General features: G+C 43.3%; 2 protein-coding genes across 2 annotated transcripts in view; both read left to right on the top strand.

The window, feature by feature from the left end:
* Window positions 1–3,265, top strand: part of slc13a1 (solute carrier family 13 member 1) — a 21,659-nt gene extending 18,394 nt beyond the window's left edge. The window contains exons 9-15 of the mRNA XM_014169986.3: window positions 98–196; window positions 332–436; window positions 570–676; window positions 895–989; window positions 1,764–1,925; window positions 2,250–2,387; window positions 2,610–3,265. Coding sequence (XP_014025461.2) covers window positions 98–196; window positions 332–436; window positions 570–676; window positions 895–989; window positions 1,764–1,925; window positions 2,250–2,387; window positions 2,610–2,753 — 850 coding nt within the window. The 3' untranslated portion in view covers window positions 2,754–3,265. The remainder of the gene's footprint in view (window positions 1–97; window positions 197–331; window positions 437–569; window positions 677–894; window positions 990–1,763; window positions 1,926–2,249; window positions 2,388–2,609) is intronic.
* A 19,975-nt stretch (window positions 3,266–23,240) lies between these two features.
* LOC106584557 (calcium-dependent secretion activator 2) lies at window positions 23,241–114,904 on the top strand. The gene is made up of 4 exons (XM_082968255.1): window positions 23,241–23,853; window positions 80,678–80,791; window positions 114,156–114,488; window positions 114,881–114,904. The coding sequence occupies exons 1-4, from the start codon at window positions 23,545–23,547 to the stop codon at window positions 114,902–114,904; spliced, it is 780 nt and encodes a 259-aa protein (XP_082824381.1). The 5' UTR covers window positions 23,241–23,544.
* The last annotated feature ends 29,275 nt before the right edge of the window (window positions 114,905–144,179 follow it).

Below are 144,179 nucleotides of genomic sequence, written 5' to 3'. Positions count from 1 at the left end.
TTGAAGCAGTTTTCCCTGAATGACACAACTATTTTTGAATGCTTTGAAAAAGTGAATCTTCCGTCAACAATGTCATGTGTTCAATAAACCTATGCAGCTTCAGGGTGCTGTTCCGTCCTAGTGGAGAGCGCTCTGAGAGCGAGACTGCAACAGCCAGAATCATAGAGGAGGACTACAACACGCTGGGTCCTATGAGGTGACCCTTAAAGCTTTACCACCTTGTTTCCTCTTTTTTTGTTTGAATATCTGTGTTGATTAGAAAGTTCATGCATTCTTTTGTTTGAGAGTGTCTGTGTATTGCAAGACATCCAATCCTAACAGCCTGTTTCAGTCCACAGGAGGTTGTGACCGCGTTCATCTTCATCCTGATGGTGGTGCTGTGGGTCTTCAGAGACCCTGGATTTATGCCAGGCTGGGCCTCAATCTTCCTCCCTGAGTGAGTTCGATACCCTCTTCTACTATAACTTTTTACAGGGCAGCGTCACTCCCCAGCAACACATGCACTTCATGTTTTAAAAGGTTTTGTGATATGGGACTAAAAGGCACATGTCCTCATTCTCTTCATGTAGATATGCGGGCTACATCAGTGACGCCACCGTGGCCCTACTGCTGGGGCTTGTGTTCTTCATCATGCCAGCACACAAGCCTTCTGCAGATAAACACGGTATCAAATATGGTACGGTACCCCGAATAGCATTACACCTGGGCATAATCACAGAGATGGTAGCCCATAAGAAAGATAAATGATAACTGCCTACAATTTAACAGTAAAGCGTTTCGCCAGTGCACCCATTAATTTCTTCTCGTTGTCGTATAAACTATTGCACAGATGGTGTTTCTGTGGCAGCGTAACAGGCTTCATGAGGGTTCAACTTTCGGTTTCTCTGTTTCTAGAGGCCATGATCTCGTGGAAAGAGTTCCAGGCCTGTATGCCATGGGAGGTCGCCCTACTTGTTGGTGGGGGCTTTGCACTTGCTGAGGGCACCCAGGTACCATCTTGTCTAAAACTTTTACACTCCAGCCATATCATAATCAATGTGTCAAGGAAATTAGTCATTTTATTTAACCCTTATTTACCAGGTAAGTTGACTGAGAACACATTCTCATTTACAACAACGACCTGGGGAATAGTTACAGGGGATAGGAGAGGGGATGAATAAGGCAATTGTAAACTGGGGTTGATTAGGTGACCGTGATGGTATGCGGGCCAGATTGGGAATTTTGCCAGGACACCATGGTTAACACCCCTACTCTTACGATAAGTGCCATGGGATCTTTAGTGACCACAGAGAGTCAGGGCACCTGTTTAACGTCACATCCGAAAGACAGCATCCTACACAGGGCAATGTCCCCAAGCACTTCCCTGGAGCATTGGGATATTATATATTTATTTTGACAGGAAGCCCAATTCTGATCTTTTTTTTTATACCTAATTGGTCTTTTGACCAATCAGATCAGCTCTGAAAAATACCTGATGTGATTGGTTAAAAGACCAATTAGTATAAAGAATTATCAGAATTGGGCTGCCTGTCTAAACGCAGCCATATAGACCATGCCCTTCTTACACAGCCAAAGGTTTGTAGCTTTCGCACTGATGTCTGACGCTACGGTCACATTTTTTCGTGTAATTTGTATGAATATAGAATAAATGTATATTAGGAAAACTAAACACCCACATGTTCCTAAAAGGAAATTTGCCATGATGCTTGCTAATAATACAACATGTCTACAGCATTCCTATAGTCTGTCTGTCCCAAATGTAGGTGTCTGGTCTGTCCTCCTGGGTGGCAAACCTGCTATCTCCTCTGGGGAGCCTCCCCATCATAGCAACAGTCACCATTGCCTGTGTCCTTGTCACCTCAGTCACAGAGCTGGCCAGCAATGCAGCCACCATCACCATCTTCCTCCCTATCCTTGCCCCTCTGGTGCGTTCATAGATCTTTCCCTCTGAGTTATGAATTATTTGTTTGCAATAATAATTTTTTCCTCTTTATCCCTTTGTTCCACTTTAAATTGTCTGCTAAATGACTAAATGTTATGCAATATAATTTCTCAGTGGCTAAAAAATGTTAATGGAAATGGCAGTAGGGGGATCATTAGCTACAATATGAACATGATACAAAATAACTCCATCTACTACTTTAATAGACATACAGAAATGGAGCGGTCATAAAAACTACAAATAAAACGCTCTCTTCTTTTGGCGTGCATCTGAATGCCTCTTCTTTCCCATTCTCCATGAATGGCAGGCCGAAGCTATCCATGTGAACCCACTCTACGTATTGATACCCACAACCCTCTGCACATCCTTCGCCTTCCTACTTCCCTCATCCAACCCTTCCAATGCCATTGTGTTTGCCTACGGCCACCTCACCACCACGGACATGGTAAGTGCACATCGCCTCAAAGTAAATGCACTACACATAGGCCAGTTTCAAAATTAATCCAGAAGGGCTAGTTCTGGTTTAGTTGACCCGGTATACAAAACAAACCCTCATTAGTACACAGGTCAAAGCCTGTTGATGTACCACTAGGTCTGGTTCCCAGGCTAATGAATGCTACCAATGGCTTTATGCTTGTCTAATGCTGCTTGAGTATTGTCATTTCAGGTGAAGGCGGGGATTGGTGTGAATGTAATCAGTGTCCTTGCAGTATTATTGGCTGTGACAACATGGGGGATTCCACTGTTTGACTTGGATACCTACCCTGATTGGGCACCTACTCCATCCACGTCAAACATCACTGGATGGTGAAATCAGTCAGGAAAACACTAAATAAGGGGCCATAGAGTGTTTGTCTAATGCTGGGTTCATGCATTCTTCAGAAGTTGGACACTGTACTATCTGACTAGAAAAGTCAAGGTACAACCATATTACCACAATGTTCCCCAATTTAATTTCCAACATGGAAGCTGATAAGCAATGTAGTTTTGAGTTCAGGAGCTTTCTAGGAGAAATCACTACATCTCCAATAACTGATCATAACAGCGTCACTGTCAGGAAAATACTTAAATGGTCAATAGCAGAATGTATCCTTCAGTTGCACTTCTAACCCTCACCTCAAGCTTAGAACCCGGGAGGACGGGTGGGGCTATGTTAGGAACCATTCTAATAGGGAGTTAGGGCTAAAAGTTAAGGATTCGCCATGTGCCAAAGTGTTTAATTTATTGGACATGTCACTGATCCTTTAACACAATGGCAGGGGAGACCATTTATAAAGAAATCAACTTTGTCAGGAAATACATTCAATAAATGTAATTAATCAACATGTATCATTGTTTTTGTATTGCAAATGGATTTTTGTATTATAAATACAGGACATTGTTGCTCCAAGGACACATTTATTTCAGTTAATTTGTGCACAATGTCTTTTATTTTCAATGCTGAAGCGTGACAGAGATCGTGAGCTCCTGATTACCCCAACGACAGAGCAAGGCAGTGAAATACTATTTTTGACAACAATAACTAGGATTTCCAATGCTCTGAATCGATGTTTGTTCAGTATTTTATTAGGATCCTCGATTAGCTGCTTCCAAAACTTTTCCTGGGGTCCAAACAAAAAAACAAATAAAATACATACTTACCATAACATGACTTAATAAGAAATCCCGCTATGCCCTCCGATGAACCATCAAACAGGCAAAGCGTCAATACAGGACTAAGATCGAATCGTACAACACCGGCTCTGAAGTTCATCAGATGTGGCAGGGCTTGCAAACCATTACAGACTACAGAGTCATCCCAAGATGGTATAGCAGTTCAGACGTCTTTTGTCTTCCTCTTGTCGTGTCCCATATATACATACATACATACATACATTTACATATTTTCTTCGCATATTTTTTACATATTTTTTTTTTCTTCTAAAAACTCAACCTCAAAACACTCTCCTGCAACCCGCCTCACCAATTTAAAAAATACAACTATTATTTACCTCAAATCTGAAATCCACAACAGAAGCTAGCCAGAGGTTAGCCAGTTCACTGCCAGTTCACGTTGGAGTTCAGCTAGCCACGGTTAGCGGTCCTCAGCTATCCATTAGCTCGAAAAGCTATCGCCAATTTTTGTACAGCGCGACTCAGACCAGAGCTTACCGGACCTATTCTCTCTCCATATCCCCGGATTTCTACCGCAGGCTCTGGACGTTTACACCTGGATCTTGCAGCTAGCTAGCTGCTACCTGAGTGACTATTGGCAACGTTGGTCCCGGAGTTAACATAAATTATTCCGGAGCTAGCCAGCTGAAGAGTTCCATCAGCCTCTCCTGGGCTACAATCACCTATCCGGACCCGTTTTACTGCCGATGCGGAGCCCCATCGGGCCTTCACGACTGGACCACCGACGTTATCTGCCTGAGGGAGTTATCCAACTGGCCCCTCAGTCGCGACGTAACCCGAATGCCCATCTGCGGCCCGCTAATCGTTAGCTGTCATATCGGCTGCTATCTGAATAGGTCTATTGGACAATTTTCTTGGGCCACTATAACTAACTATTTTGCCAATTGGACTGGCCCCCCCTACCACACGGAACCCCACTAATCTACAGACGGAATCGCACGAGGTGGCTAAAAACAGTCCTCCTCCATCTTCTACCAGCTGCTACCTATGGCTCGGCTAGCTATCTAACTCTCACTGGACCCTTTGATCACTCGGCTAAGCATGCCTCTCCTTAAATGTCAATATGCCTTGTCCATTGCTGTTCTGGTTAGTGTTTATTGGCTTATTTCACTGTAGAGCCTCTAGCCCTGCTCATTATACCTTATCCAACCTTTCAGTTCCTCCACCCACACATGCTATGACATCTTCTGGTTTCAATGATGTTTCTAGAGACAATATCTCTCTCATCATCACTAAATGCCTAGGTTTACCTCCACTGTACTCACATCCTACCATAGCTTTGTCTGTACATTATACCATGAAGCTATTTTATCGCCCCCAGAAACCTGCTCCTTTTTCTCTCAATTCCAGACGTCACAGACGACCAATTCTTATAGCTTTTAGCCGTACCCTTATACTTCTCTGTTCCTCTGGTGATGTAGAGGTGAATCCAGGCCCTGCTGTGCCTAGCTCCACTCCTACTCCCCAGGCCCTCTCTTTTGATGACTTCTGTAACCGTAATAGCCTTGGTTTCATGCATGTTAACATTAGAAGCCTCCTCCCTAAGTTTGTTTTATTCACTGATTTAGCACACTCTGCCAACCCGGATGTCCTAGCCGTGTCTGAATCCTGGCTTAGGAAGTCCACTAAAAACTCTGAAATCTTCATCCCTAACTACAACGTTTTCAGACAAGATAGAACGGCCAAAGGGGGCAGTGTTGCAATCTACTGCAGAGATAGCCTGCAATGTTCTGTCCTACTATCCAGGTCTGTACCCAAAGAATTTGAACTTCTACTTTTAAAAATCCATCTCTCTAAAAACAAGTCTCTCACCGTTGCCGCCTGCTATAGACCACCCTCGGCCCCCAGCTGTGCTCTGGACACCATATGTGAACTGATTGCCCCCCATCTATCTTCAGAGCTCGTGCTACTAAGTGACCTAAACTGGGACATGCTTAACACCCCAGCCATCCTACAATCCAAGCTTGACGCCCTCAATCTCACACAAATTATTAATGAACCCACCAGGTCCCACCCCAAAGCCGTAAACACTGGCACCCTCATAGATATCATCCTAACCAATTTGCCCTCTAAATACACCTCTGCTGTTTTCAACCAAGATCTCAGCGATCACTGCCTCATTGCCTGCATCCGTAATGAGTCTACGGTCAAACGACCTCCACTCATCACTGTCAAACGCTCCCTGAAACATTTCAGCGAGCAAGCCTTCCTAATCGACCTGGCCCTGGTATCCTGGAAGGATATTGACCTCATCCCATCAGTAGAGGATGCCTGTTTTTTTTTTTTAAATGCCTTCCTCACCATCTTAAATAAGCATGCCCCATTCAAGAAATGTAGAACCAGATATAGCCCTTGGTTCTCCCCAGACCTGACTGCCCTTAACCAACACAAAAACCTCCTATGGCGTTCTGCATTAGCATCAAACAGCCCCCGTGACATGCAACTTTTCAGGGAAGTTAGAAACCAATATACACAGGCAGTTAGAAAAGCTAAGGCTAGCTTTTTCAAGCAGAAATTTGCTTCCTGCAACACAAATTCAAAAAAGTTCTGGGACATTGTAAAGTCCAAAGAGAATAAGAACAACTCCTCCCAACTGCCCACTGCACTGAGGATAGGAAACTTTGTCACCACCGATAAACCCACTATAATTGAGAATTTCAATAAGCATTTTTCTATGGCTGGCCATGCTTTCCACCTGGCTACCCCTACTGCAGTCAACAGCACTGCACCCCCCACAGCTACTCGCCCAAGCCTTCCCAATTTCTCCTTCTCCCAAATCCATTCAGCTGATGTTCTGAAAGAGCTGCAAAATCTGGACCCCTACAAATCAGCCGGGCTAGACAATCTGGACCCTTTCTTTCTAAAATTATCTGCAGAAATTATTGCAACCCCTATTACTAGCCTGTTCAACCTCTCTTTCGTGTCGTCTGAGATTCCCATAGATTGGAAAGCAGCTGCTGTCATCCCCCTCTTCAAAGGAGGGGACACTCTTGACCCAAATTGCTATAGACCTATATCCATCCTACCCTGCCTTGCTAAGGTCTTCGAAAGCCAAGTCAACAAACAGATTACCGACCATTTCGAATCCCACCGCACCTTCTCCGCTATGCAATCTGGTTTCAGAGCTGGTCATGGGTGCACCTCAGCCACACTCAAGGTCCTAAACGATATCGTAACCGCCATCGATAAGAAACAATACTGTGCTGCCGTTTTCATTGACCTGGCCAAAGCTTTCGACTCTGTCAATCACCACATCCTCATCGGCAGGCTCAATAGCCTTGGTTTCTCTAATGATTGCATCGCCTGGTTCACCAACTACTTCTCTGATAGAGTTCAGTGTGTCAAATCGGAGGGCCTGTTGTCTGGACCTCTGGCAGTCTCTATGGGGGTGCCACAGGGTTCAATTCTTGGGCCAACTCTTTTCTCTGTATACATCAATGATGTCGCTCTTGCTGCTGGTGAGTCTCTGATCCACCTCTACGCAGACGACACCATTCTGTATACTTCTGGCCCTTCTTTGGACACTGTGTTAACAACCCTCCAGACGAGCTTCAATGCCATACAACTCTCCTTCCGTGGCCTCCAACTGCTCCTAAATACAAGTAAAACTAAATGCATGCTCTTCAACCGATCGCTGCCTGCACCTGCCCGCCTGTCCTGCATCACTACTCTGGACGTTTCTGACTGATGTGGACAACTACAAATACCTAGGTGTCTGGTTAGACTGTAAACTCTCCTTCCAGACTCACATCAAACATCTCCAATCCAAAGTTAAATCAAGAATTGGCTTCCTATTTCACAACAAAGCATCCTTCACTCATGCTGCCAAACATACCCTCGTAAAACTGACCATCCTACCGATCCTCGACTTTGGCGATGTCATTTACAAAATAGCCTCCAATACCCTACTCAACAAACTGGATGCAGTCTATCACAGTGCCTTCCGTTTTGTCACCAAAGCCCCATATACTACCCACCACTGCGACCTGTACGCTCTCGTTGGTTGGCCTTCGCTTCATAATCGTCACCAAACCCACTGGCTCCAGGTCATCTACAAGACCCTGCTAGGTAAAGTCCCCCCTTATCTCCGCTCACCATAGCAGCACCCACCTGTAGTACGCGCTCCAGCAGGTATATCTCTCTGGTCACCCCCAAAGCCAATTCCTCCTTTGGCCGTCTCTCTTTCCAGTTCTCTGCTGCCAATGACTGGAACGAACTACAAAAATCTCTGAAACTGGAAACACTTATCTCCCTCACTAGCTTTAAGCACCAGCTGTCAGAGCAGCTCACAGATCACTGCACCTGTACATAGCCCATCTATAATTTAGCCCAAACAACTACCTCTTCCCCTACTGTGTTTATTTATTTATTTTGCTCCTTTTCACCCCATTTATTTCTATTTCTACTTTGCACTTTCTTCTACTACAAATCTACCATTCCAGTGTTTTACTTGCTATATTGTATTTACTTTGCCACCATGGACTTTTTTTTCCCTTTACCTCCCTTATCTCACCTCATTTGCTCACATTGTACATAGACTTATTTTTCTACTGTATTATTGACTGTATATTTGTTTTACTCCATGTGTAACTCTGTGTTGTTGTATGTTGTCGAACTGCTTTGCTTTATCTTGGCCAGGTCGCAATTGTAAATGAGAACTTGTTCTCAACTTGCCTACTTGGTTAAATAAAGGTGAAATAAATAAAAAATAAAATAAAAATAAAAAGGGAAGCACAGCCGAGAGCTGCCCAGTGACACGAGCCTACAAGACGAGCTAAACTCCTTCTATGCTTGCTTCGAGGCAAATAACACTGAAACATGCATGAGAGCACCAGCTGTTCCGAAAGACAGTGTGATCACGCTCTCAGCAGCCGATGTAAGACCTTTAAACAGGTCAACATTCACAAGGCCAGACGGATTATCAGGACGTGTACTGAGAGCATGCGCTGACCAACTGGAAAGTGTCTTCACTGACATTTTCAACCTCTCCCTGTCCGAGTCTATAATACCAACATGTTTTAAGCAGACCACCATAGTGCCTGTGCACAAGAACACTAAGATAACCTGCCTAACTGACCCGTAGCACTCATGTCTGTAGCCATGAAGTGCTTTGAAAGGCTGGTCATGGCTCACAGCAACACCATCATCCCAGAAACCCTTGACCCACTCCAATTTGCATACCGCCCCAACAGATCCACAGATACACCTATGTGAGAATGCTATTCATAGACTATAGATCAGCATTCAACAACATAGTGCCCTCAAAGCTCATCAATAAGCTATGGACCCTGGGACTAAACACCTCCCTCTGCAACTGGATCCTGGACCTCCTGACGGGCCGCCCCCAGGTGGTAAGGGTAGGTAACAACACATCCGCCACGCTGATCCTCAACACAGGGGCCCCTCGGGTGTGTGCTCAGTCCCCTCCTGTACTCCCTGTTCACTCATGACTGCACGGCCAGGCACGACTCCAACACCATAATTACATGTGCAGATGACACAACAGTGGTAGGCCTGATCCCCGACAAGACAGCCTATAGAGAGGAGGTCAGATGACTACAGGAAAAAGAGGACCGAGCACGCTCCCATTCTCATCGACATGGCTGCAGTGGAGCAGGTTGAGAGCTTCAAGTTTCTTGGTGTCCACATCACCAACAAACTAACATGGTCCAAGCACACCAAGACAGTCGTGAAGAGGGCATGACAAAACCTATTCCTCCTCAGGAGACTGAAAAGATTTGGCATGGATCCTCAAAAGGTTCTACAGCTGCACCATCGAGAGCAACCTGACTGGTTGCATCACTGCCTGATATGGCAACTGCTCGGCCTCCGACTGCAAGGCACTACAGAGGGTAGTGCGTACGGCCCAATACATCACCAGGGCCAAGCTTCCTGCCATCCAGGACCTCTATACCAGGCAGTGTCAGAGGAAGGCCCTAAAAATTGTCAGACTCCAGCCACCCTAGTCATAGACTTCTCTCTGCTCCCGCTTGGCAAGTGGTACTGGAGCGCCAAGTCTAGGTCCAAGAGGCTTCTAAACAGCTTCTACCCCCAAGCCATAAGACTCCTGAATATCTAGTCAAATGGCTACACAGACTATTTGTATTGCCCCCCTCTTTACGCCACTGCTACTCTCTGTTGTCATCTATGCATAGCCACTTTAATAACTCAACCAACATGTACATCCTATCTCAACTAACCGGCGTCCCCGCACATTGACTCTGTATCGGTACCCCTCTGTATATAGTCTCGCCATTGTTATTTTACTGCTGCTCTTTAAATACTTGTTACGTTTATCTCCAGAAACACGAGCAATGATTATTAGACCGGTGTAAATCTGTCCGTTGGTCTGATGAGACCAAATTTGAGATTTTTGGTTCCAACCGGTGAGTCGCAGATGAGGTGAACGGATGATCTCCGCATGTGTGGTTTACACTATGGAGGAGGAGACGAGATGGTGCTTTGCTGGTGACACTGTCTGTGATTTATTTAGAATTCAAGGCACACTTAACCAGCATGGCTACCACAGCATTCTGCAGTGATACGCCATCCCATCTGGTTTGCGGTTAGTGGGACTATCATTTGTTTTTTAACAGGAAATGACCCAACAGACCTCCAGGCTGTATAAGGGCAATTTGACCAAGGAGAGTGATGGAGTGCTGCATCAGATTTTTTTTACTTAACTAGGCAAGTCAGTTAAGAATAAATTCTTATTTTCAATGACGACCTAGGAACAGTTCAGGGGAAGAACGACAGATTTTGACCTTGTCAGCTCGGGGATTTGATCTTGCATCCTTTCAGTTACTGGCCCAATGCTCTAACCACTAGGCTACCTGCCGCCCCATGACCTGTCCTCCACAATCACCCGACCTCAACCCAATTGAGATGGTTTGGGATGAGTTGGACCGCAGAGGTAAGGAAAAGCAGCCAACAAGTGCTCAGCGTATTTGGGAACTCCTTCAAGACTGTTGGAAAATAATTCCTCATGAAGCTGGTTGAGAGAATTCCAAAGCTGTGTGCAAAGCTGTCATCAAGACAAAGGTTGGCTACTTTGAAGAATCTCAAATATAAAATATATTTTGAATTGTTTAACACTTTTTTGGTTACATGATTCCATATGTGTTATTTCAGAGTTGTGAAGTCTTCACTATTTTTCTACAATGTAGTTAATAGTAAAAAATAAAGAAAAACCCTGGAATGAGTAGGTGTATCCAAACTTTTGACCGATACTGTATATAGTGTGACTATTTTTATAGCCAACAATGTTTGTTTACCTGAAACAATAGATAGGCGTTGCATATAGGATAGGTTGGGGTGTGGGCTGCTATGTCTTTGAAATGAAACAGCTTGCAAAAAGCATATTTTGTAAGCTATGTTTAGGCATTTACTTTAGCTTCCTCATCGAAGGCCAGAATTAATTGGATTTAATAAACATAACATATTGTTTCATAATTTCACTGAGGTAACGCACAATTATTGTTCCAGCCCACATTATGGGAACATCAAACTCATGGTCACAGAGGTAGAACCCCATCTAGTGGCTGCAGTGTCACAATGTAATTTGGTGCAGTACAACAAAGTCTGTTTCCATGAAGGAAAGATGTTATTTCACTCAAAACTTGTCATTTAATAATCAGATTCTGTGCAGGGCTCCTGCGCTATGGGTTATAAATATATTCAAATGTTTGAGAATTGTAATAGTAATACCTAATGATCCTCGTGTCCCGATACCACAAAATTTTTCATCAGAACATTAGAGCCATCTGATCATCTCTGACATTGCAGAGTACCCACCCACAAAAATAAATAGGTGCACGCAGGCAGGCAGGCACACACACACACACACACCATTTGGCTATAGAGGTAGCCTACTATTTAATTTGTGTTAGCACGTCCTTATTTGATGTAACCTAGCATTACGTGTTTTTACAAATGTCAGCCTTAATGTGGTAGACTACTATCAGTACCAAAAGGGGATGAGACAAGCCTAATCAACATTAAGATAATGAAGTTAGCAAGGTCAGAGAACTGGCAGTGTGGTGCCTGGACAACAACCTCTCCCTCAATGCGAGCAAGACAAAGGAGCGGATTGTGGACTACAGGAAAAGGCGGGCCGAACAGGCCCCAACTAACATCAACAGGGCTGTAGTGGAGCGGGTCGAGAGTTAAGTTACTGGAACGCCAAGTCTAGGACCAAAAGGCTCCTTAACAGCTTCTACCTCCAAGTCATAAGACTGCTGAACAATTAATCAAATGGTCACCAGACTACTACATTGACCCCCCCACCTCCATTTGTTTTGTATACTGCTGCTACTCGCTGTTTATTATCTATACATAGTCCTTCACCCCTACCTACACGTACAAATGAACTTTAACCTGTACCACCGCACACTGACTCTGTACTGGTACCCCCTGTGTATAGCCTCGTTATTGTGTTACGTTTTATCATTTTTTCCTTTAGTTTATTTGGTAAATATTTTCTTAACTCTTCTTGAACTGCACTGTTGGTTAAGGGCTTGTACGGTAAGGTCTACACTTGTTGTATTCTGCGCATGTGACAAAGTTTGATTCGATTCGCACAGCCCACATGTCGTGACAGCACTAATGCTATCAGTGATGTTGGTATGGATGTTGGCACGACACAGAAAAAAAAGCACTGTATTTCTTACTCAGCTCCTGTCTTCCAAGTGTACTAGATATTATTCCACAGTTTACACAAACATGCTGCAAAACTAGCCATAGGGAATCTCAGCTAGGGTTTGAGTGCTGCATATCTGAAGGGCCTCACTATCACAAGCGCTCAGTGAGGTTGGACATGTAGTGCTCAGCTTGTGACACTGATGTAACCGTGGCAACAGCAGGGCAGACTTCGTTAGGAGTGTATCGAGTTATTTCTTATGCATGGCCACCTCTTTCCACTCCAGGCCCCATCACAGTATGAACTGTTTTAGCTGTATTGTCAGGCTACAACACGCAGAACTATGCAAAACCATAACAATTGTTAAAGGCTACAATATGTAACTTTTGGGGCGACCCAACCAAATTCACATAGAAATGTGAGTTAAACGTATTTTATTCCCATTGAAAGCAAGTCTAAGCAGTAGATCTGTTCTATTTCTATGCTTCCCTGTTTTAAGTTTTATTTTTGCATCTTCCACTTTTGTACACCAGCTTCAAACAGCTGAATATTAAAAAAAATGGTTTATGGAAAATAGATTATACAGCAGATTAGATGGTACAATGGTTATCTACAAAATAACTGCCTGTGGTCACAAACTATTAGAAACTATAAGAATTTTAGCAACCAGGAAATGGTAGAGAGCTTTTTCTGCATAGTGCATCTTTAATTCACTCAATATTAGCCTGATAATGGTTTTCGTAAGACAGCTTCAAAATAGAGGGTTGACATGGTATTAAAGTTCAGTAGCATAATGGCATCATTGTAACATTGTTGATAATTGTGCTGAAATTAAACTTGAGGATCAAGGGTAGCCTACTACTTGTTAAAGGAGATCCTTATTGCCCTACATTTCTCCAGAAATTAAGGATAAGATATCTCGAAGAAACTGAATTTTGCTCGTGGGGGAGGCAGAAAAAGTGGACTGATATAAATTGCTGGAGTTTCAACTTGTTTCATGTTCTAATCAGCAGCTATTGGCTATGGTTGAAGCGGTCCCCTACTAATTAGAGTAGAACTAATTTGATAAAGTGGTGCTCATGAATTTACATAAGATTTTATACAAGACTCCTCGAAGACAATATCACTTAATTGTCAATCTTTCACAGCTCTCAGCTACACTGACCCATGTTTCATGAGCTGAAATAAAAGATCCCAGAAATGTACCATATGCAGAAAAAGCTTATGTCGCTCAAATTGTGCACACATTTGTTACATTCCTGTTTGTGAGCATTTCTCCTTTGCCAAGATAATACATCCGCCTAACAACAGGTGTGGCATATCAAGAAGCTGATTAAACATAAGCATTACACAGGTGCACCTTGTGCTGGGGACAATAAAAAGCCACTAAAATATGCAGTTGTCACGTAACAATGCCACGTCTCAAGTTGAGGGAGTGTGCAATTGGCATGCTGACTGCAGGACTGTCCACCAGAGCTGTTGTTAGAGAATGTAATGTTAATTTATCTACCATAAGCCCCCTCCAACATCCTTTTAGAGAATTTGACAGTATGTCCAACCGGCCTCACAACCGCAGACCACGTAAAACAAGCTTATAAACTGAGTTTACAAAACATTAGAAACCCCTTTGTCATGACGTTGCTCTCTTTGGACACAGCGAGCACCATCCCCTACCTCTGCACCATCTCCCTCTGTCTCCTACACCCAGGCTGCTGTGGTCAGAGAGGTCGTAAATTCCTGGAGGAGACTATCTCCTCATGGCCACAGTATAGAGAGAGTGAGTTTTCATAGAGAGAACAAAGGAATTTCTTCCACCTCACAGAACTGGAGGTCCGAACAATATTTATGTTCTGGAGAATGTATAAAAGATCGGTGAAGAACCCAGCTACGAACTGGTCCGTTTGGTACAATTTTGTGAAACTCATGAGAGACAATACGGCCACATTACCGTAACGGTGTTTATACAATAGCCTCAGTTATGAGGCTTACATCTAATTGTTGTACAAAATGAATGAGTAAAGATGATACTATTTGTGAAATGACGGATGCTATGTAATGATGTTAACCTGTTAGGGCTAGGGGGCAGCATTGACACGGCTGGATAAAAAACATACCCAATTTAATCTGGTTACCACTCCTACTCAGTAACTAGAATATGCATATACTTATTACATATGGATAGAAAACACCCTACATTTTCTAAAACTGTTTGAATGGTGTCTGTGAGTATAACAGAACTCAAATGGCAGGTCAAAACCTGAGAGATTCCTTTACAGGAAGTGGCCTGTCTGACCATTTGTTGAACTTCTTTTCCATCTCTATCATTTACTAAGGATCTCTGCTCTAACGTGACACTTCCCACGTCGTCCATAGGCGCTCAGAGCCCGGGAAAAAACAGAATGTCGTCATTCCAGCCCCAGGCTGAAACACATTATCGCCTTTCTCAAGTGGCCGATCAAGAGACACTAGCTTATGCGCGTGACCCCGACCGCCCCCGCCTTTGGGATTTTTTCCTCTGTTTGCCGAAAAGGAGATTCCCTGTCGGAATATTATCGCTTTTCTACGAGAAAAATGTCGTAAAAATTGATTTTAAACAGCGGTTGACATGCTTCGAAGTACGGTAATGGAATACTTAGAATTTTATTGTCACGAATTGCGCCAAGCGCGTGACACTTCTTTACTATTTCGGATAGTGTCTGGAACGCACGAACAAAACGCCGCTATTCGGATATAACGATGGATTATTTTGGACCAAACCAACATTTGTTATTGAAGTAGCTGTCCTGGGTGTGTATTCTGACGAAGACAACAAAAGGTAATGACATTTTTATAATAGTAAATATGATTATGGTGAGTGCTAAACTTGCCGGGTGTCTAAATAGCGAGCCCGTGATGCCTGGGCTATGTACTTAGAATATTGCAAAATGTGCTTTCACCAAAAAGCTATTTTAAAATCGGACATATCGAGTGCATAGAGGAGGTCTGTATCTATAATTCTTAAAATAATTGTTATGCTTTTTGTGAACGTTTATCGTGAGTAATTTAGTAAAATGTTAGCGAATTCCCCGGAAGTTTGCGGGGGGTATGCTAGTTCTGAACGTCACATGCTAATGTAAAAAGCTGGTTTTTGATATAAATATGAACTTGATTGAACAAAACATGCATGTATTGTATAACATAATGTCCTAGGGTTGTCATCTGATGAAGATCATCAAAGGTGAGTGCTGCATTTAGCTGTCTTCTGGGTTTTGGTGACATTATATGCTGGCTTGAAAAATGGGTGTCTGATTATTTCTGGCTTGGTACTCTGCTGACATAATCTAATGTTTTGCTTTCGTTGTAAAGCCTTTTTGAAATCGGACAGTGTGGTTAGATTAACGAGAGTCTTATCTTTAAATGGCTGTAAAATAGTCATATGTTTGAGAAATTGAAGTAATAGGATTTTTAAGGTTTTGAAAATCGCGCCACAGGATAGCAGTGGCTGTTACGTAGGTGGGACGAATTCGTCCCGCCTAGCCTAGAGAGGTTAATGTGAGAGAATTGTATTTCTGTTTAAAAAGTTTCACTAAGTCATTGGCACGCCCCCAGGGGCACAGACAGGACCTGGCGTCATGAGACAGCCCTTTTCGATGTTCCCGAATAAAACCCCCACCTGGGTTTTCTATCACCAGACCAGCTTACCTCGATAACGAGAGGGCCAAGGTTTGAGACCAGACCGAGCTTACCTCAATTTCGAGGACGCTAAGGCTTGAGACGAGACCAGTCCCTCTATCATAGAGGGAAATAAGGTTTAAGTAGATTGCTGAATCTTTTAACCATCCCACGTGGTTAAACTCTTAGACTATCGATACCAACAGAATAAGAACAAGTCTTTGATATTAATTACTAGTCTGCAGCTAGGAATTCGGTATCATTGAATGCGAAGACCGACAACCGCCGAAACATCTATCCTATAACGACATGAATGAATTTTACTCTGAACTATCCATTCTAACCACGACAGAGAGAGAGGGCCGAAACTCTCCAACAGAAACAAACTTTTCAACAGAGATCCCGACGACACACTGAGCGTAAATATATATATTGATTGCAATTATTCCCGAATGAGTGAGCGTTCATGTGCAAAGGATTAGCATTTCAATTGTTATAATTATCAACTCTGTAGTGTCTCTTATCTTTCACGCCCTTATCAGTCCCTCTGTCAAACAAGCCTCCATGCCGGTTTAGCCCACATTCCCCTATCATTTCTTTGTAACCATATCTACTGTTTGTTATGCAGTTTTGTGATTTATTTAGTTAGTAAATAAATGATTTAAGACAATTGATGTATGGATGACTCATAGTGAAGACTGGGTTTGTGCAGATAACCAACAATTTACAACGTTTGGAATGAGACTAACGTGAGGTAAATAATAATTCATTAATTCGAAGACTAATTGATCAGATATTAAAATATCTGAAAGTTATATTAGGAAAATTATAACTTTGTAATCTGAATATTTTCCTTGGTGCCCGACTTCCTAGTTAATTACAGTTACATGATTAATCAGTTTAATCGCGTAATAATAATTACAGAGTTAATTGATAAATAAGTCTTCAGTTTTAATGATGCCAAAGACACGACACCTTCCTAATATTGAGTTGCACGCATTTTTGCCCTCAGAACAGCCTCAATTCACCGGGGCATGAACTCTACAAGTGTTCCACAGGAATGCTGGCCCATGTTTATCCCAATGCTTCCCACAGTTGTCTCAAGTTGGCTGGTTGTCCTTTAGGTGGTGGACCATTCTTGATACACACAGGAAACTCAGCAGCGTTGCAGTTCTTGACACACTCAAACTACCATACCCAGTTCAAAGGCACAAATATTTTGTCTTGCCCATTCAACCTCTGAATGGCACACATACACAATCCATATCTCAATTGTCTCAAGGCTTAAAAACTAGAGGTCGACCGATTAATCGGCATGGCCGATTTCAAGTTTTCATAACAATTGGTAATCAGCATTTTTGGATGCCGATTATGGCCGATTACATTGCAATCCACGAGGAGACTGCGTGGCAGGCTGACCACCTGTTACGCGAGTGCAGCAAGGAGCCAAGGTATGTTGCTAGCTAGCATTAAACTTATCTTCACTAGTTAACTGCACATGGTTGATGATTTTACTAGCTTGTCCTGCGTTGCATATAATCAATGCGGTGCATGTTAATTTATCACCGAATCACAGCCTATTTCAACTTCGCCAAACGGGTGATGATTTATCAAAAGTGCATTCGCAAAAAAAAGCACAATCGTTGCACCAATGTACCCAACCATAAACATCAATGCCTTTCTTAAAATCAATACACAGGTATATATTTTTAAACCTGCATATTTAGTTAAGAAATTCAAGTTAGCAGGCAATATAAACTAGAGAAATTGTGTCACTTCTCTTGCGTTCAGTGCAAGCAGAGTCAGGGTATATGCAGCAGTTTGGGCCGCCTGGCTCGTTGCGAACTGTGTGAAGACCATTTCTTAATAACTAAGACCGTAATTAATTTGGAAGAATTTGACATAATTATGACATAACATTGAAGGTGGTGCAATGTAACAGCAATATTTAGACTTAGGGTTGCCACCCATTCGATAAAATACGGAACGGTTCCGTATTTCACTGAAAGAATAAACGTTTTGTTTTCGAAATGATATTTTCCAGATTTGACCATATTCATGACCTAAGGCTTGTATTTCTGTGTGTTTATTATAATTAAGTCTATGATTTGATATTTGATAGAGCAGTCTTACTGTGCGGTAGTAGGCAGCAGCAGGCTCGTAAGCATTCATTCAAACAGCACTTTCCTGCGTTTGCCAGCAGCGCTTCGCAATGCTTGAAGCACAGTGCTGTTAATGACTTCAAGCCTATCAACTCCCGAGATTAGGCTGGCAATACTATAGTGCCTATAAGAACATCTAATAGTCAAAGGTATATGAAATACAAATGGTATAGAGAGAAATAGTCCTATAATAACTATTTTACATGGCACATACTGCACTTGTACTTCCTTCTCCAACAATTTGTTTTTGCATTATTTAAACCAAATTGATTTTATTTATGTATTATATTAAGTTAAAATAAAAGTATTCATTCAGTACTGTTGTAATTGTCATTATTACAACTAATATATATATATATATATATATATATACACACACACACACATATACACACACACACACACACTGCTCAAAAAAATAAAGGGAACACTTAAACAACACAATGTAACTCCAAGTCAATCACACTTCTGTGAAATCAAACTGTCCACTTAGGAAGCAGCACTGATTGACAATAAATTTCACATGCTGTTGTGCAAATGGAATAGACATCAGGTGGAAATTATAGGCAATTAGCAAGACACCCCCAATAAAGGAGTGGTTCTGCAGGTGGTGACCACAGACCACTTCTCAGTTCCTATGCTTCCTGGCTGATGTTTTGGTCACTTTTGAATGCTGGCGGTGCTTTCACTCTAGTGGTAGCATGAGACGGAGTCTACAATCCATACAAGTGGCTCAGGTACTGCAGCTCATCCAGGATGGCACATCAATGCGAGCTGTGGCAAGAAGGTTTGCTGTGTCTGTCAGCGTAGTGTCCAGAGCATGGAGGCGTTACCAGGAGACAGGCCAGTACATTAGGAGACGTGGAGGAGGCCGTAGGAGGGCAACAACCCAGCAGCAGGACCGCTACCTCCGCCTTTGTGCAAGGAGGAGCAGGAGAAACACTGCCAGAGCCCTGCAAAATGACCTCCAGCAGGCCACAAATGTGCATGTGTCTGCTCAAACGGTCAGAAACAGACTCCATGAGGGTGGTATGAGGGCCCGACGTCCACAGGTGGGGGTTGTGCTTACAGCCCAACACCGTGCAGGATGTTTGGCATTTGCCACAGAACACCAAGATTGGCAAATTCGCCACTGGCACCCTGTGCTCTTCACAGATGAAGCAGGTTCACACTGAGCACATGTGACAGACGTGACAGAGTCTGGAGACGCCGTGGAGAACGGTTTGGCGGTGGGTCAGTCATGGTGTGGGGTGGCATTTCTTTGGGGGGCCGCACAGCCCTCCATGTGCTCGCCAGAGGTAACCTGACTGACATTAGGTACCGAGATGAGATCCTCAGACCCCTTGTGAGACCATATGCTGGTGCGGTTGGCCCTGGGTTCCTCCTAATGCAAGACAATGCTAGACCTCATGTGGCTGGAGTGTGTCAGCAGTTCCTGCAAGAGGAAGGCATTGATGCTATGGCCTAGCCCGCCCGTTCCCCAGACCTGAATCCAATTGAGCACATCTGGAACGTCATGTCTCGCTCCGTCCACCAACGCCACGTTGCACCACAGACTTCCAGGAGTTGGCGGATGCTTTAGTCCAGGTCTGGGAGGAGATCCCTCAGGAGACCATCCGCCACCTCATCAGGAGCATGCCCAGGCGTTGTAGGGAGGTCATACAGGCACGTGGAGGCCACACACTGAGCCTCATTTTGACTTGTTTTAAGGACATTAGATCAAAGTTGTATCAGCCTGTAGTGTGGTTTTCCACTTTAATTTTGAGTGTGACTCCAAATCCAGACCTCCATGGGTTGATAAATTGGATTTCCATTGATTATTTTTGTGTGATTTTGTTGTCAGCACATTCAACTATGTAAAGAAAAAAGTATTTAATAAGATTATTTCTTTCATTCAGATCTAGGATGTGTTGTTTAAGTGTTCCCTTTATTTTTTTAAGCAGTATATATATATATATATATATATATATATAACACACACACATACAAATAAATTAATATTTTTTTTAAATAAAATAAAACATTTAAATTGTCCGATTAAATCGGTATCGGTATTGAAAACGTATAATCGGTCGACCTCTATTAAAAACCCTTCTTTAACTTGTCTCATTCCCGTTATCTACACTGACTGAAGTGGATTTAATAGGTGACATCAATAAGAGATCACAGGATTCACCTGATCAGTCTGTCATGGAAAGAGAAGGTGTTCCTCATGTTTTGTACACTGTACATTTTGGGTTCTGACGGGGTAGGACAGTTGAACTAATCTCATGGAGGCAGTTATATTCTTCAAGAATCAATATATCATTAAAGGAGTGGTTCACTATTTTACAACTTGATGTTACATGGTTTCTCACCATGATAGTAGTTTACAGGCCAGGATTAAATAACTGAACCATGGATTAGTTTAACAGCTACTACAAACTTCAGCTACTGTAACTAGCCACCCCATCACAATAGAAGAGATGGGGGCATATGAGCATATTTTTTTATTTATGGCCAAATCAGCTTTAACTAACATCAACCACATATGGAGTTGATTTTAATTGATTTCAGGTCATTTTTTAAAACATGCTCAAATCACTTCCATTGATTGTTAGCTAGCTTGTGTTGGGTAAGGTTAGCTGAATTTTGTAGTGGCCTTCAAAGAAAAGCAAACTATGATTACAGTCGTGGCCAAAAGTTGAGAATAACACAAATATACATTTTCAAAGTCTGATGGCAATTTGCATATCCTCCAGAATGTTATGAAGAGTGATCAGTTGAATTGCAAACTCCCTCATTGCCATGCATATGAACTGAATCCCCCCAAAACTTTTCCACTGCATTTCAGCCCTGCCACAAAAGGACCAGCTGACATGTCAGTGATTCTCTCGTTAACACAGGCGTGAGTGTTGACGAGGACAAGGCTGGAGATCACTCTGTCATGCTGATTGAATTCGAATAACAGACTGGAAGCTTCAAAAGGAGGGTGGTGCTTGGAATCATTGTTCTTCCTCTGTCAACCATGGTTACCTGCAAGGAAACACATGCAGTCATCATTGCTTTGCACAAAAATGGCTTCATAGGCAAGGATATTGCTGCCAGTAAGATTGCACCTAAATCAACCATTTATCGGATCATCAAGAACTTCAAGGAGAGCGGTTCAATTATTGTGAAGAAGGCTTCAGGGCACCCAAGAAAGTCCCAGCAAGCACCAGGACCGTCTCCTAAAGTTGATTCAGCTGCGGGATCGGGGCACCACCAGTACATATCTTGCTCAGGAATGGCAGCAGGCAGGTGTGAGTGCATCTGCACGCACAGTGAGGCGAAGACTTTTGGAGGATGGCCTGGTGTCAAGAAGGGCAGCAAAGAAGCCACTTCTCTCCAGGAAAAACATCAGGGACAGACTAATATTCTGCAAAAGGTACAGGAATTGGACTGCTGAGGACTGGGGTAAAGTCATTTTCTCTGATGAATCCCCTTTCCGGGTGTTTGGGGCATCCAGAAAAAAGCTTGTCCGGAGAAGACAAGGTGAGCGCTACCATCAGTCCTGTGTCATGCCAACAGTAAAGCATCCTGAGACCATTCATGTGTGGGGTTGCTTCTCAGCCAAGGGAGTGGGCTCACTCACAATTTTGCCTAAGAACACAGCCATGAATAAAGAACGGTACCAACACCTCCTCCGAGAGCAACTTCTCCCAACCATCCAGGAACAGTTTGGTGACAAACAATGCTTTTTCCAGCATGATGGAGCACCTTGCCATAAGGCAAAAGTGATAACTAAGTGGCTCGGGGAACAAAACATCAATATTGTGGGTCCTTGGCCAGGAAACTCCCCAGACCTTAATCCCATTGAGAACTTGTGGTCAATCCTCAAGAGGTGAGTGGACAAATAAACCCCCACAAATTCTGACAAACTCCAAGCATTGATTATGCAAGAATGGGCTGCCATCAGTCAGGATGTGGCCCAGAAGTTAATTGACAGCATGCCAGGGTGGATTGCAGAGGTCTTGAAAAAGAAGGGTCAACACTGCAAATATTGACTCTTTGCATCAACTTCATGTAATTGTCAATAAAAGCCTTTGACACTTATGAAATGCTTGTAATTATACTTCAGTATTCCATAGTAACATCTGACAAAAATATCTAAAGACACTGTGGCAGCAGACTTTGTGAAAATTAATATTTGTGTAATTCTCAAAACTTTTGGCCACGACTGTACATTCTCTTGGCCCATCACAGGAGGTTTGTGGCACCTTAATCCGGGAGGATGGGCTCATGGTAAATGCTGGAGTGGAATATTATCAAATACATGGTTTCCATGTGTTTGATGCCATTCCATTTGCGCAGTTCCAGACATTATTATGAGCTGTTCTCCCCTCAGCAGCCGCCACTGGGACCCATAGACTACTTTCAAGGTGAGGAACCATCTAACAAAGTTGTAAAATACTGCTTTAAGTTAACAAAATGGATGTAACAACTAAGGATTCTAGCTTTAAATTCATCAATGGCTAACCTAATGCAAAAACGGTCTTAGGCAGAGATATATGTTGAATTACATTGAATTTTAAGTAGGGCAACATTTGCTTTTGAGTCAGGAAACTTTCCTCACAACCTCTACAAACCAGAAAGTTGAATACAATTATTTAATGTACTTTACCGACTGTCAGTGCAGTTGGTATTTTTGACTGTGGGAATGTGAGACAACATCCACAGGAAAGTATAATTCCATCCAACTTTTCAAAGTGCTGGTAATGCAGTCATTTATATCACCTTAAGCATACGTTTACATGGTTCTGCACATGCTTCAGGTGATATACATTTTAACACAGCGCTTTGAAAAGTTGACGTTATTATACGTTCCTGTGAATGTTGAGTCACATTCCTACCGACGAAATGACCAACCGCATGTACCCGTAAAGTACGTTCCATTATAATTTTATTCAACATCCTGGCATGTTGAGGTCATGAGGAAAGTTTCCTGACTCAAAACACTAATTTCTGCCAGACATAAAATTCAAAGCAATTCAATGTCGGGTTTCCTGTAAATATAGCTGTACATAGTTCAACAGCCTACTTGTAGTACAATCTGATGTAATTTCATCAAGTGTTATTTGAAAATGTTATGGGATGCGCAATTGTTTAAAGTTTTGGTGGCGACCCTTTGAGTGTGGCTTTAAGAGAAAGAAAGGCACCTCCCACATGTTGCTTGTTGTCCATGCTACAGGTTGTCCACCTGTACTGCTTGCTCTGACTGTATCGGCAGCCACACTGTTCGCACGGTCTTTTCAAAGGAGCGGACTAAACGAAAACCTCCGAGTTGCCTCGACTCACGTTCCCCAAAACTCCGCCCTCGCATTTATGTCAAGAAACATTTAACTCGAGTCGTCGTCACAGCTCCAAAAAACACCGGGGAATATAGACATTTCAAGTGAAGCTGCGACCGCCACGTAGGCTACAGTGTGGGGAAAAGGAGCTTACCTGTGTGGTAAAACATGTTAGACCCGTCCTCCAGCGAAGACTCGGGAGGAGAAATTGACGAGGACACTGAAGTTCCAAAAGACCCCCCCAAAAAGCCTTCGACTTCCTCCGGGCAAGGAGGTAAACATAAACGACCACCTGCGGACCAACCACAAGCCGAAAGTCATTCTGCCGGAGACGAGCAGAAAAATGAGAAAGAAAGACTTCAGAAAGAGGAAGCTGAGCGGAAAAGTAAACTACAGATTTATGTATTTGTGTTGCGATGTATAGCATACCCTTTCAATGCCAAACAACCCACGGATATGGCACGCAGGCAACAGAAGGTGAGTGACCGCAAATAAACGCACGGTCAGAGCGAACACCTTTCAAAGTAGACAATTGAATCACAAGCACCTGCTTTCTTTTCAAGTTTTGCGCCCCACTGCCAGTCAGGCGAGGTGAAACAGTTTCACCCAACTTGAAGCAAATTTAAAGCGTCAATCGGTAGTTGAAACATGTAATCCCCGTCACTGTACCGTTAAAAAGCTGAGTGGGGGCTGGAGAAATGTAACCACTCTCAAATTCATAGACAGCTATGGATGCAAGGACTGACATGATATCAACATTTATAGATTTAATTTTGTTTTAAGGCTATACAATGTTTGTTTACATTCCTTTATTTTACAAACATTTGAGTAAAACAAGTTTATATTTGTGTTCTGATGGGGTTTGACAGTTGAACTAAGCTCATGAGACAAATGATTCTAGAAGTATTTAATTTATAAATACGTCCAAAAATGGGTGTAGCTACGCAGATTGCATATTTAACCCATGTATGCAAATAACATATCAGAAGATCTTCAACTCATAGCTTTTTCCAAAATGATTGACTACACGTAAGCCTAAAAGTTATGAGGGAGCGTTGTGCTTTTATCTTCAAATACCTTAATTTGTTGTGACAGGGCTGAGTGCAGGTGTCCTCTCCATCCTTTGTTCCCACATCAACTGAATGAATGATGGATGTTTAATACGGTAAATATTAGAGGCCTACATTGAACGTTTCTTGAGTGATTAAAAACAGATTAAATCTATTTTCAGACAAATTTAGTATTTAGACATGGCAATTGACTCCTAAACTTTGGTTTGACGCCATGCACAAGCTCTCAACAAAGCTCACAATCTATTTTTAAAGAATTCACTCACCGGCTCTGAGATATTCTTCTTGGAGCCAGGCCAGCAACTGTTTATTTTCTACGCAAGTAATTCTGATATGCACCTGCCATCACATTAGTGGAAATGCCCATTAGGACATGGATTTCACATCTTGGTCACATCCAGAGAGCGAGAGAGGTGTCTGCTTGACTTAGAAGAGAAAAAAATAGGGCTGATTTGCACTCTAATGAAGGCAAAAAAATACTGCTTCTCACAGCGCTCATGCATAAACCCCCAGGATCGTAATTCATTGAGCGAAGTGGAACCGCTGGAGCACTTGTATTGATTTTGGTGTTGTATTATGAAAACACCTCAAATCCCATGAGCCCAATGGGAAGAGGCAACTGGTGGAGACATTGTGGTATAGGGAAGGGCCAGCGTTGGGATTGAGTCCAAATTAGCACATGGAGGAATCCTCAGAGAGATTAGTGAAGTAGGTTCACTTGGTTTGCATAGTCTTATGCTGCTGCTGCATTCCTGTTCTACCTCCATCTTCCTTACAGTAAACACATTTCACCCTGGCTCACTGGATGGATTCCTTTAAGTCACTGACCATGACAAACGGATGTCTGACTGTGTGTGTGTGCTTTCACTTGCGGGGCCACGACACTACTTGTATCCAACTCGTTTTTTCACTGCCACCCCAGCTGACCACAGCGAATTGGTGCTCTCTTTGCCGCAGTGGGGCGGCAGGTAGCTTAGTGGTTAGAGCGTTGGACTAGTGACCAAAATGTTGCAAGATCGAATCCCTGAGCTGACAAGGTAAAAATCTGTCGTTCTGCCCCTGAACAAGGGAGTTAACCCACTGTTCCTAGGCCGTCATAGAAAATAAGAATTTGTTCTTAACTGACTTGCCTAGTTAAATAAAGGTAAAATAAAAAAAGTGGTCTAGCTTCCATGGTTTAATGATAATTGAGCCATCAAACCCACAGGGCCATTTGATTACCTGTTCAGGAGTCTTATGGCTTGGGGGTAAAAACTGTTGAGAAGCCTTTTTGTCCTAGACTTGGCACTCCGGTACCGCTTGCCATGCGGTAGTAGAGAGAACAGTCTATGACTGGGGTGGCTGGGGTCTTTGACAATTTTTAGGGCCTTCCTCTGACACCGTCCTGGATGGCAGACAGCTTAGCGGTCAGAGGCCGAGCAATTGCCGTACCAGGCAGTGATGGAACCAGTCAGGATGCTCTCAATGTTGCAGCTCAGGACCCATGCCAAATCCTTTTAGTTTCCTGTGGGGGAATAGGCTTTGTTGTGCCCTCTTCACGACTGGCTTGGTGCGTTTTGACCATTCTAGTTTGTTGTTGATGTGGACACCGAGGAAGCTCTCAACCTGCTCCACTACAGCCCCATCGATGAGAATGGGGGAGTGCTCGGTCCTCCTTTTCCTGTAGTCCACAATCATCTCCTTAGTCTTGGCTACGTTGAGGGATAGGTTTTTATTCTGGTCTCTGACCTCCTCCCTATAGGCTGTCTCGTTGTTGTCTGTGATCAGGCCTACCACAGTTGTGTCATCTGCAAACTTAATAATGGTGTTGGAGTCGTGAGATTGAGATTTATGACTTTGTGGCTGTGGTAACTAGTGACGATCCTATTGCTAGCCCCCCCCTGGCAGAATGACTCACTGTCCCCGTGTCTTGTCTCCAGAGAGATTTTAGACACAATCAAACACTGGTCTTGGCAATGGAGATAAACTACATCGTTGTTCAAAGAAAACGTGATGTCCAATGATATCAATCAAAAGCCTTCTGTGGATCAGCTTTTTTTATGGAACCATTGTATCATTCCTGGAGATATTGCAGGTTTGATAAGTTTACCGTAACTGGAGAAACCAGCTCTACTGCGTCAGTCTCCTTATTTGCGTAGTTGACTGGTTGTAGTGGGACTGAAGTAGTCACGTGCCGACTAGCCATCTCAGTATCTCTATCTGGCTCTTGTCTCAGGTACTGTAACTGTCTTATGACGAACCAATCCAGGATCAAACAGAACATTCATTGTCATAACAGTGTATCACAGTATAACCACATAAACTGGCTCAGTCAGTGTATTGGAAACTGCTTCAGAAAGGCTTAGGATGCTTTTACACAGGCAGCTCAATTCTGCTCTTTTGACACCAATTGGTCTCTTGACTAATCACGTAAGATCTTTTCACCTGAAATATTTTTCAGAGCTGATCTAATTGGTCAAAAGACCAATTTAGTGGGGGGAAAAAAAGATCAGAATTTGGCTTCCTGTGTGAACGCAACCTTATTTGCTTTCCCTCCTCCAGACCTCTGATTGCCAGATCCCAGAGGACCATAGATCAGGGCCATAGACCACTAACGGATTAGTCCATCAGTACAAAAAGTCAAATTGACTGAAGCTAGATGATGGCTAATGCCACAGTGTGCCTAGCAGGTTTATTGAATAATGGATTGAGAGGACACACACAGCTTTTATTATTTTTCACTAACCAACATTTTTTCATTTTTAAATCACAGAATACATTTTCATTTTTTAAATGAGTTTACTAGAAAGCACACGTTTTCCTAACACATTTTGGTGCCAAAGTGATTCTGCTTGTGTCAATGACTTCTTTCTGTTGCCTTACTTGTGACCGCTTCTACTGCACTGTCAAATGACTTTGCATTGGAATACAAAACTTTCTCTCCCTTCTCCTCTTTCCACAAAATGTTGGCTCTTTCAGTGCAAGTCCATGAGGGTTGTCTGCCTTGTCCCACATCTCTCGCTTTCTTATTTTCTGTCTTTAATCTCAATGTTAATGTTAATTTATTAAATTGTTTTTGTACTTTTTATTCCTTTTTCTCCCCTATTGGTAGTTAGTCTTGTCCCATTGCTGCAACTCCCGTACAGACTCGGGGAAAGGCAAAGGTCGAGAACCATGCGTCCTCTGAAACACTGCCAAGCCACACTGCTCGCTTACCCCATAAGCTAGTCACACCAATGTGTCGGAGGAAACACTGTACTTCTGGCGACCGAAGTCAGCATGTGCCCGGCCCGCCACAAGGAGTCGCTAGAGCGTGATGGGACAAGGACAACCCGGCCGGCCAAACCATCCTGTAACCCGGACGACCCTGGGCCAATTGTGCGCCACCTCATGGGTCTCCCGTGTCGCAGCCAGCCGCGATCAGCCTGGTATTGAACCTGGGTGTGTAGTGACGCCTCAAGCACTGCGACGCAGTGCCTTAGACCGCTGCGCCACTCGGGTGGCTCCCTATGTTTATTTAACTCAATGGAAACATGAAATTTAGCTACCATGATTAGTGTAATGGCAGTAACGGTAAAAATACATTTGATAATCTTCTCCCCTTGGTCTCTCTTGACTAGAGGTCGACCGATTAATCGGAATGGCCGATTTAATTAGGGCAGATTTCAAGTTTTCATAACAATCGGAAATCGGTATTTTTGGATGCCGATTTGGCCGATTTAAAATAATAAAAAAAATGAAAAAAAAATAAAAAATATATATATATATTTTATTTTAATTTTTTTAGACCTTTATTTAACTAGGCAAGTCAGTTAAGAACACATTATTATTTTCAATGACGGCCTAGGAACGGTGGGTTAACTGCCTTGGTCAGGGGCAGAACGTCAGATTTTTACCTTGTCAGCTCGGGGATTCAATCTAGCAACCTTACGGTTAACTAGTCCAACGCTCTAACCACCTGCTTTACATTGCACTCCACGAGGAGCCTGCCTGTTACGTGAATGCAGTAAGAAGCCAAGGTAAGTTGCTAGCTAGCATTGAACTTATCTTATAAAAAACAATCAATCAATCATAATCACTAGTTAACTACACATGGTTGATGATATTACTAGTTTATCTAGCCTGTCTTGCGTTGCATATAATCGCTTAGGTACACGTTGGTCAATCCATAAACATCAATGCCTTTCTTAAAATCAATACACAAGTATATATTTTTAAACCTGCATATTTAGTTAATATTGCCTGCTAACATGAATTTCTTTTAACTAGGGAAAATGTGTCACCTTTGCAACAGGGTCAGGGTATATGCAGCAGTTTGGGCCGCCTGGCTCGTTGCAAACTGTGTGAATACTATTTCTTCCTAACAAAGACAGCCGACTTCGCCAAACGGGGGATGATTTAACAAAAGCTAATTTGCGAAAAAAGCACAATCGTTGCACGACTGCACCTAACCATAAACATCAATGCCTTTCTTAAAATCAATACACAGAACTATATATTTTTAAACCTGCATATTTAGCTAAAAGAAATCCAGGTTAGCAGGCAATATTAACCAGATGAAATTGTGTCATTTTGCGTTCATTGCACGCAGAGTCAAGGTATATGCAACAGTTTGGGCCGCCTGGCTCGTTGCAAACTAATTTGCCAGAATTTTACGTAATTATGACATAACATTGAAGGTTGTACAATGTAACAGGTATATTTAGACTTAGGGATGCCACCCGTTAGATTAAATACGGAACGGTTCCGTATGTCACTGAAAGGAAAAATGTTTTGTTTTCGAAATGATAGTTTCCGGATTCGACCATATTAATGACCAAAGGCTCGTATTTCTGTGTGTTTATTATAATTAAATCTATGATTTGATAGAGCAGTCTGACTGAGCGGTGGTAGGCAGCAGCAGCGCCGTAAGCATTCATTCAAACAGCACTTTTGTGCGTTTTGCCAGCAGCTCTTCGCAATGCTTTGCTCTGTTTATGACTTCAAGCCTATCAACTCCCAAGATTAGGCTGGTGTAACCGATGTGAAATGGCTAGCTAGTTAGCAGGTGTGCGCTAATAGCGTTTCAAACGTCACTCGCTCTGAGACTTGGAGTAGTTGTTCCCCTTGCTCTGCATGGGTAACGCTGCTTCGAGGGTGGCTGTTGTCGACGTGTTCCTGGTTCGAGCCCAGGTAGGAGCGAGGAGAGGGACGGAAGCTATACTGTTACACTGGCAATACTAAAGTGCCTATAAGAACATCCAATAGTCAAAGGTATATGAAATACAAATCATATAGAGAAATAGTCCTATAATTCCTATAATAACTACAACCTAAAACTTCATACCTGGGAATATTGAAGACTCATGTTAAAAGGAACCACCAGCTTTCATATGTTCTCATGTTCTGAGCAAGGAACTTAAACGTTAGCTTTCTTGCATGGCACATATTGCACTTTTACTTTCTTCTCCAATACTTTGTTTTTGCATTATATAAACCAAATTGAACATGTTTCATTATTTATTTGAGGCTAAATAGATTTTTTTAATGTATTATATTAAGTTAAAATAAGTATTCATTCAGTATTGTTGTAATTGTCATTATTACAAATAAACGAATAAAAAAATTGGCCGATTTAATCGGTACCAACTTTTTTTTGGGTCCCCCAATAATCGGTATCGGCGTTGAAAAATCATAATCGGTCGGCCTCTACTCTTGACAATCCTCATAGTAACCGGAGAGAAACCATAAGCTGTTAGTCTCCCCTACTCACTTTTTGTCTCCAAGCATGCATGACAGCCAAGGACCATCGCCTCAGGAACACCTCTCCCATGCATGCTTCTTTCCACATGTCTAATCATCTGGCTTAATTGCTTATTACACACACACAAAAAATAAAAAATTTTTGTGCTTCAGAATTTTATGTTAATGTAGAAGTCTCCCTGTGTAGCTCTGTGGACTGATGGGTGAAATTGGCGGCCCGTAATGTTTCTTCAGGCATACTTCCGTCCTGTTTGTTGTCTCGCCTTCCCTTGACAATTTCCCTCTCCCTTAGACGTGGATCTTCCCAGGGGCTTATATAACTCACTTCCTCCCCACCCTCACCCTCCACCGCCAACAAGTGACTGGACAGTTCAGTGGGGCTTTCTGAGTAGAGATGCTGTGTGGAGAGTTGTAGACTCAGAGAAACCCTGAGGGCAGAGCTTGCCCTATGACACCATTGTGTGTCTTGTTGCTACCCTGGTTTAGAGTCCAGATCTGGAGGGGATACCATGGTACCTGGGATCTTCACTCCGTAAATGTCCTTAGGTATCTTGAAAGGTGCAAATAAAATGTGTTAGTATTCTAGCCCATAGATTTTTGGCTGTCAATGTAGCAGGACAAGATGATGCCAATATAGCTCTTGGTTGCTTAAATGAGGTCGATAACAGCTAATAGTTGTTGCAAAAGCTGACTTGCTTGGCATTGCCTGGAGTGACAGGCTTTGGAATAGATTGTGTTAGGATAGGCCTACAATATTATTGATAATCTTTGGAGAAGAGACTAATGTTTGATGCTACAGAACAGTGTAATGAAATAAGAATCCAAGGCTTTGTATTGTTTCATGAACAAAAAGGTTGGAAAACACCCAATGGTCTTGCACACAATTGTTTTGGAAACTGCATTTTTCTACATTCCATTTTGCTTCTGGCAGTAACGTTTTAAATCAATAAAGGCCTTTCTAATTGTTTTTTCCCATGTGTTGTAGGCTTGTTTGGTCAGCCACTTTACTGTTGAATTTCTTCTGCCACACAGACATGCTCATGCCAATGGAACTCATGTTATTGTGGCCACATCAGAGGACACTATTTGGCCTATAACCTACATTTCAATGGGTTTTTTCCCAAAGTCCCTTTTGTGTCCCTCATTGAGAAACGGCACAATGTTGTTTTTTTGTCCCCTTGAGCAGTGTATCTTCCCACATTTTTATCTCTTGTTTTGTTTACAGAGAGTACTGTGATGCTACCTCAAGAATTGACTGTTGGCTTAATTTGCAACACCCTTGAGGACACGAGTGTCATTGTTTTTCTGTATGTTTGTAAATGCTTTTTGACATATTAGATATCTGGGGTCATCTCTCTAAATAGTGCCAGTATGGGCCTATGCCAGCAGATCCGGTCTGTGGGTCTGCTTGCTAATGAAGTCCCTGGGGATGGATCCAGTACTACTCAATATGTTGCGCATGTGTGTTCAGGAGATCGTTTGTGCTCCCAGAAGCTCTGGGGAGGGTTCTCTGAGGCACTCATTTGGCCATTTGCACATTTATATTTTTGTCAGACTATAGACAAAATGGAACACATGCTATGACGTTTTGGAGCGGGCTTGTACTTGTAGTAACATTTTGGGTTAAATTTTCAAAGATCCTCCACTGCTAGCAAAGGTTAACCTTTTTATTTGGAATGCCAATGTTTTTTCTCTATTGACCTTCATCCAAGCATCCTTTTGAATCACATTTTATTTCCAACAAACTGGCTTTTTTTTAATGCGATGACATTTAATTTGATATTTGTGAGTTCAAACATCAGGGGCAAATCCTTTTCAGTTCTACCTCTGTAGCAAACACTGACAAGTTGGTAACTTCCCAAAGATGCAACTACCTCACAAAATATTGGTCACAAGTTTGATCCTCTCTCCCCTCTTAATGCCTTAACAGCCATGGTTTGACAGTGAGCATTTTATGATACTGTAGCAACAGATTTGAATGAATATGTGCTAGTACATATCATGTAAAAAAACATGTCCCTTGGTAACCTCCTAGTATTTTACACGGATTGGCTACATTTATGCCACAAGCAACTTACATTTTCCATAGTTCTTCTTGAACTGGCTAACAATGACACCTGGAGAAAAATGATGAAAAGCAATACCATTTGTGTATTCATACCAAAGTTAGCCAAGTATATCTCAACTCCACCATACCACATCCTTGGAGTTGAGTGCAGACGAGAGTTTTTGGAGGGAACTTCTGACTCCTTCAAGTCGCTGTGCAGTCGCAAATGTTTTGAAGTATATTCTTACACCCTTACCGTGTACCTATGTTTGTCCTCTGTTGCGTGCCTTTCTTTGTTTACTGAAATCCATAATTTTAATAAAACTAAGTACAACCGCCGACTTGTTGCTGTGCCGATTTGAATCTCAACAAGGAAATGGTTGGTGGTTGTGTATAATTAAAGTTTTATTAAAAAGAATGGATTTCAACAAACAAAGGCATGCAACAACAGAGGACAAACATAGGTAAATGGTAAGGATGTAACATTTTTGAAGTATCGATTTCACAGCGAGTCAAACGTTAACTCCAAAAACTCTCGTCTGCATTAACTCCAGATGTGGTATCGTGGAGTTGAGATGTACTGGCTGGCTCTACCAAAGTAGGCCTAATAGTCTTAAAACGAGAATTAGCACACCACTCAATTATCTGCCTCATTGAATTGGTTCCTTCTGATGAGGTGTGTGTGTGTGTGTGTGTGTGTGTGTTTGAGCACAGTTTGTTTCCTCACAGGGTATTGATTGAGCAAACACAATGCACAATGCTTTTGGAGGTCTGTGAAATTGAAAATGACACGTTGTATAAGCAATCAGTCTGTCTTTCATGCCCTGTCCTTCAGGCTAAAGACACTTCTGATAGAATCTTATCTGGGGGCCGTGGCGACGGATTGGCAACCGAGACTGATCCATCATACACCTTTTAATTACGTCTCTCTCCGTCAGTCATGAGAAGATCTTCCATTGTTCTCAACATCTGTTATTTTCTGATTTTCTTCACTCTCAATGACTATGGGAGAATCTCGATTGCATACTCTTCACGTCCTATCGCCTCATTGTCAAAACCCATTGGAGGAGAAGGTCAGAGGGGAGGTTCTCCCTATGTTACAACATTTCTCGAGTCTAATTACATATTTTGTGTTCGTTTCCTGCTTTTAGATGCGTTGTTTTCCTCCTGCGTATAATTTCCTGGTTTTTACTATGCTCTGTGAGCTGAATACAGCTCATTTCAACTGATTTGGTAGAAATGCTAATTCTGCTCCCGGCTCAGTATATTCAACTGCTTTGTGATTTAAAAAAAATAAAAATAATAATTCCTGGCCATGCATTTGCATTGAATGCCCTGTGGCATAATTTTCTCTGGTCTTAAAACCAGCTTTTGGCTGAACCATAATTCCACCTTCCTAAACACTTTTTTTTTCTCCAGTAAAGTTAAGTTTGGAAAATGTAAACCTGCTCAGATGAAAGTTTTTTTTGAGCTATTAATGTACTTTTTTAATCAAAAGAATTCTGAAGTTAAACTTGGTCAAACTGAAAACATCTGTAGAGTAAGGAATATATACCCAGCCCATATCTGAAGAATGACTTTTCTATCGTAACACCGACATTGCCTTTGGCAGCCTTGTTATCGGATCATATTCCTTCCACTTGTGGAAACTGGAAGGCTCTGTCTTCAAAAGAGACGCAGTTGGCAGACTGTCGGCATGACAGAAGAGGCGGCAATAGAGAAGGAGAGGGGGAGATGGAATATGAAAACGAAGGCTTACTGGGACTTGAGTGAAGCTGCCCCCAGGTTTGTCACGACTCATTCCGCCCCTCAGCGCCTAGCTGTTCTCAGTTGATAAAGACACACGTGCAGACTGCACACTGGTCTAGCCCCTTGTCTTCTCATGTGATGAGAGGACCAGAGTCTTGTTACATTAGGTGTGTATTAATAACTCAGCTGTGATTGACAGTATCACCATCCACTAACTCGCTGTGTGACAACATCCTGTTCTCTAGAATACTTAATATCCCTGTTGCTGTGTTGGTTTCTCCATTTGAGTTGGTGTTATGAGGGTACACAACTGTAAGTAGGTGGATGTCCTTTCTGGTGAACACGCATGTTTCCAACTCCCTTCTGAGGTAATGCCAGAGAAGCACTCAGGTGCCATTCTCTGTGATTATGTATACAGTTACATATTAAATGCATGTACGTATATGATACAGCAACTCATTTGAGGTCATGATGCTCTGACGAGGAGCTTTCTCAGACTATTGCGAGACTGTTGAAGGGATGCTATCCACTATGTTTTGAGGAGTTTAGTTTGCCTCTCATCTTCATCTAGCATTCAAACCTCACGTTGCTTGAGTAATTGTCCCTCCTTGAACGTGGACAGAGTTGTAGGCATTTTTTCCAACTTTCACAACTCAAATTATGCATTTGACACTGGCACACTAAGTACCCCCCTAGCTTTATTTTAGCTTCTTCTTTCTCTCCCTCGCTCATTTCCAAGTCCCTTTCTTCTCTCGTCCCCCTGTCGGAAATGGGAGACCGGACAAGACAGGTGCTGTAATCTCCCGTTTGATCTCCTCAACGCCTCTGTCAACCCCAAGCTCTCCAGGTTCCGCTGTCAACCCCAAGCTCTCCAGGTTCCGCCGTCTCTGCTGTCAACCCCAAGCTCTCCAGGTTCCGCCGTCCCTGCTGTCAACCCCAAGCTCTCCAGGTTCCGCCGTCCCTGCTGTCAACCCCAAGCTCTCCAGGTTCCGCCGTCCCTGCTGTCAACCCCAAGCTCTCCAGGTTCCGCCGTCCCTGCTGTCAACCCCAAGCTCTCCAGGTTCCGCCGTCTCTGCTGTCAACCCCAAGCTCTCCAGGTTCCGCCGTCTCTGCTGTCAACCCCAAGCTCTCCAGGTTCCGCCGTCCCTGCTGTCAACCCCAAGCTCTCCAGGTTCCGCCGTCCCTGCTGTCAACCCCAAGCTCTCCAGGTTCCGCCGTCTCTGCTGTCAACTCCAAGCTCTCCAGGTTCTGCCGTCTCTGCTGTCAACTCCAAGCTCTCCAGGTTCCGCCGTCCCTGCTGTCAACTCCAAGCTCTCCAGGTTCTGCCGTCTCTGCTGTCAACTCCAAGCTCTCCAGGTTCTGCCGTCTCTGCTGTCAACTCCAAGCTCTCCAGGTTCCGCCGTCTCTGCTGTCAACTCCAAGCTCTCCAGGTTCCGCCGTCTGCTGTCAACCCCAAGCTCTCCAGGTTCCGCCGTCTCTGCTGTCAACTCCAAGCTCTCCAGGTTCCACAGTACCGTGCTACTCTTCTTAATTGCTGATCAGGGGTGAAGTGCTTCAGAGCAGCAGTATCTGCTCTCACCATGTCACTCTTAATACCACTATTGCATAATGGGAGAGGTGTGTGTGTGTGTGTGTGTGTGTGTGTGTGTGTAGGGGGTGGACTGAAACCGACTATATTGTTCAATTGCATGGGCCACATTGCACCTTACCCAATCACTCAATGCCTACCATTTTTAAAGAAAAATATCCATATTCAGGAGGTATCAGACGTTGGGTGCCTCTCAAATGGCACTCCATTCCCTATATAGTGCACTACTTTTGACCAGAGGCTCTCATGCCATTTGGGATGCAGCTTGTCTCAACTCTACTGTGACTTGGGCAAGGTATAATTGCTTACAAGCATGAGCGGGCAGTTAAAAAAACTGGATCTATTGCTTTTGCTACTGGGGGAGGTTGAGGCCTTAACAGGAATGGATTACAGTAATAAAATGATGGAAGAAATATAAGATGAATATAAGATAGTTTTAAATATCGTGGACTCCCTAAAAGACACTACAGAGGCGCTACGGTATGATAACAAAACCATGAAAGCCGAATTACTTGATCCAAAGTGCAGAAGTATGAAAAATAATATTGTTATAATGGGAATAAAGGAGGATGAAAGACGAAACTACCAGTCAACGGAGGAAAAAGTCAAGGTGTTCGTGAAACGTAATCTCAAGATGACGGATGAACAGGTGAAAACAATTGATTTTCACCGTTTTGGTGGCAGAGCAGAGGGATGGCCCCGTCCAATCGTAGCTATGCTAACCCACTACAAAATGAAATTTGCCTTGTTATAACAGGGTAGGGAATTGAAGAACACCCCATTCTTTATTAATGAACAATTTACTCATGAAATAGTGGAGAGACGACATGCCCTGTACCCCACTTTCAAAAGGATCCGAGCAGAGAAGCCGAATGTTCGTCTCTAGTGGTCGATTTAAATTATATGCAAATAATCAAATGTTCAAGGACTCGAAGATTAGAATGTGGCTGTGAGTGATAGCTACCTCTTGTTGAAGTAGTCACCGATACATATTTGCACCTCATTACACAGTACAAATATGGATACATTGGTTTTTTACAATGTTTCTTATTTTTTGCGTTAACAACTTTTTTATTTTATTTGTGCATTATGGAACCGTAGACTTAAAATAAGGTTGGATTTATGGTAATGCAGAATGGGTATGATGAACTTAACCTTTTTCTATTTAAGCAATATGGAACTTTGGACTCTATGGATGTAATATCAGATTTTGATTTAGGGGAAGGCGAGGATGGGTAATGTGGAGAGAGGGTTGGTTTTACAGGTTTACTCGTTCTGGATTGTCAGTACTGCATGTGTTCTTGGCTGTTGTGCCGTGGCTGTGTCGGAATTGATTGTGAGTTGAACTTGAGTATGCCTTCACATAAGGGAGTGGCCGAGGTTGGCTTGCGGTCGGCTCTGGCACAGCCATGGCACTATACAACAGGATATAATGTGATGCCTAAGACTATTTTTTTTATTTTTTTTACTTGCAGTCATTAGTGGCCATTAGAATCTGTTCCTTTTTCCTGCTTCCTTTTTTTTGTCGGAATACAACAGGACATAATGAGAACTACATGAAATATGTCTTGCATGTAATGGACATGTAAAAAAAAAATATATATATAAATAAACGGGGACGGGTCTTGCCAAGGTTCAAAACAATACTCATCATTAAAACAAAAGTATTTAGGTTTTCTCTTATTTTACATTTTTATTTATGAACAATTGAATCCTATGAACTGAGCAGGCTGGGCTGACGTGCTTATAGCCTTGCTAGGACTTTCAAACATGAGCATACATGTATAAGATTGATGTTATTTATTTTAATATCTATTATTGTTGTTTTTCTGACTGTTTTCCATGTTATTTGGTTAGTTCTCTTAGGCATCCTCATAGATAATTATGTTATCATGGGACTTCCCATATTTCCCTCTGGCCAACGCCAATTGGCGGCCAAGGGTTTACCTTAGGATGCAAAGGTTCGTCATGAGTCGGGGAGAAGGTCTTAGTGACAACAGACCTAGATATGGGGGAATGTTTTAGTGGGTGGAATATTAGGACAATTGGAGGTTTACAAAGTTGCAGCTAAACAGTGCAAATTATGGTACAGCTAACTATATGGACACTAAATCATCATGGTGCTTTTTAATGCTAAGTTTACAAACATTGGTTGTGGTAAGTATAATTGAAACCTGGGTTTCATTATGGTAAGTGGGGAAATAAGTATAGCAAGTTATCATTTCTAATGGCTTAGCAGATCATAATTTTTTTTTTTTTTACATGGCTAAAAGAGAGAATATATCTATTGTTTACAGGAAACTCATTCTACAAATATAGATGAGGTTGGGTGGAAAAAGGACTGGGAGGGAAATATATTTGTGTCAAGGTCAAAGAAGCTCAAAATAGCTGATTATACAAATTTTGATCTGATTGCGTAAACTGTGCAAACAGATCAGCAAGGAAGATGGATTATTTTACATGTATGCTATTGGACTAAAAACAGATCTGGCTATTTAATCAATCAAATAATGACCGACACTTTATTGAATATAAATAGATAATAGAGATCTGAGTTCACCAGCAACAAAATAATATTTTATGATGGTGAGATTATAATATGGTTTTAAGTACCTCAATGGATCGTAAAGGAAATCATTCCACAAACTATCATCCTCAAGCACTTAAGGAGATTACAAAGATTATGGCTACATTAGAACTAGTGGATATATGGAGGTTGAAAAACCCTGACCTACTGAGATGTACATGGAGGCTTAATCAAGCTTGATTACTTCCTAGTCTCGTTCTTGCTGGCATCAAAAGTAAAAAAAAGAAAAAGTATTAATAGGAGACCGAATACGATCAGACCACCATCTAATTGGCCTCCATATAACTCTTACAGAATTTCCACGTGGACGGGGATATTAGAAATTTAATCAAAGACAAATGGATGACAATTTGTTCTTAACTAAGACAAAATAAATCATAATTGACCTTTATTTTACACCAAAGGTACAGCAGATTATTGTATGGGCACTTTAAAATGTACTTTTAGAGGCCATTCAAAACAATACTCATCATTAAAACAAAAGTAGTTTAGGTCAAAATAGATTTGACTAATAAAGAATTAGAGGAAGTAACAGTGCAGGTAGATGGTAATGGAAACTGTACTATAGAGGCACAAAATAGGTTAGAGGAAAAACAAAAAGAAATGGAGGTACTTATTCATGAATGATCAAGTGTAATGTATTACAAAAAGGAAAGCAAATTGGATGAAAAATGCACAACATTTTTCTTGAATCTTCAACACAGAAATTCTACCAAAAACAATTTACAGAAACTCGTTACAAATGGAGTTATCCATGATTCACCTAATTATATTTTGAAAAAGGAAGCAAAATATTTTAAGCACATGTTTTCTTTTGTCTCCTCCATTTCCACTGAATGATGTAAACTGTAAGGATTTCTTTCCTAATTATGATGATAATAATAATGTAACATTTAGAAATGTACAGAAATACTGGTGCGAAGGCGAACTTCAAGAAGAGGAACTTTTTGAGGCAATAAAATCTTTTCAGTCTGGAAAAACACCAGGGCTTGACGATATACCAGTAGAGGTATATCAGACCTTTTTTTATGTAATCAAATATCCATTATTAGCATTTCAATTACTCTTATATAAATGGTAGACTTCCAGGTACTCAACAAGGTCTGATTTCATGACTTCTAAAACAAGACCCAGGTGGTAAGTATAAAGATCCAGTCCATTTAAAAAAAAAAAATGGCCTCTAACACTTCATTGTTGTGATGTGAAAATCCTGGTGAAATGCATATCATATAGAATTAAAAGTTTATAGCAGATATTGTTCATTCTGATCAGACAGGTTTTTTGCATGGACGATATATTGGAGATAATATTCAACAATTACTTGAAACAATTGAACATTATGAAACATTGACGATACCAGGTCTGGTCTTCATAGCACATCTTAAAAAGGCATTTTGATAAAGTACAATTAGAATTTATATATAAATGCCTAGAATAGTAAAATGTTGGTGAATCTCTTATACAATGGGTTAAAGTTATTTACAGCAACCCCAGATGTAAAATAGTAAACAGTGGTTACTTCTCAAAGTATTGTGCTTTTAAGAGGAGTAAAACAAGGCTGTCCGTTGTCTCCATATTTATTATGGCTATTGAAAGCTAGATATTAAAATTAGATCCAACAAGAACATCAAGGTGTTAGAAATCCAGGGCATAAAAACAAAAGTGTCAATGTAAGCTGATGACTATAGTTTTTTCTTAAGTCTGCAATCTCGATCCCTGCACAGTCTCATTGAAGATCTTGATCACTTTTCTAGCCTCAATGGATTAAAACCTAATTATGAAGTGTACCAATTATGAGTGTACCATATTACGTATTGGATCGCTAAAAAATTGTGTTTACACTACACTACCTTGTAGTTTACCAATAAAATGGGCAGATGGTGAAGTAGACATATTGGTATTCACATCTCAAAAAATATAAATTAACTTACCACAATTAATTTCAATAGAAAGTTAGCAAAAATAGATAAGATTCTGCAACCATGGAGAAGTAAATACTTGTCTATTGATTAACTATTTGGTCCTATCAGTTTTCTTACTTACCAATGGCACTGCCTACTCCAGATTACTCTTTTTTTAAATCATATGAGCAAAAAAGATTTCATTTTATTTGGAATGCTAAGCCAGACAAAATTAAACGTGCCTATTTATATAATGAATATGAGTTTGGAGGGGCTACAATTATTATTATTTTTATTTATTTATTATTACAAAAAACACAAGGAAGGGGTAACATTAAAGTATTAGAACATGAAGGACAAACAACACAGCATCAAGACACTATCAAACGTGTATCAGTCTTTCCGCAACAGAGCTATCCTTATGTGTGAGGGTGCATGTGCATGATATAAAATACATGTCATAGTTTCCTTTTTCATGATCACAATCTTGTGAAACCCGAACCCTCCAAGATCCCCCCCACAGTTCCCCAATAGCTGTCCCTCAACCATTTGAGACCCCTCCCACAGCCCCCCCCCCCCCCCCCAGAAGAAATAAAATACAATTACTGTCCATTCCCCGCCCCCAAGAACCCCCAATGCACCAACAACCAAGAGAATGAACTAAAGAGAAAAAAGGAAAAGACAAGAAAACGGCAAACAACAATGCAAAAAAAAATATAATAATAATAATACATTTAAAACAAAGGACATCTATGACAACTGAAATCATAACAGCAATGCCTACTTTATATGTTTGTGTGCATGTCTGGCACTATTACATGTATGTGTGTGTTCTTGTATGTGTTTATTTGAATGAGTGTGTGTATATGCATGTGTACAAACACCTGCACGGCATCAGCCTCAGGCAAACCTCAGGCATTAGTTGTAAAAACACTGTCATAGTGTCATTCAAATGTACTTTTATTATGTTTTATTTTGACTTTTTTTCCCCCTTTTATCTTTTGACCATCATTCTCTCTCTCACGCAGCAACTCTACTCCCACTTGTCTCCAATTCCACATCCCAACCCTCAGCTTCCCTCAGCCCAGCCCATCTATCTCTGCTGGCCACCCACTTCGGGTTTCTACGCAACACATATCTTTGAACCATGCTATGATGTTTAACGTACAATTTCAATCTATCTAATATAATCTACAGATTGCGTGTTGAAGATAAATACTTTTACTAAGAGTATTAGTAATTGACTGACCCGGTCTCTCCAGATCTCCTAACAGTACTATTTCTAGGGTCAATTTTAGATCAATGCTATGCATTTTCAGCCATTCCTGAACCTGAGACCAGAAACAGGCTACCTGAGGGCTATACCAAAATAAATGGTCTATTGATTCTGTATCCTCACAACAAAATCTGAAGCGCTTCGATGACTCTATGCCCCAAATATTCAACATTTTGTTGGTGGCAAGAATTCTTTATAATAATTTTAGCTGAAAAGCACGAATTCTTGAATCTTGCGTTGTTTTATATATCAACTCATATTATTGACTATTAAAGTGTTAAACCTCTCACTAAAACATCACTCATATCACTCATAAGGCACGTTCACACAGATGAGCAGGGACCCTGGGCGTCTTTTTTTTGGTGTTTTTCAGACTCAGTAGAAAGGCCTCTTTAGTGTCCTAAGTCTTCAAAACTGTGACCTTAATTGCTTACTGTCTGGAAGCTGTTAGTGTCTTAACGACCGTTCCACAGGTGCATGTTCATTTAATTGCTTATGGTTCATTGGTCAAGCATGGGAAACAGTGTTTAAACCCTTTACAATGAAGATCTGTGAATTCATGAAAATCCAAATAACTTATACTTGAAAGACAGGGTCCTGAAAAAGGGACTTTTCTTTTTTGGCATGTGTGTGTTTAAAAAAAAATAGGTGAAGGTGAAGACGTTGAAGAAAAAAAAGCTATAATTCAATACAACTAATGCATAATGGGAGAGGTTGGTGGTTGTATGTGGGGGTTAGGGGTGGACTGAAGCAGATTATATTGTTCATTTGCATGGGCCACATTGCACCTTGCCCAGTCACTCCAATAAAGCACTCTTGGATTGGACTGGTTAGGAATTGTTGTGACAGATAGCTGAATGCTATGACCGGTCTTCTGTGAACCCCTGAGATTGTCTCTGTGCCCGACCTTGTCAGTGGAAATGCAATGTACTTGTTGATAAAGGATTATGAATTCGGGGGAATTGAATGGTTTTACTGAGGCGGGTGCTTAGATTGGCAAATGTAGAGAGACTTCAACTTCTCTGCCACAGTGATGATCAACTGATTTCAAATGGCCTCTGTGCACAGACTGCTCTATCCAGCTTCCCATGTTCTATTTATATTCAGCCACTTGTGAAGTCACTGTTGCCATCTCCCATAGAGCTGGGACGACAAACCGATAAAATGATCGACACCGAATGCACCGATCACTTATCGCAGGCATTTTGCTGATATCGGTCATTTCCATAAGTAGCCTATACTAGAGAAATGTGAAGTTTGAAGTGAAATAATTTGCTAATATGGCTGATGGTTAATGTTACAATTGACGGCTACAACCATAAACTAGTAGTTTAACCTGTTTAGGATAGGGGGCAGTATTTTCGGCCGGATAAAAAACGTACCCGATTTAATCTGGTTATTACTCCTGCCCAGAAACTAGAATATGCATATAATTGTTTGATTTGGATAGAAAACACCCTAAAGTTTCTAAAACTGTTTGAATGGTGTCTGTGAGTATAACAGAACTCATATGGCAGGCCAAAACCTGAGAAGATTGCATACAGGAAGTGCCCTGTCTGACCATTTCTTGGCCTTCTATAGCCTCTTTATGGAAAATAGAGGATCTCTGCTGTAACGTGACATTTTCTAAGGCTCCCATAGGCTCTCAGAAGGCGCCAGAACGGGGAATGATGACTCTGCAGTCCCTGGCTGAAAAACAGTAGCGCATTTGGATAGTGGTCGATCTGAGAACAATGAAACGGGCGTGCACGTGAAGAGTCCATTTTACATTTTCAGTCTTTGAACGAAAACGACGTCTCCCGGTCGGAATATTATCGCTATTTTACGAGAAAAATCAAATAAAAATTGATTTTAAACGGCGTTTGACATTGCTTCGAAGTACGGTAATGGAATATTTTGAAATTTTTTGTCACGATAGGCGCCGGCGCGTCACCCTTCGGATAGTGTCTTGAACGCAAGAACAAAACGCCGCTATTTGGATATAACTATGGATTATTTGGAACCAAAACAACATTGGGTGTAAACTAGAAGTCCTGGGAGTGCATTCTGATGAAGAACAGCAAAGGTAATCCAATGTTTCTTATAGTAAATCTGAGTTTGGCGAGTGCCAAACTTGGTGGGTGTCAAAATAGCTAGCCATGATGGCCGGGCTATCTACTCAGAATATTGCAAAATGTGCTTTCACCGAAAAGCTATTTTAAAATCGGACACCGCGATGGCATAAAGGAGTTCTGTATCTATAATTCTTAAAATAATTATGTTTTTTGTCAACGTTTATCGTGAGTAATTTAGTAAATTCACCTGAAGTTTCGGTGGGTATGCTAGTTCTGAACGTCACATGCTAATGTAAAACGCTGGTTTTTGATATAAATATCAACTTGATTGAACAAAACATGCATGTATTGTATAACATAATGTCCTAGGGGTGTCATCTGATGAAGATCATCAAAGGTTAGTGCTGCATTTAGCTGTGGTTTTGGTTTTTGTGATATTATATGTTAGCTTGAAAAATGGGTGTGTGATTATTTCTGGCTGGGTACTCTCCTGACATAATCTAATATTTTGCTTTTGTTGTAAATCCTTTTTGAAATCGGACAATGTGGTTAGATAAAGGAGAGTCTTGTCTTTAAAATGGTGTAAAATAGTCATATGTTTGAAAAATTTAAGTTTTGGGATTTTTGAGGAGTTTGTAATTCGCGCCACGCCACGCCCTATCATTGGATATTGGAGCGGTGTTCCGCTAGCGGAACATCTAGATGTAAGAGGTTAAAGGATAATACAAATAAAAAAAAAGGTGTTGCATATTCATGTTTTATACATTTTATTCTATTTATTGTCATCGTGATATGGCTTTTTGTCCATATGACCCAGCTTTTCTCTTCCCTTTTCTCCTTCATCTCCAGTTTTATCTCCTCTTGTTCTCTTTCGTCGTCTCACCTCTTGTTCTCCTCCCGTCTCTTTTCCAGTCTTTTCTTTTCCTCTACCTCAACTGTCATCAGTTTCCTTCTTCCTCTCTTGTCCTCCCCCTCCTTGGCCTCTTATCCATTTCCTGCTGTGGCTTAGGGGAGTGCTATTCTGCCTCATTGGCTTCGCCTATCAGCGACTGTTAAAAGGAACCATCTCCCTCCGATTCCATCACACGTCTTTCTCAAACACTTACTCTTTCCCTCAACCCTTTTTCTTTCTGTCATCCTTTCCTCCCTAACTTCCTCTCTCACACCCCAGATCTAGCTATTTGTCTTTTTTCCCTATAAGGTTCTTTCCTCACATATTTTCACCTTTTCTTTTCACCACCTAACTCCTTCCATTAACTCTCCTATTAAATGTCTTCGTCTGTTCCCTTCCTCCTCAACTCCCCCTCTTTCCCCTCCTATCTTCAGGATGTTACTTTCTCTCTCTTTCTCACTGTGTGTGTGTGTGTGTGTGTGTGTGTGTGTGTAAGTAAATCAATGTTGGCAAATGGCTGGGAAAGCATGGCAATCCAGATACGTTCCTTCCCCTTGATATACTTGGACGTATTCCTCTAAATTTGGACTCGTTTACTTCAACCCTTTAGTGAAATCAGGTGCTTAAGGCTGTTGGACATGTTAGTTGAAGTGCACTGCTTTACTGATTTCATATCATTATAAGGATGATATAATTACTGTCATAAAATATCTGACTGTTGTCCTTTCAGGAATTACAGCTGACATACCGCTTTCATGACTCACAAAACGTCATTCAAAGTTTGACCGTTTCTTGCGTCATGGCAGTGTTTTGTCAGTTGATTTAGATTCCTGTTGGATTAATAGGGTATCAGAATTTTGTGCCAAACAGATTTTAGTACACTGATTCCCATGTTTCTGATTTTAGATTTGTCTTTTTAAAGTGGGAAATACATTAAAGTGGTTATTACAGACCTGTGTTATTGAACACATAATATGGTCTACAGGTGGTTACTGTAACCATTGTATTCATTATTATTATTTTGTAAAACAAAAAACGGCGGTCCTCGGTTGCAACACACAATAATAAGTTCCAAACTACCGCTAGAAGCAACTTCAGCACAAGAACTGTTTGTCAGTAGCTTCATTAAATGGGTTTTCATGGCCGAGCACCCGCCAGCAAGCCTAAGCTCACCATGCGCAATGCCAAGCTTCGACTGGTGTGGTGTAAAGCTCGCCGTCATTGGACTCTGGAGCAGCGGAAACGCGTTCTCTGGAGTGATGAATCACGCTTCACCCCCTGGCAGTCCGACGTACAAATCTGGATTTGGGGGATGCCAGGAGAACGCTACCTGTCCGAATGCATAGTGCCAACTGTAAAGTTTGGTGGAGGAGGAATAATGGTCTGGTGCTGTTTTTTCATGGTTCGTGCTAGGTCCTTTAGTTCCAGTGAAGGGAAATCTTAACGCTACAGCATAAAGACATTCTAGACGATTCTGTGCTTACAACTTTGTGGCAACAGTTTGGGGAAGGCCCTTTCCTGTTTCAGCATGACAATGCCCCCGTGCACAAAGTTAGGTCCATACAGAAATGGTTTGTCGAGATTGGTGTGGAAGAGCTTCACTGGCCTGCACAGAGCCCTGACCTCAACTCCATCAAACACCTTTGGGATGAATTGGAACGCCGACTGCGAGCCAGGCCTAATCGCACAACATCAGTGCCCGACCTCACTAATGCTCTTGTGGCTGAATGGAAGCAAGTCCCTGCAGCAATGTTCCAACATCTAGTGGAAAGCCTTTCCAGAAGAGTGGAGGCTGTTATATCAGCAAAGGGGGGACCAACTCCGTATTAATGCCCATGATGTTGGAATGAGATGTTCGAGCAGGTGTCCACATTGGCTACAAAAGTATCTATTTTTTGACTTGGCTTCTGAAGATTGCCACTTAGCTGCTGTTTTCCCCTCAGGTAAATGGGATGTTGCGCTTCTGTCATAGCCCTTATTCAAAAGATACATAGAAGTTATTGATAACTCCCTTCAAGGTTTGGCTATGATGTCCTCGACCTGAGACAACCTTGCATTGACTGGAACATGACATCTTAATGTCCATAATTGTAGAATACAAAACATATTGAAAGCCTATTAAACCAGCAGACATGATTTCATCATCACGAAACGATGACGACAACGGCACCGCAAAACAGAGACAGGAAAATGCTATCTTTTTATATGGTTGTATGTTTTACATAAAAGTGTGCATTGAAGAGCTATGGAATTTGAAATATGGCCCCTGCCCCTATGCTGCTGGAGAAGAGAAAACGAGGAAGGTGCTTAAAGTGACGCTCCAAAGATTTTGTATAATTTCACCTAGGGTTGTCACGGTACCAGTATCGCGATACTACCATACCTGATTTTTCCATGGTAAAAACAAAAACACAAAGCAGACAAAAATATTTTGTCCTTTAAAAAAACCTAGTGTATGTAACATGGCTTGGAAAGGAAATGTGTGATTCTGGGTGATAGCATCAGGCTGTTTGTCTCCAACGTTAGAACTGTTTTCCTCTAAATTAAGTCTGCTTCATGTTTTGTTTCCTTACCACGGTACTGCTGAGTATGGTGATACTGGTATCATCACAACCCTAATTTCAGCTAGTAGTTTTGAAAGTAGTGCTCACGAGCCAAACTGGGTCCCTGAAAATTGTGCACAATTGTTTGCTACGTCATCCATTTCATATATGTTACGTCCTGCAAAAGGAAGAAAGAAACTGAACATATCTATCTAAATTTGTAAGTGCTTAAGATCCTATACTTCATGGTCCTCTGTAGCTCAGTTGGTAGAGCCTGGCGCTTGTAATGCCAGGATAGAGGGTTCAATTACCGGGACCACCCATATGTAAAAATGTATGGAAGTGTGACTAAGTTGCTTTGGATAAAAGCGTCTGCTAAAAGGCATATCTGTTTGTCTGAATGGCTTTGCCCTTGAGACTCTTTCAGCAAGCCCCTCCACGTGAGAAAGGCAGGGATACATGGCTAATACGGGTCTCTCACTCACACACTCACACACACACACACACACATTCCACAGTTTTTGTTACAGCCTGAATTCAAAATGGATTATATACAGTACCAGTCAAAGGTTTGGACACACCTACTCATAATTTTTTTTTAAACTATTTTCTACATTGTAGAATAAAAGTGAAGACATCAACTATGAAATAACACACAGAATCATGTAGGAAGCAAAAAAGTGTTAAACAAATCAAAATATATTTGAGATTCTTCAAAGTAGCCACCCTTTGCCTTGATAACAGCTTTGCACACTCTTAGCATTCTCTCAACCAGCTTCATGAGGTAGCCACCTGGAATGCATTTCAATTAACAGGTGTGCCTTAAGTTAATTTGTAGAATTTCTTTCCTTAATGCAATTCTTTCCTTAATGCATTTTAGCCAATCAGTTGTTGTGACAAGGTAGGAGTGGTATACAGAAGATAGCCCTATTTGGTAAAAGACCATGTCCATATTAGGGCAAGAACAGCTCAAATAAGCAAAGAGAAACAGTCCATTACTTTAAGACATGATGGTCAGTCAATCTGGAACATTTCAAGAACTTTGAAAGTTTCTTCAAGTGCAGTCGCAAAAACCATCAAGCGCTATGATGAAGCTGGCTCCCACAGGGACGGCTACAGGAAAAGAAGACCTAAAGTTACCTCTGCTGCTGATAACTTCATTAGAATTACCAGCCTCAGATTGCAGCCCAAAAAATGCATCACTGAGTTCAAGTAACAGACACATCTCAACATCAACTGTTCAGAGGAGACTGCGTGAATAAGGCCTTCATGGTCAAATTGCTGCAAAGAAACCACTACTAAGGGTCACCAATAATAAGAAGAGAATTGTTTGGGCCAAAAAACAATGGACATTAGACCGGTGGAAATCTGTCCTTTGGTCTGAGTCCAAATTTCAGACGCAGAGTAGGTGAACGGATGATCTCCGTATGTGTGGTTCCCACCGTGAAACATGGAAGAGGAGGTGTGATGGTGTGGGGGTGCTTTGCTGGTGACACTGTCTGTGAATTATTTAGAATTCAAAGCACACTTAACCAGCGCTACCCACAATAATCCCACAATAATTTGTTTTGCAACAGAACAATAACCCAACAGACCTCCAGGCTGTGTAAGGGCTATTTGACCAAGAAGGATAGTGATGGAGTGCTGTATCAGATGACCTGGTCTCCACAATCACCCGACCTCAACCCAATTGAGATGGTTTGGAATGAGTTGGACCGCAGAGTGAAGGAAAAAGCAGCCAACAAGTGCTAAGCATGTGAGGGCACCTCCTTCAAGACAGTTGGAAAATCATTCCAGGTGAAGGTAGTATAGAGAAGTGTGCAAGAGGGTGCAAAGCTGTCAACAAATAAAATTGTATTTGTCACGTGCGCCGAATACAACAGGTATAGACCTTACAGTAAAATGCTTACTTACAAGCCCTTAACCAACAATGCAGTTAAGAAAATCCCTAAAACAAAGTAAGTGATAAGAATAACAAATAATTAAAGAGCAGCAGTAAATGACAATAGCCGAGCTATATACAGGGGGTACCGGTGTTGAGGAAATTATGTACATATAGGTAGAGTTATTACAGTGACTGTGCATAGATAACAACCAAGAGTAGCAGCGGGGTGGGGAGGAGGGGGAAAATGCAAATAGTCTGGGTAGCCATTTGATTAGCTATTCATGGCTTGGGGGTAGAAGCTGTTTAGAAGCTTCTTGGACTTAGACTTTGTGCTCCGGTACCGCTTGTCGTGCGGTAGCAAAGAGAACAGTCTATGACAAGGGTGGCTGGAGTCTTTGACAAATATTAGGGCCTTCCTCTGACACTGCCTGGTATAGAGGTCCTGGATGGCAGAACGCTTGGCCTATGTGATGTACTGGGCCGTACGCACTACCCTCTAGTGCCTTGCGGTCGGAGACCGAGCAGTTGCCATACCAGGCAGTGATGCAACCCATCAAGATGCTGTCGATGGTGCAGCTGTAAAACCTTTTGAGGATCTGAGGACCCATGCTTAATCTTTTCAGTCTCCTGAGGGGGAATAGGTTTTGTCGTGCCCTCTCAACGACTATCTTGGTGTGCTTGGACCATGTTAGTTTGTTGGTGATGTGGACGCCAAGGAACTTGAAGCTCTCAACCTGCTCCACTACAGCCCCGCCGATGTGAATGGGGCGTGCTTGGTCCTCCTTTTCCTGTAGTCCACAATCATCTCCTTTGTCTTGATCACGTTGAGGGAGAGGTTGTTGTCCTTGCACCACACGGTCAGTTCTCTGACCTCCCTATAGGCTGTCTCGTTGTTGTCGGTGATCAGTCATACCACTTGTCATCGGCAAACTCAATGATAGTGTTGGAATCGTGCCTGATCGTGCAATCATGAGTGAATAAGGGAGTACAGGAGGGGACTGAGCACACAACCCTGAGAGGCCCCTGTGTTGAGGATCAGTGTGGCAGATGTGTTACCTACCCTTACCACCAGGGGGCGGCCCATCAGGAAGTCCAGGATCCAGTTGCAGAGGGAGGTGTTTAGTCCCAGGGTCCCCTTAGCTTAATGATGAGCTTTGAGGGCACTATTGAACGCTGAGCTGTAGTCATTGAATAGCATTCACACATAGGTGTTCCTTGTGTCTATGTGTGAAAGGGCAGTGTGGATTGCAGTAGAGATTGCATCATCTGTTGATCTGTTGGTTCGGTATGCAAATTGGAGTGGATCTAGGGTTTCTGGGATAATGGTGTTGCTATGAGCCATGACCAGCCTTTCAAACCATTTCATGGCTACAGACGTGTCCTACGGGTCGGTAGTCATTTTAGGCGGGTTACCTTAGTGTTCTTGGGCACAGGGACTATGGTGGTCGGCTTGAAACATGTTGGTATTACAGACTCAGACAGGGAGAGGTTGAAAATGTCAGTGAAGACACTTGCCAGTTGGTCAGCGCATGCTCGGAGTACATGTCCTGGTAATCCGTTTGGCTCAGCGGCCTTGTGAATGTTGACCTGTTTGAAGGTCTTACGCACATCGGCCGCGGAGAGCGTGATCCCACTGTCGTCCAGAACAGCTGATGCTCTCATGCATGTTTCAGTGTTACTTGCCTCGAAGCGAGCATAGAAGTTATTTAGCTCGTCTGGTAGGCTCGTGTCACTGGGCAGCTCTCGGCTGTGCTTCCCTTTGTAGTCTGTAATAGTTTGCAAGCCCTGCCACATCCGACGAGCGTCGGAGCCGGTGTCGTACGATTCGATCTTAGTCCTGTATTGAAGCTTTGCCTGTTTGATGGTTCATCCGAAAGCATAGCGGGATTTCTTATAAGCTTCCGGGTTAGCGTCTCACTCCTTGAAAGTGGCAGCTCTACCCTTTAGCTCTGTCCGAATGTTGCTTTTAATCCATGGCTTCTGGTTGTGGTTTGTACATAGTCACTATGGGGAACGACGTCCTCGATGCACTTATTGATGAAGCCAGTGAATAGTACCACGTTGGCAAAGGGTGGCTACTTTGAAGATTCTCAAAATATATTTTTATTCGTTTAACACTTTTGGTTAATACATGATTCCATGTGTGTTATATCCTGCGTGGGTGTGTCCAAAAGTTTGACTGGTACTGTAAATATATTTTTTCACCCATCTACACACAATACCCCACAATGCAAAGTGATAAAATGTTAGAATTTCTGGTAAAGTCTAAGAGCTTTGCACACCTGGATTGTACAATATTTGCACATTATTATTTTTTAAATCTTCCAGCTCTGTCAAGTTGGTTGTCGATCATTGCTAGACGGCCATTTGCAAGTCTTGCCATAGATTTTCAAGATGGTTCAATGTCATCTTGGTAAGCAACTCCAGTGTTCTGTTTTAGGTTATTGTCAACTTTCAACATGCTCAAAGGGATATTCAATGATCTACAGTGGTTCCTCCTTTAAAAGTTGCGAGCTTGCACTGCGGGACTTAGAGGTACCCAGCGTCACAGCTTCATTGCGCCAGACCACCACAAGGGAGAGTTAGAGCACTCATTATGCATTTGGGTCCCAAGGTTTTTATATGACCAATCATATCGTGTGGTTCCAATGACGAATTTTGACGCGAGCCACACTTGCCTTGTGGCGTTCTTCAACAAAGATGGCTGACAAAACATTACGGTGGAACCAGATGTAAGTTGTCATAACGAGTAAAGCAAAAACTGTACACTTGAGAGGAATATGTTAGTTAACCTCTATGGGCTAGGTGGGACGCTTGCGTCCCACCTACTCAACAGCCAGTTGAATCCTGTGGCGCGTTATTCAAATACAAATAATATGCTATTACTTCAATTTTTCAAAAATATGACTATTTTACACCATTTTAAAGATAAGACTCTCGTTAATCTAACCACACTGTCCGATTTCAAAAAGGCTTTACAACGAAAGCAAAACATTAGATTATGTCAGCAGAGTACCCAGCCAGAAATAATCAGACACCCATTTTTCAAGCTAGCATATAATGTCACATAAACCCAAACCACAGCTAAATGTAGCACTAACCTTTGATCTTCATCAGATGACAACCCTAGGACATTATGTTATACAATACATGCATGTTTTGTTCAATCAAGTTCATATTTATATCAAAAACCAGCTTTTTACATTAGCATGTGACTAGCATGTGACTAGCATTCCCACCGAACACTGCCGGTGAATTTACTAAATTACTCACAATAAACGTTCACAAAAAGCATAACAATTATTTTAAGAATTATAGATACAGAACTACTCTATGCACTCGATATGTCAGATTTTTAAAATAGCTTTTCGGTGAAAGCACATTTTGCAATATTCTCAGTAGATAGCCCGGCATCACAGGGCTAGCTATTTAGACACCCAGCAAGTTTAGCACTCATCAAAGTCAGATTTACTATAAGAAAATTTTTATTAGCCTTTGTTGTCTTCGTCAGAATGCACTCCCAGGACTTCTACTTCAATAACAAATGTTGGTTTGGTCCAAAATAATCCATCGTTATATCCAAACAGCAGCTTTGTTTGTGCGTTCTAGACACTATCCTAAAGGGTAAATAAGGGTGGCGAGCATGGCGCAATTCGTGACAAAATAATACTAAATATTCCATTACCGTACTTCGAAGCATGTCAACCGCTGTTTTAAAATCAATTTTTATGCCATTTTTCTCATAAAAAAGCGATAATATTCTGACCGGGAATCTGCTTTTAGGTAAACAGACAAAGGAAAAGAAAGCATTCGGTCGAAGCGGGCACGCGCCTAAGCCCATAGTACTCTGAGTGGCCACTTGCCAAAAGCGATAAAGTGTTTCAGCCAGAGCCTGCCTCGATATCGTTCAGCTTTTTCCCGGGTTCTGAGACCCTATGGAAGCTGTAGGAAGTGTCACGTTATTGCACAGATCCTGAGTCTTCAATAAAAAGAGCCAAGATAAAACACAACTTGTCAGACAGGCCACTTCCTGCATGGAATCTTCTCAGGTTTTGGCCTGCCATATGAGTTCTGTTATACTCACAGACACCATTCAAACAGTTTTAGAAACTTTAGGGTGTTTTCTATCCAAAGCCAATAATTATATGCATATTCTAGTTACTGGGCAGGAGTAGTAACCAGATTAAATCGGGTACGTTCTTTATCCAGCCGTGTCAATACTGCCCCCTAGCCCTAACAGGTTAATGTAGAGACAAACGTTTGTGCATATTTTTTTGTCATAAAGTTAATTTACGAAAATCGCTATTTAGCAAGTTATCTGACTAGCTAACATTAGCCAGCTAGCTAGTGTTATGAGAATTAATTTGTAATTCCTGTTTAATGTTTTAGGGACTCCTGAGAGAACCAGCAAACCAGGCTGTCTTGTGAAGCAGTGGATGTAAAGAATCTAGCTAGCTAAAGCATTTACTGCAAATTGAATGTACAATTGTGTAAACTTGCCTTGCAATGCAGCTGAAGCAACATAGCTAGCTAACTATTTACTTGCTTATTGTGTAGTGGAGGATAAAAATAACTCTATGCCTATGGATGTGTAGCTAGCTACAGTATGTAGCCGATATGTGTATGGACCCTAAAGCGTTACGTTCTGAACTAATATTCATACCAATCTATGAACCTCAGCTATCATAGTTGTTGTATCAACTTCAAGTCTGAATGGCATTAATGAAGCCTATGGATAGAGTAGAATATAATAACTTTATTGTGCCAAGGATGCAAGTCCTATATACACATGTATTGTAGTTATTACCACGCATGAGATTCCCACATTGTAGCCTGTACATTGAATATATTCACTGATCATGTACTCTTCCTTGGCAAATAAAGGTGTTGTTCAGGTATGAATCTCTGAGACATGACTGAAAAAGAAATCAAACTCCATTATTTGAATGATGCTGTGTATGCATGTATGTATTACAATTGTACACTTCAACAGTGTTTACTGCGCCTGGGACATCAATGATTACATATTGTAACTATGCAATAGACTATAAACATGATTGAATTGTAATTCATATGTACAGAAAAAAAACTATGCATATCTAACTCCCTTCAGCTACATTAATCTGAGGACACAGGATAGTATTTCAATTAAATACTTAATTTCAACCAGTGGCGAATGTGAAACGCTTTAGTGAAAGAAGTTAATTATTCAGATGTTATAAATAAATAAATGCATTATAATTATGATAATTGTAATAATATAAATACATGTTCAATCTGTACTTCAATGCACATACAGTCGTGGCCAAAAGTTTTGAGAATGACAAATATTAATTTTCACAAAGTCTGCTGCCTCAGTTTGTATGATGGCAATTTGGATATACTCCAGAATGTTATGAAGAGTGATCAGATGAATTGCAATTAATTGCCATGCAAATGAACTGAATCCCCAAAAAACATGTCCACTGCATTTCAGCCCTGCCACAAAAGGACCAGCTGACATCATGTCAGTGATTCTCTCGTTAACACAGGTGTGAGTGTTGACGAGGACAAGGCTGGAGATCATTCTGTCATGCTGATTGAGTTCGAATAACAGACTGGAAGCTTCAAAAGGAGGGTGGTGCTTGGAATCATTGTTCTTCCTCTGTCAACCATGGTTACCTGCAAGGAAACACGTGCCGTCATCATTGCTTTGCACAAAAAGGGCTTCACAGGCAAGGATATTGCTGCCAGTAAGATTGCACCTAAATCAACCATTTATCGGATCATCAAGAACTTCAAGGAGAGCGGTTCAATTGTTGTGAAGAGGGCTTCAGGGCACCCAAGAAAGTCCAGCAAGTGCCAGGACCGTCTCCTAAAGTTGATTCAGCTGCGGGATCGGGGCACCACCAGTACAGAGCTTGCTCAGGAATGGCAGCAGGCAGGTGTGAGTGCATCTGCACGCACAGTGAGGCAAACACTTTTGGAGGATGGCCTGGTGTCAAGAAGGGCAGCAAAGAAGCCACTTCTCTTCAGGAAAAACATCAGGGATAGACGGATATTCTGCAAAAGGTACAGGGATTGGACTGCTGAGGACTGGGGTAAAGTCATTTTCTCTGAATCCCGTTTCCGATTGAATAGGAGCATCTGGAAAAAAGCTTGTCCGGAGAAGACAAGGTGAGCGCTACCATCAGTCCTGTGTCATGCCAACAGTAAAGCATCCTGAGACCATTCATGTGTGGGGTTGCTTCTCAGCCAAGGGAGTGGGCTCACTCACAATTTTGCCTAAGAACACAGCCGTGAATAAAGAATGGTACCAACACATCCTCCGAGAGCAACTTCTCCCAACCATCCAGGAACAGTTTGGTGAAGAACAATGCCTTTTCCAGCATGATGGAGCACCTTGCCATAAGGCAAAAGTGATAACTAAGTGGCTCGGGTAGCAAAACATCGATATTTTGGGTCCATGGCCAGGAAACTCCCCAGACCTTAATCCCATTGAGGACTTGTGGTCAATCCTCAAGAGGTGAGTAGACAAACAAAACCCCACAAATTCTGACAAACTCCAAACATTGATTATGCAAGAATGGGCTGCCATCAGTCAGGATGTGGCCCAGAAGTTAATTGACAGCATGCCAGGGCGGATTGCAGAGGTCTTGAAAAAGACGGGTCAACACTGCAAATATTGACTCTTTGCTCTCGACAAATATACCTCCATAGCATATAACAATTTGCCTGTGAATAACCACACCTTCATACAAACGTGCTACTGTATGCAGAATTCTTGACGCACAACCGAAGTTGCTGCCATATCCTGCCAGCACGCTCACAAGCGAGCCACTCAGGAGTAGAATGATGACGTGTGGAAGAGGGAAACAGCAATTTGTTGCAAGTTGGGGAGGAGGGCTAATAGCTGAACAATAGACTACTATTCAACCATTACTAAAGAATAGTCTAATAGCCAAGCTAGGTGTGACCCCATCCCCCCCCACCCCCCCCCCCCCCTCCTCCTATCACAGACCAGATTTGCCATAACGACCTAGGAGTAGCTTGTTACTCAATGTAATAAAGTAATGACTTGTCAAATAAGTTACCTTACACGTTATGTTGGCTGACAATTTGTTAGCTACGCTGTCCTTATGAACCACATAGCATATCATTACAGCAGTAAGTACCGGTATGTTAGGTAGCTAGCTAACGTTAGTATTTATACTTGAAACTTGCCAGTATATTAACTATAGGCGATCTAACTACCCAACGTTTATTGACTTGATTTATTCTCGTCATTCTTAGCATAGCTAAATGGTATAGTTGTTGTGCTTTCTCAATGGACATTCGGGTACTTTCTCTCTGGCTATCTATAGGCTGGACAATAGAACGAGTCAAATTCACCCAAGGCTCAAAAACGGCTTAACGTTGGCTAAACTGGAACACTAGCACGAGCACGAGCACATAGCAAATTAATGGAGTCGAACATTCGCAGAGCCTGTTTAGACTGGAATGATGCTTAGAATGCCATAAAAAAATGTATCTTTTTTTATTTTACCACTACAATCTGTTCCTCGGACGAAACTGGAAAAAACAACTTGTGTAGAAAGTTAACATCCGCACTGCAATGGTGTCAACTGTGCTTATGTCTGCGTAATGAAAAAGTAGGGAAATAATAAAAACTTCTGACTATTTCTGGTCTAGCGCTCGATGACAAACGAGCTCGCTGCCCAGACTTACATAATTACAAAGAGGAGATTCTCCTGATTTTTAAAATGGTACCCGTGTAACAGTTTTGCTTCCGTCCCTCTCCTCGCCCCTACCTGGGCTCGAACCAGGTACCCTCTGCCCACATAGACAACAGCCTCCCTCGAAGCATCGTTACCCATCGCTCCACAAAAGCCTACTATCTACATGGATTTCAGAGCACTCTCGTCTGAGTGTACCAGAGCACAGAATAATTACTTTACGAGCGCTCAACACTCGTTGAATATGGCCGGTGTCAGTGAACGTCGGGAAAAAAGCGTAATTAAATTGTTTCCAGCAGCACATTTACAGTCACCAACGCTCTGGTTGACACTAAAACTGCCTTACCAGCTCTGTTAGGGCGAGTAAAATGGTTAGTGGTCTCATTTGTGTCTGGAAGTAGCTAGCCAACATTAGCTTGGGTGCTTGACTGCCGTTCCAAGGCCAGAATGCTCAAAACAACCCTACTCTTCAGCCCGAACGTCCAGTGTGCGCTCCGAGAGCAAAACGGTCTGAATTTACAAACTGACAATTTCTCTGAATGGAAACACCATAATATTAATCAAATTAATTAAGCCACATTTTCTAAAATCAATCCCATATACTATGTTATTACAAAAAAGGTTTTAATGCCAATACGGAATACTATCAAATGTTTCTCAAAGATGCCCTCTGGTGGTCAAACTAGCAATAACTAGCAGTAACAGAAGAAATGGCTGACAATTAAATGACGTGCCACAGAATGCTGCAGCAGCACGCAGGGTTTGCCACATTATGCCGCAACTTTTAAAGGTGGAACCACTGTACCAATATGTGCCCATCTTTGTCAGGCGTTAGAAAACATTTGTAGAACCTTACAGATATGTGTGTGGTACAGGGATGTAGTCGTTCAAAAATCACGTTAAACACTATTATTGCACACAGAGTGAGTCTATGCAAATTATTTTATTTTACTTTAACTTATTTAGACTTGCCCATATCATAGGGGTTGAATACCTATTGACTCAAGACATTTCAGCTTTTTATTTAATTTGTAAAATGTTCTAAACATTAATTCCACTTTGACATTATGGGATATTGTGTGAAGGCCAGTGACTCTCAATTTAATCCATTTTAAATTCAGCTGTAACAAAATGTGGAAAATATCAAGGGGTTTGAATACTTTCTGAAGGCACTGTAACTCTCAGATCAGCTGTTTGCTCAGAGTTTGGGGGGGGGGGGGGGTTTCACGTATGTGTGTTTGAGCCTTTTTAAGTCTCTAGATGGATGATCTAGTATTCAAAGTGTATTGGAATACTGAACTTCATGAATGTATTTGAATGATACCTAACAATGTGAATGTTAATACTTGTTCTATTTAGAATGGATTCTGAAATAGCTAAAGGCGCATTGGGCCTAAGCGTGTTTTCAAAAGCAGACTGTCAGTTAGTCTTAGTAGTTTGTTTGTAAAGCAGGTGGAATGTGTATTTAACTATAGGGTGTGTTCTTTCCTAAGGCCACAGGTGTCATCTTTCTGGCAGGATTTTGTATCTTATTCACCAGGATTTACTACATCTTGAATGCTTTTTTTCTTTCATACAGCATCTCCCCTATCTGGTGGCAGTCTGTCAGTGTTATTTCGCTGCTAAAAGGGAAAAGCCTTGGTGTGGATTGGCTGATTTCAGGGATTGGAACTGTCTGACTTGAGTGCTTCCAACACAAGGCTACTGCAGATTGGCTGGTCTGATTATTGTAGGTAGGAGATTGTGTGTGTATGTGCACGTGTAATACCTAAAGACATACCGAAAGCAGAAGCTGGGGGATTTGCAGCGCTTGAAGGCTCTTTTGTATCAATGTTGTATTACGTGTGTGCGCATATACAGTGTGTGTGTGTCACTAAGCGAGAGAACATCTACTGTAGTTCTTTCACCTGTATGATTGTTCACATATGGAGAAAATATGCATTACTCCCAATAAGCAGCGGTTAGCACTCTGGTCTAGAGAAGCCGATACTTGTCATGCGGTGGAACTGATGTTGCCATGACGATGCCGGGAGACGTCACGCTCTAAATGTGGTGCAGTCAACACGCTGTCGCCAAGAGAGGGGTGGGGAAGAGGGTGTGTGTGTGTGTGTGTTGCTTACGTGCCTTTTTGGCAAGCAACACTTTTTGTGGAAGGTACTAAGCTGCTCTCACATCATCATTACTTATATTATTATAATTCACCAAATAATTTTGTTTGGAAGCCCACTAGGCTACTCATTTGTTGTCATTAAATGTCCTGAACAATAGAAAGGAAAATACCTGTGTGTGAGAGCGTTAGGCCAACTTTTTCAATATTGTTCCATTTTGAGACATTCAGTTACATAGCATTGTTTAAATATTCCGCATGTAATGTTAATGGGGACTGGCTGCCATAGAATGGCTTCCATAGAATGTTGAAGTGTCATGCAAAATGCATAATAATGCAGAAAACACATTTTATTACATTTTTTCCTCAGTTTAGGTGAGCTGTATATTTCGCAATAGCGACTACTCTTTTGGACATCAATATGGCAGCCACCTAGTTTGAGAACACTCAGAACACTGTTGTGACGTAGGTGCAATCCATGAATATAGGTCGATATCAATAAAAAGGTGCAGAGCATTTGTTTTGCCTGCTGGGGGACAAGGAGACCCCCCAGCTCTGCTAAAACATTGAGAACCGTGTCCTATTTTCAAGGGGTTGTTAAATAAATGTTAACTATTTTGGTTTGTATATTATATATATATAATTCACTGTACCACATTTCCAGTGGGTCAGAAGTTTACATACACTAAGCTTACTGTGCCTTTAAACGGCTTGGAAAATGTATGTCATGGCTTTAGAAGCTTCTGATAGGCTAATTGACATAATTTGAGTCAATTGGAGGTGTACCTGTGGATGTATTTCAAGGCCTACCTTCAAACTCAGTGCCTCTTTGCTTGACATCATGGGGAAATAAAAAGAAATCAGCCAAGACCTCAGAATAAAAAATGTAGACCTCCACAAGTCTGGTTCATCCTTGGGAGCAATTTCCAAATGCCTGAAGGTACCACGTTCATCTGTACAAACAATATGGGACCACGCAGCCGTCATACCGCTCAGGAAGGACACTCATTCTGTCTCCTAGAGATGAAAGTACTTTGGTGTGAAAAGTGCAAATCAATCCCAGAACAACAGCAAAGGACCTTGTGAAGATGCTGGAGGAAACAGGTACAAAAGTATCTATATCCACAGTAAAATGAGTCTTATATCGACATAACCTGAAAGGCCGCGCAGCAAGGAAGAAGCCACTGCTCAAAAACTGCCATAAAAAGCCAAACTATGGTTTGCAACTGCACATGGGGACAAAGATCTTACTTTTTGGAGAAATGTCCTCTGGTCTGATGAAACAAAAATAGAACTGTTTGGCCATAATGACCTTCGTTATGTTTAGCGGAAAAAGGGGAAGGCTTGCAAGCCGAAGAACACCATCCCAACCGTGAAGCACAAGGGTGGCAGCATCATGTTGTGGGGGTGGTTTGCTGCAGGAGGGACTGGTGCACTTCACAAAATAGATGGCATTATGAGGAAGGAATATAATGTGGATATATTGACGCAACATCTCAAGACATCAGTCAGGAAGTTAAAGCTTGGTCACAAATGGGTCTTCCGAATGGACAATGACCCCAAGCATACTTCCAAAGTTGTGGCAAAATGGCTTAAGGACAACACAGTCAAGGTATTGGAGTGGCCACCACAAAGCCCTGATCTCAATCCTATAGAAAACTTCTGGGCAGAACTGAAAAGGCGTGTGCAAGCAAGGAGGCCTACAAACCTGACTCAGTTAGACCAGCTCTGTCAGGAGGAATGGGCCAAAATTCACCTAAGTTATTGTGGGAAGCTTGTGGAAGGCTACCCAAAATGTTTGACCCAAGTTCAACAATTTAAAGGCAATGCTACCAAATACTAATTGAGTGTATGTAAACTTCTGACCCACTGGGAATGTGATGAAAGAAATAAAAGCTGAAATAAATCATTCTCTCTACTATTATTCTCACATTTCACATTCTTAAAATGAAGTGGTGATCCTAACTTGCCTAAGACAGGCAATTTTACTAGGATTAAATGTCGGGAATTGTAAAAAACGGAGTTTAAATGTAATTGGCTAAGGTGTGTTTAAACTTCCAACTTCAACTGTAAATGGCTTATTCACATCGGCCACGGAGAACGAGAGTTCACAGTCCTTGGGAGCGGGCCGCGTTGGTGGCACGGTGTTATCCTCAGTGGGCAAAGAAGGTATTTAGCTTGTTCGGGAGCAAGACGCCAGTGTCTGCGACGTGGCTGTTTTTCCCTTTGTAATCCATGATTGTCTGGAGTCCCTGCCCCATACGTCTCGTCTCTGAGCCATTAAATTGTGACTCCACTTTGTGTCTGTACTGACGTTTTGCATGTTTGACTGCCTTACGGAGGTAATGACTACACTTTGTATTCAACCATATTCCCAGTCACCTTGCCATGATTAAAGGCAGTGGTTTGCACTTTCAGATTTCCAAGAATGCTGCCATCTATCCATGGCTTCTGGTTTAGGTAGGTTTGATCATGTTATTTCAGATACGGGAGCGTAGCCTCACGATGTCTCTCAATATTGGCCACCATTAATTGGATATTTGCGTGATTTAAAAGTGAACTATACTTGACAAATATAAGTTTAGGTTAATTTCCCATCCTTTGTGGGCTCTGCCTGTCAAGCAGGAGAAGGGTGCATTTGCCGATGTACTGTTAGCTGATAATGTTTACTTTGCAAGTTACCGGTAGAAACTATGTTCAGTTGGCTAAACATATTGTTAAGTAGAGCTAATGTACTTTTTTCTCCAACGTAACACTACCTAGCAAAGTTTTCTAACATTATCCCCTGTTCAACATGGTTTTAAGAGTGTTTAATCACGTTCGCTGCTGACAGACATGATCGGCAACATTGATTGATGGACCACGTCAAATATGCTGGCTAGCGAGCTAATAACAGATCATGTCAATATGGCTAGTTAACCAGATATATTTCAGGGGATAAACTAGACGTTATATCCAAATATTGTTTGATTTGGTTGCCATCTATGGTGGTGATGACATTAGTCCCTCTGACAACTTTGACATCGGCAAGTCCTGGTAAACTCTTTCCAAAAAGCTGAATCTCTGATTAAGCAACCTAAATGGCATGTTGTTTGCTTAGCTAGCTATATGGGAAATGGATAGGCTAACGTTACCCTCATCTGAAATGACATGATCAATTGATGTTTATGGTTCATGAAAAGCATGCAGTTACTTGATGATAGAGCTAAATGTGGAATAATCGGAAATGTGTAGCTAGCTAGTTCTGACTATGCTCTTCAAGAGGTGATGATATTAAAACCAAATAGTTATAACATTTATTTAACAATCTCTTGAAAACGGCATGTAGTTGTTAGTGGTTTTAGCGGAGCTGGGGATTTCCTTGCCCCCAGCAGCCAAATCAAACTCTCTGCACCATATTGTGAAATTGTCTTGACAACGACCTATACATGGAATTAGAATACTTAAATGGACATGAAGTGTCTTATGATTGTCCAAAGGTCAGCCATGTTGGTCAGGGAGTTGGTCAACCATGGTTTGCCAGTACTGTGATAAGATATTGTGTAAAACAATGAATGTGAAGTATTTATCTGCACTGTATGTGTGTTAGCTAGCTAGCCAGACTTTTTTTTTTTTATAGGAATGGTTCCTTTAATTCTTCAAATTAACTGCCAATATGCCAACATTCCATTCAAACAATGCAGTCAATACACAGCCATACACTGGCTCAAATCAGTTGATAGACAAGTTGTAAATGCAAAAAGTACTAATATCATATAATAGCACTCAGAGCTAATAGAGACATTTTATGATCTGTTTACACAGAAAATTGCTATAAAACCTGTATAAACTGTATTTATAATTATGACTATTTTATGTTGACTACAATTTCATTACATCACATGCCTTACTTTTATTTTCCTGCATAAGTAAAAGCAGGAAATGCATCACCTATGCCTCTACTGCCATTCATTCCAATTAGACTGGTTTTGAAATTCTCCCTGACCAAGATGGCTGCCATTTTCACTCCATTATGGAACTTTGAGGGTTTATGACATACTGTATCACTAAAAAGGCTACATGGCTATGAGGCTGTTTTTAGCCTTCAGGCTTAAACACGTTTCCCCAGCCAATGTGTTTACAAGCGCAATGGAAGAAAGACTTCTCTGACACGGAGTTCCATGAAGAAACAGTGTTCACACTAAAATGTAACCCATTGCGGCATTTCTTGGGTGTGTGTTAGACAGTGTTAGTATATCACTGTCTTCCACTAGGATAGAGGGAAACTGTCACCTCTGGTCCTCGCAATTTCCATAAATAGCTGTGTGTGTGCGCGCACTTAGTCATGGTTGCATCTGCTCTCACCCGAGGGTGTGTCTCAGATCACAATAGAACAGTCACCTGCTACTCTTAAATTATTTCAATATCTCTGACAGATGCAGAGCAGGCAGCACACAATTACTCAATTAGTCCTGACTGTAGCGGAGCAGGTCCACCCACCATGCCCTGCTGTGCTCTGGGAGACTAATGAAGAGGAAGTGGAGAGAGGAAACAGAGGAAGGGAGGGCAGAGTGCACACCGGCATTTGGCAAACACTAAACGACCTGAATATCTTTTCATACTACAGATGGGCAAGTGTGTGTGTGTTGGCATGGACTGAAGGTAGTGCAGAGTAGAGATTGTTTTCCATGGGAGGTAGCGTTTTCCTGCCTTTGTCTGCTTTGTCCGACACAAGCAGGTTTGTCCCAGAACAGATCCTTACTGCATATCAACAACGCTTAATCCTCCTCCTTTACATAAACCTATCTATATCTAGTACCATATCTATGCAGTGCATTTGGAAAGTATTAAAACCTCTCTTTTTCATCATTTTGTTACATTACAGCCTTATTCTAAAATGGATTACGTAATTTTCCCCCCTCATCAATCCACACACTATACCCCATAATGACAAAGCAAAAACAGGTTTTTATACATTTTTGCAAATGTATTAAAAAAAGAACTGAAATATCACATTTACTTAAGTATTCAGACCTTTTACTCAGTACTTTGTTGAAGCAACTTTGGCAGCGATTTACAGCCTCGAGTCTTCTTGGGTATGACGCTACAAGCTTAGATGGCCACCACCATGCTTCACCTAAGGGATGGTGCCAGGTTTCCTCCAGACGTGACACTTGGCATTCAGGACAAAGAGTTCAAATTTGGTTTAATCAAACAAGAGAATCTTGTTTCTCGTCTTCTGAGGTGCCTTTTGGAAAACTCCAAGTGGACCGTCGTGCATTTTTACTGAGGAGTGTCTTCCGTCTGGGCAACTTAAAGGCCTGATTTGGTGGAGTGCTGCAGAGATGGTTGTCCTTTTGGAAGTTTCTCCCACCTTATATAGACAAGTGTGTGCCTTTCCAAATCATGTCCAATCAAGTGGACTCCAATCAATCAAGTTGTAAAAGGAAACGGATGCACCTGAGCTTAATTTCAATTCTCATAGCAAAGGTTCTGTATACTTATGTAAATAAGGTTATTCTGTTTTTATTTGTTAATACATTTGAAACAGTTCTTTTTGCTTTGTAATAGGGTGTTGTGTGTAGATTGAGGGGGGGGAAAACACAATTTTAATACATTTCAGAATACAGTTATAATATTGCAAAATGTGGAAAAAGTCAAGAAGTCTGAATGCTTTCCAAATGCACTGTACATTTCTTCCGCTGTCCCCTCTTGAGAAAATGGAGAGAATGTGGCTCAGTTGGTAGAGCATGGTGTTTGCAACGCCAGGGTTGTGGGTTCGATTCCCACGGGGGCCCAGTACAAAAAAATAAAAATTATGAAATGTATGCATTCACTACTGTAAGTCGCTCTGGATAAGAGTGTCTGCTAAATGACTAAAATGTAAATGTAAAAATGTGATGGAGCAGGATAGGGAGGGTTTGAGTGATGGTGAAATGGAGAGGCGTGAGAGACATGAGTGCAGAGGTAAAGGTTACTGGTTTGTAGGAGATTTGCAGAATGGGGGATTTGAGAGAAATGGAAAACAGCTTCGTTGCACTAGACAAGTCAGAGCGGGTGAGCTAAGGTAGAGCGGGTGAGCTAAGGTATGTAGGATCTTAATTTGTGCCAGTTTGCTACAGCATGAAAATAATCCTGCAGGAAAATTCTCAGCAACAAATGAAGATCCTACATCTGTAAGATAGATGGTGGAGGAGGGGAGGGATGGTAGAGGGGGGAAGGAGGGATGGTAGAGAGGGGGAGATGAGGTGTGCAAAGGATGAGAAAAATAGATGGATATGTGAAAACATGCATTGATTTGTACATTGAAATGTACAACAGACTGAGATGGACCAAGGCTGTAGTTAGGTTTCCATTCAATTGGCGACAGATCTTCATGCAAATATTCTAAAATCCACATAAAGAAAATGTGCATTTTCCCACCAAACAGACTTGTTGCGGATGTTTCCATCACATTTTTTACTCTACCGATAGTTTTGTCACAACTGTTGCGTTAAATAGCAGATGTGCCTACTCCAAATGTGTTCTAGCCAACAATAGCTTGCAGATACAGCGGGTAGGTTAGTCTATATGATGAGATGATTATGGATATTTTTATTTGGCAACGTCAGTAAAGCATCGATCATCATTCCACCAGAATAAGCCACTCAATATTTATTGGAAAGGAGCATGAAGCTCATCACCGTGCACTTTCACCACCCTGTGAAGTTCATCATAACTTATTTCATCTATAGCCTAATAAACCGCATGGTTTCCCGAGTCATCGTGGGAGGACCACACCCCATATCATCGCGTGACTCCAAGTTTACTCTGATATGATGGTTATTATATCAATATGTCGCATAAGGGCGTTTTCACAGCCATTTCTAGCCTAATTAATTTTACAGACACAAATGTCCCGCCATGTTAAACGAATGACCCGCCATGTTAAACGAACAAATGATCTGTCTGCATTTATAAAATTATACTGACACTTCCTGTTTCTATCACAGCTGTCTTGTTTGGTTTTTTTTTTATATGGTGTGACTTTACTGGATGGAAATGTGGTTAGTGAGAGAAGGGAAAGAGGGATGGCACTGAGCCCTCTTCCTTGTGGAGACTGCTTGTGGCATCCTCTGATGATATCACGCATGAGCGCACTATTGCCTCTTCTAATGGCTCTCAGAAGGAGCGTGCAGCGGTAGATGACACTACTCTACAGCCTACGTCACGCTGTTTATGAAAAGAAGCATAAAACCCAGAATACCAGCAGTGGTGTTATATGTCTGAATCTGGCAACTGGGGCTTGGAGACAGAGAACTCTGCTAATAGTGTTTAAATGTGTGCCCAAGGTAACACAGTGAAAGGTTGTTATCTGTTTCTGAAACATTTGCCTGGCTATCCAAACTCCTTGCTCTGGCCAAACGCTACCACGCCCACAGATGTTGATTTCTTCTCGCACCGAGTCTGGAGCTGAATACCTCCCCGATAATTTCTAGAATGGAAATCCGTTCTAGACCGTATCATTGGTCCCAGAAACCGATGGGTTAGGCCAGAGCCAGAACAAACGTGGGTAAAGCGGCGTTTTGAAAATGGCTTTGATACTCATTGGTTAGAGATTAAATCAGCAATTGAATACTTTTTTTTTATTTTGACGTCACCACAAACGACTTCAAATATTGCGGTCTCATATTACACTATATTTTCACAAAAGTATGTCATGTGGCCACCCCTTCAAATTAGTGGATTTGGCTATTTCAGTCACACCCATTGCTGACAGGTGTATAAAAACCAAGCACACAGCCGTGCAATCTCCGTACACAAACATTGGCAGTAGAATGGCCTTCCTGAAGAGCTCAGTGACTTTCAACGTGGCACCGTCATAGGATGCCCCTTTCCAACAAGTCAGTTTGAAATTTCTGCCCTGCTAGAGCTGCCCCGGTCAACTGTAAGGGCTGTTTTTGTGAAGTGGAAACGTCTAGGAGCAACAACGGCTCAGCCGCGAAGTGGTAGGCAACACACTCTCACAGAACGGGACTCCCGAGTGCTGAAATGCGTATTTTCAGCACTCGGTTTTTAACACTCACTATCAAGTTCCAAACTTCCTCTGGAAGCGACGTCGGCACAAGAACTGTTCGTCGGGAGCTTCATGAAATGGGTTTTCATGACCGAGCAGCCACACTCAAGCCTAAGATTACCATGCGCAATGCCAAGTGTCGGCTGGAGTGGTGTAAAGCTTGTCTCCATTGGATTCTGAGCAGTGGAAATGCGTTCTCTGGAGTGATTAATCATGCTTCACCATCTGGCTGTCCGACGAGCAAATCTGGGTTTGGCGGATGCCGGGAGAAGGCTACCTGCCCGAATGCATAGTGCCATGTTTGGTGGAGGAGGAATAATGATCTGGGGCTCTTTTTCATGGTTCGGGCTAGGCCCCTTAGTTCCAGTGGAGGGAAATATTAATGCTACAGCATACAATGACATTGTAGACGATTCTGTGCTTCCAACTTTGTGGAAACAGTTTCAGGAAGGCCCTTTCCTGTTTCAGCATGACAATGCCCCTGTGCACAAAGCAAGGTCCATACAGAAATTATTTGTCGCGATCGGTGTGGAAGAACTTGACTGGCCTGCATAGAGCCCTGACCTCAACCTCCTCGAACATCTTTGGGATGAATTAGAACGCCGACTGTGAGCCAGGCTTAATCGCCCAACTTTATTGCTCTTGTGGCTTAAATGGAAGCAAGTCCCTGATGAAATGTTCCAACATTTAGTGAAAGCCTTCCCAGAAGAGTGGAGGCTGTTATAACAGCAAAGGGGGAACCAACTCCATATTAATGCCCATGATTTTGGGATGAGATGTTCGAGCAGGTGTCCACATACCTTTGGTCATGTAGCGAAGGATAGAGCAGCGGAATAATTCAGTTTGAGTGGTCAGGCAACTGAAACATGGCTCTGGCAGGTATGTAATTTCAGTATGCATCCATGGCAAAACAGGTTGATAGAAGAGCCTTAATGCCCAGGAGATTAGTCTCACTTTGCCACCCACGCACCACACACACACACACACACACACACACACACACACACACACACACACACACACACTGACACACATACAGTGCATTTGGAAAGTATTCAGACCCCTTGACTTTTTCCACATTTTTGTTACGTTACAGCCTTACTCTAAAATGGATTCAATAGTTTTTTTCCCCCCCTCATCAATCTACACACAATACCCCATAATGACAAAGCAGAAACAGGTTTGTAGACATTTTTGGAAATAAAAACAAAACAACTGAAATATCACATTTTACATAGGTATTCAGACCCTTTACTCAGTACAGACCATCTTCTGCCAACTTGCTACCCATGGCCCGGCTAGCTGTCTGAATCGCCGTGACCGCAACCGACCTCACTACTCACTGAACCCTTTTGATCACCTGGCTAAGCATGCCTCTCCTTAATGTCAATATGCCTTATCCATTGCTGTTCTGGTTAGTGTTTATTGGCTTATTTCACTGTAGAGCCTCTAGCCCTGCTCATTATACCTTATCCAACCTCTCAGTTCCACCACCCACACATGTGATGACATCACCTGGTTTCAATTATGTTTTTAGAGACTATCGCTCTCATCATCACTCAATGCCTAGGTTTACCTCCACTGTATTCACATCCTACCATACCTTTGTCTGTACATTATACCTTGAAGCTATTTTATCGCCCCCAGAAACCTGCTCCTTTTACTCTCTGTTCCGGACGTCCTAGACGACCAATTCTCATAGCTTTTAGCCGTACTCTTATCCCACTTCTCCTCTGTTCCTCTGGTGATGTAGAGGTGAATCCAGGCCCTCCAGTGCCTAGCTCCACTCGCATTCCCCAGGTGCTCTCTTTTGATGACTTCTGTAACCGTAATAGCCTTGGTTTCATGCATGTTAACATTAGAAGCCTCCTCCCTAAGTTTGTTTTATTCACTGCTTTAGCACACTCTGCCAACCCGGATGTCCTAGCCGTGTCTGAATCCTGGCTTAGGAAGACCACCAAAAACTCTGAAATCTCCATCCCTAACTACAACATTTTGAGACAAGATAGAACGGCCAAAGGGGGCGGTGTTGCAATCTACTGCAGAGATAGCCTGCAGAGTTCTGTCCTACTATCCAGGTCTGTAGCCAAACAATTTGAACTTCTACTTTTAAAAATCCATCTCTCTAAAAACAAGTCTCTCACCGTTGCCGCCTGCTATAGACCACCCTCTGCCCCCAGCTGTGCTCTGGACACCATATGTGAACTGATTGCCCCCCATCTATCTTCAGAGCTCGTGCTGCTAGGTGACCTAAACTGCGACATGCTTAACATCCCAGCCACCCTACAATATAAGCTTGATGCCCTCAATCTCACACAAATGATCAATGAACCTACCAGGTACCACCCCAAAGCCATAAACACAGGCACCCTCATAGATATCATCCTAACCAACTTGCCCTCTAAATACACCTCGGCTGTTTTCAACCAAGATCTCAGCGATCACTGCCTCATTGCCTGCATCCGTAATGGGTCTACAGTCAAATGACCTCCACTCATCACTGTCAAACGCTCCCTGAAACACTTCAGAAAGCAGGCCTTTCTAATCGACCTGGCCCGGGTATCCTGGAAGGATATCGACCTCATCCCTTCAGTAGAGGATGCCTGGTTATTTTTTTTAAATGTCTTCCTCACCATCTTAAATAAGCATGCCCCATTCAAGAAATGTAGAACCAGGAACAGATATAGCCCTTGGTTCTCTCCAGACCTGACTGCCCTTAACCAACACAAAAACATCCTGTGGCGTTCTGCATTTGCATCGAACAGCCCCCGTGATATGCAACTTTTCAGAGAAGTTAGCAACCAATATACACAGGCAGTTAGAAAAGCCAAGGCTAGCTTTTTCAAGCAGAAATTTACTTCCTGCAACACAAACTCAAAAATGTTATGGAACACTGTAAAGTCCTTAGAGAATAAGAGCACCTCCTCCCAGCTGCCCACTGCACTGAGGATAGGAAACTCTGTCACCACTGATAAATCCACTACAATTGAACATTTCAATAAGCATTTTTCTACGGCTGGGCATGCTTTCCACCTGGCTACCCCTACCCCGGTCAACAGCACTGCACCCCCCACAGCAGCTCGCCCAAGCCTTCCCCATTTCTCCTTCTCCCAAATTGTTCTGGGAATTTTCGAATCCCAATGATAAAAATGAACAATCAATAAGCCTTGACTAATCCCCAAGGTTTGTAAGACCCTGGGTTAAGAATAATTAGGCAAGGACTCTGTACAGTTTATTCAGAGAACATTCTAAAGTCAAAAATAAAGACTCAGTCTTTTATAATTCAAAGACATTATCTTTAGACCACTCCCTTCTCCAACAACCAGTACTTTTCCACTCACCACAAAGAACCATAAAATCTTGCCACATTCTTCAAGGCTTTCACCTCCCCTCCCCCTTTATGACCCTCTTGGTTTGAAACCTATACAACCAACTTCACTCAGTTTACATCCCTACTAAGGAATATAACCTCAAAGTTTTACAATCCTAACCGATCTCCCCATATCCTAATTTTATCATCCCATTATTCCCAAACCTATCTCCCTATTCCATAATAGAGTGGAACAGTTAAGTCATTATTCTAACACATACAAATTATCCTAACACAAATCCAGTCAGCTGATGTTCTGAAAGAGCTGCAAAATCTGGACCCCTACAAATCAGCCGGGCTAGACAATCTGGACCCTTTCTTTCTAAAATGATCTGCCGAAATTGTTGCAACCCCATTACAAGCCTGTTCAACCTCTATCGTGTCATCTGAGATTCCCAAAGATTGGAAAGCAGCTGCGATCACCCCCCTGTTCAAACGGGGGTACACTCTTGACCCAAACTGCTACAGACCTATATCTATCCTACCCTGCCTTTCTAAAGTCTTCGAAAGCCAAGTCAACAAACAGATTACCGACCATTTCGAATCCCACCGCACCTTCTCCGCTATGCAATCTGGTTTCAGAGATGATCATGGGTGCACCTCAGCCACGCTCAAGGTCCTAAACAATATCTTAACCGCCATCGATTAGAAACAATACTGTGCAGCCGTATTCATTGACAGAGACAAAAGCCTTGGCCAGATCAATCACCACATCCTCATCGGCAGACTGAATAGCCTTGGTTTCTCAAATGATTGCCTCGCCTCGTTCACCAACTACTTGTCTGATAGAGTTCAGAGTGTCAAATCGGAGGGCCTGTTTTCCAGGCCTCTGGCAGTCTCTATGGGGGTGCCACAGGGTTCAATTCTTGGGCCAACTCTTTTCTCTGTATACATCAATGATGTCGCTCTTGCTGCTGGTGAGTCTCTGATCCACCTCTACGCAGACGACACCATTCTGTATACTTTTGGCCCTCCTTTGGACACTGTGTTAACTACCCTCCAGACGAGCTTCAATGCCATACAACTCTCTTCCCGTGGCCTCCAACTGCTCTTAAATACAAGTAAAACTAAATGCATGCTCTTCAACCGATCGCTGCCTGCACCTGCCCGCCTGTCCAGCATCACTACTCTGGAAGGCTCTGACTTACAATATGTGGACAACTACAAATACCTAGGTGTCTGGTTAGACTGTAAACTCTCCTTCCAGACTCACATCTCCAATCCAAAGTTAAATCTACAATTGGCTTCCTATTTCGCAACAAAGCATCTCTCACTCATGCTGCCAAACATACCCTCGTAAAACTGACCATCCTACCGATCCTCGACTTCGGCGACATGATTTACAAAATAGCCTCCAATACCCTACTCAACAAATTGGATGCAGTCTATCACAGTGCCATCTGTTTTGTCACCAAAGCCCCATATACTACCCACCACTGCGACCTGTACTCTCTCGTTGGCTGGCCCTCGCTTCATACTCGTCGCCAAACCCACTGGCTCCAGGTCATCTACAAGACCCTGCTTGGTAAAGTTCCCCCTTATCTCAGCTCGCTGGTCACCATAGCAGCACCCACCTGTAGCACGCGCTCCAGCAGGTATATCTCTCTGGTCACCCCCAAAGCCAATTCCTCCTTTGGCCGCCTCTCCTTCCAGTTCTTTGCTGCCAATGACTGGAACGAACTACAAAAATCTCTAAAACTGGAAACACTTATCTCCCTCACTATCTTTAAGCACCAGCTGTCAGAGCAGCTCACAGATTACTGCACCTGTACATAGCCCATCTATAATTTAGCCCAAACAACTACCTCTTCTCCTACTGTGTTTGTTTATTTAATTTGCTCCTTTGCACCCCATTTATTTCTATTTCTACTTTGCACTTTCTTCCAGTGTTTTACTTGCTATATTGTATTTACTTCGCCACCATGGCCTTTTTTGCCTTCTCACCTCATTTGCTCACTTTGTATATAGACTTATTTTTCTACTCTATTTTTGACTGTAGGTTTGTATTACTCCATGTGTAACTCTGTGTTGTATGTGTCAAACTGCTTTGCTTTATCTTGGCCAGCTTGCAATTGTAAATGAGAACTTGTTCTCAACTTGCCTACCTGGTTAAATAAAGGTGAAAAAACGTAAACTTTGTTGAAGCACCTTTGGCAGCGATCACAGCCTCGAGTCTTCTTGGGTATGACGCTACAAGCTTGGCACACCTGTATTTGGGGAGTTTCTCCTATTCTTCTCTGCAGATGCTCTCAAGCTCTGTCAGGTTGGATGGGGAGTGTCGCTGCACAGCTATTTTCAGGTCTCTCCAGAGATGTTCGATCGGGTTCAAGTCCGGGATCTGGTTGGGCCACTCAAGGACATTTAGAGACTTGTTCCAAAGCCACTCCTTGTCTTGGCTGTGTGCTTGAAGTCGTTGTCCTGTTGGAAGGTGAACCTTTGTCCCCAATTTCAGGTCCTGAGTGCTCTGGAGCAGGTTTTTATCAAGGATCTCTCTGTGCTTTGCTCCGTTGCATATACCCTGACTCTGCTTGCACTGACCGCAAGAGAAGTGACACAATTTTCCTAGTTAATATTGCCTGCTAACATGAATTTCCTTTAACTAAATATGCAGGTTAAAAAAAAACATACTTCTGTGTACTGATTTTAAGAAAGGCATTGATGTTTATGGTTAGGTGCAATTGTGCTTTTTTGGCGAATGTGTTTTGTTAAGTCATCACCCGCTTGGCAAAGTTGAAGTAGGCTGTGATTCGATGATAAATTAACAGGCACCGGATTGATTATATGCAACACAGGACAAGCTGGTTAACCTAGTAATATCATCAATCATGTGGAGTTAACTAGTGATTATGTGAAGATTGATAGTTTTTTATAAGAGCAGTTTAATGCTAGCTAGCAGCTTACCTTCGGTCCTTGCAGCCACAAGGTCCTTTTGACACTGCACTCGTGTAACAGGTGGTCAGCCTGCCACGCAGTTTCCTCATGGATTGCGATGTAATCGGCCATAATTGGCGTCCAAAAAGGCTGATTACCGATTGTTATGAAAACTTGAAATCGGCCCTAATTAATCGACCATGCCGATTTAATCGGTCGACCTCTACACTGTACATACATAGACACACTACTTAGTATTTTCAGCATGGAAAGGACGACTGGGCAATGATTCAGTGGCTGGCATTGAGCTGAGACATATACACACACACACACGACTGTCTATTTTTTTATTTTTTTATTTATTTCACCTTTATTTAACCAGGTAGGCAAGTTGAGAACAAGTTCTCATTTACAATTGCGACCTGGCCAAGATAAAGCAAAGCAGTTCGACAACATACAAAAACACAGAGTTACACATGGAGTAAAACAACATACAATCAATGATGCAGTAGAAAAAAGAAAAAATAAGACTATATACAATGTGAGCAAATGATGTGAGATAAGTGAGGTAAAGGCAAAAAAATGCCATGGTGGCAAAGTAAATAAAGTATAGCAAGAAAAACACTGGAATGGTAGATTTGTAGTTTGAAGAAAGTTCAGAGATAAAATATAAATAATATGGTGCAAAGGAGCAAAATAAATAAAATAAATAAATACAGTAGGGGAAGAGGTAGTAGTTTGGGCTAAATTATAGATGGGCTATGTACAGATGCAGTGATATGTGAGCTGCTCTGACAGCTGGTGCTTAAAGCTAGTGAGGGAGATAAGTGTTTCCAGTTTCAGAGATTTTTGTAGTTCGTTCCAGTCATTGGCAGCAGAGAACTGGAAGGAGAGACGACCAAAGGAGGAGTTGGCTTTAGGGGTGACCAGAGAGATATACCTGCTGGAGCGCGTGCTACAGGTGGGTGCTGCTATGGTGACCAGTGAGCGGAGATAAGGGGGGACTTTACCTAGCAGGGTCTTGTAGATGACCTGGAGCCAATGTGTTTGGCGACGATTATGAAGCGAAGGCCAGCCAACGAGAGCGTACAGGTCGCAGTGGTGGGTAGTATATGGGGCTTTGGTGACAAAACGGATGGCACTGTGATAGACTGCATCCAGCTTGTTGAGTAGGGTATTGGAAGCTATTTTGTAAATGACATCGCCGAAGTCGAGGATTGGTAGGATGGTCAGTTTTACGAGGGTATGTTTGGCAGCATGAGTGAAGGATGCTTTGTTGCGAAATAGGAAGCCGATTCGAGATTTCACTTTGGATTGGAGATGATTGATGTGAGTCTGGAAGGAGAGTTTACAGTCTAACCAGACACCTAGGTATTTGTAGTTGTCCACAAATTCTAAGTTAGAACCGTCCAGAGAAGTGATGCTGGACAGGCGGGCAGGTGCAGGCAGCGATCGGTTGAAGAGCATGCATTTAGTTTTACTTGTATTTAGGAGCAGTTGGAGACCACGGAAGGGGAGTTGAATGGCATTGAAGCTCGTCTGGAGGGTTGTTAACACAGTGTCCAAAGAAGGGCCAGAAGTGTACAGAATGGTGTCTTCTGCGTAGAGGTGGATCAGAGATTCACCAGCAGCAAGAGCGACATCATTTATGTATACAGAGAAAAGAGTTGGCCCAAGAATTGAACCCTGTGGTACCTCCATAGAGACTGCCAGAGGTCCAGACAGTAGGCCCTCCGATTTGACACACTGAACTCTGTCAGAGAAGTAGTTGGTGAACCAGGCGACGCAATCGTTTGAGAAACCAAGGCTACTGAGTCTGCCGATGAGGATGTGGTGATTAACAGAGTCAAAAGCTTTGGCCAGGTCAATGAATACGGCAGCACAGTATTGTTTCTTATCGATGGCGGTTACGATGTCGTTTAGGACCTTGAGCGTGGCTGAGGTGCACCCATGACCAGCTCTGAAACCAGATTGCATAGCGGAGAGGGTGCGGTGGGATTCGAAATGGTCGGTAATCTGTTTGTTAACTTGGCTTTCGAAGACCTTAGAAAGGCAGGGTAGGATGGATATAGGTCTGTAGCAATTTGGGTCAAGAGTGTCACCTCCTTTGAAGAGGGGGATGACAGCAGCTGCTTTCCAATCTATGGGAATCTCAGACGACACGAAAGAGAGGTTGAACAGGCTAGTAATAGGGGTTGCAATAATTTCGGCAGATAATTTTAGAAAGAAAGGGTCCAGATTGTCAAGCCCAGCTGATTTGTAGGTGTCCAGATTTTGCAGCTCTTTCAGAACATCAGCTGAATGGATTTGGGAGAAGGAGAAATGGGGGAGGCTTGGGCGAGTAGCTGTGGGGGGTGCAGTGCTGTTGAATGCAGTAGGGGTAGTTAGGTGGAAAGCATGGCCAGCCGTAGAAAAATGCTTGTTGAAATTCTCAATTATAGTGGGCTTATCGGTGGTGACAGAGTTTCCTATCCTCAGTGCAGTGGGCAGTTGGGAGGAGGTGTTCTTATTCTCCATGGACTTTACAATGTCCCAGAACTTTTTAGAGTTGGAGTTGCACGAAGCGAATTTCTGTTTGAAAAAGCTAGCCTTGGCGTTTCTAACTGCCTGTGTGTATTGGTTTCTAACTTCCCTAAAAAGTTGCATATCGCGGGGGCAGTTCGATGCTAATGCAGAACGCCACAGGATATTTTTGTGTTGGTTAAGGGCAGTCAGGTCTGGGGAGAACCAAGGGCTATATCTGTTCCTGGTTCTAAATTTCTTGAAAGGGGCATGCTTATTTAAGATGGAGAGGAAGGCATTTTTTAAAAATAACCAGGCATCCTCTACTGACGGGATGAGGTCAATATCCTTCCAGGATACCAGGGCCAGGTCGATTAGAAAGGCTTGCTCGTTGAAATGTTTCAGGGAGCGTTTGACAGTGATGAGTGGAGGTCGTTTGACCGCTGACCCATTACGGGTGCAGGCAATGAGGCAGTGATCGCTGAGATCTTGGTTGAAAACAGCAGAGGTGTATTTAGAGGGCACGTTGGTTAGGATGATATCTATGAGGGTGCCAGTGTTTGCGGCTTTGGGGTTGTACCTGGTGAGTTCATTAATAATTTGTGTGAGATTGAGGGCATCAAGCTTGGATTGTAGGATGGCTGGGGTGTTAAGCATGTCCCAGTTTAGGTCACCTAGTAGCACGATTTCTGAAGATAGATGGGGGGCAATCAGTTCACATATGGTGTCCAGAGCACAACTAGGGGCCGAGGGGGGTCTATAGCAGGCGGCAACGGTGAGAGACTTGTTTTTGGAGAGGTGGATTTTTAAAAGTAGAAGTTCAAATTGTTTGGGTACAGACCTGGATAGCAGGACAGAACTCTGCAGGCTATCTCTGCAGTAGATTGCAACACCGCCCCCTTTGGTCGTTCTATCTTGTCTGAAAACGTTGTAGTTAGGGATGAAGATTTCAGAGTTTTTGGTGGACTTCCTAAGCCAAGATTCAGACACAGCTAGGACATCCGGGTTGGCAGAGTGTGCTAAAGCAGTGAATAAAACAAACTTAGGGAGGAGGCTTCTAATGTTAACATGCATGAAACCAAGGTTATTACGGTTACAGAAGTCATCAAAAGAGAGCGCCTGGGGAGTAGGAGTGGAGCCAGGCACTGCAGGGCCTGGATTCACCTCTACATCCCCAGAGGAGCAGAGAAGAATAAGTATGAGGGTACGGCTAAAAGCTATAAGAATTGGTCGTCTGTGACATCCAGAATAGAGAGAAAAAGGAGCAGGTTTCTGGGGGCGATAAAATAGCTTCAAGGTATAATGTACAGACAAAGTTATGGTGGGATGTGAGTACAGAGGAGGTAAACCTAGGCATTTAGTGATTATGAGAGAGATATTGTCTCTAGAAACATCATTGAAACCAGAAGATGTCATAGCATGTGTGGGTGGAGGAACTGAGAGGTTGGATAAGGTATAATGAGCAGGGCTAGAGGCTCTACAGTGAAATAAGCCAATAAACACTAACCAGAACAGCAATGGAGAAGGCATATTGACATTAAGGAGAGGCATGCTTAGCCGAGTGATCAAAGGGTCCAGTGAGATTCAGACAGCTAGCCGGGCCATAGGTAGCAAGCTGGTGGAAGATGGGAGGGAGGTCTGTTTTTATCCACCTCGTGCGTTTCCGTCTGTGGGTTAGTGGGGTTCCGTGTGGAAGGGGGGACCAGTCCAAGTTGGCAAAATAGTTAGTTATAGTGGCCCAAGAAAAGTGTCCGATAGACCTATTCAGATCGCAGCCGAAAAGACAGCTATTGATCTGTTATTCATCTATTGATCTGTTATTCAGATGAAATTGCTGGTTTTGCCAACAAGCTCTTAATTGTTCTGATGAGAGGAATACTTTGTAATTAGAGTGCATTCTCACACACACACCTTAGTGCAAACCTCCCACCCCACCTGCCGTTCACAATGCATTTCTCACACACTCTCAGTGGAGATGAAAACAATGCTGGATAATTCACTCCCACCCTTGCATTGAATCACCTAATACAAACATTGTCAAACCTTCTCCTAGTCATCTAATCTGCAACCCTGTATATCTACCATCTGTGTGTAATGCATTGAGTGCGTTCATACGTTCTTCATCTATCTCCCCATAATAAATGACAAACCTTGCCAAGAGCGTTCCTAAAGGATCATGGCTCTTTAACTGTGAAGAGACCTTTTGAAAGGTGATGATGCCTGTTGAGTTTCAGCTCAATTTATGTCTGTACTTATCTGTCTGATGCTCTGTCCAGGTTTAGACGTCTGTGGCGTGATATGATGTATCTGTTCCGTCAGACCCTTATTTCCCAGCGGAGAGAGGCTGTTTGGTAGAGATACCACTAAAGTCAATGTCAGCACACCTTGCTCCAGGGCTTGGTCACCCTGTGTTAGACTCAAGTTCGATTGCTTCAAACTTTTCTAGAGTACTTTTCCAAACATGCACCCACGCTCGCTCGCTCTCTCTCTCTCACACACACACACACACACACACACACACACACACACACACACACACACACACACACACCAGCTAGTTTTTTCAGCACGGAAAGGACCACTGGGCAATGCTTGTGTGACTGTTATTGAGCTGACGCACGCACGAACGCACACACATATATAAATATACACACACACACACACAGTTGAAGTCGGAAGCTTACATACACTTAGGTTGGAGTCATTAAAACACGTTTTTCAACCACTCCACAAATGTCTTCTTAACAAACTATAGTTTTGGCAAGTCGGTTAAGACATCTATTTTGTGCATGACACAAGTAATTTTTCCAACAATTGTTTACAGACAGATTATTTCACTTATAATTCACTGTATCACAATTCCAGTGGGTCAGAAGTTTACATACACTAAGTTGACTGTGCCTTGAAACAGCTTGGAAAATTCCAGAAAATGATGTAATGGCTTTAGAAGTTTCTGATAGGCTAATTGACATAATTTGAGTCAATTGGAGGTGTACCTGTGGATGTATGTCAAGGCCTACCTTCAAACTCAGTGCCTCTTTGCTTGACATCATGGGGAAATAAAAATAAATCAGCCAAGACCTCAGAATAAAAATTCTAGACCTCCACAAGTCTGGTTCATCCTTGGGAACAATTTCCAAATGCCTGAAGGTACCACGTTCATCTGCACAAACAATAGTACGCAAGTATAAACACCATGGGACCACGCAGTCGTCATACCGCTCCTGAAGGAGACGCCTTCTGTCTCCTAGAGATTAACGTACTTTGGTGCGAAAAGTGCAAATCAATCTCAGAACAACAGCAATGGACCTTGTGAAGATGCTGGAGGAAACGGGTACAAAAGTATCTATATCCACAGTAAAACAAGACTTATATCGACACCTGAAAGGCCGCTCAGCAAGGAAGAAGCCACTGCTCCAAACCCGCCATAAAAAGCCAAACTATGGTTTGCAACGCGCATGGGGACAAAGATCGTACTTTTTGAAGAAATGTCCTCTGGTCTGATGAAACAAAAATAGAACTGTTTGACCATGAAGACCATCGTTATGTTTAGCGGAAAAAGGGGAAGGCTTGCAAGCTGAAGAACATCATCCCAACCGTGAAGCACAAGGGTGGCAGCATCATGTTGTGGGGGTTCTTTGCTGCAAGAGTGACTGGTGCACTTCACAAAATAGATGGCATTATGAGGAAGGAAAATTATGTGGATATATTGACGCAACATCTCAAGACATCAGTCAGGAAGTTAAAGCTTGGTCACAAATGGGTCTTCGAAATGGACGATGACCCCAAGCTTACTTCCAAAGTTGTGGCAAAATGGCTTAAGGACAACAAAGTCAAGGTATTGGAGTGGGCATCACAAAGCCCTGACCTCAAACCTATAGAAAATTTGTGGGCAGAACTGAAAAGGCATGTGCAAGCAAGGAGGCCTACAAACCTGACTCAGTTAGACCAGCTCTGTCAGGAGGAATGGGCCAAAATTCACCCAACTTATTGTGTGGAAGCTTGTGGAAGGCTACCCAAAATGTTTGACCCAAGTGTAACAATTTAAAGGCAATGCTATCAAATACTATGTGTATGTAAACTTCTGACCCACTGGGAATGTGATTAAAGAAATAAAAGCTGACAATCATTCTCTTCTATTATGCTGACATTTCACATTCTTAAAATGAAGTGGTGATCCTAACTGACCAAAGACAGGGAATTTTTACTAGTATTAAATGTCAGGAATTGTGAAAAACTGGAATTGTAAACTTCCAACTTCAACTGTATGTGTATGTAGACGCTCAAGAGAGCGCACACCTGACACACACACACACACACACACACAGAGGTATGAGGCCAGTCGTGTAATTTTTTGTTGTTGATTTTCCCATATGATTTTCCTATATGAAGAGGCTATTACTCTGCTTGCTCACAAAGTTTTCCTTTTTTTGAAGCAGTGCTATCATTTCAGCTGACCGAACTTTTGGCAGAGCATTCCTTCTGAAAATGAAGAAATTATGAATAAAATAAAAGTATTTATCCGGAGATAAGACTAGGCGCTAAACAGTTGTAAACACAATGAATAACAACAGGTAACATCAGCATTCCCTCAGCTCACTAGTAGCCACACAGTTGAAAGGCTAAACACTTGTTTAAGTTGCGGAAAACCCATCTCGCAATAACGCTCCCCACACAGGGGCTGGAGGAGGAAGATAAGTGGCTGTCCACATTGTGTCAGGAGAAACAGCAATATGAATTTGATTATGTTTTTGTTGCTTGCAGTGCTACTGTCAGTGGGATAATTTTTTTTTTCATTTTCCAAATACAGACTGGCTCGTCCCTCATACATAAGCAATGGCAGAGCGAGAGAGAGAAACCTTTTGGGTTTTTTCTTGCTTATTAAAACTGAACATGTTGGCAAAAAGCATTTCTTTCAGACAGTAGTAATCATTAGAGAATTTTCGAACAAGAATGATATGGACTGATGGTGTTTTTGAAATTGTTGCCTCACTTTTTTTAGGGCTTCTTTGCTGGCTATGATTTGTTTCTGGGAAATAGTGTATTCTACTGATTGCCATGTTATAGTGAAGTAGAGGCATCATTCCATCAGCACTCTGTTAAATTGGTTGTCTAGCAACACAATTCTGCAGAAAATAGAGAAAAGATGTCTGAAACCAATAATTTCATTCCATTCAAACGCATTCCAAGCACTTGAAGTCTTTTGTCACCGAGTACTTCATGGCTTGAATAGAACAAAGTCCAGGACAACAATGACTAGAATAAAAAGTTGTACAAAAATAAATTAATCCAATCTTTTGTTGATGTGAAAATTAGATATAATGATGATTAAATAATATTATTCTTGTCTTATTTTGTTTTAATATTGTTTCTCTCTTTCGCTCTCAGCTTAATAAGCAGCAGCTGCAGGCGATAAAGGATCACTTCCTGGCCTTCCTGAATGGGGAGACACAGATTGTGGCGGACGAGGCCTTCTGCAATGCTGTGCGCAGCTACTATGAGGTAAGACCTCACCCTCGGCCCTAAAAAAACACATTCAGTATAAAACACTCGGTATTTGAACCTAAACATATAACTTTGTCAGTGCTAAAGTCCTTGACGGCCACAGTCCTGATCGTTTTTTATTTTCTCCATCGCACATAATTTATCAATTTACTGATTGGCCACTGATTGACACCACCATACGCTGTCACTGTGGGCCAGGAGGATCGAGTTGGGCACTGCATTGTCATTGTATGTAAATGTTGATGTGGGCTCACTGGCTTGCTTCCAATGTGGCATGCTCTACTTACCACCGGGAGCCCAGTGGGGGTTGCAGTTTTCCAGTGCCACACTTGTCTGCCCAGCAGTTGTTTATTTTTCAGCTGTACTGTCTGGAATCTGTTCTTTAGAAGAAGGGCCTTACCTCTTGTGCTCTTCAATTTCGCCTGACTGGCGCCTCCAACTTGGCAGAGAGAACTACAGGTGCCAGTGGTATAATCTCGATAAACAAGGCTTTTTCTGTCCCACTTAATCTCTGTTATGTGGTTACCCTCACTCCTCCAGTCTGTCTGGAGATGGATAGGGTCATTTCACTCTTACGGGCCATTTTGTAATTAACGTTATTGCGAGTGTCTGGTGAAAAATATTTGAAATCGATCAACTGATGCTAACAGCTTATGCGTGGGGGGGATTCTGAAGAGGAGGGCGCTCTCAAACACCTCCACTCCCTCTTTCTCAATACGTCTATCACTTCATTGCGGCACACTTTTGTTTAGTCTTCCACTTTCTTAGCATCCCTCTTAGCACCCACATTTATTTATTTTTGGTCCATTCTTCCCTCTTTCTTTCCCTCTTGTTTGCTATCAGTCCATCTCTCGTTGATATATTTTATTTGACTTTTTCCCTCTCGCTTTCTCCCTGCCTGTCCCTCGTTTGTGGTCTCCATCTTTGCCTCTTCCTCTCCTCATCCCTCTTTCCCTGTCTGTCTCATCTGCTGCAATTAAAGAGGCTGAGAAGCCTGCTTGACTGATAAGATTTCCATCTCATAAAATATGATGGGTACAACTCGCTTCAGAGGAAGAGAAGGCTAAATTTACTGATTGACACCACCATACACTGTCACTGGAGGATAGGGAGGATAGGGTTGGGTTCTGCATTGCCTCATCACTCTCTTTCCTTGTCTCAGTCTCTCCTCTTCCTTTTGAAGTGAGTTGTGACTATCATAGGTTATGAGATGGAGATCTTATCAGTTGAGCGGGCTTCTCAACCTCTTTAATTGCAGTAGATGGGAGAGGAACCCATTGAAGTCTATGCCTGTCTTTGCACGGCTCACTATGTGAAGAGTGTCAGGGCAAGACGTGATCAAAGACGACCTGTTATTACTATTCAGTGGACATCATCTTGAAGTGTAAGAAGTTCATCAACTTTTTGAATTCTCAATTCTCCAAGGCATCTGCTAGAGTGCGGAAGGCCACAGGCCATATGTCCAACTGGAGGAGGTGGAATTCTGACTTATTACTGTGCTTACACATTTACCCATGATGCTCAGGACTATGCAAATCCACTAAAACAGACTCTTAAAAGGTTCAAAGTATTTGCCTTTGTCACTCCGAGTACATGGCGTGTGTGCTTGATCATGTTCATGTTGTTGTTCCTATGGATATTTAGGGGCATTGTGTAGTTAGGAGTCAGCAGCAGCACCCCCACCACTAGAGCAGACCCAGGCACATATAATCCATTCTAATGTGATCACTGCATGTCAGGTAAGTCATTAGGCCTGATCAATACAGTAGCTTTGGCAATACACCGCAATGCCCTGATAGCATCCGACAGTCCACTATTAATCTTTGTCTATTGATTACTTTCTGCCCTCTGGTAGTGTCCATACCCGCTAGTGCGTATACCGTGCATTTGGAAAGTATTCAGACTCCTTCCTGTTTTTAACGTTACAGCCTTATTCTAAAATTGATTAAATCTTTTTTTTCCCATCAATCTACACACAATGCGCCCATAATGACAAGGCAAAACATGTATATTTCTAGTCTGATGAAACCAAGATTGAACTCTCTGGCCTGAATGCCAAGCGTCACATCTAGAGGAAACCTGGCACCTTCCCTACGGTGAAGCATGGTGGTGGCAGCATCATGCTGTAGGGATGTTTTTCAGCCGGCAGGGAATGGGAGACTAGTCAGGAGGAAAGTACAGAGATCCTTGATGAAAACCTACTCCAGAGTGCTCAGGACCTCAGATTGGGGCGAAGGTTCATATTCAATCGAACATCTCTGGAGAGACCTAAAAATAGCTGTGTAGCGACGCTCCCCATCCAACCTGATGGAGCATGAGAGGATCTGCAGAGAAGAATGGGAGAAACTCCTCAAATACAGGTGTGCCAAGCTTGTAGTGTCATACCTAAGAAGACTCAAGGCTGTAATCGCTGCCAAAGGTGCTTCAAGAAAGTACTGAGTAAAGCAGGGGTGGGCAATTCCAGTCCGAGGGCCTGATTGGTGTCACAGGTTTGCCAGCTAACACACCTGACTCAAATAATCACCTAATCATGATCTTCAGTTAAGAATGCAATTTGATTAATCAGCTGTGTTTGCTAGGGATGGAGAAAAAGTGTGACACCAATCAGGCCCTCGGAGTAAAGGGTCTGAATACTTATGTAGATGTGATATGAAACTTTTTTTCCCCAGAAATGTCTACAAAATTGTTTTTGCTTTGTCATTATGGGGTATTGTGTATACATGAGGGGGAAACAATTTCATACATTTTAGAATAAGGCTGTAAAGTGGTAACATTTTGAAAAATGAGGGGTCTGAATACTTTCCGAACACATGGAATTTTCTGCTCTACCTCAGGCTTAACATTTTCACTACGACCATGTCTGTCAAAAGTTGGAATTTGTATTACTGTAATGATGGGGCGGTGAGTCGGAAGCAAGTGCAGGTGAAACGTTTTATTAAAACAACAAAACCAAGAACACGACTCTAACAAGGCAGTACGCCGATACACAAGAACAATACCAACTGGTGAGTGAACATGGGAGAGTGACATATAAAGGGGAGGAAATTATGAAGGTAATGGAGTCCAGGTGTGAATCATAATGTCGTACGCCGGAGGGGAGGAGCAGACGTGACAATTACCAATAGATTGATCAACATAGCACTGAGAACAGCAACCAGTGAACCAACATGACCTTTTCTCTGTATTGGCTCTTCTTTTTGTTCTGCTGCTGTGTAAAAGTTGGATGTGCGTAAAACCATTGCTTATCATTTCTATCCATTCTTAGTGGTGGTTCTTCAACTGTTATTAATGAGGTGTATGGGAAGCATAGAGGAAATAAAATGGAGGACTGGAAGAAGAGGGGAAAGCGAGAGGAGGAGTGTTAGGAGAAGAACAGGTGATGATGATTAGCATAGAGAAAAAAGGGGTGTCGAAGAGAAAGGCAAGTAAATGGTGAGAAGAAGAATGGGATGTGGAAAGAGATTGAGAGAGACAGTGGGGGGAAGATGCTTATCCAACAGTACTTTTATTACATTTTTTTACCTTTTTATTTTATCAGGGAGTCATACTGAGAGAAGAGCCTGAAGGAATTTCCAGAGTTAGCCATCCCTGAGACCGGGTGTGGTGACTCGTATGTCTGAAGTTCAGTAAAGATGTTAGGTTAAGTGGGTATTTTTGTAAAAGGGCTTTATACATAGTAATGTATCAACCTCCGTGACATCAAAGAGGACCAACCAACTTTCTGGTAGAGAATGCAGTTATGAGTACTGTTTCATAGCCGTTTGGAATCACAGCACTTCATCCAGCTACTTATCACTGCATTCATGCATAAACTTTACACTCAGAGTAGGAGATGAATATGAAATGACGGCTCACCAATGTCAACTCTAAAATGTCTTTCTGTGTATGCCTGTATGAAATTCTTATCCCTATGTGTCACATTGCCCGCACATACAGTATATTAACTGGCTAATGCATTATTTTGACAAATTTATGCCTGTAAGCTATTCAATTGGACTGCATCATTGCAGCTGTCTGATATTTAGCTAATTAGCATCTTCCCAATAATTTAGCACATAGGTTTCACAGTAAGACGGGAAAGCCTGGCGTAAAAACAGGATTTTATATTTTACATTAACATGTCAGAGAGCACATTGATATGCTACAGAACAGAGTACATCTTCAATTACGTAGCATAACACTGACCATGTGTGCCATAGTGGCTGTCACACAGTTTGTATAGCTAATTATTTCAAAATGTAAGAGATTCTCCAGTGATATTAATCAAGGCATCATTCCATAATTTTACCTCCGGCAATATTTTCATCAGTCAGTGTTAGTTCCTTCAGTTGTCACTCTTTCATTTATTTATTTGATAAGACATTTGATACTGAATTACCAGAGAACATTATTAAAATTCATTCTGCCCTCTATTTTGGGAATACATCAGATTTGTTTCGATTTGTTTTGAGATCGATACACGATGTGTTCTCAAGCAGAACAAACATGAGTACTGACTAATTGGTTAGCGCTACTTTTTCAGTTCTTCTTAATTACCAATCAAGTCTTAGTCCATTAATTCATCATGATTTTAATTACAATTTGAGACCAGTTATTTATTTACAGCTTTTTGAATTTCACCAAGGAGTCAATTTCATTGGACTGACTGACCAACCGCCCGACCATTCGTTAAGAGAATTCAACCTCATGAACAACATGGTCATGGCCAAAGCGCTGATAAATATTTCTCAGCCAATTAAAACTTTTCGAACGGAGTCCAATCTCTCAAACTAGCCGCCCACCCAAGATTAAAGGGCTATCGATTGACTAGGCCCAAGATATTCATTATCACCTGGCTTTGAATGCTTAGCATTTCTAGGGTATTCATATTGCTTTGTGCTCTCAATTGAAGATAACGATCTCCTGTGCTTTGTGCGTGCGCCTGCTTTATCCCTGGAAAATAGGAAATTAATACATCACTCATCACCTGGCTCTGTGAGAGGTGAAGTGGGCTTAACAGACTTTCTCTTGTTCTGTGTCTGGTGGCTGCTAGCCGTCCACTGGGTGCCTGACCGCACAAACCACCAGCATGCTCTGTGTGTGGGTTAAGCCCCTTAAGCACTACCACGTGGCCATGTTAGGTGTTAAATATGCAGGTGAGTGATACTCCTTTGTAATGAGGGAGTCTCAGGATAATGATAATAATTATAATGATGATCATGATAATTATGGTTGTGATGTTTATTGACTTAGCTCTTTTCATTGGATCTGTACGTGCACACTCATTGGGTGTCTGCTTGCTACCTATGCAATGACATTTAGCCCCGCTTAGTGTGCAGAAGGCGTTGGTGGGATTTTCCTACAACCATTCCTTTCAATTATTTATTTACCTCATTTTCCATTTATCTCCTGTTGCATACTATTCCTGCTTGTTGACAGCCTGGGTCGTTTCATTTCTTCTCATCAGTCTGTCACCTCACGGTGTCAAGCACTGACAGAGCCACCACACTTGTCTGATAGAGGACAACGTTACTTAGCAACCTGTGGATCCTGGCAAGCAGCATGAGGGTATGGCTTACAGAGGTGACAGCGCTGAGTCTTCCCACTCTGAGTTGTGTGACAGCGCTGGTGACCAATAGAGAGAGGTTGCTCATACCTCTTACATGAAGAAACCTGGGAGATGTGTCTTTGTCATCTCTTGGCTTTAATCCCTCCACAGCTGCAATGGGCCAGATCATTGCGCAAAGGCAGGTACAGGACTTTAACTGTCTTCCATGACAACCCTGATTGACAGGTCCATGATGAGCCTGTTTTAACCAAAGTGTGAGTAAGACAGGCAGACAACACCATTGACCTTCTGAAAGACTAAGGACTACACATTGCCAATTAGGTGGCCATCAAGTGAGAAATAAGGACTGGGATCCACATCGATCCATTTTGATTCACCTCAGTCCTCATCAGTGCCTGCCAGTGCCCTGCTACCCAAAGACTTCCAGTCATTGTGCTAATGCTAGTTCATACTGGACACAGACATAAAAATGGTATCCACAAGTTCACTCTGGGGAAGTAGAGAAAGGGTCTCTGCCACAATCCCGAAGTATCCCTTTAACTAATTTACCGCACAGTGATGTCACAATGGAAAGGCCAAAGCTCCATCCCACCAAAACAGGCTGAAATGTCAGGTGATCTTTTCAAACAGCTCTTACACTAAAAGGACTTTATCAACATTTTCACAATATTATTCCAACCTCAGTGTGGAAATATATATTAATATAAAACTTGAAAATCACGTTGACTGCACTGGGCCTTTTTAAATTATTACTTACTCTGATTCTCTCTACTTTTTGAGGTGTAAAAACAACACCCTTTTAAAAATTACACTATCTCGGTAACACATTCTGTATATAGCTAGCTAGCTAGCATAGCTGTCTATGAATCCAGAGAATCTCTGCCACAACAGAGGAAGTCTGCTCTGTCCCCTGCAGCAGTCAATTCAGCGCTTCTTTCTCTGGTGTCTTCCTGGGACAGAGTGGGAGCGTGGTGGCTCTACGGCAGCTCCTGCAACCGTCTGTTTGCTTTGATATGGGTTTGTTCGAACGCTCCTAACGTGGCATGAAAGTGGATTTACTCTCACTGAGGGGGAGTGCAGAAAGGAGAGTAGCTTGGATTGTGGATAATGTGTGGATGCAGGTCTTAATGTGTGTATTTTTTGTATCTAGTATTGTGTATGTGTATATGTACATGGTTATGTCTGTGTGTGTTTTGGGGTGTATGTGAGGAAGCAAAATGTGTGCGGGTATGTGAGTGTCAGTCAGGAGGATGAGAATACCTTGCTTGAACCCTCAGTTGTCCATAGATACTGTGGTTAGTAACATCTCACTTCCCCTCAGAGGGAAGATGGCAGTCATGTCTCCCAGTCCAGCAATAATGGCATTATGTACAGACGACAGAATTGACACTTACCTACTCTGTGGTCTATGATGTGTCATTTCTTCTTATTTCTTGTTTTTTTTAATACTAGTATTACATTTGTTATTGATAATTGCATTGTTGGGTTGAGTTTGCAAGAAAGTCATTTCACTGTACTTGTGCATGTGACATTGAAACTTGAAAATCATGAACGCTCTCACTGGATGCTTTCGTTATGTTCCTCCAGACATGTGTCAAGCCTTTGCAGAGCTATCAGATGCATCCAACTGATCACTGACTTAATTCGGACTAATGTCACTCAAAGCAAAACATGGACAGCTGTCTAGGTTTGCACTGTGAAATAGTGGTTATAGTTCACTCCAAAACCAAGGTTTGTCAGACATTTTCAGACCTTAAAGTGTTGAAATCCATGTCCCTCGTCATCTGGATCGAAAGATGGGCACCGTGTCATTTCAGACGGTGCCAATCTTTCCCATTAATTAAGGATTGAGGCATACAATATAGTGGGATCTACAACAGATTGGTGTGGGACATCTAAACATTAGACTGCTTTGAGACAAAGTTTGATTCGGCGTGAACGCTCACTTTGTCTGTCGCTCTGTACCTTGCTGTTCTCTCTCCTTGCACAACGTTTTCCCTTCCAACAAAGCAACAGATGAAAAGAGGCTGCCAATCAATCCAAAAAATAACTCCCTTTCATGATTTTCCCTTTAGCGTAAGATGAAAAGTGCAGTAAAGACCCTCTGTATAAACATCTACCATCGCCAGTGCTCCATAGGCATGTCATTAGCTTTACTTTGGCTTTTATATCCCTTTTGTTCGGCGGCCCAGTGGATGAAAGACCTCAGTGGTAACTAGGTGGGATACCGTTTATGTTGGTATATTGCCTTGACCAAATTGGTCCGTTTGTCCCAGGCCCCCCATGGAGAAATATAGTTTTGGACTAATCACAAGGTGTTCAAAATAATTTTCCCGGTTTCCTGCAGGTTGGAGTTTAGCAATGATTGTTCTATGGTGAGTTTGAGAATCAACAGGCACCAGAAGGTTGATTGTGTTGTAAACCTGTAATTTGGTCAATTCCATTTTCATCTCCGCTGTGCTGCTTTAGTGCTGAAACCGAACTTATAATGAATGTGAAATGCATGAAAGACTCAATCCTTCACTGAAATGATGCACTGATGTCAATGAGATTTGTGCAAATGTTGGAGTTACTCAAACATATCTCAATTTAGGATTTTGCCATCAGTCACATTTCACAAAGTCGTTTGCCACAGGCGTGAGTCACCTTGAAGCGATGTTGGCAAGACAAAGCCTCTCTGATTGTAACTGGATACCTTGAAATGAAGAATTTGGTTCATGATAGAGAAAATACACTGCTCAAAAAAATAAAGGGAACACTTAAACAACACAATGTAACTCCAAGTCAATCACACTTCTGTGAAATCAAACTGTCCACTTAGGAAGCAACACTGATTGACAATACATTTCACATGCTGTTGTGCAAATGGAATAGACAACAGGTGGAAATTATAGGCAATTAGCAAGACACCCCCAATAAAGGAGTGGTTCTGCAGGTGGGGACCACAGACCACTTCTCAGTTCCTATGCTTCCTGGCTGATGTTTTGGTCACTTTTGAATGCTGGCGGTGCTTTCACTCTAGTAGTAGCATGAGACGGAGTCTACAACCCACACAAGTGGCTCAGGTAGTGCAGCTCATCCAGGATGGCACATCAATGCGAGCTGTGGCAAGAAGGTTTGCTGTGTCTGTCAGCGTAGTGTCCAGAGCATGGAGGCGCTACCAGGAGACAGGCCAGTACATCAGGAGACATGGAGGAGGCCGTAGGAGGGCAACAACCCAGCAGCAGGACCGCTACCTCCGCCTTTGTGCAAGGAGGAGCAGGAGGAGCACTGCCAGAGCCCTGCAAAATGACCTCCAGCAGGCCACAAATGTGCATGTGTCTGCTCAAACGGTCAGAAACCGACTCCATGAGGGTGGTATGAGGGTCCGACGTCCACAGGTGGGGGTTGTGCTTACAGCCCAACACCGTGCAGGACGTTTGGCATTTGCCAGAGAACACCAAGATTGGCAAATTCGCCACTGGCGCCCTGTGCTCTTCACAGATGAAAGCAGGTTCACACTGAGCACATGTGACAGACGTGACAGAGTCTGGAGACGCCGTGGAGAACGTTCTGCTGCCTGCAACATCCTCCAGCATGACCGGTTTGGCAGTGGGTCAGTCATGGTGTGGGGTGGCATTTCTTTGGGGGGCCGCACAGCCCTCCATGTGTTCGCCAGAGGTAGCCTGACTGCCATTAGGTACCGAGATGAGATCCTCAGACCCCTTGTGAGACCATATGCTGGTGCGGTTGGCCCTGGGTTCCTCCATATGCAAGACAATGCTAGACCTCATGTGGCTGGAGTGTGTCAGCAGTTCCTGCAAGAGGAAGGCATTGATGCTATGGACTGGCCCGCCCGTTCCCCAGACCTGAATCCAATTGAGCACATCTGGGACATCATGTCTCGCTCCATCCACCAACGCCACGTTGCACCACAGACTGTCCAGGAGTTGGCGGATGCTTTAGTCCAGGTCTGGGAGGAGATCCCTCAGGAGACCATCCGCCACCTCATTAGGATCATGCCCAGGCGTTGTAGGGAGGTCATACAGGCACGTGGAGGCCACACACACTACTGAGCCTCATTTTGACTTGTTTTAAGGACATTACATCAAAGTTGGATCAGCCTGTAGTGTGGTTTTCCACTTTAATTTTGAGTGTGACTCCAAATCCAGACCTCCATGGGTTGATAAATTGGATTTCCATTGATTATTTTTGTGTGATTTTGTTGTCAGCACATTCAACTATGTAAAGAAAAAAGTATTTAATAAGATTGTTTCATTCATTCAGATCTAGGATGTTATTTTAGTGTTCCCTTTATTTTTTTGAGCAGTGTATTTAACCACTACATAGAGTGCATTCAGAAAGTATTCAGACCCCTTTCCCTTTTCCACATTTTGTTACGTTACAGCCTCATTGTAAAATGGATTAAAATAAAAATCCTTATCAATCTAAACACACAATAACCCATTATGACAAAGCAAAAACATGTTTAGACATTTTTGCAAATGTATTACAAATAAAAGAACTATACCCTATTTACATACATATTCAGACCATATCCTGAGGCTCATTGTCATGCCATTTATCTGCCGCCATCACATCATGTTCCAGTATGATAATGCACAGCCCCATGTCGCAAGGATCTTTACACAATTCCTGGAAGCTGAAAGTGTCCCAGTTCTTCCATGACCTGCATACTCACCAGACATGTAACCCATTGAGTATGTTTGGAATGCTCTGGATTGACATGTACGACAGCGTGTTCCAGTTCCCTCCAATATCCAGCAACTTCGCACAGCCAGTGAAGAGGAGTGGGACAACATTCTACAGGCCACAATCAACAGCCTGATCAACTCTATGTGAAGGGGGTGTGTTACGCTGCATGAGGCAAATGGTGGTCACACCAGATATTGACTGGTTTTCTGATCCACACCTTTTTTAAGGTATCTGTGACCAACAGATGCATCTCTGTATTCCCAGTGATGTAAAATCCATAGATTAGGGCTTAATTTATTTATTTTAATTGACTGATTTCCTTATATGAACTGTAACTCAGTAAAATATTAGAAATTGTTGCATGTTGCGTTTATTTTTCTTCAGGGTATGTTCAAGCAGCTTAGTCTTGGAGGTTTCGCAGATCACAGACAACAGAGCACATAAAATCAATCAGTAATGAGCGATTTGTAGGAGATCCATAGCGGAAGATTCTGTCAATGCATCCCCCCTCTTTCCTCTCTGTGTGATCTGAGTGTTGATGGACTCAGGCTCGTCTGGCCTTGTGTATTCTTGAGGGAATCCTTACGCTGGAATCCTGTGCTTTTGTCTTTGAATGATGCCGATGGGAACTGTAAAACAGATGTGCCGTTCAACAAGGGTAATAGTTTGCAAATGTTGGCTAACATATTCCATTTGTTTTATGTTAGCCGCGACCGTTCGCTAACGTTAGCTAACAGTCTGAGAAGATAGTGTGCGGCAAACGTAAGTGTTTGTTTCGGGTCTAAACTGCTTCTAAAAATAGTCACGTGGCCATGTAGACATTCTAAGATATTTAGTAGGAATAGCTAAATCATTTTCAGTTTGAAAATTGTTGCTAAAAAGGCACAGTAATCCTAACAAAAAATAGTTGTTTGATGTTTCACTGTAACATTTTGGAATGTTTTTTCAAATCGTTCAACTGAAATTGTTACTTTGGCAACATGTTCGCTGCAAACGGAAGCATTGTTGAACTCGTCTCAGGACTACTATTTGTAGCTACTCAACAATCAGGATTAACTACTGCAGCAACTAATCACTTAACACCTGACATGTGACTTTATATGCCTTGCAGGTTCTTCAGGCTCATCTTTCAAACCATGACCTGTTTTTCTGATTATTAATGTCTGACTAACTGAAACACTCATTGATATCCTCCATAAATCGAAAGATATCCGACATACCACTTTTCTCTCTCCACTTCCCCTACTTTAGTTATGAAGCACGAATCAGACAGCAGATTCAGTATTAAATGGGGGGAAAAATGGATGCAGTTACATATTGTATAGTTTTGACTATCACAATATTATTTTTGCGCTAGTTCGCTGTGCGTGCAATAAAACTCCAGTATTTTTCCTTCATAGCTTGTTTTCCTTCATCTTTTTAAATATAATTTTTTCCCAGCACTTTTATTTCCATGATTGATCAACTCGTTTCCTCATGGCTCTCTCTTGTCCCTCTGCAGCAGACATTTGGTGAGCAATATGTTTGGAACATTGAATCGCAATAAAATCACAGTATTGAATGTTAATACGTATAGAATCATTGCCTCGCGCGAACCATCCTGGTCTCACGAGATGATGATTTGTATGAGGCTGATAGTCGTGAGAATCGCAATACATATCGTTTTGGCACCTAAGTATCCTGATATCGTATCGTGAGATCCCTGGCAATTCCCATCCTTAGTATTAAACGTATACAGTGCATTCGGAAAGTATTCAGACCCCTTCCATTTTTACACATTTTGTTACATTACAACCTTATTCTAAAATTGGGTAAAACATATTACTTAATCAATCTAAACACAATATGCCATAATGACAAAGCGAAAACAGGTTTTTAGAATGTTTTGCTAATTTTAAAATATCTCATTTACATAAGTATTCAGACCCTTTGCTATGAGACTCAAAATTGAGCTCAGGTGCATCCTTCCCATTGATCATCCTTGATGTTTCTACAACTTGGAGACCACCTGTGGTAAATTCAATTGATTGGACATAATTTGGAAAGGTACACACCTGTCTATATAAGGTCCCACAGTTGACTGTGCATGTAAGAGCAAAAACCAAGCCATGAGGTTGAAGGAATTGTCCGTAGGGCTCCGAGACAGGATTGTGTCGAGGCACAGATCTAGGGAAGCGTACCAAAAAATGGATGCAGCATTGAAGGTGCCCAAGAACAAAGTGTCCTCCGTCCTTCTTAAATGGAAGAAGTTTTGAACCACCAAGACTCTTCCTAGAGCTCAATCGGGAGGAGAAGGGCCTTGGTCAGGGAGCTGACCAAGAACCTAATGGTCACTCTGACAGAGCTCCAGAGTTTCTCTGTGGAGATGGGAGAACCTTCCAGAAGGACAACAGTCTCTGCAGCACTCCACCAATCAGGCCTTTATGGTAGAGTGGTCAGACGGAAGCCACTCCTCAGTAAAAGGTACATAACAGCCCATTTTCAGTTTGCCAAAAGGCACCTTAAGAACTCAGAACATGGAAAACAAGATTATCTGTGGCCTGAATGCCAAGCATCACATCTGGAGGAAACCTAGCACCATCCCTACAGTGAAGCTTGGTGGTACCAGCATCATGCTGTGGGGATGTTTTTCAGCGGCAGGAACTGGGAGACTAGTCAGGATCAAGGGAAAGATGAACAGAGCAAAGTACAGAGCTATCCTTGAAAACCAGATCCAGAGCACTCAGGACCTCCGACAGGGCTGAAGGTTCACCTTCCAATAGGACAACAACCCTAAGCACACAGACAAGACAATGCAGGAGTGGCTTCGGGACAAGTCTCTGAATGTCCTTGAATAGCCCACCCAGGGCCCGGACTTGAACCCGATCTAACATCTCTGGAGAAACCCTGAAAATAGCTGTGCAGCGACGCTCCCCATTCAACCTGACAGAGCTTGAGAGGATCCACAGAGACGAATGGGAGAAACTCCCCAAATACAGGTGTGCCAAGCTTGTAGCGTCATACCCAAGACTCAAAGCTGTGATCGCTGTCAAAGGTGCTTCAACAAAGTAGTGAGTAAAGGGGATGAATACTTATGGAAATGTGATATTTCATTTTTGTATTTTTTTATACATTTGCAAAGAAAATGACCTGTTTTTGCTTTGTCATTATGGGGTATTGTGTGTAGATTGATGAGGGGGGGAAAAACAATTTAATCCATTTTAGAATAAGGCTGTAATGTAACAAAATCAGGAAAAAGTAATGGAGTCTGAAAACTTTCCGACTGTATTCAACGTCTGCATCATCATGATGTTTCCTTTGGATGATGTTGTTTTGAATAGTTTGGCCGGCAGGGCTTGCGTACTTATCTCCCAGACCCAAAGCAGGCCGTGGGTAGTCATCTTTCTGCCTCTATTTCCCTCTTTCTCTTTCCCGCTCTTTCTCTCCTCTTCATGGCCTGTTTACTGCCCAGAGGTTAAAAATGGGATTACTGTTTGTCTGCCCGGTAAAACAGCACAGCTCAGGGTACTGGCTTTGAAGTCTGAGAGAGCTGTAAGTGAAAACATGTTTGTTCAAATCTAGTCTCTCTGGGGGGCCCTCTATTCGATAGTTTCTCCCGCTCCCACTTTTCTCTGACTCTCCTTTTACTTTCCCCATTGGTCTCTCTTCCTTTTTGTCTTTTGTTCATCTCTCACTTGCTCTCTCGCTCTCACTTGCTCTCACTTGCTCTCTCGCTCTCACTTGCTCTCACTTGCTCTCTCTCTCTCTCTCTCACTTGCTCTCACTTTCTTTCTCTCACTCTCCATGTTAGTCTCTCTCACTCACTCAGACACACACTGAGTGTTATACTGTAGAGGTGACCATCACGTAGTCTTTCAGAGTTGCAGGACAAGGTCTGTCCGCCTCCTGTTTTTAATACTTGAAAAGGAAAGTCAGAGTGTGAAAGTTGCAGTGTGTGCTGCCCAATCCCAGATTGTCATATTCTTCTGTTTCAGACTGGGAAATCAGCACCGTCACGTTTCAGTGCTCGCCGAATGAAATGGTACCATCTTGCTTTGTCACTAAGGCCTGTGTGTTAGTAGGTCTGTGTGTGCCAGTCTATTGGGGTTTCTTGTCTTTGGACTTCCTCCTGTTGCCTATACGCTCATTGGAAATACATTTCTGTTGGAATTGTATCGTGGCCACTCACTCTGAAAGACAAAGAGGATGGACAGGGGGACGGGGAGCAACAGATAGCCTGTTGCAATATTAAAACATTTATCGCTTCAATATTAGCTATGTTTTATGCATAGCTAATATTGAAGCTATCCATAGCATCTTTCAGAGAAAAACTGATAACTCTTTGGGATCGCAAAATGAAACTGCTGGTTTTGAATAAAGACCCATGGGCTCAACAATCTGTTTTGACATTATACTGTCAAGTGTAGTGTGCAGATGTTGCTCCTTTACTTTCCAATGGGGTATTTTTGAACCGTGTAAAGGTGTTAATATTATTTTGAAGGACGAAATAGTGATTTCTCGAAGGATACACATCTTGTCTGATTCAGTAAACAACTTGTTAGACTTTTACTCACTCTCCTCTCCCTGCATGCATCACTCTTCTCACATTGAAATTCTAAACATTTCATTACTCACTTCTTCATTTAAGTAACTCTACAAACATACTGTAGAGTGAGAGAAATGGTCTCCTCTGACAAATTGAGCAGTTTGCAGTTAAAACCCATGAGCTCCAAATCTGCCTGCCATCTCTCTCTGCTTCAGTGTTATTTTTCCAGCCAGGCTGTCAAATCTGCTTCCATCTTCCTCAGTAGATTAATTTATGCAGATATTAGCTATAATTATACTACTGCAAACAAAGCATATCTTATTAATCTCTTAACTGAGGAGTAAAAGTGGAACTCTGTGCACTGTTGGTTATAAATAATTGAATGAGATTTTAAACCCCTAATTAAGTAGAGCAACAGGGAGAGAGGAAATCCCTTGGTGGCCAATTCATTAGTAATAATGGGTGACATTTGTGCCACCGCACAAAATGGAGGCATTAGCCATAAAGCCTTTGGAACCCTCATTGGCAACCACAATTACCAAGACGAAGGCATTTCATTTGATTTAGCAACAAAGGGAGTCATGACGTGAACTCAAACATATGTACTTGCGCTTGTAAGGTATGGAGGATGAGTCTACCAGCCTACCTTTCATGTTTGAAGCGAGTACCCCGAGTAGTTTGATGTTGAAAATGAACACCACCTCGATTCCAAAGTGGTCATGTTGTAGTATTTACAGTGTGTTCAATTTGCTCTTCCTATCACAACAGCAGGAAAGTAGTGTGAAAAAATTATGCACTGCGTGGAGGTTAGGGTTCCAAAGGTTCGGAAACTGTCTGGTAAATATCCAGAATTTTTCCATGGGAAGTTAAGCCCGGGAATTTGGGGAATTTTGCTTAAATTCATCAAAAAAGTTAGCTTATAACAGTCAACCTTTTTTGGGATACACTTTGGTTAAACTATCCCCAATTCAATGGAATTGCAACCCTCTGCATGCACACTCCATCACATGTGCAGTGCACTCTTCCATCACATGGACAGCTGATTCTCAAGATCTTGCACAGTAATGAGATACTATTGAGCCCACACTACTACACTGTCTGAGCCAAGGACTACATGCTTTCTGGTAAGTTTTGATTACAATACTGGGTGGGGTGAATATATTTTATATGACATACATGATTTTTTGTTAACTAGTAAATGGTAGCCTACAGCAAAGTGTTTAAATCACTTCTAACTTGTTAACAATTTCTACTAGTTAGTTTTTGCTACCATGTGGGTTTTAGCTTGCTTGAGCCTGCTAACTGAGTGTTAATTCACCTGTTTCCATACGTTTCATGATGAAACATTTATCTTACAAAGAAGTTGTTTAATCTAACTGCTTAGCTATTTGTACTTGAAATTGTATTTTTTTTTTTTTTTACACTTTTGTTTCTAATCTTTACAGGAAAATGGCACGGGCACTATCTGATGTGTGGAGACATTTCACTGCAGCTAATGTAGAAGGAAATACATATGCAAATACTGTGCCAAATCGTATGTGAAGAATGCAACAAATATGCAGAATCATCTGGCCAAGTGCATCAAGTTCCCTCAGCGCTCACAAAAAGCAACCTCTGACTAAAGTCCCTCTACGTCTATTCGAGGTGAAAATGATGAATCAGACACCTTATCTATAGCAACAGCTCGTGTTTTTTTTTTTACTCAATGGAGGAACGTAGTCAGAGAAATGCTGATGAATGTTTTGCTCAAGCTGTGTGTGCAACTGGTTCACCTCTGATGCTCACAGGCAATATGTATTGGAAGAGATTTCTGAATGTTCTTCGCCCAGCATACACCCCTCCAACCAGACATGCTTGATCTACTCATTAGCTGGATACAGAGTTCAAGTGAAGGTCAAGCAAATCATAGAGAAAGCAGACTGCATTGCAATCATCTCTGATGGGTGGCCGAACGATCGTGGGCAAGGAATAATTAACTACATCATCTCCACCCCTCAACCAGTATTCTACAAGAGCACAGACGCAAGGGACAACAGACACAGCGGTCTCTTCATTGCAGATGGGCTGAGGGCAGTCATCAATGATCTTGGACCACAGAAGGTATATTTGCACTGGTGACAAACAATGTTGCGAACATGAAGACTGCTTGGTCTAAAGTGGAGGAGTCCTACCCTCACATCACACCCATTGGCTGTGCTGCTCATGCATTGAATCTGCTCCTGAAGGACATCATGGCACTGAAAACAATGGATACACTCTACAAGAGAGCCAAGGAAATGGTTAGGAATTTGAAGGGTCATCAAGTTATACCCTCACCAAGCAAAGTGAGAAGAATAAGAGCACCACATTGAAGCTGCCCAGCAACACCCGTTGGGGTGGTGTTGTCAACATGTTTGACAGTCTCCTGGAGGGGAAGGAGTCTCTTCAAGAATTTTATTTTTTTCATTTCACCTTTATTTAACCAGGTAGGCTAGTTGAGAACAAGTTCTCATTTGCAACTGCGACCTGGCCAAGATAAAGCGTAGCAATTCGACACATACAACAACACAGAGTTACACATGGAATAAACAAAACATACAGTCAATAATACAGTAGAACAAAAGAAAACAAAAAGTCTATATACAGTGAGTGCAAATGAGGTAAGTTAAGGCAATAAATAGGCCATGGTGGCGAAGTAATTACAATATAGCAATTAAACACTGGAATGGTAGATGTGGGAGTAGAGATACTGGGGTGCAAAGGAGCAAGATAAATAAATACATACAGTATGGGGATGAGGTATGTAGATAGATGGGCTGTTTACAGGTGGGCTATGTACAGGTGCAGTGATCTGTGAGCTGCTCTGACAGCTGGTGCTTAAAGTTAGAGAGGGAGATATGAGTCTCCAGCTTCAGAGATTTTTGCAGTTTGTTACAGTCATTGGCAGCAGAGAACTGGAAGGAAAGACGACCAAAGGAGGAATTGGCTTTGGGGGTGACCAGTGAGATATACCTGCTGGAGCGTGTGCTGCTATGGTGACCAGTGAGCTGAGATAAGGCGGGACTTTACCTAGCAGAGACTTGTAGATAACCTGTAGCCAGTGGGTTTGGCGACGAGTATGAAGCGAGGGCCAACCAACGAGAGCGTACAGGTCGCAATGGTGGGTAGTGTATGGGGCTTTGGTGACAAAACGGATGGCACTGTGATAGACTGCATCCAGTTTGTTGAGTAGAGTGTTGGAGGCTATTTTATAGATGACATCACCGAAGTCGAGGATTGGTAGGATGCTGCTCACAGAAGTGTTTTAGAGAGGGTTTGACAGTGATGAGGGGTGGTCGTTTGGTCGCCGACCCATTATGGATGCAGGCAATGAGGCAGTGATCGCTGAGATCTTGATTGAAAACAGCAGAAGTGTATTTGGAGGGCGAGTTAGTTAGGATGACATCTATGAGGGTGCCCGTGTTTACGGATTTGGGGTTGTACCTGATAGGTTCATTGATTAATTTGCTTGAGATTGAGGGCATCAAGCTTAGAATTTAGGATGGCCGGGGTGTTAAGCATGTGCCAGTTTAGGTCACCCAGTAGCACGAGCTCAGAACATGGATGGGGGGCAATCAATTCGCATATGGTATTGAGGGCACAGCTAGGGGCAGAGGGAGGTCTATAGCAAGCGGCAACAGTGAGAGACTTGTTTCTGGAAAGGTGAATTTTTAGAAGTAGAAGCTCGAATTGTTTCGGTACAGACTCGGATAGTAATACAGAACTCTGCAGGCTGTCTTTGCATCACCGCCCCCTTTGGCAGTTCTGTCTTGGCGGAAAATGTTATAGTTAGCGATGGAGATTTCAGGGTTTTTGGTGGATTTCCTAAGCCAGGATTCAGACGCGGCTAAGACATCCGGGTCGGCAGGGTGTGCTAAAGCAGTGAGTAAAACAAACTTAGTGAGTAGGCTTCTAATGTTAACATGCATGAAACCAAGGCTTTTACGGTTACAGAAGTCAACAAATGAGAGCACCTGGGGAGTGGGAGTGGAGCTAGGCACTGCAGGACCTGGATTAACCTCCACATCACCAGAGGAACAGAGGAGAAGTAGGATAAGGTTACGGCTAAAGGCTATACGAACTGGCCGTCTAGCACGTTTGGAACAGAGAGTGAAAGGAGCAGGTTTCTGGGCACGATAGCATAGATTCAAGGCATAGTGTACAGGCAAAGGTAAGGTAGGATGTGAGTACATTGGAGGTAAACCTAGGCATTGAGTAATGATGAGAGAGATATAGTCTCTAGAGACGTTTAAACCAGGTGATGTCATCCCATATGTAGGAGGTGGAACAACATGGTTGGTTAAGACATGTTGAGCAGGGCTAGAGGCTCTACAGTGAAATAAGACAGTGATCACTAACCAGGACAGTAATGGACCAGGCATATTGATATTAGAGAGAGGCATGCGTAGCCAAGTGAACATATGGGTTCAGTGATTGGTTGGGCTGACTGGGGACACGGCGATTCAGACAGTTAGCAGGCCGATGCTAACAGTTAGTAGGCCGGGGCTAAACAAGCTAGCAATTAGCAGACCGGGGCTGGCAAGCTAGCAGTTAGCAGACCGGGTTAGCAAGCAAGCAGTAGGCAGACCGGGGCTAGCAAGTCAGCCTTTGGGGGATGTCGCGATGGGGGTAAGTCTGTTTTTGCCTCTTCGTGCGGTGACGTCAATAGACCAGTCGTGGAATTAGTAGGGTTCCAAGTAGCTCTAGATAGCTAGCAGGCCAGTTAGCAGAATGGGCCTTCAGCGGACGTTGTGCCTGGGGGGCCTGTTGGAATCCTCGGGCAGATTATGTCACTATTCCAGTCGTAGAGGATAGGCAGGGTTCCGTGCCCCGTACCGGCAGTAGAAGGGGTCCGGATATTGTAGCCCAGGAGTGGGTTTCGGTGGTAGCACAGGAGCCCTGGCCGAGCTAGCTTCAGGCTAATTGGTGCTTGCTCCGGGATGGAAACGCTAGCCAGGAGTAGTCACATGGGATTGCGGTTAGCTAGTTGCGAAGATCCAGTTGAAAATGTTCAGAGTTTGCGGTAGGAATCCAGGGATATATATATATTTATTTTTTTCCCGGACCTATTATATTATTATAGTTCGAACAACGTGACTCAAAGTCACGTTGTTTCGAACTGGCGAGAGCTTTCCGAGCTAAAGGTTAGCTGATGACCGCTAGCAATGGTTTGATGACTGATAGCTGGTAGGTAGTTAGCTGGCTAGCTTCAGTTGAGGGATTCCAGATCCGAAGTAAATAGAAATACTTTAGAAAAAAAAACAGATCCACGCCACATTGGGTGAGGCGGGTTGCAGGAGAGTATTTAGAAGTTAAGGTTTAGGAAAATATTTTTAAAAGATATGCGAAGAAAAGGATGTAAAAAGATATATACAAGGGACACGACAGGACAAAGACATCTGACTGCTACGCCATCTTGGTGCCTCCAAATGGCCATATCAGTCTGTCGACATGGACAGCCCCATCAAGAGGATCCTCCTGGATGATGTATTTTAGAAGAGAGTGGTAAGCAGCCTGAAACTCCTGAAACCTATAGCAGTAGCCATTGCACGGATTGAGGGAGACAATGCCATCCTGTCTGATGTTCAGACTCTGCTTGCAGATGTAAGAGAAGAAATCCGTACTGCCCTGCCCACTTCACTGTTGCTCCAAGCAGAGGAAACTGCAGTTCTGAAATGCATCAAAAAGCGTGAAGACTTCTGCCTGAAGCCCATACACGCCCCAGCATACATGTTGGACCCCAAAGTATGCTGGCAAGAGCATCTTGTCTGGTGCAGAGATCAACAAGGCCTATGGTGACATCACTACCGCGTCTCGCCACCTTGGCCTGGATGAGGGCAAGGTTCTTGGCAGTCTGGCCAAGTGCACTTCCAAGCACGGGCTTTGGGATAGCGATGCATGGATGTCGCGCCAACATATCTCATCAGCCACGTGTTGGAATGGACTTTGTGGATCTGAGGCTCTTTCCCCTGTTGCCTCCATCCGCCAAATCCCACCAACATCAGCCCCTCAGAGCGCAACTGGTCCTTGTTTGGGGAACACACACACACCAAAGCACACAGCAGGCTGACCAATACAAGGGTTGGACAATTGATGGCCATCCAGGCAAATTTGAGGCTTTTTGAGCCTGAGCCATCCTCAACAAGGTTGGAAAGTGACAGTGAAGATGAGGCCTCAGAGTCTGATGTTCATGAGGTGGACATTGAGGAGGTCCAGGGAGAAGACATGGAAGCCTGAGAGGAAGACAACCAAAGCTTTAGTTTCTAGACTATCATTTTACAGATGTATGTTGATAACATTTTTGTGAGATGTGATGGATCATTGAGGATCATTTAATATTCGCTTTTGTTGTTCAGTGAAAACATTCCATGTGACGAATCAACTCATTTAATTAGAGTTCCATTCATAACTGTTTTTTTTATTATTTCTATTGGAGTTATTTAATAATTTGCAATTATGTCTACTTATGATAAGGTGAAAGGTTTGTTTCTGTCTCCGTATGATATGGTAAATTTATCCAATGCATAAAACATCTACATTTAAATTGTATTAATGTTAATTTGCATATATTTCAGTTAATTCCCATATATTCCTGTTAATTCCCACAGAAAGTTTCCACCTCTGAATATTCCCCAAAATGTGCAACCTGAGTAGAGCTGAAGTAATTTGGTTTTCGGGTTGAGCTGGTCTTTCCATGAGACTGACCAGGTGAATCCAGGTGAGCGCTTTTATCCCTTATTGATGTCACTTGTTGAATCCACTTCCATCAGTGTACTGTAGATGAAGGGGAGGAAATAGGTTAAAGAAGGGTTTTTAAGCCTTGAAACAAACAGACATGGATTGCGAATGTCTGCCATGTACAGGGTGAATGTGCAAGAAAAAATATTTAAGTGCCTTTTTAAACGGGGTATGGTAGTTTGAGTGTGTTAAGAACTGCAACGCTGCTGAGTTTTTCACGTTCAACAGTTTCCCGTGTGTATCAAGAATGGTCAACACCCCAAAGGACATCCAGCCAACTGGACACAACTGTTGGACGCATTGGAGTCAACATCAAAAGAACTGCAACGCTGCTGAGTTTTTCACGTTCAACAGTTTCCCGTGTGTATCAAGAATGGTCAACACCCCAAAGGACATCCAGCCAACTGGACATAACTGTTGGATGCATTGGAGTCAACATCAAATTGTATTTGTCACATGCGCCAAATACAACAGGTGTAGACTTTACAGTGAAATGCTTACTTACAAGCCCTTAACCAACAATGCAGTTTTAAGAAAATACCACCAAAAAAATTAAGAGATAAGAATAACAAATCATTAAAGAGCAGCAGTAAATAACAACAGCGTGGCTATATACAGGGGGTACCGGTAGAGTCAATGTGCGGGGGCACCGGTGTCGAGGTAATATGTACATGTAGGTAGAGTTATTAAAGTGACTATGCATAGATAATAACAGAGTAGCAGCAGCATTCCAGAGGGGGGGGGCAGGGCAATGTGAATAGTCTGGGTAGCCATTTGATCATTTTTAGGGCCTTCCTCTGGCACCGCCTGGTATAGAGGTCCTGGATGGCAGGAAGCTTGGCCCTGGTGATGTACTGGGCCGTACGCACTACCCTCTTTAGTGCCTTGCGGTCGGAGGCCAAGCAGTTGCCATACCAGGCAGTGATGCAACCCGTCAGGATGCTCTCGATGGTGCCACTGTAAAACCTTTTGAGGATCTGAGGACCCATGCCAAATCTTTTCAGTCTCCTGAGGAGGAATAGGTTTTGTCGTGCCCTCTTCACGACTGTCTTGGTGTGCTTGGACCATGTTAGTTTGTTGTTGATGTGGACGCCAAGGAACTTGAAGCTCTCAACCTGCTCCACTACTGCCCCATCAATGAGAATGGGGGTGTGCTCGGTCCTCCTTTTCCTGTAGTCCACGATCACCTCCTTTGTCTTGATCAGGTTGAGGGAGAGGTTGTTGTCCTTGCACCACACGGTCAGGTCTCTGACCTCTTCCCTATAGGCTGTCTCATCGTTGTCGGTGATCAGGCCTACCACTGTTGTGTCATTGGAAAGTTAATGATGGTGTTGGAGTCGTGCCTGGCCGTGCAGTCATGAGTGAACAGGGAGTACAGGAGGGGACTGAGCATGCACCCCTGATGGGCCCCTGTGTTGAGGTTCAGCATGGCGGATGTGTTGTTACCTACCCTTACCACCTAGGGGTGGCCCGTCAGGAAGTCCAGGATACAGTTGCAGAGGGAGGTGTTTAGTCCCAGGGTCCTGAGCTTAGTGATGAGCTTTGAGGGCACTATGGTGTTGAACGCTGAGCTATAGTCAATGAATAGCATTCTCACATAGGTGTTCCTTTTGTCCATGTGTGAAAGGGCAGTGTGGAGTGCAATAGAGATTGCATCATCTGTGGATCTGTTGGTGCGGTATGCAAATTGGAGTGGGTCTAGGGTTTCTGGGATGATGGTGTTGATGTGAGCCATGACCAGCTGTTCAAAGTACTTCATAGCTACAGACGTGAGGGTCGGTAGTCATTTTCGGCAGGTTACTTTAGTGGTCTTTGGCACAGGGACTATGGTGGTCTGCTTGAAACATGTTGGTATTACAGACTCAGACAGGGAGAGGTTGAAAATGTCAGTGAAGACACTTGCCAGTTGGTCAGAGCATGCTCAAAGTACATGTCCTGGTAATCCGTCTGGCCCAGCAGCCTTGTGAATGTTGACCTGTTTAAAGGTCTTACATCGGCTGCTGAGAGTGTGATCACACAGTCATTTGGAACAGCTGATGCTTTCATGCATGTTTCAGTGTGACTTGCCTCAAAGCGAACATAGACGTTATTTAGCTTGTCTGGTAGGCTCATGTCACTGGGCAACTCTCGGCTGTGCTTCCCTTTGTAGTCTGTAATAGTTTGCAAGCCCTGCCACATCCGACGAGTGTCGGAGCCGGTGTAGTACGATTCAATCTTAGTTCTGTATTGACGCTTTGCCTGTTTGATGGCTCGTCGGAGGGCATAGCGGGAATTCTTATACAGTGAGGGAAAAAAGTATTTGATCCCCTGCTGGTTTTGTACGTTTGCCCACTGACAAAGAAATGCTCCGTCTATAATTTTAATGGTAGGTTTATTTGAACAGTGAGAGACAGAATAACAACAAAAAATCCAGAAAAACGCATGTCATAAATTGATTTTCATTTTAATGAGGGAAATAAGTATTTGACCCCCTCTCAATCAGAACGATTTCTGGCTCCCAGGTGTCTTTTATACAGGTATCGAGCTGAGATTAGGAGCACACTCTTAAAGGGAGTGCTCCTAATCTCAGTTTGTTACCTGTATAAAAGACACCTGTCCACAGAAGCAAGCAATCAATCAATCAGATTCCAAACTCTCCACCATGGCCAAGACCAAAGAGCTCTCCAAGGATGTCAGGGACAAGATTGTAGACCTACACAAGGCTGAAATGGGCTACAAGACCATCGCCTATCAGCTTGGTGAGAAGGTGACAACAGTTGGTGCGATTATTCGCAAATGGAAGAAACACAAAAGAACTGTCAATCTCCCTCGGCCTGGGGCTCCATGCAAGATCTCACCTCGTGGAGTTGCAATGATCATGAGAACGGTGAGGAATCAGCCCAGAACTACAAGGGAGGATCTTGTCAATGATCTCAAGGCAGCTGGTACCATAGTCACCAAGAAAACAATTGGTAACACACTACGCCGTGAAGGACTGAAATCCTGCAGCGCCCGCAAGGTCCCCCTGCTCAAGAAAGCACATATACATGCCCGTCTGAAGTTTGCCAATGAACTTCTGAATGATTCAGAGGACAACTGGGTGAAAGTGTTGTGGTCAGATGAGACCAAAATGGAGCTCTTTGGCATCAACTCAACTCGCCGTGTTTGGAGGAGGAGGAGGAATGCTGCCTATGACCCCAAGAACACCATCCCCACCGTCAAACGTGGAGGTGGAAACATTATGCTTTGGGGGTGTTTTTCTGCTAAGGGTACAGGACAACTTCACCGCATCAAAGGGACGATGGACGGGGCCATGTATCATCAAATCTTGGGTGAGAACCTCCTTCCCTCAGCCAGGGCATTGAAAATGGGTCGTGGATGGGTATTCCAGCATGACAATGACCCAAAACACACAGCCAAGGCAACAAAGGAGTGGCTCAAGAAGAAGCACATTAAGGTCCTGGAGTGGCCTAGCCTGGCTGTGGAGGGAGTTGAAGGTCCGAGTTGCCAAACGTCAGCCTCGAAACCTTAATGACTTGGAGAAGATCTGCAAAGAGGAGTGGGACAAAATCCCTCCTGAGATGTTTGCAATCCTGGTGGCCAACTACAAGAAACGTCTGACCTCTGTGATTGCCAACAAGGGTTTTGCCACCAAGTACTAAGTCATGTTTTGCAGAGGGGTCAAATACTTATTTCCCTCATTAAAATGCTCATCAATTTCTACCATTTTTGACATGTTTGTATGGATTTTTTTGTTGTTATTCTGTCTCTCACTGTTCAAATAAACCTACCATTAAAAATATAGACTGATCATTTCTTTGTCAGTGGGCAAACGTACAAAATCAGCAGGGGATCAAATACTTTTTTCCCTCACTGTAAGCTTCCGGGTTAGAGTCCCGCTCCCTGAAAGCGGCAGCTCTACCCTTTAGCTCAGTGTGTATGTTGAAAAAGCTTGCCTTAGTTTTCCTAAATGACTGAGTATATTGGTTCCTGACTTCCCTGAAAAGTTGCATATCGCGGGGGCTATTCGATGCTATTACAGAACGCCACAGGATGTTTTTGTGCTGAACCAAGGGCTAAATCTGTTCTTAGTTCTACATTTTTTTTAATCGGGCATGCTTATTTAAGATGGTGAGAAAAACACTTTTGAAGAGCAACCAGGCATCCTCTACTGATGGGATGAGGTCAATATCCTTCCAGGATACCCGGGCCAAATCGATTTAGAAATGCCTGACTGATGTGGTGTACTCCTCACTGCCATCGGAAGAATCCTGGAACATATTCCAGTCTGTGCTAGCAATGCAGTGCTGTAGTTTAGCATCTGTTTCATCTGAACACTTTTTTTTATAGACCGAGTCACTGGTGCTTCCTGCTTTAATGTTTTCTTGTAAGCAGGAATCAGGAGGATAGAATTGTGGTCAGATTTGCCAAACATGGGCCAGCATCCCTTGACACCTTGTAGAGTCCATGCTCCAACGAATTAAGGCTGTTCTGAGGACAAAAGGGGTGCAACTCAATATTAGGAAGGTGTGCCTAATGTTTTGTCCACTTAGTGTACAGTATTTCCGGTTAATGAGATCACATTTAGGTCAATTTCAATTATGTGTAAACAACATCTCCCTCTTCTGGAATTCCTCCAACTCTACTGGTTGATCTCTCTTAGAGATACTTATGGATGCGTCTCTCCCAGATGCGGAGCTAAGTGGTTTGAATGTGGAGCTGGGTTTAGCGGTTAGTCTCATCGACCAGGGATCCATGGGTGGGGCCGGAAGGGAGGGAGGGATAGTAGGCTTGGCAAGGCTCTGCTGGTTGAGTCTTTTCAAGGACCATGACCATGACAGGGGTGACCTTTCAGGATGCCCCCTGCCCTAAATCCAACTGTTTCCTGGGTGCTCAGCCTGCCGCTGTGATAAAGGAGCGTGTTGACTTGGGGTTGGGCTGCATTAACGAGGAAGAAAGGGGTCTGCTTCATTGATGTTAGCAACACACACACACACACACACACATTATCTTCGTATCCTAGGTGAACAAGACTATTGTCTCGAACACTATATCAAGATAACGAGTGTCTTATCAGTAAGCTGCTTCATAAGTCACTGAACCATGGAATAGTTTTGTAGTGCTTCCATTTATGTACACTACATAATATGCACATTGAAGGGTTATAATGGTTGACTATTATTGGCACCTTCTTCCAAGCGGGTAAAATATGGCACAGTATGGCACATGTAGTGCTGAGATGATATACCTAAAATGATCAACACCGACCATACCGATCACTTATCGCAGGCATTTTTCTGATATCGCTCATTACGATAAGTAGCCTATACTAGAGAAATGTGAAGTTTGAAATGAAATAAGTTTGCTAATGGGTGATAGTCATTGGGACAATTGATGGCTACAACCATTAAACCAGTAGTAGTTTATAGTATAATAATAATAAACTGATGTATATTGTTATAAACATATCATTCTATTTATCATTACTGCATCAATTCAGTCAATCTTTATATTTTTGTCCATGTCGCCTAGCATCACAATGATATAATTTTCTGATTTTAAACTGGTTTTCTGGTGGAGAAGAAGCAGGAGTCTGAAACGTATTTCCTGGACGGCCGTGTGTCTACTGGTTTTTATTTCCTTTGTGTCCAATTTAAGACCCAAGACAACGAGGTGAGGGGAGTTCCAACTAATCAATCAAGTACACGGGAAGATTGAAAACCTTTAGACACTCGGTTTTACACCCCTTGGAATTGAGGCTTGACATAATGTACACTGAGTATACCAAACATTAGGAACACCTTCCTAATATTGAGTTGCATCCCCCTTTTTACCCTCCGAACAGCCTCAATTTGTCTGAGCATGGACTCTACAAGGTGTCAAAAGTGGCCCATGTTGACGCCAATACTTCCCACAGTTGCGTCATTTGGCTGGATGTCTATTGGGTGGTGGACCATTCTTGACACATGGAAACTGTTGAGCGTGAAAAGCCCAGCGGTGTTGCAGTTCATGACACAAACTGTTGAGCCTGGCACCTACTACCATACCCTGTTCAAAGGCACTTACATTTTTTGTCTTGCCCTTTCACCCTCTGAATGGCGCACACAGCTAAAAATCCTTCTTTAACCTGTTTCCTCCCCTTCATAGCTTTCACCTGGATTCTCCTGGTCAGTCTGTTTTGGAAAGAGCAGGCATTCTTAATGTTTTCTATACTCGGTGTACGTTGACATAAGTCCCCCCACAGCCGTCTAAGAATCACTGAACAATTAGCCAAACTCACCTCGTTGCCTAGCTCTGCATCGCACCAGGCTCACAAAATAAGCTTGAATTTAAACCAATCAGTCACGAGCAAACGTATCTGCTAGTGACACTCACATCTGTTAGCCTACCTCCTCCCTCTTTGTCTAGCAAAATGTGTGTCTCCTGTTTGGCAGTTTGCCATCCCTCTTCATGTGGTGGACTGTTGTTTCTTTCGCCTAACTGCGATTCAAATAAAGGAACTTGTCTTGGCTTTTGTTAGCCAGATTACCCCCTTTAGCAGTCCATGCCAGTGGCACCTTCATCTACCCACCTTTAACCAGTTAACTCCATTTATCTTCCTGAAGCCTGGCTCTCTTCCTGACTGCATTTCAGAGGAACTTGTCCTTGAGATTAGGCAGCCCCCCCCCCTTCCCCCCATGCTGAAATCTCACTCCGGCTCAGGAAATGGCTTTTCTCTCGACACAAACACATTTGTTTTGTTGGTTTGTGTTTTACCAACGCAAAGTGCTTTTGTTCTGCACCTTTACTCCCCACGAGGAGCTGCGATTCATCTCCATCTGCTGTTTCCACTCTGGTAGCTCTATGTTCACTGAGATGCCTTAGCTGACCCTCCGAAACAGAATCAAACAAAGAGATGCCTTAGCTGACCCTCTGAAACGGAATCAAACAAAGAGATGCCTTAGCTGACCCTCTGAAACGGAATCAAACAAAGAGATGCCTTAGCTGACCCTCCGTAACGGAATCAAACAAAGAGATGCCGTCCCTCCGTAACGGAATCAAACAAAGAGATGCCGTCCCTCCGTAACGGAATCAAACAAAGAGATGCCGTCCCTCCGTAACGGAATCAAACAAAGAGATGCCGTCCCTCCGTAACGGAATCAAACAAAGAGATGCCGTCCCTCCGTAACGGAATCAAACAAAGAGATGCCGTCCCTCCGTAACGGAATCAAACAAAGAGATGCCGTCCCTCCGTAACGGAATCAAACAAAGAGATGCCGTACCTCCGTAACGGAATCAAACAAAGAGATGCCGTAGCCGTCCCTCTGAAACAGAATCAAACAGAGATGCCGTAGCCGTCCCTCTGAAACAGAATCAAACAGAGATGCCGTAGCCGTCCCTCTGAAACAGAATCAAACAGAGATGCCGTAGCCGTCCCTCTGAAACAGAATCAAACAAAGAGATGCCGTCCCTCTGAAACGGAATCAAACAGAGATGCCGTAGCCGTCCCTCTGAAACGGAATCAAACAAAGAGATGCCGTAGCCGTCCCTCTGAAACAGAATCAAACAGAGATGCTGTAGCCGTCCCTCTGAAACGGAATCAAACAAAGAGATGCTGTAGCCGTCCCTCTGAAACGGAATCAAACAGAGATGCCGTAGCCGTCCCTCTGAAACGGAATCAAACAAAGAGATGCCGTAGCCGTCCCTCTGAAACGGAATCAAACAAAGAGATGCCGTAGCCGTCCCTCTGAAACGGAATCAAACAAAGAGATGCCGTAGCCGTCCCTCTGAAACGGAATCAAACAAAGAGATGCCGTAGCCGTCCCTCTGAAACGGAATCAAACAGAGATGCCGTAGCCGTCCCTCTGAAACGGAATCAAACAGAGATGCCGTAGCCGTCCCTCTGAAACGGAATCAAACAAAGGGATGCCATAGCCATCCCTCCCGAAACGGAATCAAACAAAGTCGGTAATGCGCATTGTCAACACAAGCTCCTATGTTTGTCTGTATGTTAGTCAGTGTCTCTCTCCAGACACTGACTATCAACTGCATTTGAGGTAGATATGAGCATTACAGTGCATTTGGAAAGTATTCAGACTCCTTCACTTTTCCCACATTTTACCACCTTTTATAGCTTATTCTAAAATTGATTTAAAATAGTTTTTTCCCACATCGATTTACACACAATACCCCCGAATTACAACGCAAAAATAAGTTTAGACTTTTTTGCAAATGTATTAAAAATAAAAAACGATCACATTTACATAAGTATTCAGACCCTTTACTTTGGCAGCGATTACAGCCTCAAGTCTTCTTGGGTATGATGCTACAAGCTTGGCACACCTGTATTTGAGAGGTTTCTCCCATTCTTCTCTGCAGATCCTTTCAAGCTCTGTCAGGTTGGATGGGGAACGTTGCTGCACAGCTATTTTCTGGTCTGTCCAGAGATGTTCGATCGGGTTCAAGTCCGGGCTCTGGCTGGGCCACTCAAGAACATTGAGACTTGTCCCGAAGCCACTCCTGCGTTGTCTTGGCTGTGTGCTTAGGGTTGTTGTCCTGTTGGAAGGTGAACCTTTGGCCCTGTCTGAGGTCCTTGGGGGGGGGGGGGGCTTGGGCCAGTTGCTGCGGGGGGTGCTGAGATGTTGGCCGGGGTTGGGGTAGCCAGGTGGAAAGCATGGCCAGCCGTAGAGAAATGTTTATTGAAATCCTCGATTATTGTGGATTTATCAGTGGTGACAGTGTTTCCTAGTCTCAGTGCAGTGGGCATCTGGGAGGAGGTACTCTTATTCTCAATGGACTTCAGTGTCCCAAAACTTTTTGGAATTAGTGCCCCAGGATGCAAATTTCAGTTAGGAAAGCAAAGGCTAGCGTTTTCAAACTGACTGTATTGGTTCCTGACTTCCCTGAAACGTTGCATATCGAGGGGACTATTCGATACTAGTGCAGTACGCCACAGGGTGTTTTTGTGCTGGTCAAGGGCAGTCAAATCTGGAGTGAACCAAGGGCTATATCTGTTCTAAGTTTTACATTTTTTGAAAGGGGTATGCTTATTTAAGATGGTGAGGAAAGCACTTTTAAAGAGCAACCAGGCATCCTCTACTGACGGGATGAGGTCAATATCCTTCCAGGATACCCGGGCCAGGTCGATTTAGAAAGGCCTGCTTGCTGAATTGTTTTAGGGAGCGTTTGACAGTGATGAGGGGTGGTCGTTGGACCGCGAACCCATTACGGACGCAGGCAATGAGGCAGTGATCACTGAGATTGTGGTTGAAAACAGCAGAGGTGTATTTAGAGGTCAAGTTGGTCAGGATGATATCTGAGGGTGCTCATGTTTACGGATTTGGGGTTGTACCTGCTAGGTTCCTTGATAATTTTTGTGAGATCGAGGGCATCTAGTTTAGATTGTAGGATGGCCGCGGTGTTAAGCATATCCCAATTTAGGTCACCTAGCAGTAGAAACTCTGACGATGTATGGGGGGCAATCAATTCACATATGGTGTCCAGGGCACAGCTGGGAGCTTAGGGGGGTCTATAACAATAACAGTGAGGGACTTATTTCTGGAGAGATGGATCTTTAAAAATAGAAGCTCGAACTGTTTTGGCATAGACCTGGATAGTATGACAGAACTCTGCAGGCTATCTCTACAGTAGATTGCAATTCCGCCCCCTTTAGCAGTTCTGTCTTGATGGAAAATTTTGTAATTGGGGATGGAAAAATCTGAATTTTTGTTGGCCTTCCTAAATTGGGATTCAGACACGGCTAGGACATCAGGGTTGGCGGAGTGTGCTAAAGCAGTGAATAAAGTAAACTTAGGGAGGAGGCTTCTGATGTTAACATGCATGAACCCAAGGCTTTTACAATTGCAGAAGTCAACAAATGACAGTGCCTGGGGACACACAGGGCCTGGGTTATATCACTCATACACCATGTGAAGAGTCAGAGAGGCCAGTACAACCCGCCTTGGCAGCAGCTAATGGGGGTCCATAATAAATACAGATTAGCCTCCCCTAATGGCTACATCCAGACGAGACCCTTGAGTGAGCCTTAAAACATGAACTTCATGTACCGTCATGACTACCAGCAGACAGAATCCGAGTGAGTCTGCAGTTAAAGCCCTGAGGAAGAAACATCTTCTGCCTGCCCTGAGCTGGACAGAAAACCTGCATGTTTAATACCACTGGAGCCCATGTAAGGAGATTACCCTGAGCTAAATCAATCAACACTGTTTTATTGTTTAATTTCTTGATCTACTTGTGTTCCATATTAAGTTATTTTTGTATTATATATCAACATTTATTATTTTTATGTTTGTATCTCGTGTACATAGTGGGATGCAAGAAAATACTGTTTCTCAGAAATGCAACACGGAAAGGGGATACCTAGTCAGTTGTAGAACTGAATGGATTTAACTGAGATGTCTTCCACATTTAACCCAACCCCTCTGAATCAAAGAGGTGCGGAGCCACCTTCATCAATATCCACGTCTTCGGCGCCCGGGGAACAGTGGAGGTCACACTCTGGAGTCATGCACCATTGGAGTAATGGTCATTGGTATGGTTATCAGGGAGTATAACAAAGTGCAACAATGGCAACAAATTGGCCTATATATTGATAGGGATAAATTGAAATGTTTCTTACAGAAGCAATATGAAAAGCATATGCATAACCATGGTAGCAATTGAAAGGGAACAGTTAGGAGGTTATGGGAAAATTATTAGACCAAAGTTGAGGCCACAACAGTTCACCTGACACAAGATGGAATCCAAACTTTACACTGTTGATTTTTTACATTTAGTGTACTGAAAATACTCAGGATACATTAGTAACATGATATGAATATTCCTGGAAAATGTGCTGTAAGTGCAACATAAGACAATAAAAATGACAAGGGTTTGAGTGAGAGGACTAACTGGTGTCTCCAAGTGGTCACACACCTCTCCAAAGTGTACACAGTTCCTAAGTCATTTCAATTCATTTTTATGACTCAAAGAAGAGCCTTCAACTATAAAGTGCTTTTTTTTGTTCTGCTAGTGGTGCCGTTGAGGAACTACAGTGAACACACTTGTAATTATTTTGTTTGGAACACAAACCAGCATCCCTGCCATCACACAGTTACTGTTGTTGTTTATGCAATCCAAAAATGGTCCATTATAAATCGCAATCTGGGTTAGGTGGGCATCATTTGAAAGCCTGTTCTATTGCCAGCATGACTAGCTAAGTTAAGGGTGTTTAGGCTTTCACAATGCATTTCAGGGAAATGGATCATCATTTTGGTGCGCATAGAAAGGAGTCATGAGTGTGTTCATGTGCAGCGGCAAATGTTCTTCACAATGGATAAACAGGCTCATTCTGTTCAGAACAACCCACGGTATGACCTCATGTCATCTTGTAACTGTACATCAAACATAGTGATTATAAACGTTGACACTATATAACATGAGTTTTATGATATGGAAATGTAAAGTGCACATTTGGACTCAAAACGGTATTATAATCCTTAACATCTCATCTTTCAAAAGACATAGAGTCCTCTTAATTTACAGCATTTCCCTCACTCAGACATAAAAAAGTAGCAAAAGTTGCCCAATTAGCGTGATGGATGGGAGCAACTGCTTGTCTCGCTCAAGTTCAAAATGGCTGTCAGTCAAAACCCATACAGCACTATGAAGTGCAGAGCCAGAGTTCTGACATCAAGTATAGCATGTTACTGTAAAGCCACTGTGTTCCAATTTAGGCATTTATCAGTGCCCAACTCTGCCATTTTCAACCCATATATGGGTACCAGTATAAAGGGTTAAATAGCTACATTAACTTAGCAGCGCTACATTAGTCTTGCTTACTTCTAGATCCTTACACTCTCTGGTTTCCTCCTGTGCAGGGTTTTCTGAACAGTGAGCGGGTGTCCAGGATGGTGCAGAGTGGCGGCTGCTCGGCCTGCGACTTCCGTGACGTCTTCAAGAAGAACATTGAGCGCCGGGTGCGCAGCTTGCCCGAGATCGACGGCCTGAGCAAAGAGACAGTGCTGAGCTCCTGGATCGCCAAGTACGACGCCATCTACAGAGGGGATGAGGACCTACGACGCCAGCCCCAGAGGATGCACCTCAGTGCCGTGTCCGAGTTGATACTCAGTAAGGAGCAGCTGTACGAGATGTTCCAGCTGATTCTGGGCATCAAGAAGTTTGAGCACCAGCTGCTGTACAATGCCTGTCAGGTGAGAATTGGATCACATACACGTACACACAAACACATGCGCACACACTTTTTTGCCCTCTACATAACATTTAATTGTTATCAATTTCTAGATTGTTTGAAGTGCTGCCTAGGTAACCACAAAACTATTAATGTTAGGATACATTGTATCATCAAGATGCAATATGCCCAATGTGGTATACTAGCGGGGATATTGGAACAGAAACCGTGAGTCTAATGTCCTTTCCTTGATCACTTTCCTTAACTCAGGTGGCTCCAGCTAATCACAGGTCTCTTTGAATGCGTATCTTAAAGGTCATTGGCTGATGAGACTTTTTAATCAGTGTGATCTCCCTCACCATGGCCTTGTCAACTAAGGCAAGGGTGTACTCCCTCCCCTTCACCTTTTTCCAGGGGGTCTTCCATGGCACCAATTAGTAGTAAGCGGTGGCTGTAACTAGTAAGCGTATGTTGGTGTGATCAGTGGTTACTGTCATTTGTAAACTGTAAACCATTTAGGCTTATTCATCTGAAGGCGTATTTTGAAATAAATGCCATTGTTACTAGTACTGGGAGTAGAGAAGCTTCTTTTGACTTGAAAATGGGAGGCTAATCACAGGAACCATTAAATTACTTCAATCCCACTTCCTAGCTGGTTGATGAATAGAAAGTTTGTCCTCAGAATTATTTCAAAAGAATGTGTGCTAATGTATTGTTCATTATTACATTGCCACCCATTAAGATAATGTGCTGTGTGAAGAACTCAATTAGACCTGATTCCTCCCGTAAATTTGAATAAGGCCTGTTCTTGTCAGTCCTAATGTCTATAGAAGCTAATGGTGTTCCCACAATAATGAGACTTGCAGACACCAGACAATTGGCTCATCTCCATAGCAACCTTCTGGCTCATTGTTCCTTTTATGCTATTCACCAATGCCATTTTTGCTGATCACTTAGCAGATAACACAGTGCTTGTTAGAGCAGGTCTTGGATCAGTTTTGTGTATTGTCCATTAATGGTTAGTAGATGGAGAGGAGATGATCCTTGAACAATGTATTGGGGTATACTTCTTAGCACAATCTCATGGCTGATGGACTCTTGACCCCTGCACCTTGGCCTTGCCTGTATAAAAGACAGTGAGTGAGTGTGTGAGTGAGTGTGTGAGCGAGCGAGATGTTAAACATCCTCTTTCAGGAAAGACAAATCATGAAGACCCATTGATTAGGCTCTCCCAGCTATTGATCTGGCAACCCTGCATTAACAAAGACAGCCGACTTCGATGATTTAACAAAAGCGCATTTGCGAAAAAAGCACAATCGTTGCACGAATGTACCTAACCATAAACATCAATGCCTTTCTTAAAATCAATACACAGAAGTATATATTTTTAAACCTGCATATTTAGCTAAAATAAATCCAGGTTAGCAGGCAATATTAACCAGGTGAAATTGTGTCACTTCTCTTGCGTTCATTGCACGCAGAGTCAGGGTATATGCAACAGTTTGGGCCGCCTGGCTCGTTGCGAACTAATTTGCCAGAATTTTACGTAATTATGACATAACATTGAAGGTTGTGCAATCTAACAGGAATATTTAGACTTATGGATGCCACCCGTTAGATAAAATACGGAACGGTTCCGTATTTCACTGAAAGAATAAACGTGATAGTTTCCGGATTGGACCATATTAATGACCTAAGGCTCGTATTTCTGTGTGTTATGTTATAATTAAGTCTATGATTTGATAGAGCAGTCTGACTGAGTGATGGTAGGCACCAGCAGGCTCGTAAGCATTCATTCAAACAGCACTTGCGTGCATTTTGCCAGCAGCTCTTCGCAATGCTTCAAGCATTGCGCTGTTTATGACTTCAAGCCTATCAACTCCCAAGATTAGGCTGGGGTAACCCATGTGAAATGGCTAGCTAGATAGCGGGGTGCACGCTAATAGCGTTTCAAATGTCACTTGCTCTGCATGGGTAACGCTGCTTCGAGGGTGGCTGTTGTCGATGTGTTCCTGGTTCGAGCCCAGGTTGGAGCGAGGAGAGGGACGGAAGCTATACTGTTACACTGGCAATACTAAAGTGCCTATAAGAACATCCAATAGTCAAAGGTATATGAAATACAAATCGTATAGAGAGAAATAGTCCTATAATTCCTATAATAACTACAACCTAAAACTTCTTACCTGCGAATATTGAAGACTCATGTTAAAAGGAACCACCAGCTTTCATATGTTCTCATGTTCTGAGCAAGGAACTTAAACGTTAGCTTTCTTACATGGCACATATTGCACTTTTACTTTCTTCCCCAACACTTTGTTTTTGCATTATTTAAACCAAATTGAACACGTTTCAGTATTTATTTGAGGCTAAATTGTTTTTATTGATGTATTATATTAAGTTAAAATAAGTGTTCATTCAGTATTGATGTAATTATCCTTATTACAAATAAGCTAATCAGTTAATCGGTATCGGCTTTTTTTTTTTGGTCCTCCAATAATCTGTATCGGTATCGGCGTTGAAAAATCATACTCGGTCGACCTCTAGCCCAAACTGCTGCATTTACCCTGACTCTGTTGCAAGAGAAGTGACACATTTTCCCTAGTTAAAAGAAATTCATGTTGGCAGGCAATATTAACTAAATATGCAGGTTTAAAAATATATACTTGTGTATTGATTTTAAGAAAGGCATTGATGTTTATAGTTCGGTACACGTTTGAGCAACGTGTACCTAAGCGATTATATGCAACGGAGGACAGGCTAGATAAACTAGTAATATCATCAACCATGTGTAGTTAACTAGTGATCATGATTGATTGTTTTTTATAAGATAAGTTTAATGCTAGCTAGCAACTTACCTTGGCTTCTTACTGCATTTGCGTAACAGGCAGGCTCCTCGTGGAGTGCAATGTAAAGCAGGTGGTTAGAGCGTTGGGCTAGTTAACCGTAAGGTTGCAAGATTGAATCCCCGAGCTGACAAGGTAAAAATCTGTTGTTCTGCCCCTGAACAAGGCAGTTAACCCACCGTTCCTAGGCCATCATTGAAAATAAGAATGTGTTCTTAACTGACTTGCCTAGTTAAATAAAGGTGTAAAAAAACAACAAAAAACAATCGGTGTCCAAAAATACTGGTTTCCGATTGTTATTAAAGCTTGAAATCGGCCCTAGTTAATCGGCCATTCCGATTATTCGGTCGACCTCTAGTGTGAGGGAATGTTTGTACATTCTATTATACGTTTGATTTGTTTGACTGCCTTTAAGTTTGCCCCTTTCTCTCTCTCAATTAAGTTCAAGAGCTTTATTGGCATGGGAAACATATGTTTACATTGCCAAAGCAAGTGAAGTAGATAAAAGTGAAATAAACAATAAAAATTAACAGTAAACATTACACTCACAGAAGTTCCAAAAGAATAAAGACATTTCAAATGTCATGTCTCTCTCGCTCTCTCCCTCTCATATGCTTTCCTTCCCTCTATATTCACACATTCATGAGACATTTGTTTAATATGCAAGTCTATTTTTGGAGTGTTTCGCACAAGCTGTATGAAGACTGAAATACCTTTAGTATCTATGAGGTACCACACAGGGATCTCAATAAAGAAGCTAAAAAATAAGACATAAACCAAAGATGTATTGAGTGATAGTGAAAATGACAGTGGAATGAACGAAAGACAAGGAGAAAGAGAGGAGGATGTAGAAACAGAGGGATGAGATTGCTCAGGTGTGCTGGTGGAGGACTGCAGTTGCTCTGAGAGGGTGGCAACCCCCTGGTGAAGAGCGACAGCAGGCAGAAGTGTGTGTTTGTGTGAGTAGATAGTTTGACATTTCTCCTCTCCCTCTCTAATGATCACATCCTGGCGTTGGGCCGTAAGGGCCACCCCTGTCGTCTCTCGTTAGTGCTTGGAGCGAACAGGTGAGGGGGAGGCGAGTGAGCAGGTGAGCCGGCAGGAAAGGCTAATAAATTAACACACGGTGCACAGCCTCGTCAGCTCTCATATTGAGCTTCTCTTTCGCACTCTTTCTGTTATCTTCATCCCTTCTTCTATCCTAATTCTGTCTTGGTTTCTCTCTGCATCTTTCTCTCTTTTTCGATATCCCTCTTTCTTCCTCACCCTCTTATTCTCTCACTCCTTTTCCCTGTTTCATTCTGCTTCTAATCTTCTCTCGCCCCCTCTGCCTCTCAGGCACCAGGAAGCTGCCCAGACAGACATGCAGCCAGCCAATGTAATCAAACCCAGTGTAATCTCCCAATACTTTTTCCATCAAAGCCTTCGGCGTGCCCGCCTATTCCTCTAGTCCGCCATTTGAGTTCAGAAAGTACCATTAGAGACAGGATTGGCATCCTCTGTCAAAGTGTTAATGGAATAACATTTAAAGATGGGACTTTGGGACCGTTCTCGGAAAGATGTGTCGACTTCAAACCTGTCATTGATGGCTTTGATTAGTAGCTTCATATGCCTTGTTGTCATAGAAATGGTTGGAATGGCTGTGTGAGAAAGAAAAGTCAGGTTAGCCCTGCAAGAAGAATATATTAAGATGACAAAAGTGTGAATGTGTTTGTGTGTGTACGTGGGCATGCATATCTATTTTTTGTATCCTTCTAAGGTCAGTTGTGTACATGCAACAATGGGTTGATAACAACCACATATACACTTGTTGCATGTACACATGATGAATCTGAAACTGTAGTTTTCAAGCAAGTGTTTCTCTCAAGCTATCAGAGAGAAAATTGGCACAGCTCAGTCCGGACCTATTACAATGCCAAGTGAACGTCTACATACGCCTTGCACAGTTGTCACGTTTTCCTGCCTGGATTAAAATTATATTATTTTTCCTAATGATCTGCATAACTTGCTCCACATTTTTTAAGTGAAAGAAAAAGTTTCATAATTGTGTGTGTGTGTATATATATATATATATATAATATATATATATATATATATACATGCATACATACACACACACACACACACACACACACACACACACACACACACACACACACACACACACACACACACAGTGGATATAAAAAGTCTACACACCCCTGTTAAAGTGGCAGGTTTTTGTGATGTAAAAGAATGAGACAAAGATAAATCATGTCAGAACTTTTTCTACTGTTAATGTGACCTATAATGTGAACAATTCAATTGAAAAACAAACAGAAATCTTCGAGGAGGAAAAATGAAAAATAAAAACCTTACAATAACCTGGTTGCATAAGTGTGCACACCCTCTTATAACTGGGGATGTGGCTGTGTTCAGAATTAACCAATCACATTAAAACTCATGTTAAATAGAAGTCATTACACACCTGCCATCATTTAAAGTGACTGATTAATCACAAATAAAGTTCAGCTGTTCTAGTAGGATCTTCCTGACATTTTCTTAGTTGCATCTCAGAGCAAATGCCATGGTCCGCAGAAAGCTTCCAAAGCATCAGAGGGATCTCATTGTTGAAAGATATCAGTCAGGAGAAGGGTACAAAATAATTTCCAAAGCATTACATATACCATGGAACACAGTGAAGACAGTCATCAAGTGGAGAAAATATGGCACCACAGAGACATTACCAAGAACTGGACGTCCCTCCAAAATGTATGAAAAGACGAGAAGAAAACTGGTCAGGGAGGCTTCCAAGAGGCCTACAGCAACATTAAAGGAACTGCAGGAATTTCTGGCAAGTACTGGCTGTGTGCTACATGCGACAACAATCTCCCGTATTCTTCATATGAATGGGCTATGGGGTAGGGTGGCAAGACGGAAACCTTTTCTTACAATGAAAAACATCCAAGCCCGGCTGAAGTTTGCAAAAACAAACATCAAGTCCCCCAAAAGCACGTGGGAAAATGTGTTATGGTCTGATGAAATCAAGGTTGAACTTTTTGGCCATAATTCCAAAAGGTATGTTTGGCGCAAAAACAACACTGCACATCACCCAAAGAACACCATACCCACAGTGAAGCATGGTGGTGGCAGCATCATGCTTTGGGGCTGTTTTTCTTCAGCTGGAACTGGGGCCTTAGTCAGGGTGGAGGGAATTATGAACAGTTCCAAATACCAGGCAATTTTGGCACAAAACCTTCAGGCGTCCGTTGGAAAGCTGAAGAGGAAGTTCACCTTTCAGCACAACAACGACCCAAAGCACACATCCAAATCCACGAAAGCATGGCTTCAACAGAAGAAGATTAATGTTTTGGAATGGCCCAGCCAGAGCCCAGACCTGAATCCAATTGAACATCTCTGGGGTGATCTAAAGAGGGCTGTGCACAGGAAAGTAATCCTTCTAACCCCCCTCCCCCCCCCCAAAAAATATATAGATGTTCTATTGTAAAGTGGTTGTTCCACTGGATATCATAAGGTGAATGCACCAATTTGTAAGTCGCTCTGGATAAGAGCGTCTGCTAAATGACGTAAATGTAAATGAGATGTCCTCGCAATCTGACAGATTTGGAGCGCTTTTGCAAAGAAGAGTGGGAAAATATTGCCACATCAAGATGTGCCATGCTTATAGACTCCTACCCAAAGACTGAGTGCTGTAATAAAATCAAAAGGTGCTTCAACAAAGTATTAGTTTAAGGGTGTGCACACTCATGCAACCAGGTTATTGTGTTTTTTATTTTTCCCCTCAAAGATTTCAGTTTGTTTTTCAATTGAATTGTTCACGTTATAGGTCACATTAAAGGTGGAAAAAGTTCTGACATGATTTATCTTTGTCTCATTATTTTACATCACAAAAACCTGCCATTTTAACAGGGGTGTGTAGACTTTTTAAATCCACTGTGTGTGTGTGTGTGTGTGTGTGTGTGTGTGTGTGTGTGGTGTATACACATACACACGCGCACACACACGCACGCACGCACAGTGAGGGGGGAAAAGTATTTGATCCCCTGCTGATTTTGTACGTTTGCCCACTGACAAAGAAATGATCAGTCTATAATTTTAATGGTAGGTTTATTTGAACAGTGAGAGACAGAATAACAACAAAAAAATCCAGAGAAACACATGTCAAAAATGTTATAAAATGATTTTCATTTTAATGAGGGAAATAAGTATTTGACCCCTCTGCAAAACATGACTTAGTACTTGGTGGCAAAACCCTTGTTGGCAATCACAGAGGTCAGACGTTTCTTGTAGTTGGCCACCAGGTTTGCACACATCTCGGGGGATTTTGTCCCACTCCTCTTTGCAGATATTCTCCAAGTCATTAAGGTTTCGAGGCTGACTTTTGGCAACTCGAACTTTCAGCTCCCTCCACAGATTTTCTACGGGATTAAGGTCTGGAGACTGGCTAGCCCACTCCAGGACCTTAATGTGCTTCTTCTTGAGCCACTCCTTTGTTGCCTTTGCTGTGTGTTTTGGGTCATTGTCATGCTGGAATACACATCCACGACCCATTTTCAAAGCCCTGGCTGAGAGAAGGAGGTTCTCACCCAAGATTTGACGGGACATGGCCCCGTCCATCGTCCCTTTGATGCGGTGAAGTTGTCCTGTCCCCTTAGCAGAAAAACACCCCCAAAGCATAATGTTTCCACCTCCATGTTTGACGGTGGGGATGGTGTTCTTGGAGTCATAGGCAGCATTCCTCCTCCTCCAAACACGGCAAGTTGAGTTGATGCCAAAGAGCTCCATTTTGGTCTCATCTGACCACAACACTTTCACACAGTTGTCCTCTGAATCATTCAGATGTTCATTGGCAAATTTCAGACGGGCATGTATATGTGCTTTCTTGAGCATGGGGACCTTGCGGGCGCTGCAGGATTTCAGTCCTTCACGGCGTAGTGTGTTATCAATTGTTTTCTTGGTGACTATGGTCCCAGCTGCCTTGAGATCATTGACAAGATCCTCCTGTGTAGTTCTGGGCTGATTCCTCACCGTTCTCATGATCATTGAAACTCCACAAGGTGAGATCTTGCATGGAGCCCCAGGCCGAGGGAGATTGACAGTTCTTTTTTGTTTCTTCCATTTGCGAATAATCGCACCAACTGTTGTCACCTTCTCACCAAGCTGCTTGGCGATGGTCTTGTAGCCCATTCCAGCCTAGTTTAGGTCTACAATCTTGTCCCTGACATCCTTGGAGAGCTCGTTGGTCTTGGCCATGGTGGAGAGTTTGGAATCTGATTGATTGATTGCTTCTGTGGACAGGTGTCTTTTATACAGGTAACAAATTGAGATTAGGAGCACTCCCTTTAAGAGTGTGCTCCTAATCTCAGCTCGTTACCTGTATGAAAGACACCTAGGAGCCAGAAATCTTTCTGATTTGAGAGGGGGTCAAATACTTATTTCCCTCATTAAAATGCAAATCAATTTATAACATTTTTGACATGTGTTTTTCTGGATTTTTTTGTTATTCTGTCTCTCACTGTTCAAATAAACCTACCATTAAAATTATCGACTGATCATTTCTTTGTCAGTAGGCAAACGTACAAAATCAGCAGGGGATCAAATACTTTTTGTATTTGATTGCGTATTTCTTTGCACACTTGGTGGAATCACCTTTGGAAGCCATTACAGCTATAAATAATTTGGAATATGATTCTACTAACTCTTAAGACAACATATCCATTGTTTTTGTCAAAAATGCTCAAGCTTGATTCCACCAAGAGTTGTTAGAATCTTATTCAAAATGATTTACAGTTGAAATGGAGGTGCATAACGATGGCGACGTCCATGCACTTTACCACAAATGCCTCGTTTGCTAAGTTCACCGTATTGTACATTGCTCTAACAATTTTTTTGTATCGTTATTAGCACAGTATACATTGTCCCACTTTTACCTCCAAGATGCCAGCAAAGCAAGAAAGTCAATTGTGAAGATTTATTGGCACATTGAACCAACTCTGTGGATAGTGCTAAAACAATGACGTCATATCTGATTTCCGACATCTTCATGCACCTTCGCCATTGCTGCCAAGGTGCTGCCACCAAGTATTACACACAATCAAGACATCTTAGTTTTTTATTGTTTAAAGGTTGAATATATTTTTTTTTCTTTGAAAATGTAGAGCAAGTTGTGTAGATCAGTAGGGAAAAAAATCCAGTCATCTTTTTTATTTTTTTATTAAATTTGAATGCAGCAAATGTAACAACTGTGCAAGGGCACTGTACTGTTTAAAAATAAATACAATGATTTCACCATTTTTTAACCAGGTAGGCCAGTTGAGAACAAGTTCTTATTTTTTTTGTACTGTATGTGCAACTGACATGTTCATTTTATAATGGTAACATGATCAACTCCAAGAAGTGCCCAACAGAGTATAATGTTTTTTCTACACAATCTTTCATCAGTGTTTGCTTGCAGTGCAGAATTCCAGTGCCTCTACAGTAGATCCCAGTAAGGAATGAATCTTTTAATTTTGTCAATGAGGTTCTGTCAGATAGGAGCGCTGACAGAAATTCAAAAACCTAGCAGACAAGTGGAACTCTCCAAGCTGATAAGACAATGAGGGATAACAGTAAAGGGGGAGATAAGCCTCTAAATTTAACCCAGATTAAAAATGGATACAACACCACTTAAAAGTAAGCCCTAGGTGGTTTTGTAAAGAAAGAGAGAAACAGAGAGGGAACGTGATGGGCACGGCAACACCTTTAATCACATTAGGCCCTACACCTACATTTTAGAGGAAGTATGACCTCGCAAGGGACAAACCTAACGTTGTTAAACCTCAAACCCAATTTTGTAAGTGGAACCTGTTTATTGACTTACTGGTCATGAACTCAGGAGCCACGTGTGAATGGCGCATACAACACTACAGTGAAAATGTTATTCAATCAATAACCAACTTTAAGTAATCTATTTCTTGCAAGCCCAGAGGCCTCATTTACCATGATAGAATCAACCTGTGTGTGCTTCAATGCCTGTCCTTCTGTCTGTTTTATTTAGTCAACCGTTATTCACAGCCATCCCCACCCGTAATAACTCACGTGGTTTATGTATGCAGCCGAATGGCAATTACTGCTTTAAATCTTCCCTTTGTCTGATGTTCCTTGTTTTGTTGGAATTGACCGACGCCAGCAGCAACATGTAACTGGATTAACAATAAATGTATTCGAAGAGCAAGTTTTTCATACTGAAGTTTAATGACCATAAATCCTTCTCGTTTGTATGACTTATAGGATATTTGGGATGTTTTGTGTCAAGACTAGACGTAAGTAAATATTATGTATGGCTGAGTTTGACATCTGAAGCTACTAAATAGAGAATCCCTTTCAGATGAATGGGCAAATTTCCTTTCATTAGTTACAAAACAATATGACGTTTTCAAAATGAAGATGTATTTGTTGTCAGTGCACATGACAAGTTATAATGAAGCTTACATTTCCTGAATGCAAATGCAATGCCTTTACTAATTAGCCATACATGATTAATGAGAGCTGTTGATTATCTGTCTCATATTGTATGTGTAATTACATATCTGATGTAGATGTACAGTTGAAGTCGGAAGTTTACATACACCTTAGCCAAATACATTTAAACTCAGTTTTTCACAATTCCTGACATTTAATCCTAGTAAAAATTCCCTGTCCTAGGTCAGTTAGGATCACCACTTCATTTTAAGAATGTGACATGTCAGAATAATAATAGAGAGAATGATTTATTTCAGCTTTTATTTCTTTCATCACATTTCCAGTGGTTGAGAAGTTTACATACACTCAATTAGTATTTGGTAACATTGCCTTAAAATTGTTTAACTTGGGTCAAACGTTTTGGGTAGACTTCCACAGGCTTCCCACAATAAGTTGGGTGAATTTTGGCCCATTCCTCCTGACAGAGCTGGTGTAACTGAGTCAGGTTTGTCGGCCTCCTTGCTCGCACACGCTTTTTCAGTTCTGCCCACAAATTTTCTATAGGATTGAGGTCAGGGCTTTGTGATGGCCACTCCAATTCCTTGACTTTGTTGTCCTTAAGCCATTTTGCCACAACTTTGGAAGTATGCTTGGGGTCATTGTCCATTTGGAAGACCCATTTGCGACCAAGCTTTAACTTCCTGACTGATGTCTTGAGATGTTGCTTCAATATAGCCACGTCATTTTTCCTACTCATGATGCCATCTATTTTGTGAAGTGCACCAGTCCCTCCTGCAGCAAACCACCCCCACAACATGATATTGCCACCCCCGTGCTTCACGGTTGGGATGGTGTTCTTTGGCTTGCAAGCCTCCCCCTTTTTCCTCCAAACATGACGATGGTCATTATGGCCAAACGGTTATATTTTTGTTTCATCAGACCAGAGGACATTTCGCCGAAAAGTACAATTTTTGTCCCCATGTGCAGTTGCAAACCGTAGTCTGGCTTTTTTATGGCAGTTTTGGAGCGGTGGCTTCCTTGCTGAGCGGCCTTTCAGGTTATGTCGATATAGGACTCAGAAGCTTCTAAAGCCATTACATAATTTTCTGGAATTTTCCAAGCTGTTTCAAGGCACAGTCAACTTTGTGTATGTAAACTTCTGACCCACTGGAATTGTGATACAGTGAATTATAAATGCAATAATCTGTCTGTAAACAATTGTTGGAAAAATGACTTGTCATGCACGAAGTAGATGTCCTAACCGACTTGCCAAAACTATAGTTTAACAAGATGTTTGTGGAGTGGTTGAAAAACTAGTTTTAATGACGCCATCCTAAGTGTATGTAAACTTCCGACTTTAACTGTAATTTTTACTAATAATTTCAACCAATGGCTAGTACTAGCTAATATGTTTGCTAATGAGTCCTTAGATTATGGTATGTCTGTTTTATTTAACCTTTATTTAACTAGCCTAGTCAGTTAAGAACAAATTATTCTTTACAATGACGGCCTAACGGGGAACAGTGGGTTAACTGCCTTGTTCAGTGGCAGAACGACAGATTTGTACTTTATCAGCTTGGGGATTTGATCGTCCAACACTAACCACTAGGTTACATGCTGCCCCTTAACCTGAGGTAAAATTATACCGTTGAAGTTTAAGATCTCTTATCTAATAAAGAAACAAAATCAGCTAAATGTGATGGATTATAGATCTCTCTGTCCACAGATGCGTTTGCTTTTCAAAGAGGACCTGATTAAGGTGGGTTTGGCTAGCAAAGGTGAGGAGCAACTATAGCAGGCCTAGCTCCAGTTGTGAGAACATGGTTCACCAGTCACATGCATCATTAAAGTAACATCAGGGATTCAAAATCTGCATTTACACAGGCAGCCCAGTTCTGATCTTTTGCCCAATTATTGGTCTTGACCAATCAGATCTTTGGCCAATATCAGAATTGGGCTCCTTGTGTAAACACAGCCAAAGAGGGGGTACGCCTACCAATGCAAATCTCTAAATGACCAGACACCATAACAGCCTAATTAAGTTTACATTTTATTAGTCGTATGTACAGGATACACATGGTATACACCAGGGATTATCAACTAAATTCAGCCGCTGGCTAATATGTTTTCCTGAGTGGATGGTCGGGGGGTCGGCACATAATCACAATTAATTTGTAGACTGCAAATTGACTGCAAGAATCCCAAACTGTTACTCGTTGATTGAAGGATCGAACCAAGGTGCAGCGTGGTAGGCGAACATTTTACTATTATTTAAAATGAACACCGACAAAATACAAAACGAACGTAAAGTTCTGCAGGCTACACAGCAACTATACAAAAACAAGATCCCACAAACTAAAGGTGGAAAAAAGGCCGCCTAAGTATGATCCCCAATCAGAGACAACGATAGACAGCTGCCTCTGATTGGGAACCATACCCGGCCAACAAAGAAATAGAAAAACTAGAATGCCCACCTAAATCACACCCTGACCTATGCAATAGAGAAATAAAAAGGCTCTCTAAGGTCAGGGCGTGACACAAATGGATATAATATTTGACTAAAACATAATAATTTCAAACCTTGTTTACATTTGTATATGAGCACGTGTCGCTCTATTATGCGTGGGAATTCTTGAACAGATTTCCAAAATTAAAATCACTTGGAGTTGATTTTTCTGGTGTTTTTACCATCTTATACTGAATGTCCAACCATAAAACATTAAAATAATAAAAATAATTTGCTCAACTTGGGGGGCCAAAAGAAACACCTTTGGGCCAAATTCGGCATGCGCACCGTGATTTGGGGAACCTTGGTATACACCGTCCAATGAAATGCTTACTTGCATTGTCGAAGGAACCTGCAATAACAAATAAGAATATGAACATAAAGTAAATGGCTCAGTAGAATAAAGATTTTAGTATAATATGGGTAGGTGACTTTTGTGACGCCCATTTGCTGCGACAGCCGCCGCATTAGGACTTCGGGTGGTCAAGCGTTGGAGTTATTCCATATTGTTCAGCCCACACACTATGCGGAGAGGTTTTGTTTGTCAAATCCAATCAAATAAAATGGTATTGGTCACATTAACATATTTAGCAGATGTTATTGGGGGTGTAGCGAAATGTTTGTGTTCCTAGATCCAACAGTCCAGTAATATCTTACAATTCACAACAATACACACAGGTCTAAAATAATGGAATTAAGAAAGATATAAATATTAGGACGCGCAATGTAGGTGTCTGGAGTATAACTACATATATGTGAAGGGATGTATAGACATGGACAGTATGTGGATAGAATATTTTGTATATCTGTAAAATAGTGTGTGTGTATGTATGTATGTATGTATATGTATGTGTATATATATATATGTATGTATGTATGTGTATATACATACATACATACATACATACATACATACATACATACATACATACATGCATGCATGCATGCATGCATGCATGCATACATACATACAGTTTTCAGTCAGTTTTCATACACTTAGGTTGGAGTCATTAAACTCGTTTTTCAACCACTCCACAAATCTTAGTTTGGGCAAGTCAGTTAGGACATCTACTTTCTGCATGACACAAGTCATTTTTCCAACAATTGTTTACAGATTATTTCACTGTATCACAATTCCAGTGGGTCAGAAGTTTTCATACACTTTGACCGTGCCTTTAAACTGCTTGGAAAATTCCAGAAAATAATGTAAAGACTTTAGAAGCTTCTGATGGGCTAATTGACATCATGTGAGTCAATTGGAGGTGTACCTGTGGATGTATTTCAAGGCCTACCTTAACTCAGTGCCTCAGCTTGACGTCATGAGAAAATCAAAAGAAATCAGCCAAGACCTCAGAAAAAAAATTGTAGACCTCCACAAGTCTGGTTCATCCTTGGGAGCAATTTCCAAACACCTGAAGGTACCACGTTCATCTGTACAAACAATAGTACGCAAGTATTAACACCATAGGACCACGCAGCCGTCATACCGCTCAGGAGGGAGACGCGTTCTGTCTCCTAGAGATGAACGTACTTTGGTGCGAAAAGTGCAAATCAATCCCAGGACAATAGCAAAGGACCTTGTGAAGATGCTGGAGGAAACAGGTACAAAAGTATCTATAGCCACAGTAAAACGAGTCCTATATCGACAGGACGGATAGCTGATCATCCTCGCAGTGGCAGACCATGTGTAACACCTGCACAAGATCGGTACATCCGAACATCACACCTGCAGGACAGGTACAGGATGGCAACAACAACTGCCCGAGTTACACCAGGAATGCACAATCCCTCCATCAGTGCTCAGACTGTCCGCAATAGACTTAGAGAGGCTGGACTGAGGGCTTGTAGGCCTGTTGTAAGGCAGGTTCTCACCAGACATCACCGGCAACAACGTCGCCAGGACCGGCAAAAAAATGCTCTTCACTGATGAGTCGCGGTTTTGTCTCACCAGGGGTGATGGTCAGATTCGCAGTTATCATTGAAGGAATGAGCGTTACACCGAGGCCTGTACTCTGGAGCGGGATCGATTTGGAGGTGGGGTGTCCGTCTTGGTCTGGGGTGGTGTGTCACAGCATCATCGGACTGAGCTTGTTGTCATTGCAGGCAATCTCAACGCTGTGCGTTACAGGGAAGACATCCTCCTCCCTCATGTGGTACCCTAACTGCAGGCTCATCCTGATATGACCCTCCGGCATGACAATGCCACCAGCCATACTGCTCGTTCTGTGCATGATTTCCTGCAAGACAGGAAAGTCAGTGTTCTGTCATGGCCAGCGAAGAGCCCGGATCTCAATCCCATTGAGCACGTCTGGGACCTGTTGGATCGGAGGGCTAGAGGCATTCCCCCCAGAAATGTCCGGGAACTTGCAGGTGCCTTGGTGGAAGAGTGGGGTAACATCTCACAGCAAGAACTGGCAAATCTGGTGCAACCCATGTGGAGAAGATGCACTGCAGTACTTAATGCAGCTGGTGGCCAGACCAGATACTGACTGTTACTTTTGATTTTTACCCTCCTTTTGTTCAGGGACACATTATTCCATTTCTGTTAGTCACATGTCTGTGGAATTTGTTCAGTTTATGTTTGTTGAATCGTATGTTTGTACAAATATTTACACATGTTAAGATTGCTGAAAATAAACGCAGTTGACAGTGAGAGGATGTTTCTTTGTTACGTTTGAAATGAGTAAAACAGTATGTAAACATATTCAAGTGACTTGTGATTCCATGTCCATAGGGAAGCAGCCTCTAAGGTGCAGGTGTTGAGTAACCGGATGGTAGCAGATAGTGACCGTGACTAAGTTCAGGGCAGGGTACTGGGTAGAGGCTGGCTAGTGATGGCTATTTTAACAGTCTGATGGCTTTGACATAGAAGCTGTTTTTCAGTCTCTCGGTCCTAGCTTTGATGCACCTGTACTGACCTCGCCTGCTGCATGATAGTGGGGTGAACAGGCCTTGGCTCGGGTGGTTGAAGTCCTTGATGATCTTGTTGGCCTTCCTGTGACATCAGATGCTGTAGGTGTCCTGGAAGGCAGGCAGTGTGCCACCGGCGATGCTTTTGGCAGACCGCAACACCCTCTGGAGAGGGTTGCGGGCAGTGCAGTTGCCGTACCAAAGTTGTCAAAGGAAAAGTTTGGGTAATTATGAATTTGAGGCTTCAGTTGATTCAGGCAGTACACACAGAAACATGCTGGAACACAACATACTTTCCCATCTAATATTACTCATTATCTTTTTTTCAAATGAGACGACATTGCCTCGCCTACATATGGAGAATGGCTGTGTGTTTCTCTGTTTCCATCAAACACCACCTTTCCAGATTTTTCCTGCAATAAAGACATGAAACGACCGCTGGATGGCACCTTAGAAACGTCACTTGTTAAGTTAAGCAGTTTTGCCACTCTACTCTAAAATCACTTCAGGGTTGGGAGTTAGACTATCGAGAGGGAACAGCTTTGCGGTGTAGGCGTGAGTGTGTGTATGTTTGTGTAATTACTTTGTATGTGTGTTTGAGTGGGTGTGGGAAATCCTGGCCAGTGAATGCCCCAATTGCACATATTTCTGTGTGTCTGTGCCAGCCGTTCCCCATTCTCTAGAGAAAGACTCCCTGTTAGCCTTAGAATATCAATGAATGTGCTCTTGAGAAACTACCTAGTGGAGGGATGTCACACTTCCCCCCATCCCTAGCAAACACAGCTGATTTTAAACTAATTGCATTCTAAACTGAAGCTCATGACAAGTTGATTATTGAAGTCAGGTGTGTTAGCTGAGGCGGGGACAAAAGTGCGACACCAATCAGGCCCTCGAGGACTTGAGTTGCTCGTCCCTGACCTAGTGCACCATTTTGTCAGTCCACAAAAGGAAATCATATATCTTGCACCTTTGGCAGGGATTACAGCATTGAGTCTTCTTGGGTATGACGCTGCAAGCTTGGCACACCTGTATTTGGGGAGTTTCTCCCATTCTTCTCTGCAGATCCTCTCAAGCTCTGTCATGTTGGATGGGGAGCATCGCTGCACAGCTATTTTCAGGTCTCTACAGAGATGTTCGATTGGGTTCAACGCCAGGTTCTGGCTGGGCCACTCAAGGACATTCAGAGACTTGTCCCGAAATCACTCCTGCGTTGTCTTGTCTGTGTGCTTAGGGTCGTTGTCCTGTTGGAAGGTGAACTGTCTCCCCAGTCTGAGGGAACAGGAGCAGGTTTTCATCAAGTGTTCCGTTGCGTTCCCTTGGAGGAGGGAACTGCTACACTCAACTCCCCATGGAGTGAAAGAGGTGTGACTGTAGGTGCGGGTAAGGATGACTGAGGCAGAGAATATTACCGTTAACAGGGAATTTATTTCCTTAACACGGTAAATGTGGGGAAAAGGGGCTGGACGGAACCAAAGCAAAGAAAGTAAAAATTAGTGTCACCCCCTCCTACTTTACCTACCCACTACTTACCTATTCTTAACACCACCTGGCGCGCTAACCAAAATACAGGGGGTGGTCTGCCCAGGTCTTACCTAGTGTGCATAGACAGAGTACATACTACGGGTATATGTATGCCCGCAGGCCTCTTGCCGTACACTCCCAAGGTGCCTTCCCCTTCCCCCTGGGAACAAATGAAACAGAATAAGTCACCAAACTCAGAACAATTTTGAATAAACCAAAAACACTAGGTACTATAGAAAACACATACATCTGCACGACCGGCTACAAAATACTTTCCAACAAATTATACAGACCAACAACCAACACAGCACATACAAAGAAGCTCTCTCTACTAACAAAGGAACACTGGCTTTTCAAGCTGCAGAAGGTGTCGGTATTTGCAGAAAGCTGTATCCCCTGACGAGAGGGCGGGGTCAGATCGACAATCTGCAATGGGGCCGACCAATCAGCTGCTTGGAATCCAGGAAGCCATTTCCTGAAACATATACACATCCAAACACATACAACCCCAAAACAACACAGAAACTGGGGAATATAACACAAGGATATCTCTGTACTTTGTTCCGTTCATCGTTCCCTCGATCCTGAATAGTCTCCCAGTCCCTGCCACTGAAAAACATCCCCACTACATGTTGTTGCCAGCACCATGCTTCACCGTAGGTATGGTGCCAGGTTTCCTCCAGATGTGATGCTTGGCATTCAGGCCAGAGTTCAATCTTGGTTTCATCAGACCAGAGAATCTTGTTTCTCATGGTCTGAGAGTGCCTTAAGGTGTCTTTTGGCAAACTCCAAGTGGGGCTGTCATGTTCCTTTTACTGAGCAGTGGCTTCTAAGTCTGGCCACTACCATAAAGGCCTGATTGGTGGAGTGCTGCAGAGATGTTTGTCCTTCTGGAAGATTCTCCCATCTCAACAGAGGAACTCTGGAGCTCTGTCAGAGTGACCAGCGGGTTCTTGGTCACCTCACTGAACAAGATCCTTCTTCCATTCATTTAAGAATGTTGGAGGTCACTGTGTTCTTGGGGACCTGCAGAAATGTTTTGGCACCCTTCCCCAGATCTGTGCCTCGACACAATCCTGTCTCTGAGCTCTACAGACAAATCCTTCGACCTAATGGCTTGGCTTTTGCTCTGACATGCACTGTCAGCTGTGGGACCTTATTTAGACAGATGTGTGACTTTCCAAATCATGTCCAATCAATTGAATTTACCACAGATGGACTCCAATTAAGTTGTAGAAACATCTCAAGGATGAACAATGGTAACAGGATGAACCTGAGCTCAATTTTGAGTTTCATATCAAAGGGTCTGAATACTTATGTAAATATGGAATTTTTGTTTTTTATTAACTAGATTCATGAGAAAATTGTTTTTATTTCACATTTTAGAATAAGGCTGTAACGTAACAAAATGTGGAAAAAGTCAAGGGGTCTGAATATTTTCCGACTGCACTGTATATACTATAAAAAATATTACATAACATTACATTTTATAACACTTTTCACAGCACATGAAGTTTGAGCCCTCAGCCCACTACTTTACTACCACATATCTACTGTGTGTGTGTGTTCATGGTCCCCGCTGGTCCATAAGATGTATTATCAGATTAATAATAGAGTTACATGTAGTCATGGCTCTGTAGTACTGTGTGCCTCCCACTGACTGATCTGGACTTTGGGATTGTGAAGAGACCTCTGGTGGCTTGTCTTGTGGGATATGCATGGGTGTCCGAGCTGTGTGCTAGTAGTTTAAACAAATGGCTCGGTGCATTCAGCACGTCAATACCTCTTACAAAACAAGTAGTGATGAAGTCAGTCTCTCCTCTACTTTGATCCATGAGAGATTGACATGCACATCATTCATTTTAGCTCTCTGTGTATAGTTAAGGGCCAGCCGTGCTGCCCTGTTCTGAGCCAATTATAATTTCCCTGTCCCTCTTTGTGGCACCTGACCACACGACTAGACAGTAGTCCAGGTGCGCAAAACTAGGGCCTGTAGGACCTGCCTTGTTGATAGTGTTGCTAAGAAGGCAGAGCAGGACTTTTATTATGGACAGACTTCTCTCCGCCTTAACTAATGTTGCGTCAACATGTTTTGACCATGACAGTTTACAATCCAGGGTTAATCCAAGCAGTTTAGTCACCTCAATTTGCTAAATTTCCACATAATTCATTACAAGATTTTGTTGAGGTTTAGGGTTTAGTGAATGATTTGTCCCAAATACAATGCTTTTATAAAAATATATATATATTTACGAATAACTTATTTGTTGCCACCCATTCTGAAACTGACTTTAGTTATTTAGGTGTTGCAGTAATTTCACTCGCTTTAGTAGCGGATGTATATAGTGTTGAGTCATCCGCATACATAGAAGCACTGACTTTACTCAAAGCCAGTAGCATGTAATTAGTAAAGATTGAAAAAAGTAAGGAGGTTAGACAGCTGCCCTGGGGAATTCCTGATTCTACCTGGATTATGATGGAGAGACTTCCATTAAAGAACACCATCTGTGTTCTGTTAGACAGGAAACTCTTTATCCACAATATAGCAGGGTGTGTAAAGCCACAACACACATGTTTTTCCAGCAGCAGACTATGATCGATAATGACAAAAGCCACACTGAAGTCTAACAAAACAGCTCCCAAAATCTTTTCATCATCAATTTCTCTCAGCCAATCATCATTTATGTAAGTGCTGTGCTTGTTGAATGTCCGTCCCTAAAAGCATGCTGAAAGTCTGTCAATTTGTTTACTGTAAAATAGCATTGTATCTGGTCAAACAAAATAAAAAATGTGCTAAGGGTTGGTAACAGGCTGATTTTTGTCGGCTCTTTTAGCCAGTAAAGGGTTCTTTAATATGCTTGGGTGACGGAATGACTTTTTCTTCCCTCCAGGCCTGAGGGCACACTTTATGGTAGGCTTAGATGTGGCAATCTGTCTACTATTATCCTCAGTAATTTTCCATCCAAGTTGTCAGACCCAGGTAGCTTGTCATTGTTGATAGACAACAATACCTTTTGCACCTCTTCCACACTAACTTTTCGAAATAGAAAATTACAATTTTTGTATTTTATAATTTGTTCAGTTGTACTTGGATGTGTAGTGTCGGTGTTTGTTTGTTGCTAGCATATCATGCCTAAGTTTGCTAAACTTGCCGATGGAGGGGGAAAATCATTAGTAGTTGGCAATATCAGTGGGTTTTGTGATGAATTAGCCATCTGGTTCAATGAGTGATGGAGCTGAGTTTGCCTTTTTGCCCAATATTTTATTTATGGTGCTCCAAAGGTTTTTACTAAAATTCTTTATATCATTTTCTTTGTTTTATAGTATAGTTTCTCTTTGTTTTATTCAGTTTAGTCACACAATTTTCTCAATTTGCAGTACGTTTGCCAATTGATTGTGCAGCCAGACTTATTTGCCATACCTTTTGCCTCATCCCTCTCAACCATAACATTTTTCAATTGCTCATCAACCCACAGGGATGGAGAGAGAGGGAGGGAGATTCAGAGAGAGAGAGAGAGAGAGGGAGGGAGATTCGGAGGAGAGAGAGGGAGGGAGATTCGGAGAGAGAGAGAGAGGGAGGGAGATTCAGAGAGAGAGAGAGGGAGGGAGATTCAGAGAGAGAGAGGGAGGGAGATTCAGAGAGAGGGAGGGAGGGAGATTCAGAGAGAGAGAGAGAGGGAGGGAGATGCGAGAGAGAGAGGGAGGGAGATTCAGAGAGAGAGAGGGAGGGAGATTCGGAGAGAGAGAGAGGGAGGGAGATTCGAGAGAGAGAGAGGGAGGGAGATTCGAGAGAGAGAGAGGGAGGGAGATTCGGAGAGAGAGGGAGGGAGGGAGATTCAGAGAGAGAGGGAGGGAGGGAGATTCAGGAGAGAGAGGGAGGGAGGGAGATTCGGAGAGAGAGAGGGAGGGAGGGAGATTCGAGAGAGAGAGATGGAGAGGGAGGGAGATTCGGAGAGAGAGAGAGTGGAGGGAGGGAGATTCGGATAGAGAGAGGGAGGGAGGGAGATTCGGAGAGAGAGGGAGGGAGGGAGATTCGGAGAGAGAGAGGGAGGGAGGGAGATTCAGAGAGAGAGAGGGAGGGAGGGAGATTCGAGAGAGATAGAGAGAGGAGGGAGGGAGATTCAGAGAGAGAGGGAGGGAGGGAGATTCAGAGAGAGAGGAGGGAGGGAGATTCAGAGAGAGAGAGGGAGGGAGATTCAGATAGAGAGAGAGAGGGAGGGAGATTCAGAGAGAGAGAGGGAGGGAGATTCGGAGAGAGAGGGAGGGAGGGAGATTCGAGATAGAGAGGGAGGGAGGGAGATTCGAGATAGAGAGGGAGGGAGGGAGATTCGGATAGAGAGAGGGAGGGAGGGAGATTCAGAGAGAGAGGAGAGGGAGGGAGATTCGGAGAGAGAGAGAGGGAGGGAGATTCAGAGAGAGAGGGAGGGAGGGAGATTCAGAGAGAGAGAGGAGGGAGGGAGATTCGGAGAGAGAGGGAGGGAGGGAGATTCAGAGAGAGAGAGAGGGAGGGAGATTCGGAGAGAGAGGGAGGGAGGGAGATTCGAGAGAGAGAGAGAGGGAGGGAGATTCAGAGAGAGAGGGAGGGAGATTCAGAGAGAGGGGAGGATTCGAGATAGAGAGAGAGAGGGAGGGAGATTCGGAGAGAGAGGGAGAGAGGGAGGGAGATTCAGAGAGAGAGAGAGAGGGGGAGGGAGATTCAGAGAGAGAGGGAGGGAGGGAGATTCAGAGAGAGAGGGAGGGAGGGAGATTCAGAGAGAGAGGGAGGAAGGGAGATTCAGAGAGAGAGAGAGAGAGGGAGGGAGATTCAGAGAGAGAGGGAGGGAGATTCGGAGAGAGAGAGAGAGGGAGGGAGATTCAGAGAGAGAGGGAGGGAGATTCAGAGAGAGAGAGAGGGAGGGAGATTCAGAGAGAGAGAGGGAGGGAGATTCAGAGAGAGAGGGAGGGAGGGAGATTCAGAGAGAGAGGGAGGGAGGGAGATTCAGAGAGAGAGAGAGGGAGGGAGGGAGATTCAGAGAGAGAGAGAGGGAGGGAGGGAGATTCAGAGAGAGAGAGAGAGAGAGGGAGGGAGATTCAGAGAGAGAGGGAGGGAAGGGAGTTTCAGAGAGAGAGAGCGAGAGAGAGAGGGAGGGAGATTCAGAGAGAGAGGGAGGGAGATTCAGAGAGAGAGGGAGGGAGATTCAGAGAGAGAGGGAGGGAGATTCAGAGAGAGAGAGGGAGGGAGATTCAGAGAGAGAGAGGGAGGGAGATTCAGAGAGAGAGAGAGAGGGAGGGAGATTCAGAGAGAGAGAGAGGGAGGGAGATTCAGAGAGAGGGACATTCAGAGAGAGAGAGGTAGGGAGATTCAGAGAGAGGGAGAGAGAGAGGTAGGGAGATTCAGAGAGAGGGAGGGAGATTCAGAGAGAGAGAGAGGGAGGGAGATTCAGAGAGAGAGAGAGGGAGGGAGATTCAGAGAGAGAGAGAGGGAGGGAGATTCAGAGAGAGAGAGAGGGAGGGAGATTCAGAGAGAGAGAGAGAGGGAGGGAGATTCAGAGAGAGAGAGAGGGAGGGAGATTCAGAGAGAGAGAGGGAGGGAGATTCAGAGAGAGAGAGGGAGGGAGATTCAGAGAGAGAGAGGGAGGGAGATTCAGAGAGGGGGAGGGAGATTCAGAGAGAGAGAGGGAGATTCAGAGAGAGAGGGAGATTCGGAGAGGGAGAGGGAGGGAGATTTGGAGAGGGAGGGCGATTCGGATAGATAGAGAGGAGAGGAGGGAGATTCGGATAGATAGAGAGGGAGGGAGGGAGGGAGATTTGGATAGATAGAGAGGGAGGGAGGGAGATTTGGATAGATAGAGAGGGAGGGAGGGAGATTTGGATAGAGAGGGAGGGAGGGAGATTTGGATAGAGAGGGAGGGAGGGAGATTTGGATACATAGAGAGGGAGGGAGGGAGATTTGGATAGATAGAGAGGGAGGGAGGGAGATTTGGATAGATAGAGAGGAGGAGGGAGGGAGATTTGGATAGATAGAGAGGAGAGGGAGGGAGATTTGGATAGATAGAGAGGGAGGGAGGGAGATTTGGATAGATAGAGAGAGGAGGGAGGGAGATTTGGATAGATAGAGGGAGCGAGGGATGGAGATTTGGATAGATGAGGGAGGGAGGGAGATTTGGATAGATAGAGAGGGAGGGAGATTTGGATAGATAGAGAGGGAGGGAGTTTGGATAGATAGAGAGGGAGGGAGGGAGATTTGGATAGATAGAGAGGGAGGGAGGGAGATTCGGATAGCGAGCGAGGGAGGAGGAGGGGGAGATTCGGATAGCGAGCGAGGGAGAGAGGGAGGGGAAGATTCGGATAGCGAGCGAGGGAGAGAGGGAGGGAGAGAGATTCGGATAGCGAGCGAGGGAGAGAGGGAGGGAGGGAGATTCGGATAGCGAGGGAGAGAGGGAGGGAGGGAGATTCGGATAGCAAGGGAGGGAGGGAGGGAGGGAGATTCGGATAGCAAGGGAGAGAGGGAGGGAGATTCGGATAGCGAGGAGAGAGGGAGGGAGATTCGGATAGCGAGGGAGAGAGGGAGGGAGATTCAGGAGAGAGGGAGGGGATTCGGAGAGACAGAGAGAGAGGGAGGGAGGGAGATTCGGAGAGAGAGGGAGGGAGATTCGGATGAGAGAGGGAGGGAGATTCGGAGAGAGAGGGAGGGAGATTCGGAGAGAGAGGGAGGGAGATTCAGAGGGAGGGAGATTCAGAGAGAGGGAGGGAGGGAGATTCAGAGAGAGAGAGAGAGGGAGGGAGATGCAGAGAGAGAGGGAGGGAGATTCAGAGAGAGAGAGGGAGGGAGATTCAGAGAGAGAGAGAGAGGGAGGGAGATTCAGAGAGAGAGAGAGAGGGAGGGAGATTCAGAGAGAGAGGGAGGGAGGGAGATTCAGAGAGAGAGGGAGGGAGGGAGATTCAGAGAGAGAGGGAGGGAGGGAGATTCAGAGAGAGAGGGAGGGAGGGAGATTCAGAGAGAGAGGGAGGGAGGGAGATTCAGAGAGAGAGGGAGGGAGATTCAGAGAGAGAGATAGAGGGAGGGAGATTCAGAGAGAGAGAGTGAGAGGGAGGGAGATTCGGAGAGAGAGAGAGGAAGGGAGATTCGAGAGAGAGAGAGGAAGGGAGATTCAGAGAGAGAGAGAGGAGGAGGGAGATTCAGAGAGAGAGAGGGAGGGAGGGAGATTCAGAGAGAGAGAGAGGGAGGGAGGGAGATTCGAGGAGAGAGAGGGAGGGAGGGAGATTCAGAGAGAGAGAGGGAGGGAGATTCAGAGAGAGAGAGAGGGAGGGAGATTCAGAGAGAGAGAGAGGGAGGGAGATTCGGAGAGAGAGAGGGAGGGAGATTCAGAGAGAGAGGGAGGGAGGGAGATTCAGAGAGAGAGGGAGGGAGGGAGATTCAGAGAGAGAGGGAGGGAGGGAGATTCAGAGAGAGAGGGAGGGAGGGAGATTCAGAGAGAGAGGGAGGGAGGGGGATTCAGAGAGAGAGGGAGGGAAGGGAGATTCAGAGAGAGAGAGAGAGGGGAGGGAGATTCAGAGAGAGAGAGAGGGAGGGAGATTCAGAGAGAGAGAGAGAGGGAGGGAGATTCAGAGAGAGAGAGAGAGAGGAGGGAGATTCAGAGAGAGAGAGAGAGAGGGAGGGAGATTCAGAGAGAGAGAGAGAAGGAGGGAGATTCAGAGAGAGAGAGAGGGAGGGAGGGAGATTCAGAGAGAGAGAGGAGGGAGATTCAGAGGGAGATTCAGAGAGAGAGGGAGGGAGGGAGATTCAGAGAGAGAGGGAGGGAGGGAGATTCGGAGAGAGAGAGGGAGGGAGATTCGGAGAGAGAGGGAGGGAGATTCAGGAGAGAGAGAGGGAGGGAGATTCGGAGAGAGAGAGGGAGGGAGATTCAGAGAGAGGGAGGGAGATTCAGAGAGAGAGAGAGGGAGGGAGATTCAGAGAGAGAGAGGGAGGGAGATTCAGAGAGAGAGAGGGAGGGAGATTCAGAGAGAGAGAGGGAGGGAGATTCAGAGAGGGGGAGGGAGATTCAGAGAGGAGAGGGAGATTCAGAGAGAGAGGGAGATTCGGAGAGGGAGAGGGAGGGAGATTTGGAGAGGGAGGGCGATTCGGATAGATGAGAGAGGGAGGGAGATTCGGATAGATAGAGAGGGAGGAGGGAGGGAGATTTGGATAGATAGAGAGGGAGGGAGGGAGATTTGGATAGATAGAGAGGGAGGGAGGGAGATTTGGATAGAGAGGGAGGGAGGGAGATTTGGATAGAGAGGGAGGGAGGGAGATTTGGATACATAGAGAGGGAGGGATGGAGATTTGGATAGATAGAGAGGGAGGGAGGGAGATTTGGATAGCATAGAGAGGAGGAGGGAGGGAGATTTGGATAGATAGAGAGGGAGGGAGGGAGATTTGGATAGATAGAGAGGGAGGGAGGGAGATTTGGATAGATAGAGGGAGCGAGGGATGGAGATTTGGATAGATAGAGGGAGCGAGGGATGGAGATTTGGATAGATGAGAGGGAGGGAGGGAGATTTGGATAGATGAGAGGGAGGGAGGGAGATTTGGATAGATAGAGAGGGAGGGAGGGAGATTCGGATAGCGAGCGAGGGAGAGAGGGAGGGGGAAGATTCGGATAGCGAGCGAGGAGAGAGGGAGGGAGAGAGATTCGGATAGCGAGCGAGGGAGAGAGGGAGGGAGGGAGATTCGGATAGCGAGGGAGAGAGGGAGGGAGGGAGATTCGGATAGCAAGGGAGGGAGGGAGGGAGGGAGATTCGGATAGCAAGGGAGAGAGGGAGGGAGATTCGGATAGCGAGGGAGAGAGGGAGGGAGATTCGGATAGCGAGGGAGAGAGGGAGGGAGATTCAGGGAGAGAGGGAGGGGGATTCGGAGAGACAGAGAGAGAGGGAGGGAGGGAGATTCGGAGAGAGAGGGAGGGAGATTCGGAGAGAGAGGGAGGGAGATTCGGAGAGAGAGGGAGGGAGATTCGGAGAGAGAGGGAGGGAGATTCAGAGGGAGGGAGATTCAGAGAGAGGGAGGGAGGGAGATTCAGAGAGAGAGAGAGAGGGAGGGAGATTCAGAGAGAGAGAGGGAGGGAGATTCAGAGAGAGGAGGGAGGGAGATTCAGAGAGAGGGAGGGAGGGAGATTCAGAGAGAGGGAGGGAGGGAGATTCAGAGAGAGAGAGGAGGGAGGGAGATTCAGAGAGAGAGGGAGGGAGGGAGATTCAGAGAGAGAGAGAGGGAGGGAGATTCAGAGGAGAGAGGGAGGGAGATTCAGAGAGAGAGTGAGGGAGGGAGATTCAGAGAGAGAGATTGAGAGGGAGGGAGATTCAGAGAGAGAGATAGAGAGAGGGAGGGAGATTCAGAGAGAGAGAGGGATTCAGAGAGAGAGAGGGAGGGAGATTCAGAGAGAGAGGGAGGGAGGGAGATTCAGAGAGAGAGAGGGAGGGAGGGAGATTCAGAGAGAGAGAGGGAGGGAGGGAGATTCAGGGAGAGAGAGGGAGGGAGATTCAGAGAGAGAGAGAGGGAGGGAGATTCAGAGAGAGAGAGAGGGAGGGAGATTCAGAGAGAGAGGGAGGGAGATTCAGAGAGAGAGGGAGGGAGGGAGATTCAGAGAGAGGGAGGGAGGGAGATTCAGAGAGAGGGAGGGAGGGAGATTCAGAGAGAGAGAGAGGGAGGGAGATTCAGAGGGAGAGAGGGAGGGAGATTCAGAGGGAGAGAGGGAGGGAGATTCAGAGGGAGGGAGAGGCAGAGGGAGGGAGATTCAGAGAGAGAGAGAGATTCAGAGAGAGGGAGGGAGATTCAGAGAGAGAGAGGGAGATTCAGAGAGAGAGAGGGAGGGAGATTCAGAGAGAGAGGGAGGGAGGGAGATTCAGAGAGAGAGAGGGAGGGAGGGAGATTCAGAGAGAGAGAGGGAGGGAGGGAGATTCAGAGAGAGAGAGGGAGGGAGGGAGATTCAGAGAGAGAGAGAGAGGGAGGGAGATTCAGAGAGAGGGAGGGAGATTCAGAGAGAGAGGGAGGGAGATTCAGAGAGAGAGGAGGAGGGAGATTCAGAGAGGGAGGGAGGGAGATTCAGAGAGAGAGGAGGGAGGGAGATTCAGAGAGAGAGGGAGGAGGGAGATTCAGAGAGAGAGGGAGGGAGATTCAGAGAGAGAGAGAGGGAGGGAGATTCAGAGAGAGAGAGGGAGGGAGATTCAGAGAGAGAGGGAGGGAGATTCAGAGAGAGAGAGGGAGGGAGATTCAGAGAGAGAGAGGGAGGGAGATTCAGAGAGCGAGAGGGAGGGAGATTCAGAGAGAGAGAGGGAGGGAGATTCAGAGAGAGAGAGGGAGGGAGATTCAGAGAGAGGGAGGGAGGGAGATTCAGAGAGAGGGAGGGAGGGAGATTCAGAGAGAGGGAGGGAGGGAGATTCAGAGAGAGGGAGGGAGGGAGATTCAGAGAGAGGGAGGGAGGGACATTCAGAGAGAGGGAGGGAGGGAGATTAGAGAGAGAGGGAGGGAGATTCAGAGAGAGAGGGAGGGAGATTCAGAGGGAGAGAGGGAGGGAGATTCAGAGGGAGAGAGGGAGGGAGATTCAGAGGGAGAGAGGGAGGGAGATTCAGAGGGAGAGAGAGGGAGGGAGATTCAGGAGAGAGAGAGAGAGGGAGGGAGATTCAGAGAGAGAGAGGAGATTCAGAGAGAGAGAGGGAGGGAGATTCAGAGAGAGAGGAGGGAGGGAGATTCAGAGAGAGAGAGAGGGAGGGAGATTCAGAGAGAGAGAGAGGGAGGGAGATTCAGAGAGAGAGAGAGGGAGGGAGATTCAGAGAGGGAGAGAGGGAGGGAGATTCAGAGAGAGAGGGAGGGAGATTCAGAGAGAGAGAGGAGATTCAGAGAGAGAGAGGGAGGGAGATTCAGAGAGAGAGAGGGAGGGAGATTCAGAGAGAGAGGGAGGGAGATTCAGAGAGAGAGAGGGAGATTCGGAGAGGGAGAGGGAGGGAGATTTGGAGAGGGAGGGCGATTCGGATAGATAGAGAGGAGAGGAGGGAGATTCGGATAGATAGAGAGGGAGGGAGGGAGGGAGATTTGGATAGATAGAGAGGGAGGGAGGGAGATTTGGATAGATAGAGAGGGAGGGAGGGAGATTTGGATAGAGAGGGAGGGAGGGAGATTTGGATAGAGAGGGAGGGAGGGAGATTTGGATACATAGAGAGGGAGGGAGGGAGATTGATAGATAGAGAGGGAGGGAGGGAGATTTGGATACATAGAGAGTGAGTGAGGGAGGGAGATTTGGATAGATAGAGAGGGAGGGAGGGAGATTTGGATAGAGAGGGAGGGAGGGAGATTGGATAGATAGAGGGAGAGGGATGGAGATTTGGATAGATAGAGGGAGCGAGGGATGGAGATTTGGATAGATAGGGAGGGAGGGAGATTTGGATAGATAGAGAGGGAGGGAGTTTGGATAGATAGAGAGGGAGGGAGGGAGATTTGGATAGATAGAGAGGGAGGGAGGGAGATTCGGATAGCGAGCGAGGGAGAGAGGGAGGGGGAAGATTCGGATAGCGAGCGAGGGAGAGAGGGAGGGAGAGAGATTCGGATAGCGAGCGAGGGAGAGAGGGAGGGAGGGAGATTCGGATAGCGAGGGAGAGAGGGAGGGAGGGAGATTCGGATAGCAAGGGAGGGAGGGAGGGAGGGAGATTCGGATAGCAAGGGAGAGAGGGAGGGAGATTCGGATAGCGAGGGAGAGAGGGGGAGGGAGATTCGGATAGCGAGGGAGAGAGGGAGGGAGATTCAGGGAGAGAGGGAGGGGGATTCGGAGAGACAGAGAGAGAGGGAGGGAGGGAGATTCGGAGAGAGAGGGAGGGAGATTCGGAGAGAGAGGGAGGGAGATTCGGAGAGAGAGGGAGGGAGATTCGGAGAGAGAGGGAGGGAGATTCAGAGGGAGGGAGATTCAGAGAGAGGGAGGGAGGGAGATTCAGAGAGAGAGAGAGAGGGAGGGAGATGCAGAGAGAGAGGGAGGGAGATTCAGAGAGAGAGAGGGAGGGAGATTCAGAGAGAGAGAGAGAGGGAGGGAGATTCAGAGAGAGAGAGAGGGAGGGAGATTCAGAGAGAGAGGGAGGGAGGGAGATTCAGAGAGAGAGGGAGGGAGGGAGATTCAGAGAGAGAGGGAGGGAGGGAGATTCAGAGAGAGAGGGAGGGAGGGAGATTCAGAGAGAGAGGGAGGGAGGGAGATTCAGAGAGAGAGGAGGGAGGGAGATTCAGAGAGAGAGATAGGAGGGAGGGAGATTCAGAGAGAGAGATAGTGAGAGGGAGGGAGATTCAGAGAGAGAGATAGTGAGAGGGAGGGAGATTCAGAGAGAGAGATAGAGAGAGGGAGGGAGATTCAGAGAGAGAGAGAGAGAGGGAGGGAGATTCAGAGAGAGAGAGGGAGGGAGGGAGATTCAGAGAGAGAGAGGGAGGGAGGGAGATTCAGAGAGAGAGAGAGGGAGGGAGGGAGATTCAGAGAGAGAGGGAGGGAGGGAGATTCAGAGAGAGAGG

The sequence above is a fragment of the Salmo salar genome, chromosome 23 (genome assembly GCF_965601325.2).
Source record: "Salmo salar chromosome 23, fSalSal1, whole genome shotgun sequence".
In the NCBI taxonomy this organism is placed as follows: Eukaryota; Metazoa; Chordata; class Actinopteri; order Salmoniformes; family Salmonidae; genus Salmo; species Salmo salar.
Note: the sequence above shows the minus strand (reverse complement) of the source record. Positions and strands in the feature narration are given on the sequence as shown.

Coding starts and splice junctions, on each gene's coding strand:
- LOC106584557 (XM_082968255.1), top strand. CDS start 23,545: ATGTTAGACCCGTCCTCCAGCGAAGACTCGGGAGGAGAAATTGACGAG. Junction 23,854..80,677: donor TGGCACGCAGGCAACAGAAG/GTGAGTGACCGC, acceptor TTTCGCTCTCAG/CTTAATAAGCAGCAGCTGCA. Junction 114,489..114,880: donor TGCTGTACAATGCCTGTCAG/GTGAGAATTGGA, acceptor ACCTTTTTCCAG/GGGGTCTTCCATGGCACCAA.